A 144,179-nucleotide genomic window follows, 5' to 3' on the forward strand; every position below is an offset into this window, starting at 1 on the left:
AAAGTAAGACCAATATATACGCTGTCTACAAGAGACTCACTTCAGATCTAAAGACACACACAGACTGGAAGTGAGGAGACAGAAAAAATATATTCCATGCAAATGGAAACAAAAAGAAAGCTGGGGTAGCAATACTTGTAACAGATAAAACAAACCTTAAAACAAAGACTGCAGCAAGAGACAAAGAAGGACATCATATAATGATAAAGGGATCAATCCCAACAAGAAGATTTAACAATTGTAAATACATAAGCACCCAACATAGGAGCACCTAAATACATAAAGCAAATATCAACAAAGATAAAGGGAAAAACTAACGATAGGAAAGAGAAATTAATAAAAAAATCCATGTACCATTGTATCAAAAAGAATTCCTATAGTTCATTGTTAGTGTATAGAAATGCAATAGATTTCTGCATATTAATTTTGAATCCTGCAACTTTACTGAATTCATTGATGAGTTCTAATAGTGCAGTGGCATTTTTAGGATTTTCTATATATAATATGTCATCTGAGAACAGTGACAGTTTTACTTCCTCTTTTTTCCAATCTGGATGCATTTTATTTCCTTTTCTTATCTGATTGTTGTGGCTAGGACTTCCAATATTATGTTGAATAAATGTGGAGAGAGTGGGCATCCTTGTCTTTCTCCTGATCTCAGAGGAAATGCTTTCAGCTTTTCACCATTGAGTATGATGTTAGCTTTAGGCTTGTCACATATGGCCTTTATTATGTTGAGGTAGGGTCTCTCTATACCCACTTTGTTGAGAGTTTTTATCATAAATGGATGTCGAATTTTGTCAAAAGCTTTTTCTTTATCTACTAAAATGATATTTCTATTTTTCAATTTGTTAATGTGGTGTATCACATTGATTTGTGAATATTGACCCATCCTGCATCTTTGGGATAAGTCTCACTTGATCATGGTATATGATCCTTTTATTATATTGTTGAATTCAGTTTGCTAATATTTTGTTGAGGACGTTTGCATCTTTGTTCATCAGTGATAGTGACCTATAATTTTTTTTTGTAGTGTCTTTGTCTGGTTTTGGTATCAGGGTGATGCTGGCCTCATAGAATGAGTTCAGAAACACTCTTTCCTCTGCAATTTTTGGAAATAGTTTAAGGATAGGCATTAACTCTTGTTTAAATGTTTGGTAGTATTCACCTGTGAAGCCATCTGTTCCTGAACTTTTGTTTGTATGGGAGGTTTCTTTTTTTAAAATTACTGATTCAATTTCATTATTGGTAATTTATCTGTTAATAATTTCTATTTCTTCCTGATTCAGTCTTAGGATATTGTACTCTTCTAGGAATTTATTTCTTCTAGGTTGTTCATTTTATTGGCATTTAATCGTTCATAGTAATTCTTTATGATCCTTTTAATTTCTGTGGTGTTGATTGTAACTTCTCCTTTTTCATTTCTGATTTGATTTATTTGGGACCTCTCTTTTTTTCTTTATCAGGCTAGTTTATCAATTCTGATTACCTTTTTAAAGAACAAACTCTTAGTTTTATGGATTTTTTATGTTGTTTTTTCAGTCTCTATTTCATTATTTTTACTCTTATTGTTTTCTTCTACTAACTTTGAGTTTTTTTGTTTGTTTGTTTCCTGAGGTAGGCTTGTTTTGCTATACACTTCCCTCTTAAAACTGCTTTTGCTGCATCCCATAGATATTGGATCATATGTGTTTTTGTTTTCATTTGTCTCCAGGTATTTTTTGATTTCCTCTTGATTGCTTCAGTGACCCACTGGTTGTTTAGTAGCATATTGTTTAGCCTCCATGTGTTTTTGGTTTTTGTATTTTTTTTCTTGTGGTTGATTTCTAGTCTCATAGTGTTGTAGCCAGAAAAGATGCTTGATATTCTTAAATTTATTTGTGGCCTAGCATGTGGTCTATCCTGGAGAATATTCCATGTGCACCTGAAAAAAAATGTGTATTCTGCTGCTTTGGGATGGAATATTCTATAGTCTATTAAGTCCATCTGGTCTAATGTATCATTTAGGGTCAGTGTTCCCTTATTGATTTTCTTATTGATATAAGTGGCGTGTTAAAATCCCCTACTGCTATTTTGTTACTGTTAGTTTCTTCCTTTTGGAGAGAATGTAGAGAAAGGGAAAACTTTTTGCATGGTTTCTGGGTATGTAAATTGGCGCAGCTACAATAAAAAACAATACAGAGCTTCCTCAAAAAATTTAAAATAGAACTACCATATAACCCAGACATAGCAATTCTGGGTATTTTTCCAAAGAAAACAAAAACAGTAATTCAAAAAGATATATGTACCCCAATGTTCATAGCAGCACTATTTACAATAGCCAAGATATAGAAGTAACCTAAGTATCCATCAATAGATGAATGGATAAAGAAGATGTGGCGCATATTTTTTCATAAAAAAAGAATGAAATTTTGCCATTTGTGACAACATGGACAGATCTAGAGGGTATTATAGTACGTGTAATAAGTCAGACAGAGAAAGACAGACATCATATGATTTCACTTATTTGTAGAATGTAAAAAATAAAACAAATGAACAAACATAACAAAACAGAAACAGAGTTGTAGAGAAAAAACAAGTGGTTGCCAGAGGGGACTGGGAGGGGATGAGTAAAATAGGTGAGGGAGAATTAAGACATACAAATAAATGAGCCATGAGCATGATATGTACAGCATGAAGAATATAGTCAATAATAATGTAGTATCTTTGTATGGTGACAGATGGTAATTAAGACTTATTGTGGTGATCGTTTCTGTAATGTATAGAAATATCAAATCACTAAGTTGTGCACCAAGGAATTAATAGTGTTGTAGGTCAACTATACTTCAGTAAACAAACTTATAGAAAAAGAGACCAGATGTGTGGTTACCAGAGGTAAGGTGGGGGAAGGGGGAATTGTATGAATGTGATGAAAAGGTATGCACTTCCAGTTATAAAATAAACAAGTACTAGGGATGTCATGTACAACTCGATTAATATAATTAACACTGCTGTACATTATATATGAGCATTGTTTTTTCGTTTTATGTTTTGTTTTGTTTTGTTTTTTTGCGGTACGCGGACCTCTCACTGTTGTGGCCTCTCCCGTTGCAGAGCACAGGCTCCGGACGCGCAGGCTCAGCGGCCATGGCTCACAGGCCCAGCCGCTCCACGGCATGTGGGATCTTCCCGGACCGGGGCACGAACCCGTGTCCCCTGCATCGGCAGGTGGACTCTCAACCACTGCGCCACCAGGGAAGCCCCTATGAGCATTGTTAAGGGAGTAAACCTGAGTTCTCATCACGGAAAAAAACTTTCTTTTTCATTTTCTTTTATTTTGTATACATTGAATACATGAGATGATGGATGTTCATTAAACTTATTGTGGTATCATTTCATAATGTATGTAACATCACTTTGCTGTACCTCAAACTTATACAGCACTATAATGTCATATATCTGGATAAACTGGAAGAAAAAAAGGTATGATAACTAAATGTAACACTTTATCCTGAATAGGATCCTTTTACTATAAAAGACATTACAGGGATAATTGACAGTTTGAATGGTGACTGTGAAGTAGAAGGAATCAGTGTTCATGTCCTGATTTTTGATGGCTGTATTGTTATGTGGGAGAATATCCTTATTTGTAGGAAATACACACTAACATATGTGGGGTAAAGGGACCTCTTGTCAGTAACTTACTCTCAAATGGTTCAGAAAAAAACAACTTGTATTATTTTTGTGATTTTTCTGTAAGTTTGAAACTCTTCTAAAGTAAAAAAAATAAACCTTTCCTGGTTGTCAAGGTCCTTCATTAGCTCATCTTACCAGCCTCATCTTCAACAGCATCTCCACACCCCCACTCCTCCACCCACATTGGACCTCTCCCACTCCTACAAGCATAGCATGTCCATTTCTGGGTCTCTGGCTTGCTCGTGTCATGCTCTATTCCTATAAGGCTTTATAGCTCCACTTTTGCCTGTTAAAATTCTTGACTGTAAGAAATATCATAACACACATTCTTGAATGTATGCATAACAGAAATACCATAAAACTTAAAGTTTTAAATCAAATTAAATCTGGCTCCAAATTTTCACTCTTTAATTTGGCATAAAAATTTCATCTCAGTCTCAAGTATATGGGAAGCGGGTAGCTTACCCTGCACACAGAAAAGAAAACTTTCTCTAGTTTTCAGTTCATCACAATGGCTGCTGTAATGCTTAATATCAAAATCCACATTTCACTTGAAGGCGGAAAGCTCCATCCATTCTGTGACATTTGCTGGTGTAGGGATCTTATGCTACTACTCCCCAGGCCATGGTGGCATGTGCCACAGGGTCTTAAGTCTCAATCACTTGCAGAAAAACCCTCACCACCTTCTCCCCAACCATTTCCTCGGTCTCCAGAAGCTCATCTTTTCCCCAAGCATTAGGTTATTTCCTTTTTCCATTCCCTAAGGAAGACTCAAGTGGGAATGCCTTTATACGTGGAAACTTCCATTTTCAGCCTAGAAACATAAAACTCATCGATAACCATTAGAGGCAAGGAAACTCAAACTCATTTTGTAAAGGTTTAGCTACCTTAGAATACTGGGAGGAAAAGTGGTTTCATCCTTTTAAGCCTCCTATTGCTTTGAGTATAAAACACGAATACTTCGACCAATTATACCACCATGCTGCTCATCTGCTAAGATGAGCTGGTAAAGTTTTTTAAAGTATTAAGTTGGTAAAGGGCCAGGTAGTAAATATTTTAGGTTTTGTAGGTTATGTGGTCTCTGTCTCAACTACTCAACTCTGCTGTTGTAGCGTGAAAGCAGCCATAAATAGTATGTAAATGAGTGTGGCTGTGTTCCAATGAAACTGTGCTTACTGACACTGAAATGTGAATTTAATAAAATGTTCATGTGTTGTAACATATTGTCCCTATTTTGATGTTTTTCCTCCATTTTAAAATGTAAAACCATTCGTAGCTCACGGGCTGTACAAAAATAAGCAGCGGGCTGAATCTGGCCTGTAGGCTGTAGTTTGCCGATTTCTTCTCTAAGACAATCAGATGAGAACTTTTAACATGAATGTTTCCAGAATTCTGAATTATTTCCTTCCATAAATAGCTCATTTTTGTGCATTTATCATAGTCCTTACCACTTTCTGTCAAAAATGATCATTTCATATGCATACGTCTATCTCAAATGACTGTCCTCTTTACAAGAAAGTACTTCCTTTGAGGCCTCACAGAGCCTAGGTGTTCAAACTATTTCAGTTGAATGAAACTGAGTAGTGGGGCAAATAAGGTTGATGAATGAAACAAGTCTATCATGGAGCATCATCTACACAATGCTGGCTTTGTTCTGGGAGAGGGCTATGAGTTTTGTTGCAGATGATTTGTAATTATTTTTGTGGGCTCTCATTTTCTTCTCCCTTATTATATTTGTTAACTTGTTGAATTGCTTCCAAGACCGTTCTTTGAGGACTGAAGCTGTATAAAGGACTCCGCATTGCTGAGTCTCAACAGGAAAGCTAAGGGTTCCAAAAAAATGTTTCTTTATTTATGATTTTATTCATCTTTAAGGTTTTTAGAAAAACTGGAAGTACGAGATTGGGATGAATTTTTAAAGATTAGAAATCTTGAAGCTATTTGGTTCATAGAGAATTAGAAAAACGTCTTTTAGAAAATTACGTGCTTCTTTTGTCTTAGTAATACCTTATGCTTTCATGTTTTGTATTTCACTAACTCTGTACAAAATCCTGTGAAGTAGGCTGAACAGGAGTAGAGTTAAGACTCTTCAAGGTACAAGTGGTTAAAAAAAATAATCCAACAGGGGGCTTCCCTGGTGGCACAGTGGTTGAGAGTCCGCCTGCTGATGCAGGGGACGCGGGTTCGTGCCCCGGTCCGGGAAGATCCCACATGCCACAGAGTGGCTAGGCCCGTGAGCCGTGGCCGCTGAGCCTGTACGTCCGGAGCCTGTGCTCCGCAATGGGAGAGGCCACAACAGTGAGAGGCCCGTGTACCGCAAAATAAATAAATAACCCAACAGGGACTTCCCTGGCAGTCCAGTGGTTAGGACTTCGCCTTCCAATGCAGGGGGTGTAGGTTTGATCCCTGGTTGGGGAATTAAGATCCTACAGGCCTTGCAGCCAAAAAACCAAAACATAAAACAGAAGCAATATTGTAATAAATTCAATAAAGACTTTAAAAATGGTCCACACCAAAAAAAAAAACAAAAAACAAAAAAAGTAAATAACCCAATAAAAAAAAAAAAGCAATGTTTTCATTCAGATAACTGAGAAGACAGGGATGGATCTTTCTTCCATCTATAGCTGAATCCAAGGACTCCAATGATATCACCAAGGTCCTGTGTTCTGTTGTTCAGCTCTGTGTTCTTTTGCATTGCTCTTGTTCTCTCCCACTGCAGTCAGGCTTCCCTCAAGTTGCTGGAGGAGACGGCAACTAGCAGCCTCAATTTCACATCATCCCAGCACAAGGATACTAAAAGCAAGAAGTGTCTCCACTAGCTCTGGCTGGAAAATCTTTAGACGAGGACTGTAATTATTCATTCAACCAGGATCACTTAATGGGAGAAGAGCGGTTCCCCAGAGAGGAATGCTGAGCAGATAATGAATGTTCTCTGACGTGGGTATTTACTGAGCGGCCATCTACATATGGGAAAGGGAGGCACAGAGAAATGAAGTAACTTTTCCACAGTCACACTGTTGGTAGGTAACAGAAGTAAACAGAAATCATGCCTTCTCACTCCTACCTCATACAGTGACTCTGCCCTTGCCTGTATAACCATGTTATTTCCATGGTGTAAGTATCTCTATCTCACCATTTCCAAATGAAAGCTAGGCCCGTAAGTTTTCATAAAGACTATAATGTCATTCCATTGCATCTATTTCTTTGTCTTCTGCATATACATCAATAACTTCACATTCAAGGAACCATAATTATATTCACCTTTTAGCTTCAGTATTCCTGGATAAATGGCCTTGTGAAAGAATCTAATGGTTTTCTGTCGCTTTGATGTTACTTTGGTCTTGCTGCCACACATTATGGGCATTTTATAAAGCATTTTAAGGTGTTTTTGAAAGTCACTCTTTAGAAAAAATACAGAATTTTAATAAAATTACATTGACAAGTAATTATTCCTCATTCCTTAACGTATTCTCTAATTTTTTGTGATGGACATAAACAATAAAGTGATTTACTGTAAAAGTGGTTCATCTTTCTATAAGCAGGCAAGTGGCTGATTTGGCGGGAAGAGGACCTGACCGACGGCCAGCCCTCGTGGATTCTAGTTTGGCTGTGTCAATTACTAGTTGTGTGGATACCGAAAATGGCTTAGACTCTGAGCCTCAGCATTCTCACTTGCAAAAGGGGAATGGTACTTTGGCCTTATTTTGATACTTAGAGCAGAACTCATGTACCGTTACAAAAATGATACAAAAATGTCAGTACTTCTACATTTGTTTAAAAGCTGGCTTTCCCTAAGACTGTAACAAAATAAGGAGAGAACATGTGAAAACTGTTACCTCAGTGGAAAGATCGTCTTGGAAGAAGTGATTCGATTTTCTAGAAAACTCAACCCAGAACACCTTAACTGGGAAATATACACACACAGACATAAAACTGGAAGGCAAAAATGTTTCTTCTAAGATTTTCTAAAGTTCCCTGATTCTTGTTTTACAACTTATTGATATTTTCTTGTGCCTCTGCCGTGCTGTCAGAAATTCTCATTTTGAAGCAAGGAAACTTCAATGAGAAAAGCATTTCAACTTTTGGCTCACTACAAATTTTCCCTTGGGAGATTATAGTTCTAGATCTGTTCCAGACATTAGGTTCTTTGTTGCTCCAACCAAACCCGGGACACCACCCAGAAGTGCGCAGCGCCACCTCCTGGAAGCGCGGACAGAGCCAGCCAGCAATAAGCGGCTGAGAGCCGACCACCTGTGTTACGGTCTGTGTGGCTCTGGTGACTCAGACACTTCGGGTGGTTTCTGTACACATACCCCTGCGAGGAACTCCAGACTTAGCCGCGTCTTCGACGCCTCAGCTGAGTAGAGGTTCTTAACCTAGCGAACGGCAAGGCATGTTAACAGTGAAGACCCTGTGTTTAAGGAAGGGTGCTCCACAGCTGAGACGGTTCTGTGGGCAGGGCTATGTTAGGTGGGTGGGAAATCAGCCCGTGAGCGGAACGACGCTCGGTGGGCGGAAGGACGCTCGCTGGGCGGAACGACGCTCGATGGGCGGGGCTTATCTCCGTCTGCAGACCAAGCTCACGGGGCAGGACTCCGCCCTGTGGGCGGAGCTTATCTCGGTGGGCGGAAACTACGACCTGAGAGAGGACCCTTGACTGGCTGCCTCATTCCGGAACTTCCTGGATCCTGCGGGTGCAGATGGCGTTACCTGGAGCTTAAACCCCTGCACGAGGGTATCGGAGGACTGGTGAGAGATTAATTAAAAAATTTTCCGGCGCGCTGGCGTGGAGTTTCCGAGCGTTGAGACAGGATTGGCCGTCCGCGGGCTGCTGCCGTCTGGAGGCTCCGTTCCGTCGTCGCTTGCTGCCTTAGGCAGCCCTACTCGGCCGCAGGCCTGCTGGCTCAGGCCTGAAACCCCCATGCCTGCTGGGCCTTCATCCCACGGCAGGGTACCAGCTTTGGGTTGTTCTGTTGTCACCAGTTTCCACGTGGTTGTTAGAGAAAATCCCTATCCCACTACCCCCCCAGCTAGGCTCTCACCTTCTCCACGAACCTTCGTCAAGTCCCCAACTCTATTGGATGTTTTCCTTTTGTGACTCCACTCGTATGCTGTCAGTTACAGCACCTATCTTTATGTTTCTTGTGTTTGTATATGTTTTATATGTATGTATATAGGTTCTGTACCACACTCGGTACATAGTAATTGATTAATGAATACTAGACGAATGGTTGGATTTTGGTTACTTATTGGAAGGATTTTAGATTATTTAATTTGGGGGTGGTTTATGTGTATTTTCTGCTTCTATAATAATCATGTATTTTCTACTGTGTTTATTTATTTATTTTTTTAGAAGGAGTTCTGTTGGGGTTCGGAAGCATTGCTGTCTCTGTTGTTCCTGAGGCTAGACATTGAAGGAGGAGAGATACAATGTGAGCAAAGGGAAGAAGGGAAGAATGTGCAAGGTGTCTTCAGAGAGTAATTAGTAGACTAGAGTCGGTATAGAGAAATAGCAGGAGATACCTTTGACAGATTTATGCTAGAGTCAGGTTTCCAGCGATATGTCAGGACAAAGAATATTGCTCCTTGTGGGTTGGAGGAGCCACTGAAGGATTTTAACATTGGGACGGTTCATTTCGTACCACTACGCAGGATAGACTTGAATGCATGTGGCTTAAGCCAGGGGTTGACAGTCTTTCCGTAAAGGGTCAAATAGTAAATATTTTAGGCTTTGCGAGCCACAGTTGTCGCAGGAAAGCAGCCACAGACAAAACATACATAATCGAATGGACGTAGCTGCGTTCTAATAAAACGTCATTTACAAAGACAGGTGCCTGACCTGATTTGGTCCATGGGTATAGTTTGTCCCAACCCAGAGTCTAACCAAATAGTCCTAGGGACTAAAGCAGTAACCCAGTCCTGAACTAGGCAGTACTAAATCATGCTTTTGTACTGCATTTTTATTTATATTTGAGAGACCACATCACATAATGAGAGCTCAGGATCTAGTCTGCTTGGCTTTGAATCTTGGCATTCTCTGACTACTAATAGTGCAGCAATGGGCAGATTAGCTTCTCTTTGCATCAGATTTTTTTTTTTTAATCTGTAAAATGAGGATAAAATAGTACCTCCTACAAAGTGTTGTTGTAAGGAGTAAATTAGTTAAAATACATAAAATGTTAGCATAGTGCTGTACATGTAGTAAAAGCTTAATAAATCTTAACTATTAATATTTTTTAAATTGTTCCTCATGTGCATTGTTAAAGACAGGTTTGAGAGATGTTTCTCAAGTAGAATTTATAGGCTTAGTGTGTTTAGCTATAAAACAAAGATAATACCTACAGTTTTTAGGCAAGAGCCATTCACATAGAGGTGATGTGGAAGTCATGAAAGTAATTTAACGTGGGGGTTAGGAGGTGTAAGATTAAGTACTGGTTTTGTGGAGGTGCACACAGGAGTGAAAATGGGGCAAGTAAAAAGGAATGAAAGAAGGAGGGAGAAGGGAGTCAGTCCTAGAGTATGAAAGGAACTGGAATGGAATAGCAGTATGTAAACTAGCAGAAGGATGGATGGTGATGGTTAGAATTGTCAGATGCTGCAGAGAGCTGAAAAAAAAAAAACAATTGTTGTGTTGAGAATATTAATTAATCTAACTGGCAGAAACTAATGTGGAGCCTCTTATGGGTCAGGTGCTGGAGATGCAGAAAAGAATTAGCTACACACTCTGCACTGAAACAGAAAAATCTAGTAGGACCAAAAGGACATGGAGATAATTTTTATACAAGCAGCAATTTTAAAAATAATCAGGAGGAAGGTGGAACTTCTTAGATTTAATTGGTACCTTTACTTCCAAAAACTGAAATTGATTTACAGTTCATGAACATGGGCAACTTAATTGAGCTCCTTTTCTTTCTTTCCTAGACAATGGCCAAGAACAAACTAAGAGGACAGAAGTCCAGGAATGTATTCCACATAGCCAGCCAAAAAGGCTTTAAGGTTAAAAATAAAGCAAAACCAGTTACCACTAATCTGAAGAAGGTTAGTATCACTTATGCACTCTGACTTTATTGTTTACAAGCAAAGCATAATTGTAAAGCTACTGAAAAACTGAATGCTAATATTTAAAATAGGTTCTTAGCCTTTCCTACAAAAGCATGATGATTTTAAACATTTGTTTTAAAAAAGAAAAAAAGATGAAGAAAAATAACCTCCCTTTCTTGAATTCAAATGTGCAAAAAGAAGAAAGCATTTTAACTGCAAATGTATGAGTCTCCAAGTAACAGTTTTAATAGTTTTCTCAGAGCATAGAAATCATAAAAAAACATGGTATGGAAAAGTTATCTCTTCAAGAAGCTTTCAACAGAGTCAAGACATGGAATGTCAGTCAACACCCATTCTTTTTCTCCTCAGTAATTCTTATCTCTGAAGATATCTAGAACTCAGATAAAAACCTAAAAATAGAAGATAAAATATTTTGTTTCTTAAAATACAAAATTTGAAAAGAAAGGAGTTACTTTATCTTTATTTCAAAATATTTGGGGAATGGGAAATTTCTTCAAGATTAAGTAGACTCCTTAAGAAGATTATTCAAGAAAATGTTTTCAAGCTTAAGTAGTAGGTGGAGTCACCTCTAGAGGACTTAGTAATTATCATAATAGTCCATAGAAATGTAACATTTTATCTTTCAGTCTTCATGAACTAGCTGAGTTAAAATTTTTGGTGGAGCAATTTCATGACTTTGGAAATGCTAAAAAGGAAATAAAGCTGGGTGATATGACTGGGGTTTGGGGGTGAGTTTTAGATAGAACTGTCTTCAGGGTTGACATTGAAGCCAAGACCTGCCTGATAGGAGCCAGTGATGCAAACTGCTGGGAAGTGTTGGAGCAGCATGTTCTAGGCAGAAAGAATAGTGAGTGCAAAGACCCCCAGCTGGGTGAAGGCTTGGTATATTTGAGGAAAATTATTTTGTTTGGATAGGAAGTCCTAGAAGCTTTATGGATGCTAATGGAAAAGATCTGTGGGTAGGCAGCCTGGTTGGAGAAAGTATCGGAACACTTTTCTGAGAAAGCAGCCTTAGGGAGAGGTCGTACAATCACCAGGTACTATATAAGCGGTAAATTGAAGTTGGTGGCCATGAACTTAAAGTGAAGCCAGTCAGCCAGCTATGATTTTTTAGAGCTTCAGTTTTGGGCTCCAAAAGGCTGATACTTGAGTTTAACTAGGTTGCCAGGCAAGTCTGATTGAGGGAGAGAAGAGAAGTAGAGTTAGGGTGTGAAGGAGTGACTGATTAGTGGTCATGGAATCTGTGCAGGCTAAAGGAAAAAGTGGGGATATGAAAATGTGAACAATAGTGAACTTGGTGGGAAAAGATTTCAGTGAGATTTAAGAATTATTAATAAAATAAGTGAATAGAAGGATAGGAGGTGGTGCAGTAACAGGTAATGATGCAGCCTAAGGTAATGCATGGGAGTGATGGCAAGGTAGGTCGTGGAAAAGACCCCTGGAGATGAGGACCTGAAGAGATTAAGAAGCCATAGGATAGGTTTTTGTTGTAGCCACTAAAAAGCGACGCCAGGCGTGAGAGGGGTCAGTGAGCCATGGTTTGAGATCTTTCACGAAGGAGCAAGTAATCATGGTGTTGATAGGTGACAGTAATGAGGAGAGGGGTGTCAGAATGTCCTGATGCATAAGATGCAAAAAAGCCAAAAGTTTTGAAGGAGAAATGGTTGGGGAGCAGCTGTGAAGAACAAGAATACCACCCCCACCTTTCAGATTCAAGTGAGGACGGCTGCAGGGGCCGCTGTCCTCAGGAGACTGCCAGGCACTTCTATCAAGGAAGGATTCAGAGACGTACTGTTAGAAGGACACTGGAAGCATGCTATCCAGGTTCCTCATTTTACAGATGAGAGACGATAGCACCGTAGCTTAGAAAGATAGTGGTCACATATTTTGGCCTGCTTATTCCAGGAAAGTCAACGTATGAGGTATATTCACATAATTCTTATTTTTTAAAAAACAGAACCTTTTGTCTGAAATGTCCCAATAAGACTAAGAATTTTAGTGTAAATTGTCTCCATAAATTGGTAGGATTGATAAGAGTTTATAGGTTTGGGGGGTAACAAGATTAAATTAAGGTTGCCTATATTTTTATCCTTAATGGTTGTGAGATCATGGATTAATGCTCTTTTTCTTTTTTTAAAAGATAAACATCATGAATGATGAAAAAGTTAACAGCGTGAATAAAGCTTTTGTAGATATGCAAAAGGTACTTGTACAGTTCGTAAAAGGCCTTTCCCTTGAACCTCTGCAGAAACAGCTGGTGAGTGGAAATCACTTCCTTTTGTTCTGGCTAATAAACTACAAATTTTCAAAGCCTGTATTGATTGTAATTTTTAGTATTTGGCTCTGTAGTATGTATAGCTTATTCAGACTTTAAAACATTGAGTCTAAAATATGGGAATTTATTGTTCTATTTCCAAAAGTACAACTAGAAGAAATTATATTGAATAATAGATATGTCAGTAGATTATGTCATTTTTGTTTGCTATTGTTATCTAAATTTTTAAATGTAATTTTCTCTCCAGATTCCTCAGCAGTGTCATGAAAACGAACCAGTTAATGTTGATGAAGCTACAAGATTAATGGCTCAGTTGTAATACACTGGTGATGCATCAAATTCTCCAAAAAGACCAATAAATTAAATGTTTTATACAATTTTATTTTTAAAAATCTTGTTAATGTACAGGCATTGGCACATTTTAAAAACAAACTACATAAACAGATCTTTCCTATAACCTAGGAAAGTGGAATGTCAGAAGTCAACAAAATGTGATAAACTTAAAGTGCTAAAACAGAAGGCACTTCACAAAATCTGTTCACTGAAACAGTTAATATATCCTAGTTTACACCCTTCACTTTATAAGTGGCAGTGAATGTCTGGATCAGAGGATACACAGAAATACGGACAGTCTCGTGGCAGTAAAAATGTAAGACAAACAAATGATGAGCCCTTGGCCAACTTTTTTGTTTTTGATGACCTTAAGTCTACTTTAACTTTCCTCTCATATAAGGAAAAAAACAGAAGGTTCAGAATGGGAGGAAAAGTTGAAATTCCAGAATGTAATTACTTGAGGGTAGGGAGTTGGTAGATATGAAATCACTTTTTCCCCTGAAGCAATCAGAATCCTTTGTTCTTATGGTTGAAGTTTTGTGAAGTAAAAAAGAAAGTATTAGGGAAGAACATTTCAGAATCAGTGAACTAAAAAGATGTTACATTCATTATTTTAAATACTTAGGTTAAGACGTCTAAAATGTTACACAGTTAGAGGTAGATAACAGTCCCAGGTTTCCATGGAATCTAATAATTTAGTATCTGGACATCAAACAGATCACAAACTCCTTCATTATCATCTAAATTAAAGTTGTAGTCATCTGCCGGGGTCGGAGAAAGCCGTAAAAGCGGAAACACTGCAAGCAAAAAATAAATTCAGTGTTAAAGATGGTTTCTACATACAGGTAATGATGTCTAACATAAAATACTATCAAAAACATCAAGCCAAATTATGTTTCCCCTGTTATACAGCAATTTTTTAAAAATATGTAATAGGAAATGTAATGATCAAATTAATGACTTATATTTTGTGTATATTTTGAAAGATTCTTCTTTAAAGACATTTTATGCATTGATTATAGGTGTTAGCTTGAGAAACAAGTTAGTTTTTATTGGTTGAACTTGTCACTAAAATTTATGATTCAGAAACACTGCTCAGAGTATTTTCTCTGATCTGCTAAATAAGCTACCACTTCGAAAACAGAGAAAGGAACTAGACATAAATTAATAAATATGCTGAAATTCTCTGCTTTTACAGAAGTGTTTGATAAATGTCTAAGTGGTTACTGTGCCATTGGCTAATTTAACAGCTGCTACTTCCTAGGTCTCGGCTATACATATTTGTTAGGAACCAGGACTCTGAATCCAAGAACTTTTAGAAAGGTGAGGCCCAGAGAGTAATTGTTAAAGTAACTACCATATTATAGCTAGTTGATTTTTAAGAATTACTTCAGATTAGACGATGATGTGGCTAATCTTAGTAATACTGACTTCACATTGGCAGCTTGAAGTTGGCCATGGTAGGAGTATTTACAAAACTGTTTTCAGATTTCCTGTTGACTCAGATACACTGTTTTACTCTTCTTGGCCAAATTCTTCAGGTGTAAAAAGGGCTAGTATGCCAACAATTTAGAACTTTATTCAGTAAAAGTGATGAGTATCCCCTTATGAATTCTTTTTCCTCAAAATGCAGGCAAAAAAATCTGAAGGATGCCTGTAACTTACTATGAATCATCATAGTACATTAAGCAGTTAAAAAATATAGGTTCTTCATTTCTTTTAAATCATGTGCCACTCATAAATTCTAGAAAAGCATTATTGATGTATAAGGTTATATTTATTAAAATTTTTAACTACTTACCATCAGAAGACATTAACTCATCAATGATATCTCCACTAATAGATCCCGCTGGAAAAAGAAATGTGATAAAGCTTTTTTTACACTTCTCTTTATATATTTTAACAGCAAAAAGGCAGTTACATTTAAACAGCATATATTTAAACACAGTATATATTAAGCACAGTTATATTTAACATCAGCATCTTGATTAAAAGTACGAAATTAGGGCTTCCCTGGTGGCGCAGTGGTTGAGAGTCCGCCTGCCGGTGCAGGAGACACGGGTTCGTGCCCCGGTCCGGAAAGATCCCACATGCCGTGGAGCGGCTGGGCCCGTGAGCCATGGCCGCTGAGCCTGCACGTCCGGAGCCTGTGCTCCGCAACGGGAGAGGCCACGACAGTGAGAGGCCCGTGTACCACACACACACACAAAAAAGTACGAAATTAAAGTACTAGAACTTCATGGAAACAGAATTTTCATGACAACTAATCTGTACCTGGCATTACTTTTAAACTTCTGAACTCAAGATGTAGCCCCAAAAACTCATCATTGTTTTCCCAAAACTGACTCCTCAGTTTTTAAAGTCAGTGTTACCATAATGCTCCCTATGACTCAACCTTAAAAGTGCAACATCACTTTACAGTCCTCCTGTTAACTTTATCTTCAGATCTCACACATCAAAGGTTACTTATTTTGCCTAAAGAGTATTTCTCAAATCTTCCTTATTTCTCTTTCCAGTCCCATTGTCATCACCCCACTTTAGCCTCAATGTTCTCTCACAGTTGCATAACTGCAAACATCTTATCTTCTGTCTTCATTGCCTCTAATCTCTTCTTCCCAGGGCCAGAAGTCTCTTCTTTCCTAATGACGTTACTTCTGTGTTCACCAGTATACAGTTCTAAACGTGCCACTTCCCTGGTCACAAATCTTCATTGGTTTATAGGTCAAAGTCCTAACTCAGTCTGATATTCAAGGCCCTCTCTAATCTGGCCCCAAATTGTTTTCTTTACTATTTCCAAATACAAAATCATGTACGGAAATGAAATGCTCAAAAGTTTCTTTAATGCTTTGTGAAAGCCAATGTACTAATTGTGTCTGAGCTAAACCATAAACCTGCCTACTTTATTCTTCCCAATTAGATTATAAGCTTTTGAAAGATGACACTTTCTGTTGTGCATCCCTGTGGCCTATGGTGTGGAAATACTTATAGGGGAAGGACATGGGCAACAAGAAGCTGAAAAATATTCTGTGTCCAGTAAGATCTTTTTAGGCTCACTCTTACCTATTGTGAACTCAAAGAGTAGACCACATCCCAAAAGGATAAAGGTAAAAATAAACAAAGTGGAATATATACAATATAGTTATTTTAAATTATCTGCAATACTACGTCTAGATTGCATGGCAATCATTCATTCAGCAACCATGGGTCCTTTATTTGCAACCACTAAGGAGTTGGTAAATACCTAGCCATGTAATAACCAAGGGAAAGGACTGGATGCTGAGGAAATTTTATAAATTTAAGAAATGTGGCCCCTATTCCTGATGCCCAGTTTTTAGCTATTTATCATTTCACAGATCAAACAACTTAGGAAGGCAAGATTTCCTAAATAATTGGAGTTGAGACCACTTATCAACTATAAAACTAAGCTTTCCAAATAAAAAGTATAACAATAGAGAATACAGAGAAACAGGAGACATAAGTCACTATAGTTGTCCCTAGTATGATTTTTATTAAACATAGAACAAATTTCAATTATATATACTAGAGTTACTAAGTGATAAAAGAACCTTACAAAGTAAATCGCAGATAAAAAGCTGACATGTAAATAGTAAAAGGGGGGTGGGGGAACAAATCTGGTTTAATTCCAAAAATGGAATCCTAAGGAAAACTGCAAATATATATATTTACACAGTCTATGAAACAACTAGTAGTAGTATAATTAAAGATAGGATCTGTTTTTTAAATTTTCCTCATAATACATATTCCAGTGCTGGGCACACAGAAGACACAAAATTAATACTTGTTGATCAGGTTTACTATTTTGCCTCCTATACTAGATAATAAAATAACATCACAATTGAGAAATTCAGAAAAGCTCTCCAACTTGTTCAACACAGCATTCATATTTTCCCCTCTACTTTTTAAAACAAAGACTCTGAACCCACCTGAAGATAAGTCTGTGGCTGGAGTCTGCTGAAGATTCTGGCTTCTTTCGGAGACATGTTGCTCAGGCAAGTTCTGAGTTGCCATGTTGGATTTCTGTGGAGGCACTGGAGTCGAGGGCTGAGAGGAAGGCTGTGTGAGGTCATCAGGTGGGGGAACAGGAAAAACCACGGGCTTAGAGGAGCTGGACTCTTTATTTATAAGCAGCACGTGGATAGGTCCGGAATGACTCTTTAGATTGATCTGGTATTTCTTTTGTCCATTCTGACCCTTTGAAGTTAGTGGGCACAAACAAATGAATAAAGGCCAACATTTCTAGGTAAGCTGAAACATTAAAAATAAGACAGGCAAAGCTATAGGGACTAACTACGAGAAAATTAAGCCGCTAAGTCAAAACATAGAGACCTAGAATGGGATATTGAGTGCTATAAACCACTTGCCCCTAAAAGTAAGCTTTTCTTAAATACTGGGCAACTCCCAGTTGTAGAATTCTGGAAACCATCTATTTGTGTGTAATTATACATGTCAGTGTGCAGCAGCACTCCAAGCATTCTCCACATATATGGAACCCTGTCCCCTGGCATCGGCCGCCATGGATGTGGTCATCTGAATGTGCGGTCTTAAATGGCAGCTATTTCACAGGTCGAAACTTTTTTTCATTCAGCAAAGCACAAAGACAACTGAGTTTTCCTACAGAGATATAAATGTAAAGTCCCTCCATTTCAAAAAGGTAATTTGTATCCCGAGGCTTCAGAAACCAGTAATGTAAACGCCTAAATACAAAGTTCTAGAATAGCTGGGAGAAGAGAGGGAGGTGGTAACAGTAATTTTTTCTACCTCTTTTTTGATTGTTATAGTTTTCAAATCAGTTTGTTTCAGGAAATTTGAATCTGAAAACTAAAATCATGAAATTTATATTAGCATAGAGTCAATAAATATCTCTGACTCAATAAGCCAGAAAATGTTTTTTAAAAGACCTAATTTAAAGCAATATATTATTGTTGATATTTAAAGTGAACTTTTTCCTCAGGATTGTTATATTGGTTATAGATATAGTCAAACTGATCTTTTAAGATTATTGACTATATCATTACTCATTCCTTGATGTCTTCTAGCTCAAATAAAATCAAATTTTAAGAAAAGTTAAATGTTAAATGATTCATTCAGTCACTTCCATAATTTTACCAAAGTACTGAAGACATCTAAATTCAGATATCAGTACTTTCAAACAGACACCTTAAAAGCAGTAACTTGAAAGTGTTTGCAATTAGCTCATGTTCAGCTAAAGAAAATATATTTGTCCCTCTTGGAACAGTAGATCCATTTTAACAAAAGTTATCCTACATACATACCATTTCTGGAATAGGTACCTCCAGCTGTGTACCAGAAGGTGCTTGAATGGCCAAAAGTGTATCACCTGGTCAAAAAAATTAAGAAATAAAGATTTTTACATTTTAGAAAATACTACTGATCCTGTAATACAGTGGCCAAGAGTGTGGGTTGGCCAAGAGTGTGGGCTGTGGAGTCAGAATGCTTGGATTTGAATCCCAAGCTAGGTAACCTTGGGCTTTGGTTCTTAATTCTGTAAAATGGAGGCAATATAACTTACTGCATAGGGTTTTTTTTGAGGATTAAATGAGGCAATATATGTGTTAGACCTTAGAACAGGTTAAATGTGTTAGCTCTATTCTCATAAACAAACTGCTTTCACCCAATCTCATGTCAAGTCTGAGATTCTTGAAACCTTTTAGCCTTAGTTAAATAACACTGTTTAGTTGAAGTATTTATACTACTTAAATGACTGGAGACACTAAAGATTAGGTATGATACAGTGAAATCTTAAGCTTAAGTGAACTTACTTTTGAAGCCAAATTCTACAGCAGTCTCTGCTGAGTTGAAGATTAAAAATACTTCCCCCTTTCTTTGAAAACTTGGGAAATATGATGGCAAAGTAGAGCAATAAGCCCACATATATTACCAACGTAATCTTAGATGAAAGTCAGATTCCACTTGGCAAGGTGTTCAGCAGATTATTTTTTGTATGTGCATGATACAAGACTGTCCTCTTTTAATAGGTCATGCACAATTAAATATAAATCTGTATGCAAAATTTCATTTTACTTGTATTATATATATTATGGAAATACAGCCCCCACCGCCCATTTTAGTTACTAATATATTGTCATCTTAAGGGGAAAACATGGAGGCTGGGGATGGAATAGGGTGAGGAATAATTTTCCTGATAATAAAATGGATAAACCTCACTCTGTCCTCATGCTTTCTTTGGGTTCCATTTGTGACCAGCACACTTGCTACATATATTTTCATAAACAGTGCCAATGAGAACCGTGTTCTAGTTCAAGTTTAGTCATTGACTCTGTGATTCTGTGACTTTGAGGCTGTTGCTTAATCGCTGACTTAGGTGCCTCTCCCACACATAGTTTATACCTACTGATGTGGGCAATGAAGTGAAAGCAGGGAAAAGCAGTTATTGTCATGGAAACAGAAATGAAAGCAGCCTATCAACACATGGCACTGTAGAGTGAAACCCAAAAATGTCCACAAGTCCTGAAAATAATGACTTAGGGTGAGTGCATGGAGAATTTTGAATCACGTTACACTAAATAGGTTGATTACAGGAAGAATGTAAGAAAAAATTTACTAACAGTACTTACCATTAAAGCAATTACAGATGTCTTCATGAGTTACATAGGAAAATGTACTGTCATAGAGTTAAGGAAACAACATTTATATCAAGGTCTAGACATTTAAATTAAGATAATAAATCTGAAGGCCAAAATAAAATGACCAAATGCATGAAGGGACTGTCACATATGGTCAGATGAAAAACAACACAAGTCTTCAGTCTGAAAAGGCAAAGACAATCACATAAAGGTCCATAAGAGAAGTGTCCATCCTTTGCTCTAAGAAGAAGCCACTTTTGATTTCTCTGTCATTGAGAACTCTTGGGAGAGAGATGGAAAACACATTCCTCATGGAGACAGGAGCTTCAGGGGGAAGGATATTGATGGGAAAAAGGATGCTCTCAGTGGGAGTGAAGAGCAACTATACAAGCCTCTGCATCGAGAATCTTCTTGGGTCATGGTTTGGGGAATTGGGAGTGGCCACAATCTTGGAAAGCAGTGCAGCAAAATGCATGATCAACTAGTTCAATGCTTTTTGAATCTTGGGGTTCCACAAGGCACAGTTGAAGACCCCCATTATTATCAAACTGTTAAGGAGTTCTGATCATAGAAAGGAAATAACAAATGAGATCATGGACTTGTTCACCAAAGACAAGACAACACAAAAAATAAATTGTATACATTAGTCAAAAGTTCATAAGAGGTGGTACCAGATAAATGTAGTTAAAATGTTCCATATGACTACAGGTAAGTTCACAAATCAAGAGAGTCACAGATATCTAAGAGAACACAATGACTATAAGAAACACATGGAGTATATCACTAATGATGTTTCCTCCCAGTACAATAGATACTCCAGCCTTGGAACCCCACCCTCCAGTAAATACTGTCTTAGGGTTAATGTTAGGTGGAATGTATCCTGGACTGATTGCAGGCCTGTAATATTTCATTTTCAAACCAAAATTAATTTTTTAAAACTTTGAGAGCTGCTGAATTTTTACTACTTCAGAACACTGAATGATTTAAGTACAGAACAATGATTTAAGTATGTCTATGCACTTAACAATGACTTCCAAATTCGTAGACCCCCTAAGCACACTTTAGCTAGCATGTTACGTCCTATCAATGGGTAGACTGAATGTAGGTGAATTTGTTTTTCTCAATGCAACACAGTAATGATGCTAACTGATGCACTGTATAACTTAAAAAGGTAAAAATTTTAAAATATTAGTATAAATCAGAATTATAAAATTAAAATGTTATATTCACTAGCAAAACTGAACTCTGAAAACACTAGAATAAAGTAACTGATCTTCAGACTGAAAGAATATGTAGATATTATGTATATGTATAGCGTATTTAAAAGGATATCTATTATTAATGGAGTCGTCCATCACATTTTTGATGCTTTGCTGTAGCCACAACTTCTGCTGATCAAGTTCTCTTTCCTTCAGTTCTAGATCTTCAATTTCGGCTTTAAGATATCTTAATCTATCTATGACTTCTTTAGTATTACAGCCAGCACCTACACCTCTTAAAAACATATGAGAATTAATATCCCCAGTATCAGACCCAGTTAAACATCACTTAATTTTTGTAGTAGTAAAACTCACTGAATATATTCAAGACAAAAATCTTTACACTCTTCTAAAAATCAAGCATTAAAATCCTTAGAAAATTTAAGCACCATATACCTCTGAATATGTTTGCTTAGACAATTTATTGCCAAGAACAACCAAAGTACACAAATTCTCAACATGTTCTAGTGTGCTTTTTGTCTTCTAGAAGGTCAGGCTGGTGACTGAGGCACCAGAGGATGTCAAAGTCAAATTGTCACACTGCAAGTCTCACTATATGGACTGAGATACTGGTAAAACACATTATAACCTTTTAATATATTTTGGTGGGATTTTTGGCTAAGATAAACCAAAAAATTAAGGCTAAAGGGGACAAATTTGTGGAACAGAAAGTGTTTATCACACTCAAACATACAACAGTTAACAAATGACAACATGCATTTCAACTAACCATTATTTACAAAGTACATAATCCTGTGTATAAGACACAGTTCCTGTTTTCAAGGAGTTTATATTAGGCGGGCAGATAAATACTTAAGCAGAGAGGAATTAATAATACAAAGCAGTATGCAGTGTGTACCAAATGAGTAGCTTGAGGGAGAAAGTAAGATCTGAATTTTAAGAGTGTAAATTAAACAGTGGAGTGAGCAAGGGGACATCCCAACATAGAAGTGACACATACAGAAGCCCAAAGAGGTGTGTCCAGGGACACAGGTGGGGCTGGTGTGACTAGAGTAGATGGCTGAAATAGAGGCCTTCGGAGAGGCAAATGGTAGAAAGGTCAGATCTTACAGAGCACTGAGAAGAAAAAGAAAGGTTTTAGAACAGAGTACTGGTTTGTAACTTACTTCCATTGTATACTATTTTTTGACTTTTTTTCAATTAGGTCAATTCCTTCCAAGACATTGGTGATATCATAAATTCTTCTCTTTTGCCTCACTGCCAAAGTATCTGCAGCCTGTTTAAAAAAAAAAAAAAGGAAAGAACAATGAAATAAATTACATTTCGTATTTTAAGGCCAAAAAGGCTTTGGTTATTAAGGTCACAGCATGAGAGCCCAATCCTAAATCTGACCCAGTCAGCTGCTTGGGTATGTGCAAATCAACCCTCAAACACTGAAAATACCAAAGAAATTATTCCATTTAAAAGCCAGCAGATGTTGGAATAAGAAAAAAAAATGAAGAAGTCGTGACACGAAGCCCACAAAAATTAAAGAACACAATAAGAATACTTCATATCACCTTATGGGCTAATCCTGAAAAGGCACTGCTAATTGTCACTTCCTATCTTATTTCTCCGTTCATAAACAGTCTGGTCTAAAATCAGCCTTAATTACTTTTTAAAACTTTGAAAAATTATGTCAGCAGCTTTTAAATAATGAAGTCAAGATACTTGGGGGGAAATTCTGAATTATACACACACTGTAATACCTTGAAAGACACAATCTGCATTTTTTAAACTCACAGTGAAAAGAGAGGAATGATCATGCCATCCCAACACAAAGCATAAAATCTACAAGAAATCAAAATCTATAGCACAAGGTTTTGGTACTAGCAAACACAAAAGCTTGGTAGTTTCACTCACATTAGGTAAGACCAATGAAAATAATTAACGCTATCATGTCATGAATGAATTGAGGAATGCTGGACAGTTCTTCTAACTAGTTCTCACTCACATGTCTGACATTTGTTCCCCAATAGTACAAACAGAACCTCTAAGACGAGGTTACCTTACAGCTCTTTTTTTCAGAGTGGATTAGACAACAGACTATCTTGAATGTGGAGTCACATTTTAAGATTCATGGTAGTAATGAAAAAACACATTTATGTCCTTACTGACAATATTCAGTACATATGTACAAGATTTCGTTTCATATAGTTAGTTACCAACTACCCCAGGGCTTGCTTCCTTCCACAGGGGGCATGTGCAACCAACAGCAACTGCTTGCTTCACAGGCATGTGGAATCTGTAAGTGAAATGTCGGTTCTATCAATCTAGTCGTTGTGTTACCAAAAATACCGGTTACTGTTGTCCAATCACACAGGTCTTCGGGAAGGGGATTCATGCCTCAAACAGTGGACTAGGAGGGTAAGTAGGAAGTGGCAGAGAGAAGGAAGAACCAGAGCGTGAGGCTGTTTGAACCCCCAACTCTGACTAGAGTTTGGCTCCATCTCTTCTAGAAAACGAGCAAATGAAAAAGAGGACTAGGCATTGTTTCATTGATATCCTCTTCCTTGTACTTAGCAATTTCCTCTCTGTTTCACCTACCATCGTAGAGTTTCTGTCCTTGAGTGTGAGGCTGTCTTTCTGAAGAGCAATCATCTACCGCAAAGCTAACTGTAAAATCTTAACTTGTGAATTAATGTCTCACTTCCCTCTTGAGAAGTAGCCCACAGCACTCCAAGCCAGCTCTGTGTTATCCGTAGCTACAGACTCAACACACAAAAGCCGTCACAACCACAGCAACAGCTCACCAGGTAGGGTATTAAAATATGTTTGTATGAACCAGATCACATAGCTATTCTAGGTCACTGGGCAAAGAGCCATGAGATCTCACTTTTAGCTCAAAATTTGTAAAAAAGTATCTCATTTATAATTTATTACTGCTTAACAATTATAAAATTAAACACTTGATTTCCAAATCTAAGCATTATTTCTTAAATATCTTTCTATTTAAATATATATACATGATCAACATTAAAAAGGATCTCCAGGAAGCTTTTATTTTAGCAGCTGCATCATCCTTCTGAAGTCAGGTTCTGGAGCCAGGCACACCACGATCCAACCCCAGCCCTGCCACTTCCTGTCTTCAGTTGGCTTCAAACTCATTAAACCTCACTTCCTTTTTAGAAAATGGATAACAACACATGCTGAATTGTGGGGATTAAACTGGATAATCTTAGCACAGTGTCTGCTGCATAATTTAAATATTGGTAAGTAACTGCCTCATCATCAAATACAGGTTGAAACAAGAGATCATGGGTAAGTTAGAGTTTGCATGTATACGAACCTATCATATTTTATGTAGTGTTTTTAAAAGTTGCGTGTGAATTCTTAAAGTTTTATTAAGTAGTCCAAGACCTTTGTACTTAATAAAATCATACAAGGAATCACCACCACCTTCATTCATTCATTCAGCACCCACGGGGTGCCAGGCTCGTCTGGGTCTTAAGGATACAGTGGTGACAGAATGAAGTAGCCCACGGCACTCCCTCTTTTGAGGTCAGGGAGTTAATAATGTACAAAGAATTATGTTAGAAGGAATGCATGTAGGAAGGTGCTATATTTAATAGGATTTTCAGAGAAGAGCTCCCTGATAAGACGACATTTGAACGGAATGAAGTGACCCCTGGGAACACCTGGCAGTAAGTGCAAAGGCTCTGAAGTGGGAGATGCTTAGGTCCTTCAAGAAAAGGCGGGCAGGCCAGTGTGGCTAGAATAGTGATTGAGAGGGAGAATGGGAAGGGGGTGTGTAACAAGAGGAGGAAGAAAGGGGAAGGGGAAGAGAGACAGGGAGACAAAGATGATAACCTGGAAGAGGTAGCAAGGGGCCAGATCACTGGGGTCTTGCAGGCCACTGTAAAGACTTCAGCTTTTACCCCCAGTAAAACAGAAAGTCACTGGAAGGCTCTGGGAACATAATGATTTGGCTCCACATTTTCAAAGGTTCTCTCGGGCTGCTCTGGGTGAAAGAAAAGAAGCCAGTGAGAAAGCAATGGCAATAATCCATTCAAGAGATGGCCATGGCTTGGTGGAGGGGGAGATTGTGAGAAGTGGTGAGATTCAGGATCTGTATTTTTTAGAGCTTTTTAAAATTTTTTTACAGCTTTATTGGATTATAATTTATAATTGCTTTACAACATTGTGTTTGTTTCTGCTGTACAACAAAGTGAATCAGCTATATGTATACACATATCCCCCCACTCTTGAGCCTCTCTCCCACCCTCCCCATCCCACCCCTCTAGGTCGTCTCAAAGCACCGAGCTAATCTCTCTGTGCTATACAGCAGCTTCCCACTAGCTATCTGTTTTACACATGATAGGGTACATATGTCAATGCTACTCTCTCAATTCGTCCCAGCCTCCCCTTCCCCCACTGCGTCCACAAGTCGGTTCTCTACGTCAGTGTCTCTATTCCTGCCCTGCCACTAGGTTCATCAGTACCATTTTTCTAGATTCCATATATATGCATTAATATATGGTATTTAGGATCTATTTTGAAGGTACAGCAAGCAGGCGATCCTGAGAAAGGAATCAAGAGTAACTCTTTGGTTTTTGACATGAGCAACTGGAGATGAGGAAGGTTGCAGGAGGAATAGGTTTGGGACACTGAAAATAAGGAACACGGCTTTGGACATGTTGACTTCCAGGGGGGAGAAATCAAGAAGGCCACTGGACATTGGGAGTGTGTGGGTTAGGGGAGAAGTCCAAGCTAGAGATACAAATTCAGAAGCCATCAGTAAAGAAGACATTTTAGGACACTGGATGGAACCTACTGGATTCACCTAGGAGGTGAGCATAGAAGGAGAAGATGTCTAAGGGCCAACCCTGGGGTTCGCCAGTATTTAAGATCCAAGAAATGAGGGGCAACCTGCCACTGAAGTAAGAGAAGTAGGAAGAGTGGGGTCTTGGAAGCCAAGGGAAGAGTGTAAGAAAGAGTGACCATATTAAGTATCGCTGGCAGGGAGACCTGATTCACTGAGACCTGATCCATGGATTAGACTTTGGAAAGATCCCGAGTGACCTTGGTCGGCGCCGTTTTGACAGAGTGGCGGAGTAGAAAGCCTTCATGGAGAGATTCCAGGACACAGTGGAAGGAAAGCTGGAGTGGACAGCTCTTCTGAAGATTTCTGCTGCAAAGAGGAACAGAAATGGGGCAGTAGATATAGGGAATTGTGAGGTTTCCCCAGGAAGTTTTTTTTTTCCCTTCATTTCTCTTTTCTTTTAAAGGTGGAGCAATTTCAACATGCGAGTATGCTGATAGGAATGAGCCAGTAAAGGGGGAAGAGGGATAATTCATGATGCAGGAGAGAGAAGGGGCAACCAATAAAGAAACAGCAGTAAGTAGGCAAGGGGGGATGTGAATCAGACTAGCAGAGGATCAGCCTTACATAATAAGAGGGCATATTAATAACTGAAGCTCATCAGAGTGCCCAAGTGCAGCTGTGGGTACGATAGTAGACAAGGTAAGGGGAGAGGTTAGACACTTCCTTCTGGTTGCTTTTTTTTTCTCATCAGTGGAGGTGGGAGTGGAGGAGTGAAGGGGGAGAGGGGTTTAGTGGTTGAGAGAGGAGAAGTGTGAAATCCTCATCTAGGAAAGCCAGAGAATAAGTCATGTAGAAGGAATGCTGGACCTCACTATGGTCCTGTTCAAGTTAGTGGTCCTGAATTTAAAGTGAGAGCCATCAGAATCACTGTGCATTTTCCTGCGGCCCTGCAGAAAGGCTGGGGTGTTGTCAAGGGACAGGCAGGGAAAAAAATGGGTGCATCCTCATCCCATGCTGGCACCGTGGCTGTTGAATGCACATGAGTATGCATCAAATTTACTTTAAAAGTTTACATTTATCATTCTAGGACCTGACCTATATAGCCATAGGGAAGCATCCGTTAGATGCTCACTTTTTCAGGAAAAACAAACATAACCCTCTGAAAGGCATAGATCTCCCCTCCAAATATTAAACTCTTTTCTAAAAATATGTCACCAATGGTGAACAAACTGATATCCACAGGTGGAACAAAATTAAAACTTGTGATGCTTTTAAGAGGTGGACAAGTCAAATAAAACCTAAGAGCTGAGAGCGATCACATATAAGTGCTAAAAAGGGCTTTAAGAATTTTCTGGCCCCACCCCTTCACTTGAACAAATGAGTCCACTAAGACCAGTGTTAATTCTGGGAGGGAGAGAGATTATGTGGTAGCTTTATTTGGATTAGGATTAGTTGCGGCTCATTTGCTCAAGGATGTTCTTCCGGTGCAGCCTGATGCTTCATTCAAAAGGGCTGATATAAACACAGTAACTCTGGAAACATCCTGTCTTTCAGGTTCTCCATCTGTAAAGCAGGTACTTTACTCTCTTCCAGGACAACAACTGTTGACACATGTGCACTCAATGTCTTAGCTACTGTGCTACAGAGACTAACGTTACAGTGAGGAGGGCCACATCCAAAAATCAAAACTGTGCAATACAAACACTACAAGGGACTTTCCTGGTGGCCCAGTGGTTAACACTCTGCGCTTCCACTGCAGGGGGCACAGGTTTGATCCCTGGTCGGGGAACTAAGATCCCGCATGCTGCACGGCACGGTAAAAAAAAAAAAAAAAAAAAAAAAAAAAAAACCACTACAAAACATCAGTTAGTTATATACACATGCATACAGACATGCCCAAGTGATGGGATCCTGGATATAAGGTGGAAGGACCCCAGGTAATACACCAAGATTGCCTATGAAATATTTTAATGAGAATTTAAAAAAAACTGTGCTCGATGGTATGTTGCTTTATCTCATGGTAAGATTACTAGCTAATTTCAAACACTGTTAAAGATAATTGAGATGTAGAATGTTTGATTTCAACCCACAGTTAAGAAGAACCATTTATAAGCCAGTAATTGGATAATTGTGTAATAGGATCTTTCACAGATGTTATCTAACTTAATGCTCACAACTGCTTTGTAAAGTAGGTATCATTCTCCCTGTTTTATAGGAAACAGACTCAGAAGGCTAATGAATAATCAGGTGGAATCTGGCATTAATTATATATTCATGAAATAAATTTGTGGCAAAACATTTTCAAATGGACTTCTATTATTTTTAAAGACTGGTGGACCGTCATAAGTTCCCAAGCTATACAAATGCACTGAGTAGCAATTCGAGTACAACTAGTCTGCAGGTGGTTCCATCTAGAGTGTATAAAATGGTCTGAAAAGGCAGAAAGATCTTCATTTCCACTTATTATTCAAAAATAATAACCAGTAACAAAAAAACTGTAAGCATATCTAAGTCTTCGGGACATGGCTAACACCTGGCAGAATGAGGATGAAAAAATGAAACAGTCCTGTAAAGTAGAGACAAAGTGTTATAGGAGACTGAAAAAAGAGAGATTACTGGAGGTGGGGGCAAAACAGGAAAGAGTTCCTGGAGGAGGCTGCTGTGTGCTTTCAATGCATCTGTAGAGGATGTTACATCAGGAAGGAAATTAAATACCCCAAAAATAAATAACTTACTTTAAGGCTACAAAGGGCTTCCTCCAGAAGCAGCGCTAAGCACACAAGTGTTTTAATGAGTAAATCTCCCCCGAAGAAATCTCTCCTTAAAAAATCTGCAGTGCTTTCACTACCTCAAACTAACTACTACTCTATATGATATTTTTAAGTGCATAAGCTTTAAATTTGTTCTAATTCTTAAATTTTTTTAATAAACTCTGCATAAGCTTTTGAAAAGAAACTTCATTTGTACTGCCTTACTCAAGTCACCCAAGATTTCTCAAAAGAAAAAAGAAGACACTTGATAAAATATCTATTTAAGTAGGAAAAGCCTGCTGAAACTCAGCTCTAGAGATTGCTTGCCTAGGTCCCCAAATGCGTGCTTTGTAATTCTCATATGTGTCAAGTTTCTAAAACAGGAGCAAAATTAAGCATGCATCTGCTATTCTACCACTGGGATTTGTATCTGCACATTTTCTATCATCCTGATGGTTAGAAGTTAGGAACCAAAGAAGTGACACAGAAGTTAGGAACACGGGCTAGCCTGTAAGATAACAGTTAAGATACTGTTGTTGTGAAGATTAAATGAGTATATTTGATACACTTACGAGAGTGCCTTGTACATCACGAGTATTACATTCGTGTTAGCCATTATCACTATTATAGATCCAATTTCTCACCTATAGTAAGAAAACATTGTTCTTTGAAAAGTGTATCATGGAACGTAACAGACCACATTTACTTACTTATCTGGTGTAACTCACTAACTGTAACATTTCAGAACACAGTCAAGCACAATGAAGTAGGAAAAAGGGCTTCTGCAGAAGCAAAAATAGATATAAAAAGGTATGTTTTATTACTCAAATAGTTCACGCCATTTGGATCCTATTTACTCCTTCTCTTCTATGATTCCTAACAGTGGGGATATTTAATTTCAACGTCCACGAGAAAACTGGAAGTACCATCTGGGACACTGGCGAGGTACCTAGGCAGCAATCAAGGGATGTGGCAGAAATTATAGAAAGGATAAAAAACTCACTAAGCAGACAAAGCTGAGGGCACTGGACATGGCAGTAATCCAACACACTTAGAAAAGCTTTGAGGCTATCACCTCCAAAGGATACAAAAAATCATATTCATCATGACTACCCCAAGTTACCAAAAGAATAAAATCAAGCACAAAGACATGTGTAATGCATTTTGGAAAATTTTCAAACCAAAATGGTTAAATGTTCTTTTATAAGAAATAATGTTATTAATAGACATAAACCCTTAGGTAATCAGAAAACTCAGCTATGGACAAAATCTCATTATCTAAAGGATAAACAACGGTTTCAGAATACCTGGACTTGTCATTATCAAGAAGAATGTACTAGTCAGATGTGGATTTTAAAATAAATCCAAAAATCTCAAAGGGATTACAGTTGAATGTGACCAATGACTGAGTTAAACTCAATTTTCAGGTCAACTTCCTTCACAACTGTGACCAGCGGCCTAGTCTGAAAACTGATTAAACCCCCCCAAATAACTGGGGCATCTCTGTCTCAAACACACATACACACACAGACATGCATATGTATATACATCAAAATGTCAAAAATTTCCTTCACCAAGAACTTCTAAATGTCAAATCTATGGAAGAAATAAAAATGAAAAGATAAAGATTTGACTATCTCAATAATTAAAACTCAGTAAAAGAAAGTATGAAGACCACGAATTAAAACATGGACAAAAGATAAATTTCACACCAAAAATTTGTTAACATTCTTGAAAAAGTTTTCAAACTTTTAATGAGTTAGCAAAAGAATAATAAAGAAATGCAAATTTAGGGCTTCCCTGGTGGCGCAGTGGTTGAGAGTCTGCCTGCCGATGCAGGGGACACGGGTTCGTGTCCCGGTCCGGGAAGATCCCACATGCCGCAGAGCGGCTGGGCCCGTGAGCCATGGCCGCTGAGCCTGCGAGTCCGGAGCCTGTGCTCTGCAACGGGTGAGGCCACAACAGTGAGAGGCCCGCATACCAAAAAAAAAAAAAAAGAAATGCAAATTGAAACAATGGAAATATACGTCTACACAGAGAATTGTACCTGAATATTCATAAAGGCCCAAAATTGGGAGCAGCAGGTGAATGGATAAGCAAAGTGTACTATATCCACAAAACGAAATACCAATCAGGGACAGAAAGGAATGAACTATTGGTACAGGTAACAATGGGCGTGAATCTCCAAAACATCATGCTGAGTGAAAGAAGCTAAACCCAGAGCACATACTGTATGAGTACATTACCATGAAACTTTAGCAAAGGTCGTTTTAATCCATGGAAAAGAAAACAGAGCAATGCTTGCTTGGCGGGGTGGGGAGGCTGGAGTTTGGCTGGGAGAAGGCAAAAGGGAGCTGTTTTGGGTGATGGAAATGTTACACATCTGGTTGTGGTGGTGGTTACAGGTACAAGCATTTGTCAAAACTCACCGAACTGTACAGTTAAAATGGGAGCACTTAATGGGTGGAAATTATACCTTTACAAAGTTGACTTAAAAAACAGAGATACTATTATTCATCATCTTTCAAATTTGTAGAATATGAAAACATCAGAATACCCAATATTGATTCATTCTATCTATCCATCACTTATCTAACAAACACCTGGAAACAGCACTTACTATGTGCCGGGTACTGTTTAAGTGTTTTAAAAGTAAAAACTCACTTTAGCCATTCCTATAATGATAATCACATGAGATAGATACTATTATTGTCACCATTTTTGCAAAAGAGGAAAGTGAAGCTCAGTAACTTGTCCAAGGCCACCGAAATGGTATGGTAAAATCAGGATGTGAACCCAGGGTGTATACTTTTAGCCGTTGCAAAATGCTATTTCTGATGTGGTGAGGTAGCTGGTCATGATTATATGCTGCTAGTGGAGTATAAGTACCATCTTTTTGTAAAGCAATTTGGCAACATTCATCAAAGGTTTTACATTTTTATGATTCTTTGATCTAGTAATTCTTTAGTATAGATTATCAGAAGCAGAAATAATTTTAAAATGTCTAAATGCCAAAAATGTTTCCTGGACCTCTGTTGCTAAATCCAGTGGCCGCTACAAAGTCTTGTATCCTCTGCAGCACTTGACTCTGGTTCTCTCCTTCCTAAAGCACTGTTCCCTGACCTTGCTGTCACCACAACCCATAGGTTTTTCCTCCTCAGTCTCGGGCTGTTTCTTCTCAAGTCTCCTTTTTCTCTGCTGTTCCTGAACTGAGTGTTGGCCCAACTTCCATTCTTACTCCTCTTTCCACTCTAAACCTTCTCCCTTACATACCTCATAAACCAACCATTTCCAGATCAAACTGGTAGCCCTGGTCTTCTTCTTGGGCTCCAGATTCATAATTCCCACAGGCTGCCAAATATCTACTCAAGGATGGCCTATATGCATCTCATGCATGCCCAGAATTGAACTTCCCTTTCCTCCAAATTCCTTTCCTCTTTTCGTAATTTCTAAGTGAAAACCACCACCATCCACTCAGCTGACCACGCCATGACCTGGCAGTCATCCCTGATTCCTTTTCCTATAGACTCAGCAACCAAGTTCTGTCACTTCTACAATGAAACATCTTATCTCCCCACTTCTTTATATTTCCACTGCTCTACCTTAGTTCAAGCCTGTAATCTTGCCTAAATTACAACCTTGTTCTCTAAATTCAACAGTCATCTAATTTATAGCTTTGCAAATGTACCATTTCTTTCTCTGGCCTCATGGCTCCGGCACTTGCTGTCTTGCTGGGAATGCCTTTTCACCTAATGCAAATCTGATCACATCCATTCTATTTGTTGAAAGTTTACAACAGACTGGCTGGATCAGTACTGGTAACACACAAGACACAGTCCCTCGCCTCACAGAACACTTGGTCTAGAAGGGAACACAGGCAAATAAATAAATGAAGAAACAATCCCATCTTGTGATAAGGGGTATTAAGGAAAAGAACAGGTAACGGAGAAACAGAATAAACGGGAATCAACTTCAGCCACTTTAGATTAAGAGGAAGAGTCAGGAGATGCATCTGCATCAGTTTCCTATGGCTGCTGTCAAAATTATCACAAATTTAGTGACTTAAAACAACACAAATTTATTATCTTATAGTTTGGTAAATCAGAAGTCCAAAACGAGTCTCACTGAGTTTGGATCAAGGTAAGGCTGTGTTCCTTCTGGATGCCCCAGCTTCTAGAGTCTGCAGCATTCCTTGGCTAGTGGTTCCTTTCCTCCAGCAATGGTCGGGCCAAGTCCTTCCATACTGCCATCTCTCTGGCCCTCTCTCTTCTGCTTCCCTCTTCCACTTTTAAAGACCCTTATAATTACCAATGGGCTCAGATTCATAATTCAGAAAAACCTCCCCATCTTAACGTCAGCTGATTAGCAACTTTAACCTTAATTCCCCTTAACTGAACAGATTCATAGGTCCCAGGAATTAGGCCATGGGTATCTTTCGGGAGTCATATTCTACCTACCAAGCTTCTAAGACAAGGAAACATTTAAACTGAGACCAGAGGGTTTAGAGAAATGGCCAGTCAAGTAAGAGGGAGAGAGAGAGAGAGAGAGAGAGAGAGAGAGAGAGTGTGTGTGTGTGTGTGTGTGTGTGTCTGTGTGTGTGTGTCTGTGTGTGTGTGTGTGTAAATGTGCTCCAGGCAGAAGGAAAGCCCTGTGCAGCAGCCATAAGGTGGAGAGCAGAGGGTGTGTGAAGCATTAGAAGAACTGGAGCCATGGAAGGGGCGAGTGTGCGAGAAGAAGGGAAGGACTCCCAGAAGAGACAGGGTCCTGCAGGCACTGGATGTTGTTCTAAGTAGAGGAGCAACACGACCTTAAATTCTTAATTTACATATATCAATGTCACCTGACTTTTTGAGTCCCTTAGTCCCAGCTCCACTCTCACTGCTCCCTGGAGCCATCAATGGCTCCCACATCACCGGTCACCAGGGCTCAGCAGGTGCTTCCATACCCCCTTACAGTGTGAAAGTGTCCAACTCCCATTTCCCTCACTTTTCCCCACAACCATAAGCTGTAAGCTACTAAAGGAAGGGGCTAGGGCACACATTGGTTAAGTTATATTTATTGAATGAGATAGAACAAAACCTAGAAACAACTAATACATTACCAATCTAAAACAATGGTGAATTCTGGATAATATGATAGATCTAAGTTGAGGCCCTCACAATTTATGTTTATAATTTGGGAAAATAAAAGTTTGACCTCAGCTATGAAAAGGTGTAACAAATTGGGAAAATACTGAAAATTGAAAATAGTGGCTCTCTTGGGGTGGTGGCATACTGGGTAATTTTTATTCTGGACTATATTAATTTTTTCCAAGTTTTCTACTATTTGTATGCTATTTCAACAGATATATTTTAAGTTTAAAAAGGTAAATGAGAAAACCAAACCCTCCCTTGTACAAACATATTAAGTTTAAGACATAAAGGGAGACTCATGGACTAATAATTGGGGAAAGTTAGACTTAAATGGCAAAATCTAAAAGAAATGTGTTTATAAGAAATATTTAGCATGTCAATACTTACCATACTCAAGAAATGGCATAACATAATACATACATCCAGACAAATGGACGTGTGATTCACACTGAGAGGCACTATTTAAACACTGACTTTTATGATTCATCCCTAGATTCTAATCTCATTCTTAAAAATATCAGTTTATACCATTAAGTGCACTTGATATTAAGGTAGACATTCTCTGGAAATTAGTACTTTCACTCCTGATTTCTTCCTCTTCCCCTTTGCCTGGTATACCTCAATTTAAAATTTTTGAGTCCTTTTCTTTCTTGGTGCTTTTCTTGTACACAGTGGATGCCTGAATTTTTTCATCTAAACAACTTTCTTAAAAAGAAAAAGGAATCGGATACATTCACATACTGGAGAAACTAGCAGGTTTCAATTATCACTCATTTGATGTTTTCTGTATATTATGCTTTAATGCTTTTACCTTTTCATCCTTTTTTACAGATTTGTTACGCTTTCTGTGTTATTTTTTCCCTTTGTAAGATAGCAATTCAAAGTGTATTTCTAGTCTATTAAGTTACTTTTAAAATTTTAGTAACATATTTATAAAAAGAAAATGGTGCATAAAATCAGCAAAAGCTCAACTAAAATACTTGGGCACTCTGCTAATGAAATCTCTCAGTTACCTGAGGGTCTCAACTAGACACTCCTTACTCTTATCCTTGTGAGAATCTTCCTAAAATGTCTACAGTCCTGCCTACACATACTCTCCATTCAAGGAAAGAATCTTTCCCAGTGATGGAGGCCCTCGCATCATCTCATTCACTGCTCAGTCCCCTGGAACACAGATGATGAAGATGAGCTACAGCTGCACTGACCTTGCTCTTTTTTTTTTTTTTTTTTTTTTGCGGTACGCGGGCCTCTCACTGTTGTTGCCTCTCCCGTTGCGGAGCACAGGCTCCGGACGCGCAGGCTCAGCGGCCATGGCTCACGGGCCCAGCCGCTCCGCGGCACGTGGGATCTTCCCGGACCGGGGCACGAACCCGTGTCCCCTGCATCGGCAGGAGGACTCTCAACCACTGCGCCACCAGGGAAGCCCTGACCTTGCTCTTTTTAAAAATTAAATCCAAAATTTAAAAACTTTATAACTTTCCTATTCCCCTGTAAGTAAAACAGAATTTTACTGTAAAAGTGGATTTTACTTTATTCCATTATAGAAATGACTCTCAAAGCTTACTCATTTCCACTAGAAATTAGGTCCCTTAATTAGTAATGTAAGATTTGAATGCCGTAATATGCTGCCATTCAGACATGAGCAGAGACTATTCCAGAGCAATTAAATGGGGAATTTCTTCCATCCCTAGCCTCCAACATTTCCCCAAGAGTAGCTCTCATCAATCTTAGTGAACTCCTAAAGGGTCAACTCTGTTTGACATTAATTCCTTCTACTACCAGAACAGTTCTTTTTGATGCGTGAATAATATGATTGAAAAAGAAGAGGCAGTAGAGCTCATTCCATGGTTCTCAGATGTCAGTAGGTATCAAAACTACCTGGGGTATGTATTTAAAATGCAGATTCCTAGGCTCATCCCCTGGCCCTACAGAACCTGATTTCCCAGGTCTGACATTAGAATCTTTTTTTTTTTTTTAAAAGATCCAGAAGATGCTGACATATTTGACCACTGGTCTACACATTGAGAAAGCTGGTGGAATCCCTTTCTTGAAGTGTGAGGGTGGAGAGACTGTACAGCTTAGCACAAAAATAAAATCTGCCTGGGGCTTCTCGGTTCACAACTACTGCCACCACTTACGGTGGCTCATCCCTTCTTCCTTCCACTTTAAGGATAAGATATAAAGGATGTGGAACATGCCCAAGACACACTGCTGGTAGGTGGCAGAATCAAGACCAAGAACTCACTAGTACTGTCTTAGCTATATGCCCATTTATCCTGTCCAGAACTGAAAAACGCGATGGCTGGCTTTTTTTTTTTTTTACTTTCTTGTTCTCTAGAAAAGCTATTCTTCACATTATACCAAAACTTCAGAGGTAGGTACACTTTGCATAGCATAGCATCAATTCTGACATCAGACTATCTGGGCTCTTATCTCCTTTACTGTGGATATTGGCTGTAACCAGATAACGTCATTAAGCCTCAATTTCCTAATCAGCAAAATGGAGATGTAATATCTCCCTTAGAGTTTTGTTACAAGAATTAAATGCGCTAATACAAGTAAAGCATCTGGCATAGTGTCAGTCACTTAGTATTAGCTACTAGTAATCATTTTTATTAGTGTTGTAGAGCTTTAGTCTCCTAAGAATTTTCTTTTCCCATTTGGTCATGCATCTTGTATTTAACAGATGTTTAATAATTAGACCCTGGAATAGATGTATCCAGAGAAGCTTTATATATGCATCTTTAATATATTTTATTTTTTAGAGTAGCTTGAGGTTCACAGCAAAACTGAGTAAAAAATAGAGATTTTCCATAAATCTCCTGCCCCCACACATGCACAGCCTCCCCCACTATCAACATCCCTCATCAGAGTGATACATTCATTACAACTGATGAACCTACACTGACACATCATAACCACCCAAAGTCCATAGCTTACATTAGGGTTCACTGTCCGTGTTGTACATTCTGTGGGTTTTAATAAATGTATAGACATGTATCCACCATTATAGTATTGTACAGAGTAGTTTCACTGCCCTAAAAATCCTGTGTTCCACTTGTTCAACTTACTCCCCTAACCCCTGATCTTTTGCTGTCTCCATTGTTTTGTGTTTTCCAGAATGTTATATAGTAGGAGTTATATAGGATGTAGCCTTTTCAGACTGGCTTCTCTCACTTAGTAATATGCATCTAAGGTTCCTCCTTGTCTTTTCATGGTAATGACTCATATTTTTCAGCACTGAATACTATTCCATTGTCTGGATGTACCACAGTTTATTCATTCATTCACCTACGGAGGGACATCTTGGTTGCTTCCAAGTTTTGGCAATTATGAATCAAGCTGCTATAAATATCCATGTGCAGATTTTTGTCTGAACATAAGTTTTCAACTCCTTTGGGTAAATACCAAGTAGTGTGACAGCTGGATCATACAGTAAAAGTATGTTCAGTTTTTTAAGAAACTTCTGCAACATGTTGCATTCCCACCAATAGTGAACGACAGACAGTTCCTGTTGCTCCACATTCTTGCCAACATTTGGTGTTGTTAGTGTTTTGGAATTGTGCCATTCTATTAGGTATGTAGTGGTACTGCAGTATTGTTTTATCTATTTTTTTTTAATTGCAGTAAAATACACATAATATAAAATTGGCATCATAACCATTTTTTAAGTGTACAATTCAGTAGTTTTAAGTACCTTCACGTTGTTGTGCAACCAATCTCCAGAACTCTTCTAATCTTGCAAAACTGAAACTCTATACACACAGCATTAGTTTGCTAGGGCTGCATAATAAAAATACCACAGACTGGGTCGTTCAAACAACATAAATTTATTTTGTCACAGTTTTGGAAGCCTGAAGTCTAAGATCAAGGTGTTGGCGAGTTTGATTTCTTCTGAAGCCTCTCTCCTTGGCTTGCAGATGGTCTCCCACATTGTGTCCTCACATGGGCTCCCCTCTGTGCACAGGCATCCCTAGTGTCTGTGGGTCCAAATTTCCTCTTCTTACAAGGACACCAGTCAGATTGGCTTAGTGCTTACCCTGGTGGCCTCATTTTAACTTAATCATCTCTTTGAAGGCTCTATCTCCAAATATAATCACACTCTGACTACTGGGGGTTAAGACTTCAACATATGGATTTTGAGGGAACACAATTCAGCCCCAAACGCCAAAGAAGCAACAACTTCCCATTCCCTCCTCCCCCAGCAACCACTCCTCTACCTTCTGTCTCTATGAACTTGACTGCTCCAGTTACTTCATAAAGTGGAATCATACAGCATTTGTCTTTTTGTGACTAGCTTAATGTATTCAAGGTTCATCTATGTATGTATCAGAAATTCCTTCCTTTTTAAGGCTGCATAATCTTCCATTATATGTATATACCACATTTTGCTTATCTACTCATTTGTTGATGGACCCTTGGGTTGTGTCCACATTTTAGCTATTGTGAATAATGCTGCTATGAACATAGGTATACAAATAACTGTTCAAGACCCTGTTTTCAATTCTTTGGAGTATATACTCAGAAGTGAAATTGTCCTGAGAATTTTTAAGCATGCACTGAAGTTCTGGCTCTCCTACTCATATCTCTCTCCGTAGGATAATCCTTGCTTTATTCTGTGACATCACAATCTAAGACCTTAGATTATTTATTTCTTCCACAGTGTGTATTAATCAGCAAATCATAAATGGGTATGAGTCAGGGACCTGTGAGATAAGAAACACCATAAATATTTTATCATATTAATCCAGGTATCGTTCAGGCAATTGGTAACTTGAACAATTATAATAAACAAGATAAGGAATCTTGAGCATACTTTAAAAACTTGAAGGTGGCATCAAAATGGCAATCTAGAAACTCAGTTATAAATTAATAGGAATTTTCAAAACAACACATATAGTCATGACTATCCTAACTTACTTAAATTTTTAGTTCTATAAAAATAGAACCCTAGTTTAATTTGTGAAGTAATATGAATTTGTCATCAATATCCTCATTTTAATGCAGAAGCTCAATACCTTCTCTTCTATCATGAGTAGAGGTATAAAAATAATCATGCATTTTTCTTTACAAGAAAGATTCCATGCCCTACACAGATGAAAAATTTAAGAAATTATTTTTTTTTAGGAATACTGAAAGTCAGTATAGCACAGAGAATAAGAAAATATGGTCTAGTTTCAAGTCATAGCTGTGACTTTCTACTGTGTGACATTGGGCAAGTTACTTAACCTATCATTTTCTCATCTGTGAAATGGGGATGGTAAGTCCAAATTTCAACTGTTAGGATGATAAAATTAGTTAATATATGTTAAATGCCTGGCACATACTAAGTTCTCAATAAATGTCAGCTACTAACAGCATAAATTGGCAAACCACATAACTGGAAAGGACCATGACATAACTTGTCATCTCACTAGAATAAAGAGAGAGTAACTACCCCACTCCCACTATTGTAACAAATTATTAGAATTTGTTTTGTTAAGCTATGTCCTCAATTAGTTAAATTACTAGGAAATGTATCACTAAGATACAGCATTATGTTCTTATTCTTCAGTAGTATATGTCACAAGTTAGAAAAGAAATAGCATCTAAGTGGTTTGGATATGTTATGGATATCTAAGATATTTGGATGTGATGGCTGATATTTTTTATATTCATGATATTCACAAAAATGATGTTTCATTAATTGCTTCTTAAAAAATATCAAGTGTATAATGCAAAAGTACCAATAACTTATGCTGAAATACACCACCCCCAAGTAAGAATATAAGGAAAAAATGTGATTTTATAATTTCAAATTAGAGAAACTTTATAATTGTCAGTGTTAATCCATCTTCAACATGTCAGAAAAAGTCTTTATGATCTTTTACTATGGTGTACAATAAGAAACATCATTGCAAAGATTTCAATATAAGATTTTTACAATATAAGATTTTACACATATATATAAGTAAACATATGTAAATAAATGATATCTATCCATATTTATGTGAAAAAGAATGATACTCAAACTGTTCTCTACAACTAAAATGTCATTAATATAATGAGACCTAATGTCACTGCAGAAACCTTTGAACTTTTAAGAAAGGATGGATGAAACAATGTTGTTATGATATATTAAACTCCATTTCCCACTCATTGCCTCTGTGACTTCTGGACAGCAAAATGTGGCCACAGATGAAGCAGGAAGAAGCCAAAGAACTTAGGGGAAAGCAAGGGCAAAGTTCCACCATTCCAAGGCAAGTTGCAGAAGCCTTCACAGTCAGCCCTCAGAGTTCAGTTTCATCTGGAAAATCCCAAACTTTCCTGATTCCTTACTGAAGTCACAGGCTACAACTGAACTTCTAGATTTTGAATAGTAGTTTGCAAGCTATGCTTTGTAACATCCCTGGCTTTCACTGATGACCTCATGACTTCCTGTGAAATTCTTTAAACAGAATCCAATTTAGTTCACAACAATTTAAATACTATATATGCCATAAAGCACTTTCAGGGAGGGAGGTATGGAGGAAAGAGTGGGTGGGGGAAAAAAAACGAGAACAAGAATTTCCAAGGGTGTGGGAAAATTCTAGGAGTAACACTTCAAAAAGAAGAGAGTAGAAACTACTTCCGGAAATGCAAAATATGTGCATCGTGCCTCATTTGTATAAACTAGAACAATTCAGATATTTCAACAATCACATACTGAACACCCAGGGAAAGGAGACGGCATTCAGTGACATACCTCACCTCCTGCACTACACTGAGAGGAGGGCCCCTAGCAGAGGCCATCAAGTTGGCCTTTGTGAGTTCAGGTCAGGGAGAACTAGAAGATGCTCTCCTGCTCAGATGCTGCTTCTGTTACTTTAGGCACAGCCTTGATGACTGCAGTCACACTCTCAAGCTAGGAAAGGTGGTCCTGACCCTCCCCTAGGCGCTGGGACCAATCCTCTGCAGTGATTACTGACTCGTTAGTAATTTTTGTTTTTATTTCTTTACTTCTTACTTAAACTGCGTGTGCTGGCTGAATTTTAATTCAAGTGTGATCACAGCGCTGTTCCTCAGCGCTGTGGAATCCTTCCAAGTCCTGCCTTGAACGGTTAAGTCATTTTGTTTAACGGAACAGCTTTTGATGCATGTTGCTGTTTGAAAATTCCAAACTGTAGTAAAAGACGAAGCACACGGTCTCGTGAAATAGGAGTTTACTGAGCGCTTCCATCTTTTGGGGTGAAAATTATAAAACACCCCCTTTTCGTGTGATGGCAAATCTCGCTTTTAGAAATTTATATCAGATACCAAATTAAGTCACAAGTCAAATATCCCTCTTAATCATCAGGATGATGAAAAGAAGTGCACAAGGAAGAGGTTTTTTAAATTACTATTATTGTTTTAACGGGGAGGGCTGAAGAGTTCACCTTTTTGTGTGTGTGTCATCCAGAAGAGGTGGCAAAATCGGATTTTGTTTGCTTGTTCGTTTTAAACAACCGAAACACGGTCTCAGCAAGAATCGCCTATTAAAACCATCAATTCCCAAGAGCAAAATCAATCCCAAGGGTGCCTCGGGGCAAAGCGCCCTGGTAACCCCTGAGGCTCTGCCACAGGTGGACGCGGAGCAACAAGGACACTCGGTCGCCCTCGGGTCCCTACGCCCAGAGCCTGAAGCCACGCGGGCGCGCCCGAGCTCCTGGGCTCTTTGTCGAGAGCCCGGCGCAGCGCCGGGCCCCATTGGTTAACGCGGTCGGTCCGGGCCATCCTGGTCCCGCGTCCCTCCCCCATCCCGGCGTCCAGGGCCTGGGCGCCGGCCACGTGGCCCCTGCTCGCGGGTTTCCCGGTCTCCGGGATGCGCGTCCACGCCGCGCCGCCCAACCCACGCGACAAGAGGGTGGTCTTCTCCCAGGACCGCGGGCTCGGAAGTCCGCCCCCTCCCCGCCTCCCGCACTCACCGCTTTGAGATCCAGGACGCCGTCCTTGGCCTCCTGAAGCAGCGACACGAACTTGGTGGTGAGCAGTCCCAGGCTCTTCTCGTGCCTGCTGCTGCCGCCCCCGCCGCCCCCGAGAGGCGGCGGCGGCGGCGGCGGGGGCTGCGCCTGGGACTGCTGCGGCTGCGGCCGCTGGCCCTGCCCCTGGCCCTGCGGCGCCGGCTGCCCGGAGCCCGCGGGCTCGGCCGCCGCCATCGCGTCCCCGCGCCGCGGTGGTGCGGCCCCCGCGCTCGGCCACCTGCCGGGTCGGCTCCGCGGCGGCCGCTGCCGTCGCCGCCCGCCGAGGGCGGGACGAAGGGTCGCGGGCTCCTGCAAACAACAGGTGCGCTGCGCCCACCCGCCCGGGGGCCGCTCGGCGCGCCGGGCCTCCGCCCCCTCCCCGAGCCTGGGGACGCGAGAAGTAAGCCCACGATCGAGGGGAGGGGGAGTGGAAGCGAGAAGAAGGGGCGGCTAGGGGTGGGGACCCGAGTTTAAATGGCAGGAAGTGACGCCGCGGCCCGCCGTTGCTTGGAAACGCATTTTTCTGTAGGAAGGAGGGGCGAGCGGAGAGGAGGGCAGCGTCGGTGACTGGGTTTCACACTTGCCTCCCTGCTGTTGGCGAGCCGACCCCGGGAGCGGCGACCTCCCGCAGCAACGCCGGGAGGAAACAAGGGCTTCAGGGCAGGAAAAAACCCTGCCGTGTGGCCATCAATTTCTGAGCCGCTGGGTCCGTGGAGCCACACGAGATTAGCCTTCGGTCACTTACCTTGATTGGGCGGTTTCTGCTGTCTGCTCTTTTCGAGCTTTAGGATCCTTTGCAAATATTTCAGTGACTCGGACCAAATGCAGGGTTATATTCCATAGATTATCTTTTTGGATTTGAAATACAGGAAAAACAGAATCATGGAATCATAGGTAGAGATACTGGGGTGTGGAGGGAGAGGTCCTGAATTGCTCAGACTCGCCGCTGGACTCCAGATCTCCTGCATTTAGAACAGTGTTCGTAATACCTTACTGGAACCAAATTATATTGTGTTATTTAGAATATTAGGCACCCGCAGGTTCTTGTGTTTCGTGATACCCCAAACTATTGATGGGAAATGGGATAACACACAGATCTGGGTAAAAGTTTTTTTCTCATTTGATTACAAACTCTCGAGAGTCAGAACTAAATTTTAAATGAGTTGGTGTCACACACAACACTTTGGATATAGTAGATGCTCAATAAATATTAGGTGAATGAAAATTCCATATGATGGTAATTAATCAAGAAAGTTTCATGCAAGAAATATTTTAAATTTAAAATAACAATAAACTAGCAAAAAAGGGTCACTGGAATGAAGTGAAATAGCAGCATTAGCTAGTAAAACCGGACACACCATTTATAACAAAATATTTATGCTTCCAATTCATAGGTACAGAACTTCATTAATAACCAGACAACCTTTATTTAATCAAAGAACTCTATAAGCAAAACTTGAAATTAAAAACCTTTAGTAGGGCTTCCCTGGTGGCGCAGTGGTTGAGAGTCCGCCTGCCGATGCAGGGGACACGGGTTCGTGCCCCGGTCCGGGAAAATCCCTCATGCCGCGGGGCGGCTGGGCCCGTGAGCCATGGCCGCTGAGCCTGCGCGTCCGGAGCCTGTGCCCCGCAACGGGAGAGGCCACAACAGTGAGAGGCCCGCGTACCACAAACTAAAAAAAAAAAAAAATCTTTAGTAAAACATGAAAAATTCAATTAATAAAACCACTCAATTTAAGTTATCTCAAAATGGGTTCTGCTATGTGATTTGGCATTAGCAAAATTATTATTTTACAAATTAAATTAATTTGCAAATTAGTTTTAATTTATTATTAATAAATTAATAGAATTAATAAATACAATAGTGTTTCTTAAGGAGGTTTTAGTTTTAATTTGAAGTGGTAACATTGTGCTATAGATGCAGGGACAGGAATTGATAAAAATAAAGTTGTTATTTTAAAAAACTTTTTTATATGTGTCTTAGCTTGGTCTGCCATAACAAAAATACCATAGACAAGATGACTTAAACAACAGAAATTTATTTTCTCACAGTTCTGGAGTCTGGAAGTTCGGATGCCAGCATGGTCAGGTTCTGGTGAGGCCTCTCTTCCTGGCTTGTAGACAGCTACCTTCTCTCTGTGTCCTCACATAGCAGAGAGAGAGAGAGCAAACAAGTTCTCTGATGTCTTTTCTTATAAGGGCACTAATCCCATCATGAGGGCCCCACTCTGTGACCTCGTCTAAACCTATACCTCTCGAAGGCTCTCTCTCCAAATGTGGTTAAGGCTTTAACATATGAATTTGGGGGAGACACAATTCGTTCCATAGCATGTAGTATTAAATCGTAATAACTATTTTGGTAATTTTTTAATTGTTCTTTTTAATTTCAGTTTTTAAAGTTTTTCTACAACGCAGTTATTATTAATGATGCTAATAGGTCATTTGAAATTTATTTTGCAATATTTTTGTGTTTTTCACAATGAATTTTTCATTTGTTTAAACTCAGTAGGATTCAACTAAAACACATTCACAAGTTAGCAGCTATTTCAATTAGCCTTCAAAATCCTATGTCTGTCAGAGAAACTACAAATTACTTACACCAGTGGCTTCCGAACTTTAAGGAGAAAAATCATCTATGGTGTTTGTTAAAAATGTGATTCTTTTTTCCAAATTTCAGAGATTAAATCAGCATTTGATATGAGAATTTGACCTGGGAATCTGCATTTCTTCACAGATAGTTTCAGGTAATTCTCATGCACACAGTCACCCCTTTGAGAAACACTGAATAACACAATGAAAAATAATAAAATATATCATTTTTCCTAAAACTGCTAAAGATCAGAGCCTGATAATGCAAAAGTCTTTTTAATATTTTGAAACTTTTTGGAATTTCTGCTAATGAATTATTTTAAAATGTGATTTTTAAAAATCAGAATATAAATAATCTTTAAGAAACTGATATTGGTCACTGTTTGAAGTATATTACTCTGAATTTGATTTCTGTATCCTTTTGGCTATAAAGGAGACAACTCTAAATGGCTATCAATTGCTACACTAGTTCTTTGTACCAATTCTGACAAAAGCCTAATAATTCTTTCCATCAAAAGTTAGGACTCATAGCATATTCTCAAGAAGTAGGTAAGATTTTTGTGCACTAGAATAATCCAGTTAAACTAAACCGTATTGCATTGACCTATGTAGTACTAAATGCATGACAGTAATCCTTTGTTAAATTCAGACTAATTACACCGGATTAACTGGGCAAATATTATGATCTATTATAATATTGTTTATATGCTCCTGATTATATTTTCATTATTTTTATGCATTTTGGAAGTGCAGCTGCTTAGCCAATTCAGGAGTAGGAGGGAGAACTTCAGTGTTTTGAATTCGACGGAATGACTTATTAGCCCATAGTTCACTGGACTGAGTGTCACATTTGTGGAATTTCACATGTTATTTTCATAGAAGTCCAGGATCAGTTTAATATATGTGCAGTTGTGTCATAATATAGTAGTTAACTATTCAAGAAAATTCAACCAAATTTTATTTTGTTCACTGATGGTGGCGTACTGATTTTCAAATGCATGAGCCTATCAGTTGGAAGTGATAGGTTGGAACTTCCAACTCTCAGGTCTCCTTTGAGCTAAGAAACTTCATCAAAAGGCTGCTTACATCAGCTTTATTACTCCCTTGTTTAATCTGTTCTAAGTTAATGAAGATAAAATTTGGCTTTCTGTTTTTCCTTCCAAATCTTACAACACACAAACATCTATCTTATGCATTTTCAAGATTAAAAAAATTAGGTAAACACATATGTTTCAAGGATTATTAATCGTCACATTATGACAAACAACATTATTTTTTACCTACCTATAACCTGCATGGTATAGTAATAATATGATAGATAACCCAAAGACCTTGACTTCAGAAGTGTGTACCCTGTAAGCAGAAACGGGAAATGAAGATTACATTCAAACACCTATAGAAATATAATTCACACACATTAAAGAGATTTTAAATTTTATTTAGTGACTTATACTCTACGTTATTGCCCTATCAAGGCAGCTTACCGAAAGAGGGAAGCTTACATTCAGAAGGCAGCTTACATTCAAAAATATGGCATGATATTAAAAGAAACAAATAGTTGCTTCTAAATCTTCTTGAAGAGTCAGACTGAAAATTCGAATTCTCATCTTCATTAAGTTAAAACTTACGATTTGATGTTGGGGTTTGAACTTCAACCACACATATTCAAATGTAAGAACAAGAGATCCAAGTTTGTTGTAACAAAAATAAACTCAACTAATATACACTAGAAGCTTCTATTTACTAACACCTGAACAGTCCTCTGACTGCTCTTGTGTATAAAAAGGGAAGGTAAATATGGTCAAACATTTACAGAAACTGTATGTCACTTAGACCTTCCTGAAAAATCAAGTTGCTCAGCAACTCTCCCACTGGAAACACTGTTGATAACACTGTTTTTTTGAAATTTCAGTAAGGTAAAAGTGTTTATCACTAAACTACCAAAGCAAGATGACTGCCGTGCAAATAATAAGCCATAGCATAAAGACCTCCTATTCACAATACATTGCCCTAATTAAGACACAAACTTAAAAATCATACGCTCTGATACAAACCCTTTGGTAACTAATACCCTGTGTCAGCCTAGAGTTGACAATTTTTGAATTTATCACCGAGAGAGTAATTCTAAGTCAAAAGTGGTTTTATCAAAAGAATTTCTCACCAGTGAATGGTCCCCACATCATTCAATTCCTTGTGTAGTGTCACATCTATTCCCTAGAATGAAAAAATAAAGCACTCTAAAATAAATCCCTCAAGATAATGATTATAGGTACCCTAGAATTATCTAATGTTAATAAATGTACCATCCTATCTTGCTCTACTGTAATTGACTATTTTATTTATAAAAATACCTATTTATTTAATTATATGTGTGCCATTTATAAAAATTAAGGAATTTATTCAGCAAAAATTAAATTCAGACTCTCAGTGGATATCTCCCAACTAAGTCATGTTAGCCATACACATTACAAAATGAAATAATACATGCTTTTAGAATCTCTGAAAAAAAAATGTTTTGTAAACTGGAAAAAAAAACTACCTTTGGTATCTTTCCTCAGTCAGTAGATCATCCAACAATCTATCTGTCTTTTGTAATTGTGTGATATGCATATTACTAGTGTTAACAGAATGACTGTAGCTGATACATGGTAAATCTTTTGTTATTTTAATACTTTCATGATTAATTTAATGTGGATTAGGCAAAAATTAAAAATAAACATGACCAAAACATTAAACTAGTGATTTCATTTATGTTATTTAAGTTGTGGCTAAAAGAGATATTTAATTTTTAAAAGTAAGTCCATTTTTGGAAAACTGATAAGAAACTAATAGTTTGGGTAGTGTGAAACCCCAAAATCATGAAGGTGAAATTAACGATGTTATGCCAATTTTTATATGGTCAGTTTATTCAATGATCATAATCAGTTGAACTTTGGTAAACACTTATCTTTTAACTGACAGGAAGAAAACAATTTAGAAAACTTAAACTACTCTTGTAGTTTTTAGCCAATTATGCATCGCAAAGAATTTCCTCTCCAAGTTCAGAATTGTTATGTGGGTTTTATCAGTAAAGAGAGCAACTAGACAGATTTCATAAGATCAGTAATGTTTACAAAATAGTAGGTGATACCTGCCAGCATTGTTAACACTGAGTAGGAGGGAGAGTCCAGGATTTGAAAGTATAAACTAGTGTTCTCTTCACCACTGTCCAGAAGAAACTATCTTTCAGTCAAGAAGCCCCTCCCCACAAAGGTTTAAGGATAATGGAAAGAAGTGGTATAGACCAATCTTCAAAGTCTCCCACTGTGCCCTTACTCTCAGGGGACCACATCCTAAGAAAACAGACTCTAAAATCAAGACAGGTACATTACCAACAAATATAGCAGTATGTATATGGAAGTGAAAAACTGGGGAACAAAAATAAGATAATCCATTGAAAGTTGCGGCAGCTATGAGAACAGCCTACTGCAAGGTGGGAGGTGGTTGGGAAGCATATAACCATCAAGTGAGTCAAGAGTAATTATCTACTGTGGGCAGTACTGCCAGACAGTAGTCAAAATCCTAGAAAGATATTGACAATTCTTATGATATTGAACTAGACTCCAAATTCTCAAGATTATAAGAACAACCATTTCCTTAGGTTTAAGTAAAAGGTATTCCAAGAATTTGATAAAATGGAAAATAAAAATCCAACCTCAATTATAAATCACATTCTTACTTAGATCCATGTGTATATAAGCAGACTACAGCTTATATACTTCTTGAAGGAAGTATAAGAAAAAATTCAGTTTACTTACAGATGTAACAACTATACTTCTAAATTCCTTTCCAAAACCTGGTAGGAGTCATGGTGGAAAACTGTACAGCAGCCCCTGGAAATGAGTGTTTTGATTTGGTGAGACTCAGGTTAAGACCCACAGACTGATCACCCTATATAATTTCCTCTAAGTATGTATATCAAACCAAAGAGAGTGGCCACGTGGGAAGGATGCTTACCCTTTCTTTAAAGCCTGAACATATCCTCAGCTAGATCCTGAGGTAAGGGTTGAGGGTGGGGATTGGTTCTAGCTTTTGTTTCATAAGTTCTAATAAATAGACGTTTGTTTCTTTTGCTTTGTAGGTGGCTGTATGCCTGATTCAATAGACCTCTCAAAGAGTGATAATGGGGTAAGAGATTTGGTAGGGAGCTCTAGAAAGGACAAGGTTTGAGCTATCTGATGGGAAGCAATTGGGTCAGACTGTTGACTTAGACCCAAGCTGTGCCACTGATGGTGGGAATAAGAGCATGACTGAGCTGTAATGAAAGAACTCAATCAGAATCTAGGCACCCTAAAACAGCTGTCTTAAATTTATGTACTCCCGAGGAGACACTTGGACAAAAGCAGTGGTTACATTCACTTAACATAATTGAGTCAATTATATTAATAAAATGTGTTTAGCTGGTCATATCTCCTTTGATCACTGTGATTCAAGCCATGTACATTAGGTGTAAGCAGCAATACCATCTCTCCAGAGGAAGTAAAAAATAGATAACTGAGGACCACCTTTGGTATTTCCACTCTATCTCCTTTCAATCCTCCAGTATGGCCAGCTGATAAATCATAAATCAGATGGAATATCAAGATTTCTTGATAAAAGTCTACCAATTGAATTAAGCAATCACAACTTTGGCAATGTTGCTCTCCCACCCCCTATAAAATCTGGATTCACCTACTATTTGTCACAGATTTATTTACTGGGACTTTCAATGATGAGATCAACCTAAGGACATTACTATCATCAACTGCATTGATGATATTTAAATGTTAGTAGGATTTAATGAAGCAAGATATCAACTTCTTATTCACTAACATCTCAACAAAAAGGAGAAGGGATAAATTGTTATCCCTCCAAAAAACTTAGGGTCTTGCCATGTAAGTGAACATACTGGAATTCCAATGGATGAGAGAAGGTAGAATATCTTTCCTAATTATACTCCACAATATTAAACTGAAACCTCTATCCTAACATCCCAACCTTGACGGAGCCAGCAGCCTTGAGACAGCATATCTTGGCCTTGGGAACTTGATGTGCTGTATGTACTAGTTAAGCTGGAAGTCTAGTAAATTTGAGTTGAGGTACTTTTTTTTTTTTTTTTTTTTTTTGCAGTACGTGGGCCTCTCACTGTTGTGGCCTCTCCCATTGCGGAGCACAGGCTCCGGACGCGCAGGCTCAGCGGCTATAGCTCACGGGCCCAGCCGCTCTGCGGCATGTGGGATCTTCCCAGACCGGGGCACGAACCCATGTCCCCTGCATCGGCAGGCGGACTCTCAACCACTGCCCCACCAGGGAAGCCCAAGCTGAGGTACTTTTAAATCAAGATTTTGGATTCAGGAATAAGCTTCAGTTGTAATCAACCCTTCTTAGGTCAGGTCCCATGACCCAGAAAGTCAAATAATTTTTTAAACCTCTAACATCTTTTCAATCATCTTTAGACAAAAGGCACACACACACACACACACACACACACACACACAGCATGTGTCAATACAGAGCCCATTTCTGTATCACACAACGGCCTAAACTGCCTGTTATGAATTGAGGGCTCTTAGCTCTTCCTTCTCACAGATAATAAGCCTAGTACTCTAGCAGCTAGTAGAAATGGTATAATCAAGATTAGATAAATGGTAATAACTAGACAAGCTTGATGGAGCATGTGCTACCTTAGTGCACACTAAGGATTCCAAAATCTTCCTGAAGTGTCCCTTCATATTATATCATCTATTTTAACAAATTGGGATCAACCACATGCTGAGCTCATCATCAGGCAAAAAACTTGATGATTTATGAATGGGGCTGACTGATATTTGGCTGAACAATATCTATGGATCACAGTTGATTTGTATCCTCACTTTTACCTATCCACGCAATATTAAGGAACTACTCTTTCCTCCAGGAGGTTGAAGTAGACAAAAGTCTCCTTGATAATTAGCTTGACAGTGACTACTGTGGACAGGGGACTTTTAACGGGAAAGAAGTACACATGGCCATCTACCACCAACAGTATGGTCAGAGGTGAAATATCAAGTATCTAATCGTTCAGAGAAGAAATCCAGGCTGGTGTGGCCATCAAAGCCATTCTTTAACATTGACATACACATCATAGGGGGTACATATTAGTAGAGACTTACTATAAGTGAGTTTATAAATATTATTTATAATTAATGGCCACCAGAAATTATCAACTTATTACTCGCCATATTGAATGAGTTGAGAACTATTCTTTCCTTCTCTCTTTTCTGAAAGAGTATGGCTATGGACTGATTTTATTTATTTTTAAAATATTTTACAGAATTCACTGGCAAAGTTGTCTGAACCTGAGCTTTTCTTTGTAGGAATTCAGTTTACTTATTATAGGTTTATTCAGATATTCTATTTTTTCTTGAGTCAGTTTTGGTAATTTGTATCTTTTCAAAAATTTGTTCAACTAAGTCATCTAATTTGTCAGCATAAAGTTGTTAATCATATTTCTTATAATCCTTTTTAGCATCTTTAGAGTCTGTAATGCTGACCCTTCTTCATTCTTGATTTTAGAAAATTTTATTCTCTCTTCTTTATTGCCCAGAGTTGTTAAAAGTGCATCATTTTTTGAAAATATTTTCAAAGAACCAACTTTTGGTTTGATTGCTAGTTTCTCTATTGCTTTTTTTTGTTTCTTTTCTATTTGATTGATTTCTGCTCTGAGATTTAATATTTTTATCCTTGGGGTTAAGTGGATCTTCTTTTTCTGGTTTCTTTTCTTTCTTTCTTTCTTTTTTTTTTTGGCTGCATTGGGTCTTCGTTGCTGCATGCCGGCTTTCTCTAGCTGTGGCGAGCAGGGACTACTCTTCGTTGCAGTGTGTGGGCTACTCATTGTGACGGCTTGTTGCAGAGTACATGCTCTAGGCACAGGGGCTTCGGTAGTTGTGGTGTGCGGGCTCTAGGGCATGCAGGCTTCAGTAACTGTGGCGCGCGGGCTCAGTACTCGTGGCACACGGGCTTAGTTGCTCCGCAGCATGTGGGAATCTTCCCGGACCAGGGATCAAACCCGTGTTCCCTGCATTGGCAGGTGGATTCTTAAACACTGTGCCACCAGGGAAGTCCCTTTCTGATTTCTTAAAAAGGAAACTTAAATTACTGATTTGAAACCTTTCCTTCTTTCTAACATAGGCATTTAAATCTATAAATTTCTCTCTAAACATTGTTTTGCTGCATCCCATAATGTTTTCCATGTTCTATTTTCATTTTCATCCAATTCAAAATATTTTCTACACTTTGTGATTTTTTTTATTGAGATATATTTGATTTACAATATTATATGTTTCAGGTGTACAACATAGTAATTAATTTTTAAAAAGGTATTATATTCCATTTATAGTTATTATAAAATATTGGCTATATTCCCTATGTTGTATAATATATTCTTATAGTTTATTTTATATATAGTAGTTTGTATCTCTAATCCTCTACTCTTATCTTATCTACCCCCCTTTCCTCTCCCCACTGGTTACCACTAGTTTGTTTCTATAACTGTGAGTCTGTTTCTATTATGTTATATTCCCTAAGTTTGTTTTATTTTTAGATTCCATATATGTGATACCATAGCAATATTTGACTTCCTCTGCCTAACATTTCACTAAGCCTAATACGCACCAGGTCCATTCATGTTATTAAAAATGTCAAAATTTCATTCTTTTGTATGGCTGAGTAGTATTCCATAGTAAATATATTCCATATTGTCTTTATCCATTCATCTAGTGATGGACACTTAAGTTGCTCCCCTATTTTGGCTATTGTAAATAATGCTGCTATCAACATTGGAGTGTATGTATCTTTTAAATTAGTGTTTTCATTTTCTTTGGATATATACCCAGGAGTGGAATTGCTGGATCATATGGTAGTTTTATTTTTAGTTTTTTTAAAGTATGTATTTATTTTTTATTTATTTATTTTGGCCATGCTAGGTCTTAGTTGTGGCATGTGAGCTCTTAGTTGTGGCATGTGGATTTCTTAGTTGCAGCATGTGGACTCTTAGTTGCAGGATGCATGTGGGATATGGTTCCCCAACCAGGGACCCCTGCATTGAGAGCACAGAGTATTACCCACTGGCCCACCAGGGAAGTCCCTATTTTTAGTTTTTTGAGAAACCTCCAAACTGATTTCCACAGTGGCTACACCAATTTACAGTCCCATCAACAGTGTACATGGGTTCCCTTTTCTCTACATCCTTGCCAATATTTATTATTTGTGATCTTTTTGATGATAGTTTATTCTGGCAGGTGTGAGGTGATATCTCATTGTAGTTTTGATTTGCATTTCTCTGATGATTATTGATGTTGAACATCTTTTCATGTACCTGTTGGCCATCTGTATGTCTTCTTTGGAAAAATGTCTATTCAAATCCTCTGCCCATTTTCTAATCAATGGTTTGGCTGGTTGTTTGTTTGATATCAAGTTGTATGAGCTGTTTATATATTTTGGATATTAACCCCTTATTGGTCATATCACTTACAAATATTTTCTCCCATTCAGTAGGTTGTCTTTTCATTTTGTCGATGGTTTCCTTTGCTGTGCAAAACCATTTACATTTAGCTAGGTTCTATTCACTAAATTTTGCTTTTGTTTACTTTACCTTAGGAAACAGATCAAAACAAAAATATTGCTATGATATATGTCAAAGAGTGTTCTGCCTATGTTTTCCTCTAGGAATTTTATGGTATCTGGTCTTACATTTTGGTCTTTAATCCATTTTGAGTTCAGTTTTGTATGAGAAAATATTCTAATTTCATTCTTTTACATGTAGCTATGATATATGTCAAAGAGTGTTCTGCCTATGTTTTCCTCTAGGAGTTTTATGGTATCTGGTCTGATATTTAGGTCTTTAATCCATTTTGAGTTCATTTTTGTATGAGAAAATGTTCTAATTTCATTCTTTTACATGTAGCTGTCAAGTTTTCCCAGCACGACTGACTGAAGAGATTGTCTTTTCACCATTGTATGTTCTTGCCTCCTTTGTTGTAGATTAATTGACCATAAGTGTGAGAGTTTATTTCTGGGTTCTCTAATCTGTTCCATTGATCTATGTGTCTATTTTCTGGGCTAGTACCATACTGTTTTGATTATTGTAGCTTTGTAGTATAGTCTGAAGTCAGGGAGCATGATTCCTCCAGCTCTGTTCTTATTCCTTAAGATTGTTTTGCCTATTCAGGGGCTTTTGTGTTTTCATACAAAATTTTAGATTATTTGTTCTAGTTCTGTGAAAAATGCTGTTGGTATTTTGATAGGTGTTGCATTGAATCCGTAGATTGCCTTGGGCAGTATGGTCATTTTAACAATATTAATTCTTCCAATCCATGAACATGGTTTATCTTTCCATCTGTTTTTGTTGTTTTCAGTTTCCTTCATTAGTGTCTTATAATTTTCTGAGTACAGTTCTTTTTACCTTTTTAGGTAAGTTTATTTGTAGGTATTTTATTCTTTTTGAAGCAATGGTAAATATTGCTTCCTTAATTTCTCCTACTGATTGCTTGCTTTTAGTGTATAGAAATGGAACCAATTTCTGTATATTAATTTTGTGTCCTGCAACTTTAACAAATTCATTGTGGAGCTCTAGTAGTTTTTTGGAGGCATCTTAAGGAATTCTATAGCATAATGTCTGCACAAAGTGACAGTTTTATTTCTTCCTTTCCAATTTGGATTCCCTTTATTTCTTTTTCTTGTCTGACTTCCATGGCTAGGACTTCAATACTATGTTGAATAAAAGTGAAAGTGGTGAAAGTGGGCATCCTTGTCTTGTTCCTGACCTTAGAGGAAATGCTTTCAGTTTTTCACTGTTGAGTATGATGTTAGCTGTGAGCTTATCACATATAGCCTTTATTAATTATACTGAGGTATGTTCCTTCTATGCTTAATTTCTGGAGAGTTTTTGTTATAAAAAAATGTTGAATTTTATCAAAAGCTTTTTCTACATCTTTTAAATCATCATATGGTTTTATCTTACAGTTTGTTATTGTGGTTTGTCCCATTGATTGATTTGTGGATATTGATAATCTTTGCATCCCTGGGAAAAATCCCACTTGATCATGGTGTATGATCCTTTAAAAATATTGTTGGATTTACTTTGCTAATATTTTCTTGAGTATTTTTGCATCTATGTTCATCAGGGATATCGGGCTGTAATTTTCTTTTTTGTGATATCTTTGTCTGGTTTTGGTATCAGTGTGACACTGGTCTCATAGAATGAGTTTGGAAGCATTTGTTTCTCTGTAATTTTTTTGAATAGTTTGAGAAGGATAGGTGTTAGCCCTTGTCTAAATGTTTGGTAGAAGTCACCGGTGAAGCCATCTGGTCTTGGACTTCTGTTTGTTGGGAGTTTTAAAATTCCTGATTCAATTTCATTACTGGTAATTGGTCTGTTCCTATTTTCTAATTCTTCTTGGTTCAGTCTTGGGAGATTGTACACTTCTAAGAATTTGTCCATTTCCTCTAGTTGTCCATTTTGTTGGCATATTGTTGTTAATAATAGTCTCTTATGATCCTTTGTATTTCTGTGGTGTTGGTTGTAACTTCTCCTTTTTCATTTCTGATTTTATTGATTTGGGCCCTCTCTCTTTTTTTCATGATGGCTAGAAGTTTATCAATTTTGTTTATCTTTTCAAAGAATCAGCTTTAAGTTTCATTGATCTTCTCTTTTTTTTTAGTCTCTGTTTCATTTAGTTCTGTTCTAATCTTTATGCATTCTTTCCTTCTACTAACTTTGGATTTTGTTTGTTCTTCTATTTCTAGATCCTTTAAGTGTAAGGTTAGTTTGTTTATTTGAGATTTTTCTTGTTTCCTTGGGTAAGCTTTTATCACTATACACTTGTCTTTTAGATCTGCTCTTACTGCAACCCATAGCTTTTGGATCATTGTGTTTTCATTTTCATCTTTCAGACATTTTTTTGATTTCCTCTTTGATGCCTTCAGTGATCTATTGGTTGTTTGATAGCATATTATTTAGCCTCCACATGTTTGTGTTTTTTGCAGGGTTTTTTTTCTTGTAGTTAATTCCTAGTCTCATAGCATTTTGGTTGGAAAATGTGCTTGATATGGTTTCAGTTTTCTTAAATTTACCAAGGCTTGTTTTGTGGTCTAGCATGTGGTCCATCCTGGAGAATGTTCTATGTGCCTTTGAAAAGAATGTGTATTCTGCTGCTTTTAGATGGAATGTTCCATGTATATCTATTAAGTTCTTCTGATCTAATGTGTCCTCTAAGGCCAGTATTTCCTTATTGATTTTCTATCTGGGTGATCTGTCCCTTGATGTAAGCAGAGTTTTAAGTCCCCTACTATTATTGTGTTACTGTCAATTTCTCCCTTTATGTTAGTTAATGTTTGCCTTATGTATTTAGGTTCTCCTGTGTTGGGTGCATATGTATTTACAGTTGTCATATCTTCTTGGATTGATCCCTTCATCATTAAGTAATGTTCTTCTTTGTTTCTTATAACAGTCTGTTTTAAAGTCCATTTTCTCTGATATTTGTATTGCTACTCCAGCTTTCTTTTGATTCCCATTTGCATGGAATAATTTCTTCCATGCCCTCACTTTCAGTCTGTGTGTCTTTAGATCTGAAGTGAGTCTCTGGTAAGCAACATATATATGGGTCTCATTTTGTATTCATTCAACCACTCTATGTCTTTTGATTGGAGAATTTAGTCCATTTACTTTTAAAGTAATTATTGATATGTATGTTCTTATTGCCATTTTGTGAATTGTTGTGGGATTATTTTTGTGGGGTTTTTGTTGTTGTTCCTTTTGTCTTCTTTTGTTCTATTCTCTTGTGATTTGGTGTCTATCTTGAGTGTTATACCTGGATTTCTTTCCTTTTTGTGTGTGTGTTATCTATTATAGATTTTTTGTTTTCCTTGTTGCTTTTAATATTCTCTCTTTATCTTTAATTTTTCCATTTTAATTACAATGTGTCTTGGTGTTGTTCCTCTTTGGGTTAATATTGTTTGGGACTCTCCATGCTTCCTGGACTTTGATGTCTATTTCCTTTCCTAGGTTAGGACATTTTTTAGCTATTATATCTTCAAATATGTTCTCAGTCCCTTTCTCTCTCTCTTGTCCTTCTGGAACCCCAATAATGCAAATGTTAGTAGACTTGATGTTGTCCCAAAGGTCTCTTAAACTGTCTTCATTTCTTCTCATTCTTTTTTTTGTTTGGCGTCAGTGATTTCCATTACCTTGTCTTCCAGCTTGCTGATCCTTTCCTCTGTATAATTTAGTCTACTGTTGATTTCATCTAGTGTATTTTTTATTTCAGTTATTGTAGTCTTGGTCTTTGTTTGGTTGTTATTTGTATTTTCTAACACTTTGTTGTTAAATACTTCTAACTTCTCAATCTGTGCATCCACTCTTCTACTGAGTTCTTTGATCATCTTTACAATTGTTACCCTGAACTCTTTCCCAAGTAGATTGCCTATCTCTATTTCACTTCTTTTTCTGGGGTTTTATCTTGTTCCTTCTTTTGGAACATGTTCCTCTGTCACTTTATTTTGCCTAACTTGCTGTTTTTATTTCTATGTATTTGGTAGTTTGGTTACATTTTCCAGCCTTGCAGCAGTAGCCTTTTGTAGGAGATGTAGCTATGCATCCCAGCAGTGCACTCCACTCTTGTCACAAGAGCTATATGCTCTAGGGGTGCCCCCTATGTGGGCTGCTTGGGTCTTTCTGTGGTGGTGGGCTGACTACTGTGGGAAGTCTGGTAGGCCTGGCTGGTCCCTGGTCCAGTTGGTTGCCAGGCCCTCCTTGTTTGGAGGCTGCTGACCATTGGTTTTTGAGGCTGTGTCATGAGGTAGCTGGTGGTGGAACCCCAGACGGCTAGTACTCGCTCACTGATGGGCTGTCAGCTTCCAGGAGATCTCAGGGTTGGTTCCTGCCCAGTGGTGGGTGAAGCCATGTCCTGGAGCTAGTGATGACCTACCCATAGGCAGAGCGATGTCCTGAGTTCTGCCTGCAGGGCCCAGGGTGTCCCAGAGCTGTTATTGGATGGGAGTGGTTCCTGACACCCCTGGGTGTGGGGCCTGGGGTATTCTGAAGCTTGGGTTGGCCTGCTGGTGGGCAGGCCCAGGGCCCAGCCAGTCCCAGGGCTGGGGCTGGGCTGTTGGTGGGTGGGCTGGGTCCACAGGCTGTGGGGCTGCAGTTGTCCTGGGGCTGGTGTCTGCCCTCTGGTCTGTGAGACTGATCCCAAGGCTAGAGCAGGCTCATGGGTAAGTGAGGCCAGGGATTCTGGGGCTGGTGCCTGCCCACTGGTACGTGGATCTGGATACGAGTGTCTCTGGTTGCAGGGCCCTGGGGTCCCAGGTCTAGGCCTGCACACTGGTGTGTGGGGACAAATTCCTTGGCCCTCTGGTGGCAGGGTCATGTCCAGGGGAGGCTGTGGGCTCAGTGAGTCTTAAGGCAGCTTCTATGCTGGTGTGTGTGTGCAGGGGGCTTTGTCCCTGCTTACTGAGTTGTCCCAGTGTTGGTGACTATAGACTGGTGCATGGGGGCAGGGCTGGGTCCTGAGGCTTATGAGCTAGAGGGAAGATTCCAAGTTGGTGCTTGCCAGCACCAGTGTCCATGTGGTAGAATGAGCTCCCTCAAATGGCTGCCCCAGTGTCTATGTCTCTAGGGTGAGCTCAGTTGCCTCCTGCCTTTCTAGTAAACTCTCTAACATAAGTAGGTTAGGTCTCACCCAGGCTCCTTTCAAACCACTGCTTTTGCACTGGGTCCCAGAGTGTGTGAGATTTTGTGCATGCCCTTTAAGAGTGCAGTCCTTTTATGTTTCTCAACCTTGGAGAAGTGGCCCTCTGTAGGAGATGTCCTATGCATCCCAGCAGTGTACTCCCCTCTTGTCACCCAATGGCTAGGGACCAGCTGGTCCCAGGATAGTGTCTGGCCTGCATTTGTGGACTCTGTCTGCAGCCTGTAGGACTTTAGTTTTCTTGCTTCTGGTGTCTGCCCCCTGGTGGTTGAAGCTGGTCTGGTCTAGAGACTTGTGCAGGCTTCTAAGCAGGAGGGGCTGGTGCCTGCCCCCAAGGGGCTGGAGTTGGTCTTGGTCCTCTGGTGGGCAGGGCCATGTCTAGGGGCGTGTCTAGAGGTGTCTGTGGGCTCAGCAAGTCTTTAGGAGCCTGTCTGCTGATGGGTGGGGCTGTGTCCCCACTCAGTTTGTTTGGCCTGAGGCATTCCAGCACTAGAGCCTACAGGTTGTTGGGTGGGGCCAGGTCTTGGTGCTAGTGACCCAAGCAAGATGTCTCACTCCAGTGAGAGTTCATATAGAACTTGTTTTGTGGTCTTTTTGTGAACGCTCCCCCATATCTCTGCCATCAGTGCCTATGTCCCCATGGTGGGCAAGAGCTGCCCCTCACCTCTCCAGGAGATGCTTCAAGACCGGCAGGTAGGTCTGGCCCAGGCACCTATCAAATTACTGCTTTTGCCCTTGGTCCTGGTATGCATGAGATTTTGTGTGCCCTGTAGGAGTGAAGTCTCTATTTCCCCCAATCCTGTGGAGCTCCTGCAATTAAGCCCCGCTGGCCTTCAAAACTGAATGCTCTGGGAACTCCTCTTCACAGTGCTGGAACCCCAGGCTGGGGCTCAGAACTCTCATTCCTGTGGGAGAACCTCTGTAATATAATTATTCTCCAGTTTGTGGATCACCCACGCAGGGGGGATGAGATTTTATATTATGAGTCTGCCAGTCTCATTGTGGTTCCTTCTTTATGTCTTTAGCTATAGAGGATATGTTCTGGTAGGTTTCAGTCTTTTTAAATGATATTTTCTGGTAGGTTTCAGTCTTTTTAAATGATGGTTGTTCTGCAGATTTTTGTTATTTTTGTGTGCTCCTGAGAGGAGGTGAGCTTAGGGTCCTTTTACTCTGCCATCTTGGCTGCTGTCCCTCTGTACCTTTCTAGTAAGATTTTAAATGAAGAAGTGTGAGTTTTCCAACTTTTTCAAGATTGATAGTCTAGGTCCCTTGAATTTCTGTATGAATTTTAGAGACCATGTTGTCAATTTATGCAAATAAGCTAGCCGAGATTTTGGTAGGGATTGCATTTAATCTGTAGATGAATTTGGGGAGAATTACCACCTTAAGTCTTCCAATCCATGAATATTGTCTTCTTTGTTTCCTTTCAACCATGTTTTGTAGTTTTCAGAGTATGAGATTTGCACTTCTTTTGTTAAATTTATACCTAAGAATTTTATTCTTTTTGATTCTATTGCCTATGGAGTTCTTTCTTTTTATTTTAAACCACTGTATTAAGGTATGATTGACATTCAAAAGCTGTACATAGTCTGTACAATTTGATGAGTGGGAGTAAGTATAAACTCATGAAACTATCACCATCATTAAGGCCATAAACATATTCAACAACTTCCAGAGTTTCCTCCCACCCTTATTATTATCATTTTCTTGTGCTCATTCCTGATTTTAGTAATTTGAGCCCTTTTATCCTGAATTAATTTAGCTCAAGGTTTATTTTGTAGATTTTTCAAAGTCAAAATTTTAGGTGCACTGATTGTGTTGCTTTTCTATTTTCATTAATTTCTGCTCTAATTTTTATTTCCTTCAGTCTGTCTGCTTTGGCTTTAGTTTGCTCCACTTTTCCCAGTATTTATAGGTGAAAGGTTAGGATATTAATTTCAGGTTTTTCTTCTTTTTTAATGGAGTTGCTTGCAGATAAAAATTTCCTTCTGACAACTACTTTAGTTACATTTCATAAATTTTGTTATTCTTTTCATTTCCATTCACCTCAAAGAATTTTTCTAATTTCCCTTGTGATTTCTTCTTTGATCCAGTACTTATTTAGGAGTGTGTTTAATTTCCACATAATTCTAAATTCCCCAAATTTGTTATTCCTTCCTAATTTCAGTTTGCTGTGGTCACAGAGCATACTTTGTGTGATTTCAATACTTCTAAATCCATTGAGGCTTGCTTTCTGACCTTCCATCTAATCTATACTGCAGAACGTTCCATGTGCACTTCAGAAGAATGTAAAGATTCTGCTGTTGTTGAAAGCATCCTGCAGATGTCTGTTAGGCCTAGTTGGTTTACCGTGTCATTGAAGTCTTCTGTTCTCTTGTTGAACTCATGCCTCATTGTTCTATCCATTATTGAAAGTGAAGTATTGAATTTTCTGTTACTGTTGAATTACCTTTTTCTCCCTTCAAGCCTGTCAGTTTTGCTTCATGAATTTTGGGAATATGCCAGTAGGTACATCCATGTTAATAATTATTATACATTCCTGATAAATTGACATTTTATCATCTTTCCTACTAGTACATTTTTGTTTCAAAGTCTATTTTGTCTGATATTAGTATAGCCACTCCATCTTTCTTATGGTTGCTATTTACATATCTTTTTCTGTTCTTTTACTTTCAACCTATTTGCATATTTGAAAGTGTCTTGTAGGCAACACACAGCTGGATCTTGTTTTCTTGTCTATTTTTGTCTTTTGGATTATTTAATCCAGTCACACAACATAATTATTGATGTAGTTGAATTATACATGAGTTGAACTTATTTCTGCCATTTTTTGTTTTCTAAATATCTTGTCTTTTTTATTGCATTTAATAATTGCTTTATACTTTATTGCTCTACTTCTGCTTCTTTTGTATTACACAAATATTTTCTAGTATAACATTTTAATTCTATTTTTTAGTTATTTATTTTGAGTTACTTCCTTAATGGCTTCACAAGGGCTTATACCTACCTTATCAGAATATACAAGATTTATACTAACCCAGTTTCAATGAAATATAGAATCTTCTATATAGCTCTATTCTCTTCCTCTTTTTGTGCTTTCTGTTATACATGTTACATCAATTTTATAATTGCAACTGTTTTTATAGTTGTTTTATATAACTTAAAGTCTAAGAAGAGCAAATATATATAGTTACATTTTCATATTTATTACTGGTGTCACTTGTTCCTATGATTTCAAGTTACTGTCTCCTGTTACTTCCTTGCTTCCGTACAGCTTTGCTTTCACCCACCTTTGTGCTGATATTGAGAAATATTACATTTTGTTTTACTCCCAATAATACAATTATACACATTGTTTTACATATTTGCTTTTTTAATCAGCTAAGGGATGAAAGGAAAAGAAATATGTATTTATATTCTTTTATAATTACCTTTACTGGTGTTTTTTTCTTCTCATGTGTATTGAAATTACTCTCTAGGGTCACCTTCTGAAAGGATCTGAAGCCTTAAGAACTTCCTTCAGCCTTTGTTGTAAGGTGGGTCTGGTAGGAACACATTTTCTGTTACCTGGGAATGACTTTATTTTGGTTTCATGTTTAAAAGATAGTTTTGTGGGATATAAGATTCTTAGCTAATTTTTTTTGAGTACTCTGTCAGCCCACTGCTTCTAGTCTCATTTGTTTTGCATTTATTCTGAGGGATAATATTGTTGGATGTAGAATTCTATTTTTTTGTTTGTTTTTTTTTGCGGTACATGGGCCTCTCACTGTTGTGGCCTCTCCCATTGCAGAGCACAGGCTCCAGACGCGCAGGCTCAGCGGCCATGGCTCACGGGCCCAGCTGCTCCGTGGGGGATCTTCCCGGACCGGGGCACGAACCCGTGTCCCCTGCATCGGCAGGCGGACTCTCAACCACTGCGCCACCAGGGGAGCCCTGGATGTAGAATTCTTGATTTACTGTTCCTTTTCTTCCTGTACCTAAAATATGTCTTTCACTGACTTCTGGTCTCCATTATTTCTGATGAGAAGTCAACTGTTAGTTATATTGTTTCTTTATATGAAATAAATCATATTTTCTCACTGCTTTCAAGATTTTCCCAACAGTTTGACTCTTAAGTGTCTAGGTGTGGTTCTCTTTGTGCTTATCCTGGGTTTTACTGAAGTTCTTGAATCTGTAGGTTAATCTTTTTCATCAAATTTAGTAAGTTTTCAGCTATTATTTTCCCCAATATTTCTTATGTCCTCCCCTCCTCCACAGACTCCCATTACATATATTGACATGCTTGATGTCCCACGGATTTCAGTATAAATCTTGCCTATAACAAAATGGGGCCCTCTCTTTACATTTTTTCTGATTCCATTTAATTTTCAAAACTTAGTTCACTGGCTATTAGTTAAGAATTAGGTATTATATTCTTTCAGAAATAGTAAGGAGAATAGTATTTACATCTTTGTTCTGAATACAGAGGAACATAAGAGATGACAAAAGTGAAATAGTAATAAGTGAACTGATATGAAATGGAAGAAAACCGTTTCCAGTTACAAAATAAGAATTCTCTTCATAAATAGTAACTAAAAAGGAAAAATGAGAGAATGACAGTGGAAGTGTTCCTCTTGAGACAATGTTTATAAAACCTTAAATGTAATCTTTAATGAAAAAGTCATATGCATTATATAAAAAGGGGTCATTATGAGTGATGTGGAGATACTTACATATGCATTCTTAAAAATACCACATCCCTTATACAGATTTAAAATATTTTTTAGCTACATTTATGAGCCTTTCAAAAGAATGGCGCTATGTCAACTAAAGGACAACCAATAAATATAATTAGTTCTTCATCAACACAGTAAGGTTAACAACAATATTAAAATACTTTCCCTCATAGGCAAATGTGTAATTAGCAAACAATGTACAGCACAGAAACAAGAAAAAGTGTTTTAAGTTTAGTTATTTTGGTAGGTTTTTCTAATACACATAATTGTCAACAACTTATTATAAAAAACCCTACATATACAATTAATAAATACTTGATCAAGTCTTTTAAAATATAATCAGAATGAAATGTGTAGAAAAAGACATTTCAAAGTCATAGCAGTTACTACTATCACAATATTTAATCATTTTTACAATAGGTCTGCTGGTTCATTTCAATTCAATCCATTCTCAGAACCATCACATTTCTTGCTGAATTTGATTTAGAGCAAAAGCAAGTTGCTTAATTTTTATTTCCATTGCTTTTTTGTTCTTGCATGTTTCTTCCAGAAGTCCACGCATTTCTTCTTCAACTTGATGAACCTAAATCAACATATAAATTTTATAACATTTACATTTCTTAATGAAAATGTATTTTAAAAAATGCAAAAAAGTGAAAAATTTATTCTTATACATTTTGTATTTTGTGATGTCCATTTAAAGCAGAGGTTAATAAAATGTTAACTTGTTCAAATACTAATAGGGAAAATGTTATACTGTATACAAAGTACTTACATGTGTATTATCCATTTATTTCTTATAGGTTCTTGTGATTAACACATGGTAATTTATTTTAACTCTATTTTATAATTTAGAAAACTTGTTCAAGTTGTGTAGCTTCTCAGGAGCATATTTGGATGATACCCAGTCTTCTGACTTAATCTTTCCACTGTCCTGTGCTGATTATGAATGCTGAATCATGAATTTGACTTTAAAAACTGAAACAACCTCCGTTTCCATCTAAAATTGCTGGTGGTGGTTATAAATGACCATATTTTTGAGAGATCATCTTATGATTTTATTGTTAACCTACATTCTCCTAGGATTCAATGTATTTGATACTATTAATTTCTGCTTGAAACTCTCTCTCCTATCATACAACACTCCTGAGAGTATTACCAATATCATCATCCCTTTCTGTTTACTTCCCTCTTCCTAATCTCTAATACAGACTTCCTAATTTTTTTCCCTTTGAAAACATTTTTCCTAATTTAAATGATCACCTCTATGTGATGCCTTACAATTTTTTTTCATGATTACCGCATTTAAGCTTTGGTGAAATTTTTCTATTCTCTAACAAACACCTCCCTTTGATATTACATCATATTGGCAAGATGTCCATAATCAAACACAGTATTTTCCTTTTAGCTAAAGGCCTAATTTTATACTTTATTTAGTAATACCTAATGTACTCTTGTTCAACGATCGGTAGATTTTAAATAAAATATCTGAAACATCTGTTAACTTGAAATGAAATAAAGAACTAAATTTTGAACAAGTTATATTTCCTTATTCATTGTGATTATTTCCAAAGACCTAAATCCCCCTTTCTGGTTACACAGACTCCTGATAGTAATGTCATTTAATTATACAACCTTGATTATAATATATGAAGTATCACTTTCCTTTTCTATTAACTCTTTTCCTTTTCCAGTTGCTGATTTATAAATCTCCAGTCTTAAAGACTTTTATCTGTTTCTTATTATTACTTCAAAATCAGGGAAAAATGGAAATTTGTAACTGTCTGCTCATCTAGTGGATCTTAACAGAGGGGTCATATCAGAAGCACCTGTTGAGAAAAATACCTGGGTCTGATCCTAGTCTTAGTGAATGAAAGTCTGAGGGGGAAGCACATGCATATGTATTATTAAAAAGCTCTGCAGGTAATTTTGATGTTTGCCTCTGATTTATTATCATCCTAACCCATTCCTTTGTCAATGATATTAAAATGAGAAATTTGATAGTTTTGAACCCTAACTGATAATAAAACACTCCTTGAGAACTTGTCCTAGGTAGTGATGGATTGTATTTAATACATTCACATTCTCATCTTGCCTATGTGTAACCAAAGGGGCTTCCAGCTGAAATTGGCTAGGGATACAGAAATTTTTATCCAGAGTTCATGGAGCAGGTGCACATCAGAATCAACTTATAATCTTGGTTTCATTAAAATTATATTCTACACCTAATCTAAGTATTACCGACATTTTGGTCTGGCTTTATGATTGTACTGGCAATTTTCTTCACATCTATTTGGTTATTAAATCATGCTTCCTTTTCTCTTTTATCATTGTCAAAGATCCTATTTACTTAGCTATAACAATTTAATACTGATTATCAAAGTGAATTTTACTTACAGTACCTTTAAATTTGCAGAATCGATACATTTCTGCTTTTCACTTGCCAGCTGTATTATTTCAGCTTGATGAGCTTCAACAATTGCATCAACTTGTTTTTTAAATGCATCATCCATACTATGAAGCATTTCTATTGCATCCCTTAAAAACAAAACAAACCCACATATCTACTGGTACATATAAAAATTAGGCTGTTTTTTGTCTTTTTAGATGGAAGCTCTTACATTCATATTTTAATGGAAGCATAACTCCATTAAATAGAAAAGGGCTATCTTGGGTAACTAAAGATATAAGTAGTTCACCATCCAACAGAATCTTAGTAACAGAATAGAGTAAGGTAACATCAATGGAAGTTTGTTACACTATTACCCTCTGAAAGTTAGAGTACATTGGTTCTCATTTATTTTGAGTCTAAGAATATGGTTTATAAGCACCTTCTTAGATGCTACTATCAATCTTTTTTTCCTCCATGTATTAGCAGTGTGGTAATAATTTGAGGTATATATACTATAGGAAGGTTCAAGTTTGTAAGCATATATGTCTGACTTCCCTATGTTAATGCTTAATGGGTAAAACCCTATGTTAATAAATTATAAACAGTATTCACAAAATTTTAGTGCTACAAGTTTCTTATAGGCCAAATACCCATTCCTTTATATTAAGTATGAATAATTTTATTAAAAACGTTAAGTCCATAATGAACAAACTTCCTGGTTTTGGCACAGCCCATCGTAATAGTGGATTGAACATTGGGACTGAAACCAAGCAAGACCCTGTGGGGCTCCTGGGCATGGAAGCCTTTCTGTGTCCCCATTTCTTGTTTGTAGGGAATAGACTCCAGCCTCCATGACCTTCCCTGAGTTCCAAAGGGCAGATTCAAACAGTTGCTAATGAGGGAAGGGAGGGGATGCAGAGACTAGGGAGAAGACCACCTGACACCAGATTAAAGGAACCAGAGAAGCTCATCAGGAGACCACCTGAGGCCAGATTAAAGGAGTGCAGGCACTGCACACACCCTGATCCTTATTAGCCGCTCCGCCCTTGAACCATTGCTATAAAACTCCTCACTTCTCAGGCTGGGACACAGTTTTTTGAGGCACAAGCCTGTTGTGTCCCCCTTTGCCCAGCAAAGCAATAAATCCCTTCTTCTCTATTTCACCCGAACTCTGTCTCTGAGACTTGATTCGGCACCAGTGTACAGAGGATGAGTTTTCAGCATCAGGACCATGAATCAAAAGTCTTTTTTTTTTATTCCCAGTTGCAACAGTTGGTAGCTATGTGACTAAGGGCGAGTCACAAACTCTGTGTTTAAAGTTTGTCAACTATAAAACACAATAGTCCTGCCTGTTCAGCCAACCTCACAAAATTATTGCTGGGTTCAAAATAAGATATAAGAAAAAAATCAATTTATACATTATAAGAAACTATGCAAATAAAATCTATTCTTATGAACAATAATTTACTTATTTTATTAAAATTCCATTAAATTAAAAATCATATTATCAATCTTAGTCATAAAAGCATTAATGTATAAAATCAGGTCTTTATTGTTTTGCTCTTAAAGACATGATAAACAATGCAATATAAGAGATTCTAAAAACTGTCAGGCTTTATGATTTTTATTAAGTTTAGGAACTGCTAGTTATATGAAATGATTGTTTCTTTTAGGATCAAAAGGACTCCAAACTGCAAAGCTGTGACCAGCAGGAAAGAAAACTGCAGTAGGTTCCAAGTCAAGGTCTCTGTATTAGTGCTTGGTTGTAAAGCAAAGTGGAACAGGGTCCATTAGCAAATAAACAAATGACTGTATTATCAATCAAAACTTTCTGGGGAGTAAAATAACACCTTTTCAAAGAATTAAAATATGAGAAATCAAATTTCCAGGTTCTATTAGACTTGATATAATGGGAACCTATCTCTCTCTATATGAGATTTTCGGGCTACCTATATGCCATGTTATCTATGTCATTCTGTATCTTGACATGAGCACTGGTCACTAAACCATGCTACCTAATTTTTAAGGCAGTCAACTTTGTAAATTATTTTAACAAGTCTAGTTATACAGCTTACAAGGTAAAACCCTCATTTCCTCTAGAGTATTTTATAAAATCCATAAAACAATGGCATATATGTATACATTTCCTTCCCCTTCTTTAAAATCAACTCTTATCCTCAGCTGGTGCAGGCCAACTGCTACCTAAATCTGTTTTAGCTTCTTCAGGAGCTCACTGTCCCTGGTAGTCAGTGATTTCCTCCTCTAAACTCCACATACAACAGCCAAAAATATCACTTGCTGCTTTCATTCAAACAGAGTTTGAAAATAATAATTACAGTAATAAAAATGAAATATTTATACAGCAATTACTATGTGTCAGGCACTATTTAAATGCTAAATAACCCATACAAACCATATATATATACATAAATACACATATATATAATGTTTAAACCTCACATCAAACATTAAAGTAGGGACTATTATAATCATTTTATAGATGGAATGGAAATAAAGTACTTGGCAAATACCTATGTCCAGCATGTTTTTACCCTCCTCACCCCCATCCCCCCCGCCGTCCTACACAACCCACCCATCCCAATTCAGTTTTATGTTTAAAGATATCCCACATACTTTAGGACTTAATCCTTACTTTTGCAGTTCAATACTTTTGTCTCTTTCTGCTTTAAGTTTCCTTTCTTTGTTTTCAAAGTTTTCTTTCACTTCTTTTACTTGCATTTCAAGATGACACAGAAGCTCTCCTTTATCATGCCACTTCTGATTAAGTGTACTAATATGAGAAGAAATAATTTAAAAAATAAAATTGGTTATATGAAATTATTAAGCCACATGTAATTTCTCAACAGGAAATTCGTAAAATACCTGTAAGCTTTTCTAATTTCTTCAAGTTCTAATTCCTTTACTTTCAACTGCTGTTTTAGTTTTTCTTTTCTTTCATTGTGTCTTTCTAGTTTCTCAATTATTTCATCCAGTTGTGAAGATTTTTCATCAAGCTGTTCTTGGGTACATTTTTGTATTTCAGTGATCTTTTCGTGTAATATTTTGATTTGTTCCTCTCTTTCCTGTAAACACTTCATTTTTACAGAAAAAAATCATTATTTAAAAAAATAATTATTTTTATTAATCTTGAATGTCTCATTTCCTAATTAATTCAATATGGTTTAAAGTTATAAAAACTATAGATTAAAAAATAAATTGAACAAAGAATGTTTTAGAAAAGATTTACAAAACATTTTAAAAATCACAATCAATAAGGAATAGCACTACTACTATGTTTTAACTGCCACTAAGAAAGATGCACTATTTACACTTTTTATTTCATTAAGTTAGTAACTACCAACCACACAGAGGGAGTAGAAGGAAAAGAAAACTGTGCAATGAAAATTTCAATTAACATGGAATACAGCAAAGACTTATGTTCACTGTTCATGTATGATACAAATTAAAATGCTATTTCTACTATGCTAACAAGCATCTTCTGCATTAGGATGAGCAAATACTTTAAAATAAAGTATGATTTCATCACTATTACAATGTCACATGAAAATAGGCTCTACATCCCCCCAAACTTCCTTTTATTATATCTTCTATACTGTGAGTCATACTTTATCCTCTATTTGCATATTACAAATCAGAGGATAATGAAAGCTCAAGACCGCCTTAGGCACTGTTAAGTGTTCGCAGGTATTAGGCCTTATATGGGTTATTTACTTCAATGAACATGTTTGCTTTAAGGGGGTATGCCTGGACGGCAGGAACAGCCCTGCTATAACACCAACTACTGATATCAGTCTCTGAAAGTGAGAAAAGATGAAATTGGCAGTTTTTGTTTTTACCCTGTTTCCCCTGCCCCACCTTGCCTTTTTTTCCCTTTTGGGAAGAAGATGGAGGCAAACAAACAAATACTGAACAAGGCTAATTTAGGCATGAATTCATCACTATTTTAAAATATGTGGTTCAATTCCTCAGTGTGTTATATATCTAAAAATTCTAAGCAAAGATATCAGGTAGTCTTCTAGTCTTGACCAACATTTGCATAAAAGGCATGAATTGTTTATTTTCTCCTCACAACTCTCGTACTTAAGAGTAATACTTAAGTAAGTACTTAGAGGAGAGCAGTCTTGACACATTATATTAGGAATCCACAAAAGCTATAGAAGATTCTTATGAAAATCCCCATTAATAAAAAGAATAACATTGTAGCATCAGAGAATTTTGTGATCCATACTTAAAAGTACCAAAATAATACACAGGAGGAAACCAAATCTCAAAAGATTTGTTTCTAATTTCCATAGTCAGAAGCTAACTACAGGATCTACTTAATTGAAAACATTAAACTCCAAATTTTGCAGATTAGGTCATTATCCCTTCAAGTTATTAGCTATGATGAATTTACTGCTAAAAGAAATTATGCCTAGCTATCTCTGTATGTTCTGTGATTAGATGGAATGTACCATTAATGCTCATATCTTTGAGACTGATACAGTGTTCTTTAAAGTAAATGTACTAAGTTGTGAAAAGAAAAATGAGTTGAAAATCTGAAAACTTTTTTTTTAACCAAAAATCTAAGACTAAAAGTCATCTGTTTTTTTGGCTCCACTATTTATTCATTTCTAGTCATTTCCTCCCAAAACTCTGCTCAGAGATTAATAAGCAGTAGTCTTACTGTGGAAGCAGTTATGTCAACCACAAGTATTATATACCAAGTATAGATTTTTAAAACAAGAAAAAATGTTCACTGCTAAAAAATTTAAATAATTTTCAGTGTAGCTTGGCATGTATGACAGATATAATTGAAATTCTGGTTTCATGCAAAACCAGAAAACAAGTATAATTGTTTAGGGTTATACAGTTAAATCATTCACAGCCTAAATCTAGCTATGGATATAGCAACATGGTGATAAATATGTTTCTTTATTTTCTGTACTTGACGAAGTTAAGTTCTCAAGGAGTTTCTTAAAAATGACTAAGGGAAAAAAAAATCAAATCTTAGGTAGTTATAATTACTGTAAAGAATGAGTTCCTAACTTTATGGGTGATAATCTCACAAGTTTCTTAAAAACCCTTTCGCAGCTATTTTTATACCTTAAAGATAATCTCTAGAAGAAAATTTTGGAGTTCAAATTTGATTCACTGTTCAAGCTAACTTTCACAATATTTCTCTGGAAATTTTCATGTAAGATACTTTGAAACAAGTGATCCTGTTAGTATTCTCTCTTAAGATAGGCCATATTGAAGAAAAGGGTAAAAACGGTTTCCCTTGGGAACAAGCAAGAATCTTTTACATTCTTTCTATTCAGATACTTTAAAATATAGGATAGCAGGTTCTGTCATAATTTCGAAATGTGAATTAGCAATATTGGAAGATACTAAACAATGAAAAGTTTAAATAAAATATTTGTTTTTGTGGTTCCTAACCCTTTATGGACACTACTTCCAATTATTTCAAAGGGCCATAATAACATTTTCCGTAAAATTTTGAGGTAAAAGTAATTTCAAGTTAATAAGTTAATAAATAAATGTCATATATAACTTTTAAAAGCAAAGAGGAAAACATAAAAGAAAAAACATGATAATATGTCTTAAATTCCATAACAGCTGGGATGCACTGAGACAAATATTTATTATTATACTATGATCCACAGATTTTTCAAACTTTCCACATGTTCTTTTCCTATAATAAAATGTCAAACTTACTTCTTTTAATTTTCCAATGGTTTCAGTTTGGTCTTCTACGATTTTGCACTTAATTCTTAATGTGTCATTATCACGTTCACTTGCCTTTCGCAGAGATTCATTCTCCTTACACAAACTTTCAATTTGAGCCTCTAGTCTCCCATGATTTTGGGCTAGAGAAGATTCTAAGAAACAAACATCATCAGTAAAAACTTAAAAAGACCTTGGAGAATTTATATTTTATGAACATCTAATTTTACAATGTATAATATAGTAAATAAAAAGAAAAGCTGAATAAAGAAACAAAATATATAATAGTACAATATGAAGAGGAAAGGGGAAAAGAACAAAAAGGCCTTCTAAACAACTGTGGCTATTTGAGAACCTAAAACCACAAATCATGAACAAGTAACTCAGACATGAAATATTTAATGGGTCATGTTATGCTGTCCAAACAAAATCATATTATAGATTTCTATATGGAATGGACAAATGAACAATGTTCCATTTAGGCCAACACCTACTATTCATAATTTGTGAAGTCTCTAAGAATGCCTTAAAATGGTGTATATCTCTTGCCTTATGGTGACTGGAAAGGGAATGAGACTGAAGGTAAGTTTATCTGAACCTAAAGTGGTTTTCATTCATAAACGATTTCACATTTCTCCACATATAACAACATAAATGTTAGCAACATTTTTAGCTAAAAAAAAATGAATGCTGCATATGTACAAATAATTTAAAATCACTAGATAAGAAAGAAATGTATACCTGTTCAGAAACGTAATCAAATTATAGTGGGGAAGAAAACCAACAGCAAAAAAATCAGAGCTATAACTTCATAACAGGTGTAATAAACTACTTCCCAATTCCTAAGTATAATTTCATTCCTGTTTGACTGGCAAATGACTACTTCTCCTTTCATATACAGTGTCACCTTCTTTCTTGGTATGTCTAGGCAGAGTTAAGCCCTTCCTTTTCTAATACCCAGATTTGTTGGATTAGCAGAATGGGCTATTTTTTCCCTTTGAAAATTGAGAATTTTACCCTGTTGTGCCAACTCCTGTCCCCATACTTTTCTTTCTGTCCTTAAACCATAAATTAGCGATTCCTTGGCTGCTAGTTCGGAAATAAGCTGCATTTTTTCATGCTTGAGAAGTTCTATTTGAATACTCTTCTGCTTGTCATCTTCACTTAAAATTTCAAGTGTGTTGATTTGATTCTGTATACCACCAAAACACATTGGAAAAAAATGCAAAGTAATTATTATATTTAAGTGTTTCTTTATTTTCTTTTTGCATTTTATAATGAGAAAAAATGCTATTTAAGCAAATACAAAGTAAATGTTCCTAAATTTTACATCAAAAAATGTTTAAATTTTATTAACTAAAGATAAATGTAGGTCATGAAATAAAAAGTCAAATTTTAAGAGCCTACTCCTTTAAATGCTCTGAATTTTATTTAATATCTTAAAAGAGCAACTACACATGTAATACTCGAAATTTCTCACCAAATATTCAATATTTATATCAATAGTCTAAAGGTTACTTATAGAAAGTGAGTCCTTTTGGGCAAAATACCACTAATATTTAAAATTGAGACTATAGAAATAAAGTAATTAAAAAATTATTATAGTTAGGTATATGTAAAAACAACCACTACCACAAAATTAATATATCAACAATTCATGTATTTCCCAAACTTCAACCACCTGTATCACTGTAAAACTGGTACATTTACTTAGTATGCTTCTTAAAATTAATTCACGTATTTTACTTAAATACTATTTTAGTGTAAGCAATACAATCTGTGCAATCATGGTTTATCTCCTAATTATATTACTTTTCACACACGTTAAGAATATATAAGTAGTGTTATCTAGTTCATAATTTTGTACTTCCTCAAATCATCACAATATTCTTGAGAAAATGACATAAAAAATTAAAAAGGAAATATAATGTTACAATGTCTTACCTGTAAATTTGTTGCTGTTTCCTGTTTCAATTTAGAAACTTCTGCCAGTTTTGTTTTTTGTTCCTTCACCATACTGGTTAGATCTTTAATTAAAGAGGAAGATTCGTTTTCTTTTCGTTGAGCCCAAACAAGAGCATTCTTGCTCTTTGCTAATTCAGTTGCAACATTTTCAAAACCATCTTTAACCTATATTTCAAAATTGCATTATAAATAGCAGTTCTGCAAATATTTGGAAAATACCTGTTTCTGGAAACAGCTTACTTCTTTCATTTTTAGAATCAGAATAAAACTGACAGATAATTGGCTTTGCAGGCTAGCCAGGCGATACGTGTTTGTGTTGTAAGTCCTCAACCCTGCTATTATAACATAAAAGCAGCCACAGATACTATGTAAACAAGTGGGCATGACTCTGTTCTAATAAAACTTTATTAATACAGCCTGGAGACTTTAGTTTGCCAATCCCTGCTCTATAGTAATAGAGAATTCAGGTTTCCTAATTCCTATTCGTGCTCTCTTTACTTGACCATTTATAACCTCACTTAGCTTTGGCAATAGCACTGAAGATTAGCTATTATTTATGTGAAAAAATAAGGCTCTAAGAATTTAAGTAATTTGGTTAAGATCATATAGCCAACATGCAAATAGAGCTAGAATTCTAAAACGTAGTCTTATCAAACCATATCTTGTTGATTCTGTTTTCAATAAAAAGCTAGACGCCATTCTTACATCTTTAAATCTTCTGGCTTCAATAGTTAAAGCAATACGGAATTCATTTTCTAAATCCATATACTGTTGGTTTAATGCATCAATTTTGTCTTGGTATTCTTTTATAACTTGTTCATGTTTTCTCTCTTCTTTAGCAACTTCTTTAGCTAAGGCTTCCTGGAACTCAGCTTCACTAAAAAACTCCTTTGTTTCAAGGTCTTTCCTGGGATGAAAAACAAATAAAAATCACAGGATGCTGTTTATCTAGAAAGAAAAACTTTAAAGGTCTTTTAAATAGTTATTAAATGTTCTATATTCCCTATTGTTAAAGATCAGCTCCTCACTTTCACACACAGAAAACTAGGGATAGGATGGTAGATACAGAAAGAATATGAGTTTTGATTGCGTATTCGGTGGTGACAGGGATAAGAGGAGTATGCCAAATCTTAACTTCACTGAGATAGTTCAGAATCATTTTATGGTTTCTAAAATTCTTTGGGTGCATTCACAGAAGTCAGGTTCTGTCTCACTGCATCTTCTACTTTGGTTGAGTCTTTGACATAAAATAAATACAGTCTGACTGGTCCTGGTGGCTGGTTAATTGAAAACAACAGTTATGTGTGAAATTTCACCAATCTTTTAATATAGGGCCAGTTTTTTAATTTCAATGTGAATTCATTCTTCAGAGTTCTCCATTATTTTTCTTGAATAAATCAAACTCATAAAACAAAACCCATTACTTCTGGTTTTGGTTTCTTTAAACTAGAACAAGTTAAAAGATATCTGAAAAGAAAATTAAGTGCCAATTTTTAGATTTTTGTGATTATTTGCCCCCCAATCTTTTATAGTTGTCTTGACCACATATATGATGACAATTTTCCCCAGAGCATCAAAATTTAATTTATATATTAAAATTTGATTTATACAAGGACAAAACCAAAACAGGCCTGAGAACAAACACAATTAACTCATGGCAATCATACAATTCAACTGGTAGTAAGCAGATAACTAGCTGAATGTGCTTAAATTACTGTGGACTTTAAAAAGCAGGTGTTGGCAAACTATAGCCCATAGACCAAATCTGGCCTGCTGTCCTTCTTGTGGGGAAGTAAACTTTTACTGAAACACAACCATGCCCATTCATTTATGTGCTGTGTATGGTTACTTTTGTGGTACAAAGAGATAGCTTTGTGGTATCTATTCAGAGATAGATACCTGAAAAGCCTAAAATATTGATATTTTCTATCTGGACCTTCACAGAGAAAGTTTGTTGAACCCTGCTTCAAAGGGATAAAGAATATTGATAATTTAACAAGTAGTTACTTGGAAGTCAATTAAAACAGCTTTCTCTATATTACAATGATCAATTTTTAGTTGGGCTTAGAGAAATGGAAAATGAGCTTCATTGCTATAAGCCCATACCTCAACCTCAATAAAGTTACTGATTTGTTTTTAAGCTACTAGTTCTAACTCTAAGATTGATTCTAAAGCATACATAAACATGTCATTCTCCATGAGCTAACTGTGCCAGACTTCACCACTGCTCAATCACTGTCTAGTCTTGGCAGGGGCAGGGGGTAAAACCAAATAACTTTTTCCTATTTTTAAATGTCCATATTTTCCTAAAATATACATATTTCATTTACCTGTGTTCTTGTTCTTTCAATGCAAGAAGTTCATGAAGTTGTTGCACGTGTTCCTTTTCTTGATGAAGAGAAGTTCTAAGTAAGTTTATTTCTCTATCAGCAGCTACGGCTTTGAGTTCCACCTCTTGGATAAGTCGCATCTGAGTAAAATACACACCGTTACAGTATTTAGATAATAATCTCCTCTGCTTCTATTTTAATGTCAGTTGCCCAAAGACAAGTGCCTTCTAAATAATAGGACCTAGGGACTAAGTTGATTTTCAAAATTTATTAAATGCTATGGTCTCATAAAGTGTAGTCTTAGAAGCATCAAACACATTAGCATTAACTCTTATTTCACCACAGACTTTATTGAAAATTTCTATTCAGAAGGCATGAAAATTAAAAGTCTCCAAGTACCCCAAGGAGACATTTAAAAACTGGCTCTTAAACACAAGGCTAACAACCTGCAGCATTTCCACCAACTCTGCTTTGTGAATGTTGGCAGCCCTAATTGAAGAAATGATTCCATAGGTTAAATTACTGGCACATTTAAACTAATTTTTGCATTCAGCTTAACATCCTTTATGTTTACTATATAATGACATAATTTGTTTCAGGACAGAAGCTATGAATGTGTTAATTCATGGGACTGAGAGTAAAATAGAGAAATACCTGTGCTGCTTGCTGTTGCCTTTTTTGTCTCTCCTTTTTTTCTAATGCTTTTTCCAGGGTTCTTAAGTGTCTAACGTGATCCTCTTGTTGATCTCTTGCTTTAATTAATTCAACAGTTAGTTTTTTAATTTCATTTTGAAGCCTGTGAACCATAATTTCGAGTTGTAGTTTGGAATTTCTCTCTTTAAAAATAATTTCCTTTAGCCTAAAGCATAAATCAAACGTTGCTTTAAGTATATTACACATATAGAAAGATAAAAACTGTACTAAACATTAAAAGTTACAGTAGAGAGGAAGATTTGAAGTATGTTCCAAATTCTCCTTAGATAAAAAACGTTGAAAAACAGTACGCCTTTCGCCCATCCCTGAAACTAGCATTGGGCCAAGAGGGAAAACATTTTACATAAATCAATGAAACTTTATCTAAGAAGATGTAGTACATATATACAGTGGAATATTACTCAGCCATAAAAAGGAATGAAATAGTGCCATTTACAGAAACATGGACAGACCCAGAGATTGTCATACAGAGGGAACTTAAGTCAGAAAGAGAAAAACAAATATCGTATAATATTGCTTATATGTGGAATCTAGAAAAATGGTACAGATGAACTTATTGGCAAAGCAGAAATAGTCACAGATGTAGAGAACAAACTTATGGTTACCAAGGGGGGTGGGGTGAGACAAATTGGGAGACTGGGATTTACATATATATACTACTATGTATAAAATAGATAACTAATGAGAACCTACTGTTTAGCACAGGGAACTCTACTCGGTGCTCTGTGGTGACCTAAATGGGCAGGAAACCTAAAGAAGAGTGGATATATGTATATGTATAACTGATTCACTTTGCTGCACAGCAGAAACTAACACAACATTGTAAAGCAACTATACTCCAATAAAAATTAAAAAAAAAAAAAGCTGTAGTAACTAAAACAGTATGGCACTGGCACAAAACCAGACACATTGACCAATGGAACAGAATAGAAAACCTAGAAATAAACCCACACATACATGGTCAACTAATTTTCAACAAAGACCTTAAGAATATATAGTGGAGAAAGGACAGTCTCTTCAATAAATGGTATGGGGAAAACTGGATATCTACCTGAAAAAAAATGAAATTGGGTCTTATCTTACACCATACACAAAAATCAACACGAACTGGGTTAAGAACATAGACATAAGACCTGAAACCATAAAACTCCTAGAAGAAAACATAGAAGGAAACTCCATGATATTGATCTCAGAAATGATTTTTCCATGGGGACACCAAAAGCATGAACAAGAAAAGCAAAAATAAACAAGTAGGACTACATCAAAATAAAAAGTTTCTGCACAGCAAAGGAAACAATCAAGAAATTAAAAAGGCAACATGACAAATGGGAAAAAATATTTGCAAACCATATATATGATAATGGGATAATATCCAAAATATGTAAAGAATTCATACAACTCAAAAGCAGAGAAACCACAAATAAACCAATTTTAAAATAGGCAAAACCCCTGAACAGACATTTGTCCAAAAATACGCAAATGGCCAAAAAGTATAAAAAACATGTTCAATGCCACTATTCATCAAGAAAATGCAAATCAAAACCACAGTGAGGTATTACCTCACACCTGTTAGGATGGCTATTATCCAAAAGTCAGAAGATAACAAGTCTTAGTGAGGATATGGAGAAAAGGGAGGCCTTATACACTGTTGGTGAGAATTTAAACTGGTGCAGCCATTATGGAAAATAGCATGGAGGTTCTTCAAAAAATTAAAAAACAGAACTACCATAAAAGTGGGATCCACCAATCCCAATTCTGGGTATATATCCAAAGGAAGTGAAACCAGTATCTCAAAGAGAAACCTGCATTCCCATCTACACTGCAGCATTATTTGCAGTATCGAGATATGGAATCAACCTAAATGTCTATTAATGGATGAATGGATGAAAAGGTTATAAATAAATAAATAAATGCCATATTAGTCAGCCTAATAAAGAATGAAATCTGGCCATTTGTGACAAAAACGGATGAACGTGGAGGAGATTATGCTAAGTGAAAAAACTGGTGATATCACTTATATGTGGGATCTAAAAAAAGTTGAACTCATGGGACTTCCCCGGTGGTCTAGTGGGTAAAACTCCACACTCCCAATGCAGAAGGCCCAGGTTCGATCCCTGGTTGGGGAACTAGATACTGCATGCATGCTGCAACTAAGAGTCCGCATGATGCAACTAAAGATCCCGCGTGCCACAACTAAGACTTGGCACAGCCAAAATAAATAAATAAATATTAAAAAAAAAAGTTGAACTCATAGAAACAGAGAGTAGAATAGTGGCGACCAAGGGTCAGGAGTGGGGGGAATGTTGGCCACAGGGTACAAGCTTTCAGTTATGAGTAAGTTCCAGAGACCTAATGTACAACATGGTGACTAAAGTTAAAAGTAATGCATTATATACTTGAAATTTTCTAAGCAAGTAGATATTAAGTATTCTCAACACACAAAAAAACAACTATATGAGGTGAAGGATATATTAATTGGCTTGACTGTGGTAATGATTTCACAATGTATAACAAAACATCACATTGTACATCTTAAATATATACAATTTTTATTTGTCAGTTATACCTCAACAAAGCTGAAAAATAAAATATTGAGATTGAGAAAAAAAATAAATTAATGAAACTTTATCTTATGTGAACTTTTACTATTCAACAGCAAAACTACAAAACACATTTTTTCAGGCATTGTGCTAGATATCAGCTTAAAAGCAAGCAAGATGAATAAGATACAGCCTGGTCTTCAAGGAGCTTAATATCTAGCAGAGGGGACACTGATGCATTTATAAAGAAAGCTACAGGAGAGAAACAATACCTGAACAGATACCTGAAGTCAACTCTGACTTCCCTGTATCTTCCCCAGACACTAAGTATTATATCCTAGTACTATACTACCTCTGTGTTACTTAGAGCCTTTTGACTAAAAACTCTTTAACTAGTTTCAGTAAGAAAGGAGAATTTATTGACCCACATAACCAATTCAGGGGCTGGGGTGGCACTATTCCGAGGCACAGCTGAAACCAAGGATATGAATACCATCAGGTCCCTCTCTCTGATTCCCTACAGGCTGGTTTCAGTTTTTCCAATGGCAGGCTTCTTTGTAACATGCCAGGGAGATGGGGAAGGCTATAAACATCTCTGACAGCAGTGACAACCAAACAGAAAAGGTTACCTTTCTCTAGCTCAACTTAGAACTGAGCTCTGGGAAAGGCTTTGGTTAGTCCAATTTGGTTCATATGCCCACTCCATGCAGCGGTCACTGTGGCCATGTGGGCTAAGGCCAGGGGCTCACCTCTTAACCAATATTATAGGCAGAGAGGCAGTTCATGACAGAACAGAAGTCAAGTGTTTGAAAAGGGGACAACGAATAGCAAAGACATAGCCTCATAAAGGAATTTCTGAGCTAGGCAGCCACTCCAATGTGTACCTACTATAATTGCCAAGCCATAATTGAGAAAAATCCCTACACTCATCAGCTTCTATACTACAGTCATTTCTCCAATTCTTGTCCTCTTGCCTTTGAGAGTCGTCTCCAAACTGGTCTTCCTTTGTTCACTCTCTCAACTCTGGTTTGGTATGTTATATGAAAGAATATTGGACTTTATTCTGTGGACCATATGGTGGAAGGGGCAGAGAAGCTACCGATCAGTAAAATTAGAGAAATCCTCTAATCAAGAGATAAGGGCCTAAACTGATGCAACCGTCTGGGGACAGAGAGGAGATAGTTCAACACCGTTTAAGCAGAATGAAGACGGTATCAATACCAACTGGTTATGAAGTTTGAGAAAGAGAAAGGAAGCAAAAAAAATCATTCTGAAATTTCTAGCTTTGGTGGCTGACTGGAACACCATTTATTAGAACAAAGAATACAGAATAAGGGAGCAGGAAAAAGTCAACCTAAGGACATGCTGATCTTAAGACACTTACAAGCAATGTAGACAAGAAATTTTTAGTAGATGATTAGATGAACAATTTGTTAATCAAGGAGGCCTATAAAACAGATAAAAGGTTTGGGAGCTTATTGGTTAGGTATTAAAAGCATAGTAAAGAAGATTCACTTTTTGAGATAATATATATTCACAGCATGGTACCTAGATGCTAGACCCTGCCTTAGGTATGAGGAAAACAGAGTCCCTACCAAGTCACATAAGGGAATATGAAGATTGGTGAGGATCTAATCCCCAAAAAACATTTGGGGTATAAATGAAAAAAGAATCAGAAAAGATTGAAGATGAATTTCCAAGAGAACAACAAATATGTAACACAGGGAACATGGCACAACAGCAAAGAGGTTAAAGAAGGATAAAGATGAGGTGTGTCCAAAGCTTTCCAATTAAAATAGAATTTGGCTAGCAACCCCAGATATAACTTCCTCTAATATTCCACTAGATAATACCTACAAAACAGAATAAAACAAAAATTCATATACATATGACTCTAAACAAGAGAAAACATAGTGCCAAAATCAGGGAGGAATTTCAACAATAAGGCAAATGGAACTAACTTAAAATAATAACAGCTCTTAGAACACTCAGGCTTTGCCTTGTATCTTTCTGGATTAAAAAAAAAAAGATATACCCTCTCTTTCATTCTATGACTGTGACTCATTGAGTCACACAGTCTCTATAAATCTATCATTAAACTATGTTGGCTACCTATGCACCTACTGCAAACAAAAGTGCTGTTTCTTCTGAGATGGTCAGAGGACAGTTATTTTATCCATTCTGTTCCTTTACCCCTGTCCAGCACTGTCTTGTATAAGGCAAGAAATTGGTGGGTAGTGGTGGTTTGGCTAGTAATAGCACAAAGCATCGTAGCTTGCGTAATTACAGAGGTTTTCATGGAACACGTTTGGTATTGTAATTTTCCTTATATTCCATAAGTACAAAGAATCAGAGAATCAGGTAGTGAGGGGTAGAAAATACCACATCAGTACCACACAACTTTACTAGTTAAATGCTTAAAAGAACCTGGGAATTGGGCTGGGAGCCGTGTACATCAACTTACTAATGAATGAAGATTTTAGGAAGGGAATTATCTACTATATAAGCAGCTAAGAAATGAAACCAAGAGCAACTTCCTAAGCCCTATTTGTTGGCAAACACCAAGTCTAGAAACCCGGTGCTCATTCAAGGAGAAGAGATAAAAATTGAAAGGAATCCCATGGAAAAAATCTTATAACCTTTTAAGGAAAAGCATAACTTTTGAAATAATTGCCTATAGGAAACAGAAGAAAAAAGTTATTGTTATTTCAGAAAACCGTTTGGTATTCGCACATCTTGGAATAAGACAATCCTGTATTACATAATTTACTACAGAAAAAAAAGATAAAACGGGAAATGGAATAAGATGGAATGAAAACATTAGAATTAAGAAACTTGGGTTATCTGGTACTGAAGCCCATTGTTGAGAAGAATATGCAACAGAGACTGATTATGACCCAGAATGCCTAAAGAAAAAATGTGCCAAGCCCCGTCCTTTACAGAAAAAGTCTGCCAATCCCAGCTCTACACTCTTCCTGTTTTTCACTTATAATACTTTTTTTTTATCGATCTGACATCTCCCAGCTTGAGGGCTCAAATTAATATCCTGAATCCTTTGTTAATGTAAAAAACTGACAAAGCCCTAAATCTTTAAATTAGTTCAAACTAAAACCATATGCATAGTTTTTTTTTATCATACTACAGCTAGTTTCCAAGTTCAGCATTCTTTGTGCTATGAGATAACTTAAGGTTTACAGACTTTCCCCTTACCTATCTGTAGTAAGAAGAGCCAGGCTATGAATATCTTTTTTTTCATTTGCATGTTTATGCAGTTCATCAATATAATCCATAAGTTTCTTTTCAGTTTGTTCAGCTTTCCATCTCTTCTCTCTCTCTTGATCTAGTTCCTCAACTAGTGCCTGAAAGAAAACAATATTGTTATGTGAAATTGGAAAAGTTACCTAACCTCTCACTGCCTCAATTTTCTCATTTATAATGTGGGAATAAGAGCATCTAATTCAAAGGGCTGTGGTGAGAATTAACCAAAAGAATGGAAGTAAAGCATGCAGAACAGTGTCTGGCACAAAATATCCACTCAATAGATGTTAGCTGCTATTATTATTGTCATAATGATTTTTATTATTTTCTAAATATTAAGGCCTTTATACCTAAGAATAAGGAGACAAAACCAATAGCATGAAAGGTGTGAACTGTTTCAAAAAGTAATCATAGTATTGGAAGAATAGTGCACATTACAATCCTAAGTATAACCAGTTGTTCACAGTAAAATAAGGGTAAGTTAATAAAAAATATAAAATAAATCAATGTATGCTAAAAATTCTTAACAACATGTGAATGATTAAGGAAAATATTGAAGAATTTTAAAATTCTTGAATGCCTCTTAATCTGGAATCCATGGGTCCAAAACTGGGTTTCAGGAGAGCCCATGAATACCCTGAAATTATATACAACATTTTATGAGTTTCTCTAAGGAAGTTTCTCTGCAAAAACCCATAGATTTCCTTAGATATTTAAAGGAGTCTGAGACTCATAAGTTAGGAACCACTGCTTTAGGAAGAATTCAAAAATTCAGACATGTTTTCTCCTCCACAAGCATACAACAAAATGATTTCACTGAAATCTGATCTTAAATAAATGTGTAATTTCCATTCCTTTAAAAATTACAAAAATAGTAACATTACACAAAATCTGGAAATCAGGAAGGGGAAAATAACCCAACCGCAACACCCAATAAAATTACACAAAATATTTTTTTGCTCATAAAAACATGCATAGTTTTTCTGGGACTAACTTCGAATTTAAAAATAAGATTATTCATATCCAATTTTTTCTTAATCTCTTAAATCATACCCGGTAAGTGGCATTTTCTGAGCTACCGTTGTTTACTTTAATTATTTCAGTCTTCTGCTTTTCTGATTCTTCTAATATATTATTGTTCACTAAAGATGATCTTATGTGTAATTCTTTAAAGAAAGGTGGTTTCATTTTACGATTACAACTGCAAAGAAAAAAACCACAAAAAATAACTCAAAGAAATGTATAATACTTATAACTATTTTTCACAACTTAGGTAATGACAATCCAGCATAAAGAGAGCCTTTTCTATAAATTTATATGAAAGTACTGACTAAATTTGAGGCTGCAAGGCTGAAAAGTCAAATCTTTTGACATTAGAATAGTAAAAAAAATATTACCATGAGATACCTTTAAGAAAGAAGCCAGCAATAGTAACTTCTGTGTGCCTTATCTGAATTCCTAGAACTAAAAGAAGTACCTTATAAAAGCATTGTTGTTTTTACTGTGGCGCTTAACAGTTTGAATAGTTTTGGAATAATATGGGATTTTTGATCTTCGAGGAATTTTTCTATTGCATTCTTTTCTGTTTCCACAGTCACTTTCAGAAGTCACATCTGTGTCTCTTCTTGGTCTGAGATCTTTCTCAGGAACATTATCTATTAAAGAATTAGAAGTCTAGAATAAAAAAAAACAAAGTTTTTTTAAAGTTTAATTCGGTATAAAAGAACATAATTTGACATTTTCTAAAATGTTGTAACTTTTTACAAGATTAAAGATTTATAAACTAGGTATGTTTGGAATTAAAGACAAAGGATTCAACTTCTGGTATGCACAAGTAAGCTCCTATGAGGTTGATGCTCTCAAGATAACAATTACAAACTGGGGAAAAATACAAACAAAACAACAACAACACTACTTGGAATCCTGGAAAGTGAACAAAAGTAGTCTTATTCTAGAGGAGAGTAGACACCGGGAAATATGACCAGAATGGATTGTTTCTGCTTTATGGCTTTTATCCTAAGAAAACAGCACAATTGGCACTACGTAGGGAGTCTTAAAACTCAAGTGGGAAACCCACAAACTTTTGGGTCTGAAGAATCTGAGGATAGTATGGAATAGACTGCAAGAAGCCCAGCAAAGGATAAAAAAAAGCAGCAGTTAGTCAAAGCAAGTTAAATGCTTGCTATAACAAAACTATTAACACTCTTTGGAGGCCTATAGCAGCATCTCGATTCTCCACAAAGTAACATTCACACTGTCCAGGACAAAATCCAAAATTACTCACAGTAGGAAGAACCAGGAATATATGACCTATTCTCAAGAGAAATGACAATCAGTGGAGACCTGAGAGGACCTAAATGCTCAAATAAGCACAGAACTTTACAACAGTGATCATAAGTATGCTCAATGATATAAAAAGTGCTTATCATGAATGAAAAGGAAATTCAGCAGACAAGTAAAAATTATTTTAAAAAATGGAAATTTTACAACTGAAAAATACAATGTCTAAAGTAAAAATTGACTGGCTGGACTAATACAGAATGAGGTGATAAAAGAAAGAATATGTAAACCTGAAAAGAGTTCAGTGGACTTATTCAATATGAAGAATACAGAGAAAAAAGTTGATAAAACCGACAGAGCATCAGGGGATTGTGGGACACCTCAAAAGGTCTAAATGGAATTTGAAAAAAGAGGAAAGAGAATGGGACAGAGAAATATTTGAAGCAATGATGTCCAAAAATTCCGAAATTGAGTGAAAACATAAATTTACATTGCATAATGATAAAAGAATCAGTTAAATAGGAAGAAAAAGTAGTCATAAATGTGTATGTGCTTAGTAAGAGAGCTTTAAAATATGACAAGCAAATGTTGAGAGAATTAAAGGAAAAAAAAGACAAATCCACAATCATAGTTGAAGAATCTAACATCTCACATGCAACTGATAGAACTAGACAATAAAAATCAGTAAAATTAAAACTGCTGCTTATTAAAAGACCCTTAAGGAAGTGAATAGCAACCCACAGATTGGGAGAAAATATATTTGACAAAACATTAGTATTCAAGATATAAAATGAATTCCTATAACTCAGTAATAGACTAATCACTCAATAAAAATGTGGGCAAAATTTCTGAACACTGCACAAAAGATTCAATAAGTACATGAAAAAGTGCTTAACATCACTGATCATTAGTGAAATGCAAATTAAAGTCACAATGAATATCAGTATACACCCACTAGAATGGCTAAAATAAAATCAGTGCTAACACCAAACATTGGTGAGGATATGGAACGACTGGAACAGTCAGTTTACATTGTTGGTGGGAATAAAATGGAACAATCACCTTGGGAAAGCTCTGGCAGTTTCTTATATAACTAAACAAACACCTACCCTATAATCTAGAAATTCTAGTTCTAGCTATTTACTGAAGAGAAATGAAGACCTAAGTTCACAGAAAGACTTGTACTGTAATTTCATAGCAGTTTTATCCACAAACCTGGAAAGAACCCAGTGGTATATCAATAGGGATAATGGAAAAATAAACTGTGGTATACCCATACAACGGAATACCACGCAGCGATAAAAACAAACTACTGATACACATAATAATGGACTGATTTCAAGGTTATTCTGAGTGAAAGAGGCCTTACACAAAAGAGTATATACACTGTATGATTCCACTTATAGTAGGTTCTGGAAGGAGTATTAAATAGTCTATAGTCAAAAAAAATGAGAAAAGTGATGGCGAGGGTGGGGAGTGCAGTAGAGGAACCCCTGTGAGCAGCAGCACAAGGGAACATTTTAGGACAGTGACGCTCACCTTCATAAACGTTTGGGTAACAGGCCTATGTACTGTCAATTCAGGGAATACACACATCTCTGTTTTACATCAAAAGTAAAAAAAAAAAAAAGTGAAAGTAAAAAAAACTGTAAAAAAATACTGAACTATAATGATATGATATGCAGGCTTAAGTATTTAGGGGGAAGTATACTGATACGTGTGATTCACTTTAAAATGTGTCATAAAATAAGATAGTTTGATAAATGAGTAGATGCATAGACATATGATGAAATAAGTAGAGTAAAATGTTGATGGTGGAATCTAGTTGGTGGGTATCCTGCTAATTCACTAAGAAATTCTCTTAAATTTGCTCTAAGTTTTAAAATGTTCATAATAAAATGGTGGGGATAAAATGAAAACTTAAAGACAAAACAGCCTTTCACAGACAGAATTCTCAAAATCAGTGTAACAATTATAAGTCCAGTAATTAAGAAGAATAACCATCATTATATTATAGCATATTTTCAGTAACTTTATGACTTCACTTATAATTTAAGTGTATATATCAACTGAAATTCAAATTGTATGTTTACCCTTTATACCAAGTAAGTTAACAAACAAGAAGTCCTTCTCCTAAACAATTTTATATGCATAGCAACAAATCATCCTTTTTCCTCCAGAGAGCTAGACTCCTATTCGTAGTTATAAAGTAGGAAGAATTATCACTAACTGAATAAGAAGCATGACAATGGAAAGAATACCAGATTGGATATCAGGACATTTGCGTTTGAAGTTCAACTCTGCCTCACTAAAATAAAGGACTCTTAAATAAACTGAGTTTCTTTTCTATATAACAAGAACAACGATATACTAATCTCTATCTACTTGATTGAGTTATTGTGAGAATGAAATGAGGATGGCATAAGAGAAGCTGAAAATTTCACTTCAAATTTAGGTTATTAAGCTTAAATCTAAGTTCTGACATTGAGAAAGAAGAGTCAGCCATTCTAAGATGGAAGATGAAACCTGAAGAGATGAAGAGCCTAGTACCTCAGTAATATGTTATCAATGATGTCAAAGAATGCATCTGCCAGCATTCTTGTCCCAGTTCTACTACAATCTACCTCTGTGGCCCAAATTGAAATCTCTAGGGATTTTTGGCACACAGAATCCTTATAGTCTTATTCACGCACCCACCTAAGGTAGACCTCATGTTTATCAAGCATTGCTAATGTTATAGCTAAGACAATAGTTCAGGATTATTAACAACCCATCGAACCATAATCATTCCATAAGCATTTTCCACTACCCACCCCCATTTTGAGAAAAAATTTAAATATTAAAATTCAACTACAAATTTCTAGGTCAAACTGACTTTTGACTAATAGCCTTTTGGGCCTATCCCACAGTCTTTCTCCTCCATGTCCAGGTAGGGGATAAAGGAAAAATCCGTTGCATTCTGGGAGTTGTAGTGTTCAAGGAAACAACTGTCAGTATAGGTCAGAGCAAGGATGCTAGAGAGAAGGTTGGAGACTCAAATAGTAGTAAATTCTAGGAATTACGGATCAACCACATAGTTCAAAATTTCTAAAAACCAGAGAACTAGTAGCAGGGGTAAAAAAGGATTAGTATTTCAAGAAAGCAGAGGTTATTTGGTAAGGGTCTGCTGTAAACAGGAAATGAAGCAGGAATTATATAAAATAACTTGCCATTTAGCTATAGGTTATAGAAGTGGCTTTGACCATGAAACAACTGAAGAGAAAGTAGAGGCCAAAAGTAGCTCACATATCCTCTATGTTAATAAGCACTGAATCCAAAGAGTTCTATTTACTTGAAATAAAAGGTGGGTGGGTGGAAATAATAACAAATAATTCCTTTGTTGCAGAACAACAAAAGAATTACATAATGAAGATTTGAAGGAGGACATTAAGGAAAATGAGTGAAAAAAGTATGTTTTTTCTACCACTACTACTACAATAGAATCCTATTTTAAAGAAAAAAAATAAACATACACACCAATGCAATAAATATAGACTGTTTCTGGTGGGTCAGCTTGTATGCAATTTTATTGCACATTTTTTTTACTATTTTTTTCTCCAACAAACACACTGCTTAGAAAAGTAGGAAAAATATTTACTTCACTGAGAAGCTGTAAAATTTGGTCATCTAATTTCTGAAGTTTCATCTCATTCTGAAAATCATTTTCATTATTAACTTTCTCTGGCTCAGAAGGACACACAGATATAAAGGATGTCAAACCAGTATCTGCTGGTGTACTTACAAAGTGATCCAAGGGAGCTACCTCATCGATAGGTGGTGTTACCACTGGCATACCATCAGAGATCTAGGACACAGAAACAAACCAAAATGCTTTAAATTTACATTTATTTATTAATTAAAATTTGAAGATATCTTTTATATTAGGGAAAAAAAACATACTATACCTCATTTTCACTTATATTTAGGGGAGAGTCAGAAGAAACTAAATTATCCGAAAGACCTTCAAAGCACTGTAGGTGTGATGAGTTTATTTCTGCCATATTTACTGGTTCACCAAATATGTTCTTACAATCTAGGATTCTAAGCTGTGGCAAAGTCTGGAGCATAACTGCTCTGTACCCTTGGAAACAAATCATTCAAAATGAAAACTCAAGCATAAAAAGAAAGGTTAATTATTTCTAGAATGAAGTAAATTTATCAGCTACCAGATATATCACCTGAATGATAAAATTAGTCCTGGAATGCAACTAATAAACGTGTAATAAAAAACTACTTAGTTCTTCTCCAGTACATAATCATTAAATACGAAACAAACAAAACACTACCCCCCAATCCCTCCCAAACAACCCTCCTGATGAAAGTCAGAAAGTTAAAAAATCATCATTTCTGGATCTATCTTTTATAAAATTGCTGTAAAGCTATAAATGCATGAAACCAGTAGCAATTTATTCCAGACAGAAAACCAAATATAGCTCTTGTTTATTTGTAATATGATTAGTACAGATGTAAATCAGGATGATGAGAATAACAATCAGAGAAGCAAGAATTTTGCTAGTGAGGCCATAAGCATTAACAAACTTAAACATTCCTACTTTCTCCTCTTAAATTCTATATAACTAGGATTAAAACAGACACTCTATCAAGTATTTAAGAATATGTTTATTTTCCCTAATTACATATGAGAAGTCTGGCAAATTAACATTAATTTGGTGTTTAGGCTAATAGAAACACTTCAATTCTGATAAATTTTAAAACCAAGTAAAATAAAGTGGTTGGAAGAACTACAAAAGAAAGAAGTCTGGAAAATTCATGTTAGAAATTTTGAGGAAAGAAAAGTAATTTCAGTAATAATTCTGGGGGGAGGGCAACTATGTTCAGAGAAATACCTCATCTAGGAAAGAAAGTGAAAAACAAAGGTTCAAACTACAGGAACTAGAGGTTCTTGAGACGAGATTATTAGGAAAAAAATCCAACTTGTGGGTCAGTAAATTAAAGTTGTCTTAGGAATAAGGTTTTTTTTCCAAGAAAAGAGTTTCCCCCCAAAATGGAAATCTGCTCTGATTTTTAGGGAGACTCTATCATTATATGGGCTTAGGAAAATAGTTGATCTCAAATCTAATATATTCTTCTGCAAAGTAAAATTATCAAAATAGGTTTCCATTCTGGGAAAAGCCTTCTCATAGCTGCATATTAATGAGAACACAGCCTCTGCAGCCAACTTCTACCCAAACACATCTTTAGAATGTATATTCATATTCTACGTTTGTATCTTATTGTTGGGTTAAGCACTTTGAGATAAATAAGTTCTAGAAATGGCAGTCTGGTCTGCTTTATCTTTGCTAACCTCAATGATTTTGAATTAGATCAAATGGCATTTCAGCAGCATCTTCTATATATCTTGTATCTTAATAAGTCTAAGCTCATATTAAGTTTAAGATTTCTTCTTAAAAAAGTCATTTACTTGTTAATAATTTAACACATTCACATGGTGTAAAATTCAAAAGGTATTCAGTAAAAAGTTTTCCTAACATTTCCTGATTCCTAGATGCCCTTTTCTCATTTCCTGATCCCTACCTACCTAATACTGAAGTTAGCCACTATTATCAGATTTTTGTGTATCCTTCTAGGTATTTTATATATATATATACTCAGCAAACACACACACACACACGTTATCCTTTGCACACAGATGGGAGCGTATTATACACAATGTTTCGCAACTTGCTTTTCTTTCTCTTAACAGTAATATATCTTGGAGATAAATGCTTATCAGTAGCTAAAGAGATTCTATATTCTTTTTTATGGCTGCTTAGTATTATACTATAAGAATATATCATAAGCACAATTTAATTTTGAGGCATTCACTTATCAAATATAAAACTGTCTAAAGAGAATTACTTATCTCTTCAGCTTGTGTTCCTCTTTTAACAGCAATTTAATTTGTCTTAATAAAATAATTTATTTGCAATTATACTTTTCCAAATACATAATAAAAAGTTGCAAAGCTTAAGACAAATTCAAGGAGGTCATAAATACAAGTTGCAGGAAATAAAGGAGCTCTGAAAATCAACTGTTACAAAAAGTATTAAATTAATTGATCATACCTGGCAAATGACAGACAGGATTATCTTCTCCATTTTTCTCCAAAATAAGATTAGTCAAGAAGCGCAATCCTACCGTACACTGAAGTAGGTGATGGATACTATCTATACAATTACTATGTAGGTCAATATATCTAAGTTTATGTTTAATTCCATGAAGGGGCATCAAACCTGCAACAGGAAAAAAAATGTTTTTGATGTCACAACAGTAATTTTTCTAACAGCTAACTAAAAATAATTTTTATATAGGTTGTATTTCAAGAGGCAAAGGAGTAGCATTAATAAGACCCTTCTGTAAACAGCTATATCTAATGAACAGGGTATCAGCAAAGTCAATTGTTGTTTTGAAGAAACAAAGGTTTGGCATCTCTTTGAGCCTTAGCCCAGGCGTACCTGGGCTGTTTAAACAAAACAAATGGGCCTCCCCAGGCCCATGTACTTTTATGAGAATAAGAATAAAGCGATGGCTTCAGGCTCTCAATCAACACATTATTTTTAATTAGGAGACATAAGCTAACACTCCAATTTCATTGGTTTGAGCATAAAATAAATATAAATAGCACCCATTTGATTTAGCTCCCTGGTAACATTTCTTGCATGAGATTATCTAGAGCATGGTAATGTTAGAAACTAGGTTTGTAGCAGAGGCTACTGGTTCCTGGCACATCTCCCTGGCCAGCCTGACTTCACTGCAGCTGTGGTGGACAGGGGCCATGCCTCAGAATTTTCTTTAAAATGGAGCTTGTTGAGCAAGAGTTTAGCTCAGAAATGTGAAGGAGTTAACACCTCCAGGAACCCCTCAACAAAAGGAGAATCATCCATGGCTGAATGCCCTAGCCTTCCTTCTTTTGGAAGGACCATTCTGAGATACACTCTACACTGTTCTGATGAAGGTCTTATTTTTCAATTTTGCCTAGTTTAGTACTCTCCATGTATAAATTCAACTTTACTCACCTTCCCCCCCCCTTCAATTTCTTCAACCTGACTGGAATACTCTTCTCTCCTCAATGATCTTTATCATATCTGGCTAACTTCTACTCATCTTTTTTACAGGGTTGCCTCTTATTTTCTTCATAGTCCTCATCACTAACTTCTGTTCATTGTCACACCCTCAGAAAAGTCTTTGACCACTCACTACAGGATCAGATTTCCCGTCAAGCATTCTTATGAGTACTCAGCATTTCTTCTTAATTTACTACCACATTTCTAAGTTCCTGTTCCATGTTACTGGTTCTTTCTCTTATATTGCAACTTCATGTCCCTTTTACGTTTTGATTTTAAAGTGCCCCAGGGCGCATTCCTGGTCGCCCCCTCCTCTATTCATACACTCTTCAGAATCTCCTATAGTGTCACAGCAACAAACAGCACTGATGTGCCAAATCTACAACACCAACCCTGATGCCCTACCCCCAAATCGCAGGTCATACACATACACACACACATATCTAATAGGGCTCTCGAATTTAAGATAGGATCCTTCATTCTTACCCCTTCATCTCTAAACCTGTTCCTCCTCCAATCTTCCCTATATCAGGAAATAGTACCATCAACCACCTGTTACTACAAAGATAACTCTTAATTATCTTTGATTCCTTTTCCCTTCATCTCCTCATCTCAATCCATCAGCAAGTTCTATGAACTCCACATGCAAAACATAATGTATTTACTCCTCTACATTGTTTCCATCCTAGTCCAAGTCTCCATCATCTCTCATCCAGACCACGGGAAGAGCTTCTTGCCACCTGACTTTCACCGTCCTACTGAAGTCCATTCTTCACCCACTCAGCAGCCAAAGTGATCCTTTAAACAGATGTATTGAGTCACTTACTTGTTTAAAGCCTTCCAATGGTTTCCTATTGTACTTAGAATAATATACAAACTTTTTACCCTGCTTACGATGCTGTACGTGATCTGACTTTTGCCTGTTTTGTTATCTCTTTTCTTAGCACATTAATCCCTCATTTGCTATGCTCTAGCCACAGTAGCCTTCTTACTGCCTTTATCATGGCAAGCTTGATCATGCCTTAGTGTTTTTGTATGTTCTTAATCGTATGAACTGTCATTATTTACTTACTGAAGTGTTTCTGAACATATAAAATATTATCATTCTAAGAATTATCTATTAGAACTTATAGGTTTGCAGAAAATATATACAGTAGAGTTTGATGTGCTTTAACAAACATATACGGTTATGTAAACCCTACAATGGAGACACAGAACATTTTCATCACCCAAATCACTGTGTCCCTACGTAAATCAATCTTCTCTCCTCATCTTCAACCCCTGGTAACTAATGATCTCATTCTGCCCCTGTATCTTTGGTTTTGTCAGAATATCATATACATGGAATCATACAGCGTAATCTTTTGTGTCTGGCTCCTTTCACTTAGTATAATTATTTTTAGATTTATCTATGTTGCCGCATATATCAATAGTTCATTCCTTTTTATTGCCAAGTAGTGTTCCATCCTGTGGATGTATCACAATTTGTTTATCCATTTACCAGGTGATAGACAAATGGGTGGTTTCTAGTTTTTGGAGATTATGAATAATCATATAAACATGATTATATTAAAAAGTAATATAATCATATTAACATTCATGTACAGGTCTTTGATTAGACATGTTTTCATTTTTCTTAGGTAAACAACTAGAAGTAGAAATGCATGATTATACGCTAAGTATTTGTTTAACATTATAAGAAACCTTCAAACTGTTTTCCAAAGTAGTTTTACCATTTTGAATTCTACCAGTGATGTATGCAACCTCTAGTTGCTCCACAATCTCACCAGTGTTTTGTATTTTAAGTTTTTAAAAGTATATCTACTCTAGTAGGTATGAAGTGGATCTCATTATGATTTTAATTTGCATTTCCTTAATTACTAAGGATGCTAAACATTTTTTTAAATCATGGGCTCGTTTGCAACTTGGATATCCTCTTGGGGAAGGGTCTGCTCAAATCTTTTGCTTATTTGTTGGGGTGGTTTGACATGACCTCATTTATTTATTTTACTTCCCCACTACAATGTAAGCCCTGTGATAAGAACTTTATCTATTTGTTGTTATTTTTTCATCACTATAGAAGTAAATGAATGCACTATATTATCCAAAATTAACATTTTTCAGTTAAGGAAATTGCATCCAAAGAACAATATACTTTGCTCAGCATCACACAGCAGAGACAGAGCTACAGTTAATACTCAATTCTAATACTTCCACATTTTGGGGGAAAAAGGTTTTTAAAAATTAAAATACTGTTGCTACTTTGGTTAAGGGTAGGGACTAGGTCATTGTATTTTATTCTTTTGTGTACTAAATACCTGGCATAGGGTCGTATTTTTCTAGCAGGGGAGAAGAACAAACAAATGAATAAGACTGTTTCAAATACTGATAAGGATTATGAAGATAATTAGAGAAATTCTGCTAGTTCTGACAGATAATTTTAAGAATTATCATAAAACTCCGTTCATTTTATCAGTGTATCACTTTAATCAATTAAAAGATTAACAAGTTTTAACCTTCTTATATATGGTAAAGTCAAAAAGAAAATTAAAAAAAAATCCTGGGACTTCCCTGGTGGTCCAGTGGTAAAGAGTCCACCTTCCAATGCAGGGGACGCGGGTTTGATCCCTGGTCAGGGAACTAAGATCTCACATGCTGCAGGGCAACTAAGCCTGCGTGCCACAACTATTGAGCACCTCAACTAGAGAGCCTGCATGCCACAAACTGCAGAGCCCATGTGCTCTGGAACCCGCGTGCCACAACTATGGAGCCCATGTGCCACAACTATGGAGCCCACGTGCCACAGCTAGAGAAGAAAAACCTGCATGCCACAGGTAGAGAGAAGCCCACACACCACAATAAAAGATCCCGCATGCCTCAACTAAGACCTGACACAGCCAAAAAAATAAATTAAATAAATAATAATAAATCTTTGAAAGAAAAACCTTGATTGTTAATTTGCTATAGCCTTTGGAATGCTATATACCTACACTGTTCAATATGGTAGCACTAGCCACATGTGGCTTTTTAAATTTAAATAAAAATTTAATTAAAATTAAATAAAATTACAAATTCAGTTCCTCAGTGTACTAGCCACATTTCAAGTGCTCAAAGGCCATATCTGTCTACTGATTGCCATACCAGATAGCACAGATACAGGATATTTTCATCATTGTAAAAAGTTCTGCTGGAACTATCTCTCTCTACATAATAGTATATTAATTATCTAAGATTAAAACATTATTCTCCCAAAGTAGGTTCTTTCTAACCAAGTTTTTTCTGTTACTGATTACTCTGGTTTTTATTCCTAGTTTTTTATTCAGCTGTAGCTTTAGCACCAACAAAAAACAAATATGACTGAGAAACACCCTCTAGATAAGATTTTTGGTCAAAAACTGGATTATTCAGTTCTTCAACATGCACAGCTCAGTCTAACTCATTATACATGGCAAATACTCAGCATTATAGAAAACATAAGCATATCAACTTACCACTAAGATCATTTATGTGGTTATAAGATAAATTCAGTCTAGTCAGATTAGTTAGTGCTTTAAGTCCTAAAACAAAATAAAGCCATTATAAGATTCAAATAATCAATTAATTAGTTATATAGTATTACAATACTATTTCAGACTGCTCTGAAGCAAATCTACAGTCTGATAACAGTGAAATCAATTCTGTTGGTATTTTACAAAATATATATTTTTTAAATTGATAACTTTTCTAGAAGAAAACTTTTTATGTAGAGTTTTAGGGTCAGTTTTGAAAAGTTTATGATAATACTTATCCCACTCTTTTGGGAAGAAGATGAAAAATGGACTTAAATCAACTCCCTTATGCAAAGTATTAGATGAAAATCACTTACAAACCTTCTATTCTTGTGATCAAATTGCAGGACAAGTTTAAAGTACGTAGTTTTGTCAGTGTGTTTAGCCCTTCAATTTGACTTATTTGATTAGATGACAGATCTAGATGTTGTAAATTCCAAATGTGATCAATGGCTTTGATCTTCGAGATGTTATTGCAATGAAGATTGATGGCACGAAGGGCTGAATCTAAAGATAACTCTGATATGCTACAAAGGAAAATATATATTTTCAAAAACAAGTAAAAAATGGATTTAAAAATCATGACCAAATAAATAAAATTAACCAAACAGCATGTAGATAGTAAGTATGTACTCTATTCATTCTATAATAAAATCCTTCCTACTTGTGGTAGCCTTGAAATGTCTCATAAGGTACACTGCTTCTTACAACTAACCAGTATTTTGGACCATTATCAAGAGAGGCAAGGGATACCGGGCATTTCTAGCTTTTATATGCAAACAAAGTCATCAGCACTGAGTGAAAGCAGTTATTTGTAAAGTCAGTTCCTGGAATCATAACACCCCAAGTTCAAATCTGCACTCTACCACTTTTGCTGTGTTACTTGAGTAAATGAATTAACCTCTCTAAACCTGTTTCCTCTGCCCATTTAATCCTCACAACAACTCCAAGCAGTAGGTATCTAAGGATGCCACGGTTTACAGAAATTAAATAACTTGTCCAAATTCTTGTACCTATTACCAAATTGAGCCAGTATAAATACAGATCTGGCACTGGAGTTTACAATCTTATTCTCGTCACTGTCTGCTATGTCTGTTTAACCCAGAATGTAGTTGATTTCAAAATAAACCATTAGTTATTGCTATTCGTAGTGAAACAGTCCCTGTCCTCCCTTGCTGAAATTTGGAAAGCATCTCCTCTAAATGGAACTCATCTCTTCATTCTGTCAATTACTGCTATTTTTAACTGGAACCTCTTCTGAAGATAGGAGTTCCAGGAATATAAACTACAGTGCACATAATTCAGAGATGCTTGAACTGGGACACACAATGTCATTGGCATCTGTTCTATGTTCTATAGCAGCTATAGTAAAGCTGTAGGAAATCTAGTAGCAGGAAAATGAGAAGTTTACCAGTCAGGGAGTAAAGGGAAAACAAGGAATTCAAGTTTGCTTCCAAATTTGCATTAAGAATCTCAAATTTAAAATTAAAACATGAAAAGTATGAATAAGTCACAAGGTCATTCAACTTATCCTTTAGTCTTCAGTCTGAAGCACATAAGAACCCCTGGCAGAAAAGATAAAGCATTTCTAAATTTCAAACTGGCAATCTCTAAATGTGACTGTTTCAAATATTTTCCAATTATCTTGCTTCTGTCATTTACTGAGCTATTATTTAATACCAGACGTTATGCTATTAACACATGCTCTTAATGACAGCCATCTAGTTTCTGAAGCATTTCGGTTTCTGGAAATTAGTATTGTGCATATAATGTAGTATAGCCGAAAAAGCAGACAGTGAAATTAGATAGAAATGGTTTTGAATTCAAACTTAATCCACCAGCTGCACGATGTTGGGAAAGTTATAAAGATCCTCTGAATCTCAGATCTGTCCCTCGTAAAGTTACTACCTTGCAGAATTGTTGTGAGGATTTGTGATAATATATGTAACATGCACACATAAATGGCATTCAGTAAATGGCAGCTATTATTAAATATAAATATTCTTTTGAAAAACACCTTCCTGGGGCTTTCTGGCAAATTTTAGATCAGGATCCAGAACAAGTTGCTTTAAGTATCAGCAAGGTGCACAGAGAGGGCAGGCAACAAAGGAACAGTATGTGGAAAGGCACAGAGAAGCCTACTATGGAACTGCCCGCTTGTAGCTTAGTGTGGCTAATCACAGGGTGTAACCGGAGAAAGGGTAAGAGGTAAGACTGAAAAGGCAGCGAGGGACCAATCAGCAACGCAGAACCAAGACCCTAGTATCGTGAACAAATTTGGGCTGCATGAAAGAGGAAAGCAGTGAACTAAATATGTTATGTTTAGTATTTTCAAGAAGTATAACAGTATATGTATCACAGGGCTCTGCAAAGTAATTGGACCAGGAGCTAAGACAATCAAGGCAAAACCAATGAAGAGCAGCAAACTCTTGCTTTACGGCTGCCAGAGATACTACTTTGCCACTTTCTGTCACAGAGAAAGAGCAAAGGATAGGACAGAACCCGCGAAGACCAACAATTATAGGGCAAGCAAAGAAATAGTTGCCAGCAAAGAAAGGAGAACCAGCGAAGAAGGGAGGATGGTCAAACGCCGGCAGGGAACCAGGACGTGGGGCAGTTTCCAGAGTGCTCATTAGTCCCTGGAGGAAAGGAAAGGGGGCTCATTGGATTTGGATCTGGCACTTCAGCAGCGCAGTTGTGGCGGAGAACGGCGGGCGATAGCCAGACGCCTTCGTGTGCGGTCTCGGTAAAGCTGCCCCGCGCCTCCGCTCCACCGAGGCCGCCCGCCGCCCTCGGCCCCTGCCGTGCGGTCTCCGGTAAAGCTGCCCTTTACCTCCGCAGGCCTTTGTCCATGAAGCACAGATCCCCGCAGCGGCTCTCGCCGTCCTCATTCTCGACTTCCGGCTCCACCGGCGCCTCCATGGCACCGGCGACGGCGAGATGGGTCTTAACCGGCGCCCAGCGGCGGGTCTGAAAGGCCGGAACACGCCTCCGGGGTGCGCGGAAGTCCGGCCCTAGGGGGCGGGCCGACTTCCTCCAACCGACAGCCGGCACTTTCCCGCCCCGACGGTGTCGCAAAGCCAGAAGCCTGAGCTTCCCCAACGAGGCCTTCCCTCCCTTTTACGGTATCTACGGCGCGACTCCTGAGACTTGCCGTAAAGCGAAACATTTTGCCTGGCCTGTGGTGGTTGGGCAAGGAATGCGTCTTTCCATTGTGGCTCTTCTGTATGATTTTTGCATTGTAGGCGACTGACTTCTGAAGGCGATTTCACAGCAGTTTGTTTTTACAGACCTGTAGTCTTACAGACCTATAAGTTGTTCCGCCAGGTTATTGCGTCTACTGGATGCCTTACTTGTGCCAGGCACCTCCCTATGCAGTGAGGAATAAGATGAAGGCCATTCTCGTTCCTGGAAGCATTCATAGTTCAGTGGAGGAAACAGAATTGCTGTGCATCAGGGCCAGTGCTAGGAATAGCACAGAAGCATTTAAGCCAACTGTATATTCCTGTGGGTAGTGGGAATGTTTTATAAAAGGAAGTCATCCATAGATGACTGAATAGAGTCTTGCTAGCTCACAGTGTGTTCTGGACAGAATGGCATTCCAGGTAGGAAAACAATACCCAAATAAGGTCCAAGAACCCTCCTGGTTACATTGCTTTCTGGGTCAAGGGAATATTTTTAAATGGAGACAAAATATTTATCTCAACCCTGGACCAGTCACTATCCTAAACTAAAATCTTCCGTGGTTCCTCACTAGTGACGGAAGAAATTTTCACATACTGAGGCATGGGGAAGTCATTCTGGCTTATAGATGATTTGGCTTTATGCTAACTGGAACAGCCTACCTTACGTCAAACATGCATTGTACATCTGCTTTAACCATTAAAGGAAAGAATGCATTTAAAAATCAAAATGGATTAACTGATTCAGATTCAAAATGGAGCTGAGCGGCCTTGTAGATGTGGTTTCAAACACATTCCTGCATCTTCCAGAACTTGAATTTTCTGAACTGTATCAAACTCAAGGACACCACCAGCTGTTTTCAAAACAATATCTGCTAGCAGCTGCCAGCTGCAACATTATGATCTCAAAGTCTCCCCTTGTAACTATGCAACCATTTCAGACCTCAACCTAACCTTGCTTAACAAACACCCTTACTTCTTACCAGCTCCAAGCCCAATTCTTGACAATTTATATAATTTTGCTGTTTTTTGCTTTCCCCATTTTGTTGCCCAGCAGAACATAATGCAAGTACTTATTGAATCTGGGTCCCCTGGGCTATAGTTCTTAGTTTGGCTGGAATAAAACTCTTTCCTATTTATATTATAGATCATTTATTGATTATTTGTGTCAACATTGGCCGTCAAATAAAGGCCTAACCTTCTAATGTTGAAGATATATCCAGACTTAACTGTCATTAGTCTCCTGTTGTTCAGCTGTACCTAATATATTCTAAAACTTGTAGCCACAATTCACTATTTCCTATAGCTACATGCTTTACCATGTGTCTGCAGCTCCTTTTTTTTTTTTTTTTTGCGGTATGAGGGCCTCTCACTGTTGTGGCCTCTCCCGTTGCGGAGCACAGGCTCCGGACGCGAAGGCTCAGCGGCCATGGCTCATGGGCCCAGCCGCTCCGCGGTATGTGGGATCCTCCCAGACCGGGGCACAAACCCGCGTCCCCTGCATCGGCAGGCGGACTCTCAACCACTGCACCACCAGGGAAGCCCTGCAGCTCCTTTTAACAAGAGGTGGAGGTATAAACTCTTCACTGGATCCTTGATTCTGGGCTTACATGTTAGTTTTTGTTTTGGTCAATAGAATTCATTGGAATTCTAGTGCTAGTCCCAAGACGTCTAGTGCTAGGCCTCAGGACGTCTTGCAGGCTTCTGCTCCCTCTCTTGGAAGACTGCCTGAGCTGCCATTTGAGCAAGCTACATGTAGCAGAAACAAGTCACCCCAGCTAAGGACACACAGATGCATGCGTGAGCCTGGAAGCAGCTAGCTGAACCAGTGCAAATTGCCAAATAACAGAAGTAGGAGCTAAATAAAGGGTTTTGTTTTGTTCTGGAAGAGATAGGATTAGATGACAGGTAAGTCACTAATACGATAACTGAATATCAATTAAAATAGAGATTTTTTTCAATGAGGATAAGTATTATAGTCTAACCTAAAACAAACAACTGACATAAGAAACAAGTCATTCTGCAATGATATTAAATGTACTGGATATTTCCTCCAAAATTATGTAATTAATTATAAATTAAATTAATTCATCAAGATATTTATTATAGTTAGTAGAGTTTAAAAATTGTAGATTGTATCTGGGTTACCTCAGCACTTAAAGGTTGATTGTTTTTTCAGAATGATAATTTGATGAATTTGTATTTCTAGTATTTGCCTGTTAAAATCACAAGTGCTTAGAAACCTGCAATTTTGCTTCTAATTCTTCATCTGCAAAACAAAAATTATTAAAGTAGTTTCTATAGGAGATCTCAGTTCTAAAATTCAAAAAACCTATCATTAATAGGTTGTAATTGTAAATAATTGTAACTGTAAATAATCTGTAATCAACTCTTTTCAATAACTATATTCTGCAGTTTTATTTTATATTTTTAAATTGTACTTCAATCTGCCTTGGACTTGCTTTACATGATATCTATGATGTATTCATGGGTGCAAAATGGGCAATATATCTGGAATCAATCTTACCAGTGTGACATCAAGTATGAGATAGGCAGTCAGGCTGGGGCTGGTGAGATAGCATTGCAGCATCATTTGGCTTTTTAACCATCTAAAAATATATAAGCTTTTTTCAAAATAAAACCCAAAGCTTTAAAAATTTTATGATGACTTGATACATTCAGATCCCAGTGCAGAACATCAGGTCAATGGCATGGGAGCACAAGATCAGTCCCCTTTGTGATTTGTGGCCTTGAAAAAATTTGCATCACTCATGAATTCTAGTTACTTGGTTGTATGTACCACCCCCTCCAAACACTGGGTAGAGCATGCCAGAATGTCCTGGCCTTTCATGGCACTGCCAGTGGGGCTGGTTTTGTCATAGTTTGCTGGGGCAGCTAAGAACAAAGGAAAAGGGATGAGAGCCTTGCTGTGCACCCAGGCACAGCTCTGCTAGGTTGGGAGAAGGCCAGGGCTTGAGGCTTCTCCACAGGAAAGCAGGGAGAGCAGTGGAACTGCCTTCCATCCTGGCCCCTAGTTAGTACATCAGTTGGACACCAGAGGGAGTATAAGACTATGGGCTCATGCAGAAAGAGAACTAAAAACTAGAAAAACACTACGAAAAATATACAAAACAGAGTTGGTTTTTCAAAAAGATAAAATGGAGAAACTGTTAGACTAACAGAAAAAAAGAGGGAAGCCTCATTAAGCTAAAAAAGATGCCCTACATTAGTTGATTAAGAAAGCATAATTATCTTAATGAAGCAAGGGTCATTTAGTAGATTCAATATTCTTTCATAATTTAAATCTTAGCAAGTGAAGGGTAGACGATGGTGCTGTAACTAAACAGCATTTTCTAAACACCTACAGCAAACATCATACTTAATATGAAACATTAGAAGTATTCTCATTAAAGTCATGAACAAATCAAGGATTCCTGCTCTATTTTAAAAGTGAACTAGAACCAATGCTGTAAGAAAGTAAAATATCTTTTAATAATTTAAAAAGAAGAGATTAAACTGTTTTTATTTGCATAAGATATAATTTTATTCATAGATTCTCTTGAATTTTCTAAATCAACATAGCAACAAAAATTTTAAACTGTGGAATTAGCAGGAGTATGCAAAATTTTGTGTAAGAAACTGAAGTTTATCAAAAAGTTTAATCAAGAGAAACCTTTAATCATTATTATAAAGATGTCAATTTTCCCCAAATACACTTCAAATAAAATTCCATCACAAGAATCCCCACTGAATCTTTTATAGAACTTGACAAAATTATTCTCAAATGTATATGGTTTCAAAAATTAATTTTGAAAATGAAAAAGATTTTATATTTGAAATGACTATAAAATTTTAATTCAAAAAGTTTTATGATTATCTCTTCAAGTTCTTTTTTTTTTTTGCAGAAAGTTCTTTTATTTTATTTTTTAACATCTTTATTGGAGTATAATTGCTTTACAGTGGTGTGTTAGTTTCTGCTTTATAACAAAGTGAATCAGTTATACATATACACATGTTCCCATATCTCTTCCCTCTTGTGTCTCCCTCCCTCCCACCCTCCCTATCCCACCCCTCTAGGTGGTCACAAAGCACCAAGCTGATCTCCCTGTGCTATGCGGCTGCTTCCCACTAGCTATATATTCTACATCTGGTAGTGTATATATGTCCATGCCACTCTCTCACTTTGTCACAGCCTACCCTTCCCCCTCTCCACATCCTCAAGTCCATTCTCTAGTAGGTCTGTGTCTTTATTCCTGTCTTACCCCTAGGTTCTTCATGACCTTTTTTTTTCTTCAAGTTCTTGATGGTCACCATCGATGAGAAACTTTGCTCACTCAAGTAAAAAGTAAAACAAATTTATAAAATTATTTTTTTCACAGTCTTTTCCTGTCTATCCTCACTGCTTCCTCACCTGCGCTCCATGGACACCTAGAACCTGGGAAAGAAAGGCTGAAATATATAGCCAGATGGTAATAAGATTTGAGCAGCCATTCTTAAGGGATAAACAAAAGGTTTGATCCAAAGACTGAGGAAAGTAACAGAGGATCCAAGAGATCTTTTGAGGAAATAATACTGTGCTTCACTTCTAAGAAAGATCATCCCCAGCTCTGTGTGACTGAGAGTGGAGATCAAAGTCAGCACAGCACAAGCAGCCCAAATTCTCAGGGAGACAGCTACATTCAGTGAGGAATATTTCAATACCCCTTTAGGAGACAAAGATTCCTGCTCCTATTGTGGCACTAAACATTAAAATGTTTACACAGAAGAATCCTATTGCCCTCAGGAGTTGCATGCTTTTGCCTTTTTTTTTTTAAATCCTGAAAAATAATTTTAAAATTTCATGTGGATTAAAATTTCATGTGGATTGCTGTAATTAAAAAAAAAATTTTTTTAATTTCATATTCCTGAAAGGCTCCCCAAACAGTGACATGGCCTTAATTTAGCCATCTCATCCTTCCACAAGTGTTTTATTATTAAACCTAATTTGGTTTTAAAAATGATTTACTTGTGAATTGTTATTCAATGTTGTGACCTCTTTGAAGGCCAGAGTTAAAATGTTTCACACGTTAATTATTTTTAAAAAATTGTCTATGCCACTGAACAAGTTAGTCACAGCTAATTAAGAAAGGACGATTTCAAAGGTTCTGGGTGGAGAAGTCTCCACTGGAGGTATAACAATGATATTATTTAACTCAAATAATACTTTGTAGATGAGTATCTAGGGAAGAAGTTGTAGTTTAATGGAAAGAATGTAAACTTTGCATTCAGGTGAGCAAAGGTTTGGATCCCACTCTTCCACTTACTTGCAGCATGGTTTTTAGCAAGTTGTGTTTTTTTTTAGAATCCACATTTCCTTATCTATGAAATGAGGATAACAATTTAATATTGTAGTATAAGCTCCATAGTATTGAATGAGATAATATATGTGAAACACCTGTTGGATTACCTCACATATTAGGATTAATTACACCACAATTATAATTAATTAGTGTATCTATATTGGGCCTGAGTATACATGCAAACCAGTCTAGTATTAAATTTATGTAAGGCTACTGCTCTTCCACCAGTTTATAGGTATTAATTTACCCAATGTGTATTTATTCATTAATTCAAACATTTATTCCTCCACTAATTTTGTAGCAGGATCAGCTATAGAGAAATTAACTTGTGATGATGTTTTGTTCATTTCACACATGGTATGTGAAGGAGCCAAAGATGACCTCTGCCTACTGGACTCTAGGTTGTCTGCTTCCTCACAGCAGGCTGAAACCCATTAGCTCTAAAGCCAGCAAGCAAGTTTTTAAACATTCCATTGTTTTAAATATAGTCCAAATAAGCATATTTTAGCCATTTAGAACTTGCCTGCTTTGCATGCCCTGTGAAACTGCACACAACATCTGTTAGCACAAGTAAGGTAAGCTCAGGGCAATAAAGACTCTACATCACTGCTGCCCTTGGAAACTCTCTGATCCAGAGACTGCAGGCTGTGCTGCTGAATGACATCTTCTAGATGCACAAGCCTCTGTCTGATTTTCCTTTCCCCAGGAATTTTCTTGCCTTCCTCCCCTCCAGTGGCCTGCCATGGCCTCTGAGAAATCTCATGCTGTGAGTGACTTCTCTCACTTGCAAACCAGTAAGAGTGCTGCCCAAGTAAGTCATGTATGTGCTATCACAAACTGATCTTATCCTTCCCCTTTATCAGCCTCAAAATCTCTAGACCCCCTAAAATGCAACAAATATTTATCTAGTACCCACTATATGAAGCATCAAAACAGTCAAACCTTCTATATTCTAGTCAGGACAAAGTACTTTCTTATTCTATTCAGAGGAGAGGTAAGCAAACAAGTAAACACACATGTATAATATGTCAGGTGGTGATGAGTAATGGATGGTGACTGTGTGGAGGCAGAAGAGGTTGTGGTGTTGGTGTCTGTGTGGAAGGAAAGGGTTAATAGTTGGCAGATAAATATTTCCTCAACTGCAAGATATTTTTACCAGGTATTTCAGCTCTCCTGTAAAAAAAATGAGGCCATTTATAAAAAAATAACTTCTTATATAATCTTTGAAAGTGGCTTCATTGTAATATATAGTATAAAAGAAAGTGACTTTGCAAATAGTGTGAGCTTACCGGATCATTTTTGTTGAATGCTTATCATGCATTCAGAATATCTACAAGGTCTGACAGAAGGGATTTTTATCTCAAAGCAAGTCATTAAAGACTGGAGACAGTGACTGCTTCTTCAACTGCAAAGATAGCAATACAAGACTTAAGGGAACATCAAAAATCAAGGAAACATGACAGCACCAAAGGAATACAACACTCTCCCAGTAACCCAAAGATATGGAGATCTCTGACTTACCAGATATAGAATTCAAAATAGCTGTTCTAAGGAAGCTCAGTGAGCTACAAGAAAACACAGAAAGACAAGTCAGTGAAATCAGGAAATCAATAAAACAGTAAAACAATAAATGAATAAAATAAAAAGTTTAACATGGTAATAGAAATAATAATAAAAACCAAACAGAAATTCTAGAGCTGAAGAATACAGTGAATGAATAGAAACATACAGTAGAGAGTATCAACAACAAAAAAGATCAATCAGAAGAAAGAATCTGTGCAGTAGAAGGCAGGTTCTTTGAAATTATCCACTTAGAGGAGAACATAGAATGGAGGATGCAAAAGAGTGAAGAAAACCTACGTGAACTATAGGATACCATTAGAGAAATAATCTATGAATTATTAGAGTCCAAGAAAGACAAGAGATGGAGAAGGGGAACAGAAATCTTATTTATAGAAATAATGGCTGAGAACTTCTTAAATCTGGAGAGGTATTTAAACATCCAAGTTCACAATGCTAATAGGTACTCGAACATTTCAATCCAAAATACTCTTCTCCAAGACACACTATAATAAAACTGTCTAAAATTAAAGACAAAGAATTTTTAAAGCAACAAGAGAAAAGAAAAATCTCTCATACATGGGAACTCCCATCAATCTATCAGTAGATTTCTCAGCAGAAACCTTCTGGGCCAGGAAAGAATGGGATAACATATTGAAAGTGCTGAGAGTAAAAAAGTGCAAACCAAAAATACTTTACCTGGCAAAGTTGTCTTCCAGAAATGAAGGCGAGATAAAAACTTTCTCAAATAAAAGCTGAGGGAGTTTATCACCACTAGAACTGCCTTACAAGAAATGCTGAAAGGAATTCTTCAAGCTGAAAAGACACTAATTAGTAACATGAAAACATACAACACCCTGGTAAAAAGTATATAGTCAAATTCAGAATAGTCTGATACTTTAATGTGGAGTGCTAACTACTTAACTCTAGTGTAAAGGTTAAAGGACAAAAATATTAAAAATTTCTATAGCTACAATAATTTGTTAATGGCTAGACAATATAAAAAGAAGTAAATTGTGACATCAAAACGAAAGGTTGGGGCTTCCCTGGTGGCGCAGTGGTTGAGAGTCCGATTGCTGAGGCAGGGGACACGGTTCGTGCCCCGGTCCGGGAAGATCCCACATGCTGCAGAGAGGCTGGGCCCCGTGAGCCATGGCTGCTGAGCCTGCGCATCCGGAGCCTGTGCTCTGCAACGGGAGAGGCCACAGCAGTGAGAGGCCTGCATACCGCATCAAAAAAACAACAAACAAACAAATAAACTGAAAGATTGGAGGGGGGGAGTAAAAGGTTGGGGTTTTTTTGTGCAATCAAAGATAAGTTGTTATTGAGATATCAGCCAAGATGATAGACAGCCAAGAGTAGAAAGAGCCTGACTTACATCCTCTCTGGGGCACACCAAAATTACAACTATTACAGGACAACTATTGATGAAAATGACCAGAATCTACCAGAAGAGATGTTCTGCAACTAAAGATATAAAGAACCACAATAAGACAGGTAAGAAGGATGGAGTCATGGTATAGTCAAGACCCATACCCCCAGCTGGGCGACCCATACACAGGAGAATAATTATAATTGCAGACGTTCTCCCAAAAGAGTGAGGATCTGAGCTCCACATTGGGCTTCTCAGCCCAGAGTTCCTGCCCTGGGAAGACAAGCCCCCAGAATGTTTGGATTTAAAGACCAGTGGGCTTACTTTGGGGAGTCCCAGAGTCCCAGGGGGCTGGGGGAGAAAGACACTCCAGTCTTAAAGGGTGCACACAAAATTGCACATGCCCAGGGACCCAGGGCAGAAGCAGTAATTTGAAAGGCGTCTAGGTCAGACCTACTGGGGGATTCTACTGGAGAAGCAGGATGCAACTGCAGCTCACCCTGGGGACATAGACAGTAGTGGCAGCCATTTTTGGAAGTTCTTTCTACCACATGGACACTGGTGCTGGCAAATGTCATGAAATATAAACAACCTACCAGGTACACAGTAATAAAGACAGCAAGTTAGGCAAAATGAGGCAACAGAGGAACATATCCCAAATGAAGGAACAAGATAAAACCCCAGAAGAAGAACTAAGTGAAGTAGAGATAGGCAACCTATTTGAGAAACAGTTTGGGGACATGATTGTAAAGAGGATCAAAGAACTCGGGAGAAAAATTAATGCACAGAGTGTGAAGTTAGAAGTTTTTAACAAAGAGTTGGAAAGTATAAAGAACAACCAAATAGAGATTAATAATACAATAACTGAAATGAAAAATACATTAGAAGGAATCAACCATAGACTGAATGATACAGAGGAATGGATCAGTGAGCTGGAAGACAGGATAGTGGAAATCACTGAAGATGAACAGAAAAAGAAAAACGAATAAAAAGAAATGAGGACAGTTTAAGAGACATCTGGTACAACATTAGAAATCGTGCAGAAAACTTGAATATACATTTTTCTAAAGAAGACACAGTGAGGGCCAACAGGCACCTGAAAAGATGATCAACATCACTAATCATCAGAGAAATGCAAATCAAAACCAAAATACATGTCGCATTTCACCTGCCAGGCTGGCTATCATCAAAAAGAGCACAAATAACAGATGTTGGAGAGGATGTAGAGAAAAGGGAACCCTAGTACACTGTTGGTGGGAATGTAAATTTATGCAGCTATTATGGAAAACAGTATGGAGGCTCCTCAAGAAACTAAAACTAGAACTACTATATGATACAGCTATTCCACTCTTGGGTATATATCTGAAGAAAATGAAAACACTAATTAACAAAGATACATGTATCCCAGTGTCCATAGCAACATTATTTACAATAGACAAGATATGGAAGCAACTTATGTATCCATCACCAGATGAATGGATAAAGAACAAGTGGTATATATATACAATGGAATACTACTCAGCCATAGAAAGAATGAAAATTTGCCATTTGCAACAACATGGATGGACTTGGAGGGTATTATGCTTAGGGAAATAAGTCAGACAGAGAAAGACAAATATTGTATGATATTGCTTACATGTGGAATCTAAAAAATAAAATGAATAAAATATAATAGAAATGACTCAAAATTGTAGAAAACAAACTAGTGGTTACCAGTGGGGACAGGGAAAGTGGAAGGGACAAGATGGGGTAGGGGATTAAGAGATACAAACTACTATCTACCAAATAAATAAGCTACAAGGATATATTGTACAGCACAGGGATATAGCCAAAATATTATAATAACTACAAATGGAGTATAACTTTTAAAAATTGTGAATCACTATGTTGTACACCTGTGACATATATATTGTAAGTCAACTATATCTCAATTTAAAAAAAGGAAAAAAGAAAGTACTTTGTGTGTGTGTAAATGTAGATAACAGAAAACAAAGTTAAGGCATAATATCATTACTCAGAAAAAAATTTGTTAGCAGATTAAATTAGACTTTTATATCTATAAGATGTTTTATGTAAGCTGCATGCTAACCACAAAGCAAAAACCTACAGTTGATACACAAGAGATAAAGAGAAGGGAATCAAAGTATACCATTATGGAAATTCATAACAAAGACGGCATAAGAGAAAGAAAGGAACAAGGGAACTACGAAACAGCCAGATAATCCTTACCTGTCATAATTACTTTAAATGTAGATGGATTAAATCCTCCCATCAAAAGGCATAGAGGGGCTGAATGGATAAAAAAAAAAATCAAGACCCAACTGTTTTCTGCCTAAAAGAGGCTCACCATGGCTTTAAGAACACACATAGACTGAAAGTAAAGAGATAGAATAAGATATTCCATGCAAATGGAAACCAAAAGAAAGTAGGAGTAGCTATACTCATATCATACAAAATAGACTTCAACTTAAAACTGTAACAAGAGACAAACAAGGTCAGTATATAACGATGAAGGTGTCAGTTTATCAAGAGGTTATAACAATTATAAATATGTGCACCCAACATCAGAGCATCTGACTGTATTAAGCAAATACTAGCAGATTTGAAGGGAGAAATAGATAACAAGATAATAATAGTAGGGCACTTCAATATCCCACTTTCAACAATGGATAGATCATCCAGACAGAAAATCAATAGGGAAATGTTGGACTTGAACTATACTTTTGACCAAATGGACCTAACAAATCTAGACATATATAGAACATTCCATCTTACAGTGTTTCTGCTGAAAGATCAGCTGTTAACCTTATGGGGATTCCCTTGTGTGTTATTTGTTGTTTTTCCCTTGTTGCTTTAATATTTTTTCTTTGTATTTAATTTTTGATAGTTTGATTAATATGTGTCTTGGCCTGTTTCTCCTTGGATTTATCCTCTATGGGACTCTCTGTGCTTCCTGGACTTGATTAACTATTTCCTTTCCCATATTAGGGAAGTTTTCAACTTTAATCTCTTCAAATATTTTCTCAGTCCCTTTCTTATTCTCTTCTTCTTCTGGGACCCCTATAATTCGAATGTTGGTGCATTTAATGTGGTCCCAGAGGTCTCTGAGAATGTCCTCAATTCTTTTCATTCTTTTTACTGCTCTGTTGTAGTTATTTCCACTATTTTATCTTCCAGGTCACTTATCCACTCTTCTGCCTCAGTTATTCTGCTATTGATCCTATCTAGAGAATTTTTAATTTCATTTATTGTGTTGCTCATCATTGTATGCTCTTTAGTTCTTCTAGGTCCTTGTTAAATGTTTCTTGTATTTTCTCCATTCTATTTCCAAGATTTTGGATCATCTGTACTCTCATTGCTCTGAATTGTTTTGCAGGTAGACTGCCAATTTCCTCTTCATTTGTTTGGTCTGGTGGGTTTTTACCTTGCTCCTTCATCTGCTGTGTGTTTCTCTGTCTTCTCATTTTGTTTAACCTGCTGTGTTTGGGGTCTCCTTTTCGCAGGCTGCAGGTTCGTAGTTCTCATTTTTTGTGTGTCTGCCCCCCGTGGGTAAGGTTGGTTCAGTGGCTGTTGGAACACAAGACTGGTGCCTGTGTTCTGGTGGTTGGGTCTGGATCTTGTCTTTCTGGTGGGCAGGACCACGTCTGGTAGTCTGTTTTGGGGTGTCTGTGAACTTAATATGATTTTATAAAGCCTCTGCTAATGGGTGGTGTTGTGCTCCTATCTTGCTAGTTGTTTAGCATGGGGCGTCCTGCACTGGAGCTTGCTGGCTGTTGGGTGGAGCTGGGTCTTAGTGTTGAGATAAGAGATCTCTGGGGGAGCTCTCACCAATTGATATTACATGGGGCTGGGAGGTCCCTGGTGGTCCAATGTCCTGATCTCAGCTCTCCCACCTCAGAGGCTCAGGCCTGACACCCAGCCAGAGCACCAAAACCCTGTTAGCCACACAGCTCAGAAGAAAACAGAGGAAAAAAGAAATTTTAAAAAATTATTAAAATAAAAAATAAAGGGCTTCCCTGGTGGCGCAGTGGTTGAGAGTCCGCCTGCAAATGCAGGGGACACGGGTTCATGCCCCAGTCCAGGAGGATCCCACATGCTGCGGATCGGCTGGGTCCATGAACCATGCCCTCTGAGCCTGCGTGTCCGGAGCCTGTGCTCCGCAACGGGAGAGGCCACAACAGTGAGAGGCCCGCGTACCGCAAAAAAAAAAAAAAAAAAAAAAAGTAATAATAATTTAAAAAAGAAGAGAGCAACAAAACCAGTAAACAAATCCACCAATGATAATAAGTGCTAAAAACTATACTAAGATAAACATAAAAATCAGGAACAAGTCATTGGCAGGCAGCAAACCCCAAGTCTACAGTTGCTCCCAAAGTCCACCACCTCAATTTTGGGATGATTCGTTGTCTATTCAGGTATTCCACAGATGCAGGTTACACCAAGTTGATTGTGGGGATTTAATCCCCTGCTCCTGAGGCTGCATGGAGAAATTTCCCTTCCTCTTCTTTGTTTGCACAGCTCCTGGGGTTCAGCTTTGGTTTTGGCCCCACCTCTGCATGTAGGTCATCCTCAGACATCTGTTCCCCACCCAGACAGGATGGGGTTAAAGCAGCAGCTGATTAGGGGCTCTGGCTAACTCAGGTTTGGGGGGAGGGAGGGGTACATAGTTAAAATTGGAATGCAGGGGGATCCTGCGGTGGCAGAGGCCAACACGACGTTGCAAGAGCTTGTGGGGAGCAATGTGTTCTCCCAGGGAAGTTGTCCCTGGATCATGGGTCCCTGGCAGTGGCGGGCTGCACAGGCTCCGGGTGGGCCCGGGGGTGGTGTGGAGGGTGACCTGTGCTTGTACACTGGATTCTTGGTGGCTACAGCAGCCGCATTAACATTTCACGCCCATCTCTGGTTCCAAGCTGATAGCCGCAGCTCGCACCCATCTCTAGAGCTCGTTTAGGTGGCACTCTGCCTTCTGTGGGCACATGGGGGAGGAATCCCCTCTCCTCGCACACCCTGAAACAATGGTCTCTTGCCTCTTCAGCAGTTCCAGACTTTTTCCCAGACTCCCTCCCAGCTAGCCGTGGCGCACTAGTCCCCTTCACGCTGTGTTCACGCAGCCAACCCCAGTCCTCGCCCTGGGATCCGACCTCTGAAGCCCGAGCCTCAGCTCCCAGTCCCCGCCTGCCCCAGCGGGTGAGCAGACAAGCCTCTCGGGCTGCTGAGTGCTGGTTGGCACCGGTCTTCTGTGCGGGAATCTCTCCGCTTTGCTCTCCGCACCCGTTGCTGAGGTCTCCTCCGTGGCTCCGAAGCTTCCCTCCCCCGCCCACCCCCTCCCACTCCCGTCTACGCCAGTGAAGGGGATTCTTAGTGTGTGGAAACTTTTCCTCCTTCATAGCTCCCTACCAGAGGTGCAGGTACTGTCCCTATTCTTTTGTCTCTGTTTTTTCTTTTGCCGTACCCAGGTACGTGGGGAGTTTCTTGCCTTTTGGGAAGTCTGAGGTCTTCTGCCAGCGTTCAGTAGGTGTTCTGTAGGAATTGTTCCACGTGTAGATGTATTTCTGATGTATTTGTGGGGAGGAAGGTGATCTCCACATCTTACTCCCCCGCCATCTTGAAGGTCTCTCCCTGCCTTCTCTTTTGTTTGTATCTAATCTCCCTCTATCTCTCTTTTATAAATACATCTGTGATTACATTTAGGGCCTACATAGATAATCCAGTAAAATGCTCCTCATCTCAAGATCCTTAATCACATCTGTAAAAACTCTTTTTCCATATAAAGTAAGATTCAGAGGTTCCAGGGATTAGGGCCTGGAGATCTATATCTATCTATATCAATATCTATATCTATCATCTATATCTATAAAATGAGTTAAATATTAAAAAATATATATATAACCTTATACATATATATATATTTTAAAAAATATTTAACTCACTATTTAATGAGGGAACCAGTGAGATATTATAACCAGTTTAAAAGAGAATTCAAACAATGTGCACACATAGGCAGTCAAGAATGTCGAAATAAATTTACAAGTAGAAGTAAAAGTGGTCAGTATTCATGGTAATCACTGCATCCACTAGACAAAATTCACTTATATTTCTATTGTCAAAAATCATTTGCATTATTATGAGTATTCTACAACTTAGAGTTGTAACATGGCTTAAAGACATTAAAAAGCGCAAGTAACTAAGAAAGGTATACTAGACAGGACATCCAATAAGTTCCCCACCTCGATTTCAAAGTCTTTAAACAAGTTTTCATGACATTCTCTCCCTTCTTTTTTTTTTAAATAATGCCTTGTTTATTTTTATTTTTACAGGAACAAAATAAAATCATTATTATTATTACTGGATTTTAGAAACTTTAGTGTCTTTATGTTTTTTTATTCCCTTTTTAATGCCAGTTAATGTATTGATTTTAGGGTTCCACAAAATTTGGGAAACATTTTGATAAACTTCTCTTACTAGATATGAACTTAATTGACCTAGACGTATTTTTGAGGGCCATGATTTAGCGTATCACACTTTATAAAGGCTAAACACAGAGACTTGAAAGTAAAATATTTCATGTTAATTGGTATCACTGTGAAGAGTTTAGACCAGTGAGTAGAAAGTAATGCATAGTATTTATTAATATCAAGTACAGATTTACAATATTTTATTTATTTTTGCTGATGCAACTATATTCATTCATTCAACAAATATTAAGTATCTGCTATACACTAGGCACCTATGAATTTATCTTCCTGGCAATGACTTTTTGTTTTTTTATTTATTTGTTTGTTTATTTTATTGATATATAATTGACATACATTATATTAGTTTCTTGTTTACAACATTATAATAATTTTTACACATGGAAGTAGGCAGTAATTAAGTGACTAAGGCATATTATGCCTTTTAAACTTTGTGTTTGTGTGTGTGTGTGTATGTGTGTGTGTGCACGCATTTAAAATTTTTGACCAAGAAGAAAGTGGTGAGAAACATGTTGGGCACTATGGAACTAAGGCTTCAGTCACCAGGAGAATAATTTGAATTGTAAAGAGCTTGAATATGTAGCTAGGGGGGTGGATTTGATATGTGTAGCTGGAGGTTGGGCAGGAAGTAGAGGCTTTGTGTTTGTGTGTATATATTTTAAAGCAAAGGTTACCTTTAAGAATGTATTCATTCATTAAACATTTTACATTTTCTTATTTACAAAGATTTCTTTAAGGTCATTTTTTCCTGTTGAAGTACCTTCATCATGGTCTTCAGGTGGTGAAACATTAAACAGTAATTGTAAATAACAAGTAATTTTGACAAAACAGACAGAATGTTGATTAAGGTGAACATGAATCCAGTAACACAGGAGTCCACTGAACATAAAGATAAGCCCATAGACATGCTCTATTTTAGGAGCCTGAATCAATGGCGTCAAAATCAGAAACAAAGATATAGCTATGCATCCAAATATAAATGGCAAAGGCACCTGAAAGTAAAAAAAAGATTAAGATTAGTGATGACGTTGTCCTCAGGTTTCTATAAACAACATAAGAACATTCTCTTTCTTATGGAACAGATGTTTCCAAACTATTACATTACAGAAAGTAAATCAATGGCAGACTGAATGATTGTAAAAAAGTGGAACTGTATTTTATTCATTCTATAGTTTTCATGAATGCCTACTCAATTCATCAGATATTGTCATTTATTTACTAAAATTAGTGCTTCATTTTCAGGCATAGAAAAAATACATTTAAACATCATCAAAAATTAACTATGTCATTCTAGTATTAATCATTGAAGCATTCTTAGTTTTGGGAATTTGAAAATCCAGTAACATCATAACTGAAATATTTGTTTATAATGCTTCTTTAAGGGAGCATGTGCCAGTCTTTCTTAGGGCAGCACCATCAAGTAATAGAAACAACAGAAATACTGGAATCAGCAAAGTCTGGTTAGAAATGCAATCTCTGTTATTTTAATTGCTCATTCTTTCAAGAAATATTCACTGAATTGCTTAGTGGCATGTGCTATGCTAAGGATACAGAGGTATTTAGGACAGATAAAGAAGGTTCTTCTCCAGGGAGCTTGTGACACTGACTAGCAGTATAACTTTGGTCTACCTAATTAATCTGATCTTCAGACCTATTTGCAGAGAACAACCAGAAGGTGGTTCCCCAAGTGCCTGTTCCACAGGGACCCCAAACACGGCTCAGTGAGACACTCAGGGCCCCGCACCCCTACCACAACTGAAGGAAGGACACGGTGGGTCGGCGGGTAATAATGGATAATTATGTTCAGAGGTTTTTAATCAAATATTCCTGAAATATGTGTGTGTTGTGTGTTATTACAGTTTAAATATAAAGTCTGAGTGTTGAAAAAAAGGGTCCTCTTAGACTCATTTGCAAAATGAGTTTTTTATCTAATGCTTGTCTCCTAAAATCTTTGTCAGAATTGCATACAGTGTACTTCAGTAAAATGTGCTCAACAAATGGCATTTCTTAATTAACTTTATAACAGTGATTTGTATACATTTCTTACTCTTCTATGAGGCTAAGAAGATTCTTGATGGAAAGATTCATCTTTATTTCTCTGAACTGCCTAGCAGAGTGCCTGAAACATAGCAGATAGTCACTGCACATTTGTTGAATAAATGGATGACTGAAATTCAAGATATTATTGTTTTCTTTTTTCAACTTGGGACATGGCCAAGAGGGATCCATATTTTGGGGGTGGAAGAAAGTCAAAACTGTCTAAGCTAGTGTTTCTTAAAATATGGTCAATTGACCTCTCTGCATAAGAATCCCCAAGATAATTGATAAATATACCGATTCCTAAGACCCATCTAAGACCTACTAAATTAGAACCTCCAGGGGTGAGACTGGGAATTCAGATTTTTAACAAGCACACTCAAGTGGTTTTATGGTTGCTGGCATGAAATATGGGACTATCATTTTATTTTCCATACAATCTCTACAACCAGGAAGTATCTTAATTATATGGGCCACCGGATTATATTTATAACATGATTAAAGAATAAAACAAAGACTGTTTGGAAACTTTTAGGATTTACATTATAGCAAGGTATGGCTTATTTTATACCAAGACAAAATAAATGAAAATTAAAAAAAGAAATGAGGGAAATAAAGAAACATGGATAAACAATAAATTTGGCTCACAAAATGCATGCCACAAAGCCCCACATAGATTCTGAAAGCAGGCCACCAAAAGGCATAAGCAAATCAGTTGTTTAGAAGAGGCCCAGGTATTCCTGATGCTAAGATCAGAGAAAATTTCCTCAGTGGATCCTTTATAGAATAAAAAATTCATCACTATCTTTCCAGTAAATATAACAAAAATTTGGTCTCTGAAATCAGAATGTGTGGTTTAAATCCCAGCCCTGATCCTTTTATCTAGGGTAATTTACTTAATCTCTGAGATCTAGGATTCTCCTGAGTTAAAAGGGGGTAAAGCTAAGAAAATCTATACCAGCTGTTTGACCTGAAACTGCTCACCCCTCCTTCTAATTCACTTTCTACACTATTGTCAGAATGGTCTTTTCAAATGAGAGTCTGATTTTATTTCTTTTGCATATGGTTGCTTAGGCAGTTCACACTCATACAAGCATACCCATCTGAGGGGGCAAAAGGGGGCTGATATCTAGCTCACCAGGCTCTGTGCCTGGGCACAGGGCTGGGGCTGCCTAGAGGGAGGGGTGCTTTATTATATTTTGCACAAAGACACTCTAGGAACCTACAGTAGCCCTGCTGACATTACCTAGAGGATAGTGATTCTATCTTGCTAGTTAAGTTCAGGTTCAAAATTTTTGTCATCACCTAAACTGAGGCTTAGATTAACATCTTATTGTATAAAATAAAGACCCTATCAAGGCCATACACAAGAAGAGTATGCCACATCACCCTCATTTGTTCATGGACTGAGGAGATGCTTTTGAGCTGGGCAAAAAGCCCTCCCCTCAGAAGTGTTATTACCTAGCTCCTGAAAGATGACAAAAAGGATAACATCTGTCTTCCTTGAGGAGAATCAGTTTTGACATTTTACTCTAGAAAAATCAGACCAAAAGCAGCCCATACAGTCAATTACACATCAGTAAGCTGGGAAATGGAGGTCTGGTTCAGATGTTTCATAAATTTGACTCATGACTGGTTAGAAGCATCCCATATAGAATAAGAAATTATATTCCTAGACAGAGAATAGAAATTTAATATTAACATTTTAATTTTGATTTACCTTGTAAGGTCTAGGTAGATTGGGTTCCTGGTACCTTAGTTTAAGTAAACCTATCATATGTAACCCTCTTAAAAACCATATTGCTAATCCTGAATATTTTATTAAATTGATCAAATCTGAGGTTATAATAACAACTGAAGTTAAGATGATTATCTGGCTGACAGCCATGGTTGGACACGAGTGGTTATTGAGCATCGAGAAGATCAAAGGCAGTTGTCCTTCTTGGCTTGCTGTGTAGATCATCCTTGATGCCGAAAGCACTGTACAACACATGCTGCTAAATATTGAAGTTGAAATTCCCAAAGAAATGACCCATTGCATGGAAGGGATTATTTTGTCCGTCCAGGTGACAGCAACAGCATCTATGAAAATTTTAGAAAAATTTCAAAAAAGTCAGTCCCTTTGCTTGATTGAAACTATGCCAATAATTCTTCACTTTCTCTGCAACCATACCCTTTGTAATATGATTTTGCAGCTCCTTCCAAGAAAGGAAGTCTCTTTACTTATTCTTGAATACGGTCTGGCCTTGTGGTCTGTGTTGGTCAGTAGAATGCATTGGAAGGGGTGATTTGCCACTACATTTCAAACTTTCTAAGACTAGCTTGTGCATGGGATTTAGGAGGCACTTTTCAGGACTCAAAGTGTATTAAACTTAGAATAAATCTTATAAGTGGGACATTAAGCATGAGAAAGGCATCTAAATCAGGCGGGGGCTGGTGAGATGGCATTGCGAGGGAGGCAGAGAGATAGTATTTATTCTGGAAACACAGTAAATTGTTTAGAAAGTCTGACGTGTGGTGAGGGTGTGTGTGTGTGCAAGGGAAGGCAGGAGATGAGGATAGAAAGTTAGGCTTGAGTCAGATCTTGGAGAACCTGCCATGGTCAGGTTAGGAGCTGATAGTTGGTCTGAAGGAATGTGATGATGGAGTGATGGTGTGGTGGTTGCAGCAGCTGTGAGAGTGAGACTGGGAGGAGATGCAAGAAAACAAGATGGTGGAATATTTAAGCAGGGAGATGACAGGATTAGATTTGTGTTTTATAGAGTGATCTCTAGAGACTGAGTGGAGGCTGGATTGGAAGGAGGAAGTTAGAGGTGAGCGTATACATTAGGAGGTTATTGCTGTACATGAAGTAAGAAAAATAAGGGCCTGGGCACTGAGTAGGGGAAAGTAGAGGAGGGAACACCCAAAGAGAGATGTTAGTGACGTGGGTCTTTACAGAACTTGCTGCCTGGTTTGGATGTAGAGTGAAAGGCAAATTATAGTTCTCCCCCTCATTTTCATAGTTAAAAAAATCTCCTTTAGTGTGTTACTGTATTCCTGTGAGACCAAACTGTGGGAAGCAATGTGTTTCTTTTTACTTTTAGAAATTTATATTCCTCTTTTTCTTTTAGAATCAACATAACATTTTTATACTAGTCTCAGAGAAGATGCATAAATGCACCTTTTGACTTTTGGGACCATGTAAAATATCGTTTTTTTAAAAACTGCACTTCAAAGCTTCTTAGTTTTGTAAAGGCTTTGAATGCAGATGATAGAGCAGAACTCCAGTTCAGTGGTGTGGCTCACTAGACTGATCCTCTTTGTGACCTCAGTCCTTGAAAACACATCCATTACAGGGGAATTCTAGTTACTGGAGTGACACAGTCAGCCCCTCCAAAACCACGCACCCTATACGTGTTCATAGACCCCTGTGCCTATTTGTATATACAATAGTTTTGGAGTCTATGTTTCTGTTGATGTATTATTTGACCTCTATCCAGAATATTTGAAGAGCTAGTTGTTCTCAATAAATGAATTTTCTAGATAACCAAACTTCTCTTCTTTCAGGAGTAATTATTTTTTAAAAATTAAATTTTGTAGAATTTTTCTAATATATTTCAAATTCTACTCTGCCTTTTTAAAGTAAAGTGAACATAATTTAACATTTTTTAAAAAAGACCCAGTGGTGTCATAAAAATTCATTACTTGATTCTGTGGAAATATAATTATTTGGCATTAAAATTTTTTTTTCTGATCGTAAGTACAACATGCTAATTGTGGAAAATATGAACGGTATAAAAAAGGAAATAAAAGATATCTTGCAATATTATCATTCAGATGGTGCCATTTACTATTAATTTTTTGTTGTATCTCCATTTAGTCATGTATATGTTATATGATTATATGTATTAATAAAATTCATCTAATATATATTAATAAATATTCATACTATTGCTTGCTTTGCTAATAGGCCCTATTAGTGGTGGTTATGCTTTGATTTGGTTTGCTTGTGTTGAGGCATTTTAGTATGGTGGTTGAGAACACAGGTCTTGGAGTCAAACAAACTGGATTTGAGTCTGTCTTTTTCAATTACTAGCTGTGTAACTTTGAGCACCGTGCTTGATGGAATTGAGAAGAATATATTTTTGAAGGTCAGATCTCGCAAACTGATGTCCACATTTACAATCCATTACTAGCAATAACCTGAACAAGAAGTAATCTTTTATCATTAGAAGAGCATGACTGAGACCTATTTTTGAATCTTATCAATGCTGTTCATTATTTAACTTTCCTCGCTACAGTTTCCTCATCTGAAAAATGAAGATAATGAAGGTGGTACTGCTTGTTCCAAACAACTATTTTGAGGGCAGGTACCTGGGTGCACCTTAAAGGGTGGAACATCTTCTAACAAAGTGTTTCTTCTTTGCCTTCTTGCCTTGCTTGCTCCTGTTTCTCCTCTTCTCTTTCCTCTTTCTCCTCCATGTCTCTCTTCCTCCTCTTCTTCCTCTTCCTCATTCTCTTTTCAGTTCTTGCTTCTTCACATTCTTCTACCCTTCGACCTTAGTCTTTAGCATGTGCTCATTTTTTTAATAGATTGTTTAGATGATTATTTTTCCTGTCTTGTGAAAAACCAAAGCAGGACCACATCACATTTACACTCTTATGGGTGTATCGAAAAAGCAGTATATAGGAGTCCCTGTTTATTCAGAGGAGGTAGTAGTGACTATTTCCTCTTTGTCTAGACACATTCATACCTGCAGAGATGATTTCCCTGGGAGTCAAAACTGCCAGGTAGGATACATTAGCCAGTAAGTAAATCACAGCCACCATGGGAAGGACAGTAATCAGAGATTTGGGAATATTTTCACCAGGATTTTTTATCTCTCCTAAAAAACACAAATAAACTCATCAGAAAAAGTCATATTATTATGAGACTTTTGAAGACTTCTTTGTAATGAAAAGGATGAGAAAGTATTCATGTGCTTGACTGATTCATCTGCTTGACTGATTCTCATCTGCTTGACTGATTCTACTCCTTTGCAAGTTTTGCCTGAAAGCTTGGATTTCTCACCATCTTATACTAAAAATCCAATTTTTCCAACTATTTCATGATTATGGATTTACAGTGATGGAAAAGACTATTTAATACAAGCTACTATGTATAAAATGATAAGCTACAAGAATATATTGTACAGTGCATAGTATATAGCCAATATTTTATGATAACTATAAATAGACTATAACCTTTAAAACCTGTGAATCACTATGTTGTACACATGAAACCTATATAAGGTTGTAAATCAACTATACCTCAATAAAAAAAGAGAAAGAAATGAAACAGGGATGAGAGCAGAGTGGGGGGCGGGAGGAAATTTGCATTAAATAAGTTAGCCGAGAAATGACATTTGAGGGAAGACCTAAAGGAAGTGAGGGAGGGAACTATGTGAAGAACTCAGTGGGCAGTCTTCTATGCAAAGGAATCAGTTGGTGCAAAAAGAAAACAGATGCACCCCTCCCCCATGCCATGGCAGCCTTTTGTGAGCACATCTATGTCTTGCTTTGTCACAGAGGCTTCCAAAGTGTAGTATTGAATACCCATGATAGCATCAAGGACATACTGTGCTTTGTCTACATTTCAAATACAGAGGAAACTGCAGGGACTCAGAGAGGTTAAGAGACTTGCCCAAGGTCACACAGCAAATACGTGGTGAGGGCAGGATTTTAACCAAGTTTGGTCTGACACCAGACAGTAACCACTGCACCCTCCAGCCTTCATGTAGCTAGATCTCTTGGACCTTGAGGTGATGGATTTCTTGGACAGAAGGTGCAGAGTTCTTTTTGACACTTACTCCCACCCTCTTGGATAGACGTCCTCAGTTGGGAAAATCTTTGAGCTCCAATACATAATAAAGTTTTTAAACCAAAAGCAGGGATGAGCTCAAGGCACTTAACAATGTTTGGGTCAGTTTCTGTCAATTGTAAGGACCTTACCTCAGGGGAGGAGACACTGCATCAACAGTGGATTCCTAAAATTGACATATTATCTCAAAATTCCTAAACATCATACTGTTTTTCTTAAAAATGAAGTTCAGGGGAGTGGTTAAGAGCATAGGCCTGGACCTAAATGGTCTGGAGTTCTAACCTGGCTGTGACCCTTAATGGACTTTGGGAAACAGGTTTTGCAGTTAGCAACAAAGATTGCCAGCCCACAGATTTGTACAAATAAAAAATGTACAGTTGTTTAAAAAAAAGACTGTTTGGTATGTAGCATGTCTCTTCATCCCATCTGAGATATGTAATTTCTTCCTTTTTTTCAGAAGTAACGGTTCTCTCATCTCTTTCCCTCAAGCAAATTGACCTCTGAGGAAGTACCTTTCTCATCCTTACTCTCCCAAGCAAACTTTTCCTACCTAGGCAAATTTACTGTATTAAAATGACTACTGGGTCATCATAAGTAAGAAAGGTGTGAATAGAATTCAGGGTCTTATGGGTTATGAATAAAATAATAAGAGGAAAACAATTTAGAGTCCATCAGGCAGTCAAGAGATTGTTTGAATCTACTCAAGCAGTGAAGGAAATTTGTCGTAAGCCATGTAGAAGCGAGACAGTCTGTCCATCCAAATTCCGATTGGAAAGAAATCAGGTGATATTGATATAAAATCAATGTCAGCTGAATTGTGAGGTCTTGGGGTCCGCTATTACTATAGCAATGGTGTGACAGAACCAGCCTGTGCATATGTGACTTGAAGCATCAAGTGCTCAGATCACATGTCTTATCTTGAATCTGGGAAGTGTAAGTAACTGTGTAAGCTGGGATGGTCCACCCAACAGCTTCAATCACCTGAGATAGTGACCCTGATCCCCTGTGTGGGTAAATGACTTTACAACTTGACCGGCAGGTTCTCCTCTCCTCCAGCTTCTGTGAATAATGGCTGCTAGTTCCCCATAGCTGAACTCTTCTCCTGAGAATTGCCCTTAGTCCTTGGGTGATTTGGCAGGGAGGGGAGGAAGCTGCCTTGCTTAGAAAAATCTAGAAGTTTACATTCTCCCCTCAGAAGCAGCCCACAGTCATTTATGAACTGATAAAAGGTACAAAAGCCTAATGACTCTAGTTGGGAACATTTCGTATTTTTCCTATTCTAGCAGTACTGTCTAATAAAAATATACTGTGAGCCATTTATGTAATTTTAAATTTTCTAGTAGCTACATAAAAGAAAAACCAATGAAATGGAATTATTAATATATATATTTATCCCCAGATATCCAAAATGTTATCATTGCAGTATGTAACATTGATAAAAAAGTATTAATGAGCTATTGGACATTGTTTTGCTCATTCAAGATTTTGATTTCTGGTGTGTATTTTACACCTATGGAGCACCTCACTTTGACTAACTACATTTTAGATGCTCACTAGCCACATGTGGCTGGTGGTAAGAATCTAGACACAAGCTATCTATTCTGTTTACAATTAGTTAGGAATATGACAGCTCAGGAACTCGGAGAACCAAACTTGAGGGAGAGAGTTCTTTCTAGTGAGGATCACCCATTTTGAGATGGAAGAAGCCAGATCTCTAAATTTGGTAAGTTAATGAAGTGCTGGTTCTGATAGCCAGCCCCATTCAATTAGCCACAAGTTCTGGCCGTGTTACTGTACTCATCGCATTCGACCTTCTGCTCTAATAGTCTGCAGATCCAGAAAATTTCACTAGACATTTCAAACACAACCATATTGATCTGAAGTTACACTTCTCTGTCAGTTCCCGTTATGGGTTTCTTGTCCTTAATTCAAGGTTTAACTTGTTTGATAACAAATCAAACCAAGGAGTAGGGGGAGAATGAGATGAGTGCTTCAGACAGAATTGGGTCTAAAGCTGCACTGCGCTGTGTCTTTAGGTAATCGTCACTATCAAGAACACCTGGGCTTGCTCTAGTGCGATGCTTTACTTTAGCCAAGGGGTGCACCAACATCTGGGTATTTATTTTTGCAGAACCCACCACTGCCCACTGACTAGGTGACCCTTGGAGGATGCAGTTCCAAAAGCAGTGACCTGTGAAACCCTGCCTCCATATATATCCAATATTTTCACTTATGACTCATGTGCCTTTTAATGGCCAAACTAGCAGCAAGGTGACTGTTGGCATAATTAATTTGTGCTAGGTAAATTAAAGTCTTATTTGAAAAGGCTTGATATTTAAAAATTTGTTAATTTTATTGCAAGAAATTTCAATGTTACATTTGTCAATTAAAAAAGGAAAATGCTAAAGTACTTAAAAATCATATCAACTTAAATTTTTAGTAATCTACATGAGTGAGCAAAGTGTCTCATTGACTGGGGAACATAAAAAAAAATTCAATAATTCAAGAATTTAGAATTTGAAGAAATCATCACTAAAAGTTTTGATAAAGTATTAAGGACATTTCAAACATAAAATCTATAGCAACATTATATTTAGAGGAACAAACTCCAGTTTCTTATTAAAATTTTTGCAAAAATTTTGTTTGGAAGTTTTATATAACTTCAATATTTAATATATTCCTTAAATTTTAATATTCCTATAAGTTTAAAATGTAAAAGAAATATAGTGAATTGTTTTCTATTTATTTCTTTTGTTTACTGTAGAGAGCTATACAACTATTACCAAATTCGTTTGGTACCATGACATCAGAGGGGGCAGCATTGCCCTGCAGAAACAACAGTGTATATAAGCAGGGAAGCATGGATATTACACCAGTCCTTGAAATTGTAAAAAATGGGAAACATTTTAAATACCTCTAATGTGAAAGTGCGGTAAAGCCATTCTAAGGAATATTATGCAGCAGTTAAAAGAATGTGTTAGATGACTAAGAACTAATATGGAAATTTCTCTAAGACATATTGTGGAATCAAAATTAGGATGTGAAATTTTACCAATGTGGTAGGGGATATATAAAATCTGTGATAGTTTTAATTTTTTACAAATGGATTATGTTAATATATTTCTTATATAATTGATATTTAACTCAAAATGTCTTGAAAAATTGTTAGAATAAAGTACGGTAAAATCTGAGAGTGGTCTTAATTTTCTCTTGAAAACTTTATAAAATTCCCAAGTGTGTGATAGGGGAGTGACCTGAAAAACACTAAATTCTGTGTATATTATATAGATAAGTGTCTACCAAGTCTTAATGATGATTAAACTACATACATGTAGAGCATGCAGAACAGATTTAATTCAATTCCTCACAAATAAACAAATCAGATATACCTTTCTCCACAGACTTGTAGACAAAACTTTATGCCTGCGACAAAACTATTTCAGAAAAAGATTTACCTGCTATGCTGTTCAGGATTGACGTGCCAGAATATGCAAACAATCCTTGTAGGAAGGCTTCTGCAATCTGTGAGACGTTAGGAAGTTCAGCGTCGAAAGCGTTCTCAAACCTGGCCACGTTCTCTTTTTTCCCAATCCCTAACAGCACAATCCCAGTGATGGAAATGAAGCAGAGGACAGTCATCTTTGTCACAGTACTGATAGTTTGAAACAAAGCCACTCTTTGCACCCCTCGAGTATTTAGAAGTCCCAAAGACCACAGAATAGCCAAAGCTAGACACTTCTTTGGTAGCTCTGGAGCTGGGCACCCAGCATAGAAAGGCTGAATTGTATAGGTAGATAGTAACAAGGTTTCAGTAGCTAGTCTTAAGGGATGAGTAAAAAGTTTGATCCAAAGACTGAGGAAAGCAACAGAGGATCCAAGAGATCTTTTGAGGAAATAATACTGTGCTCCACTTCTAGGGAATGTTGTCCCCAGCTCTGCGTGACTGAGAGCGGAGATCAAAGTCAGCACAGCACAAGCAGCCCAAATACTCAGGGAGACAGCTACATTCAGTGAGGAATATTTTAATACCCCTTTAGGAGACACAAAGATTCCTGCCCCTATTGTGGCACTAAATATTAAAATGTTTCCACGGAAGAATCCTATTGCCCTCAGGAGTTGCATGCTTTTGCCTTTTTCCTGTTTTTTTTTTTAAATCCTGAAAAATAATTTTAAAATTTCATGTGGATTGCTAACTCTTATACATTCACCCCATGATTCTTCTGCAAAGTTCTTTCTTGATTTAACCATTGTCCTTACATAAGCATTTTATTACTGCCGTTAACTTGATTTTGAAAATGATTAACTTGTAAATTGTTCTAAGATTTTGTGAACTCTTTTAAGGCCAGAGTTAAAATGTTTTTCATGTTAATTATTTAAAAATTCAAATATGCCCGGTGATGACTGCACAACATTGTGAATATGACTAATGCCACTGAATTGTATGCTTAAAAATGGTCAAAGTGACAAATTTAGTGTTATATGTATTTTGCCACAAGTCTTAAAAAGTTATAATATACAAAAACCGTCTCTAAATGGGGGAGTCATATGGTATGTGAATTATGTCTCAACCACAGGTACTCTTGAGGAAAATTTTAGCCTGAATTGAACTTACTGCTATTGGAAATAGATGAGGTTGCTGGGGTTTCTATTTACTGATTCCTGATCCAAGGATGTTCCTAAGCATGCAGTAGATGGCTGTCTGGATTATTTATTGTATTACTTGTAGTTCTGGAATTAGAGCTGCACACAAGAAAAAGAGCTGGGAAAAAAGAAAAAAAGAAAAAAAAAAAAAAAAAAAAGGAAAGGAGCTGGGGATGGACCACTCCAAGTATATAGAACTAGCAAGTATTTAAGCTTAGGGACAAGATAGCTGGCATTGGAGGTTTGAAGTGATTGGACTCTTGATATATTTTTAAAGTAGACCCTATAGAATTTGCTGATGATTTAGATGTGGGGTTATGAGAGATTGAAAGGAATAAGATTGACCAAGGTATGTGGGCCTGGCAACTGGAAGAATGAAGGTGCCTTTACAGTTTCTATTTATGAATGTATCTATCTGCCTTTTGATGACCCTTTTTCACTATTAAATTCAATGCTGCATGAACATTTTTTACAATTTCTTCTTTAATCCATATTTGAGTTTAGGATATTCATAGGAATGGAATTTCTAGTTCACAGGGTTCTGCTGTTTTATTAGATGATTCCAAATTTCACAGCTTTGTCAACATTTAGGATCATCAGACTTAAAGGTTTTGCTGATCTGATGGATGTGAAATTATATCCCAGAAGTATATTAGACTTGTGCCCATATTATACATGTTTACTCTGCTTTCTGTATTTCCATCTTTTACTTCTCTCTCCATGTTTCTGTCTAGGTATTTTATTTTGATGTATCTTCTGATTCACCAGTTCCATATTGTCAAATGCTTCTAGGGGAGAAGTGATGCTGAATGTCGGGCTCACTTCTCCAGTTTTCTTTTTTCTTCAGGATTTTGACTGCTTAAACCCTTACTGCTTTGCTATATTTCTTATTTTTTCAAATAGATATTTTAATATTTTATACATTTTAAATTATTTTTGGTAGGAGGGTTGTTTTGGTACAAGCTAGTTCACTCACTTGGAGACAGAAGCCTCTGCTTATATCTACGTGTACATAACAGGCAACTTCAATACTGATATGTTAAGGTGGAACTCTTGTTACCATTCTAATTTGTCTCAAGCCTCAGTAGATTTCATTACCACTCAATTGATCAAAACTATATTTCAATATCTTTGATACTTTCCTTCACCCCCCACATCCAATCCATTACCAAGTTCTTTTGTTTCTATTTCCAAATCATATCTTTATTTGACCATGTATCTCCGATTCTACTACAAACAACTTGATCTTAGTCACTATCATTTTTCTTTTAGGTAATGGTGAAAAACTCTGAACTCATCTTTCTGCTTTAGCTCCTGTCTTTTCCAACCCATTCTCCATAGAAAAAGGTAGACAACTCTAAAAGTAAATTTAATGTTCTTTCATTTTTTGATTAAATTTAGAATTAGGTACATTGTGTTTATTTTCACTTGTAAATTCTATCTTTTGAGCATTTTCATACTATTTGATGCTGGTATGTAATTCATAATTGATCTTAGACTCAGATTAATTGCTTAATAATTATTTTCTTATTAATTCTACTATACTGATAATCATTTAGTCTGTAGATAATGACAGTTTTGGTGTTTTTTCCTTTTTCTTTTCCTTTCTATTGTTTTAAAATCTTTTGTTATCTAGGACATACTTTAGAGAGATAAACATACAAGAGTGATCACAGCAGTATTGTTTCTCTTTGTAAAAATGTTAAAGCCATATAAATGTCCATCAAATGGGAGAATAAAAAAATATATTTTACTACACTTACACAATGCAATATCACAAAGCTGTCAATATGAATGAACTGGAGATAATAGTGTTAATGTATATATATTTAAAAGCACAAAATTGAACAAAAGAGCAAGTTGCACTGTATATATACATAATATACATACATATGTGATAAAAATATAATGATATTCAAGATAGGGACTACTTCTTTTTATTCTCTTTGGCCACGTCACGCAGCATGTGGGATCTTAGCTCCCCCAGCAGGGATTGAACCTGTGCCTCCTGCAGTGGAAGTGTGGAGTCTTAACCACTGGACTGCCAGGGAAGTCCCAAAATAGGGGCTCCTTCTAAGAGTAAGTGGGGAAAGGAGAGTAGCCTAGGGTTCTTTAACAATATTTGTAGTGTTTAATTTCTTAGGTTGAGTGTTTATTATTCTTTATATTTAAAAATGTTTAAGTATTACTTTATCAGATTATATGTACTGCTTACAACTCCCCAATGGTTTACTATTGCCCTTAGAATAAAATATCAACATAATATGGTTTATGGCTATAGGCTATAGTCTATGGTCTATAGGCTCTACAAGATCAGTTTCCTGACTATTCTTTCCAATCTCCTCTCATTCCCCTCTCTTCTTGTTCAGGACACGTCAGTCACACTATTCCTCAAATCCTTCACCAGTTCCTAGTTTTCTTGCCTTAAGAAAGTTGCTTCTTTGGGCCTGTTTGCTCATTTGTAAAATGTGGATAATAAAAGTACCTAATTCATTGGGTTATTGTGAGAATTAAATGTGTTAGAACATAAAAAGTTCTTGGAATGGTACCTGGCATATAGTAACCATGCAGTAAATATTAACAATTATCATTGTTAGTACTAACATCACTGATGACATAATTTGATCATGAAAGACCTCTCAGGGGAAGCAGTATTTAAACTGAGAACTTAAGATGCAGAGATTGGGAGGGAGGAGAATTTCTGGAAGAAGGAAGAGATATGCAAAGCCTCATAGGTGAAAAACAACTTGATGTACTCAGGAGCTGAAAGATAGGTATTGTGTCTGGAGTATAGTGAGTGAAGGGGCAATTGACTGAATAATGATCAAGGAGGGTCTTTTAGTTTTTACCTTACAAAGTTGTGTAATAATGGGTGTTGTATTTGTACTGTAACTCAGGTAGGTCCTCTTTGGGGTAGCCAACCTCTGAGATGATCCATACACTCTTGTGTATTTCCCTCCCATACTGTGCTACCACTACTGTTGGTCTGTGTGACAATAGAATACAGAAGAGATGGTATGTCAATTATAAGATTATGTTACAAAAGGCAGTGAAATTCTGTTCCCCCTCCCCTCTCCTTCTCTCAACCTCTGTTTTTCTCTCTCTCTCTTTCTCTCTCTCTCTCTCTCAGATTACTTGCTCTGGGGAAGGCCATTGGCCATGTCAGGAGGAGAATTTATGGGGAGACCCACCTGGTGAGGAACTGAAGCCTCTCATCAAAAGCATGTGAGTGAGCCATCTTGGAGGAGGATCTTTCAGCCTCAGTCAAGCTTCAGATGGTTGTAGTCTTCTGGCCCATATATTGATTGAAATCATGATATATTCTGATTCAGACTCACCCAGCTAATGCTCTTTCAAATTTCTAGCTGACAGAAAATATGAGATAATAAATGTTTGCTTTTACTCACTAAATTTTAAATCACTAAAATTTGAGGGTAGTTTATTATACAATAATTAATAAGTAATATACCTAGCATTGTTACACTAGCAACCTCAATAAAGCCAGTGCAAGGGGGATGGGATCTGATGAGTGCAATGTAGTAGTGGGTAAGGGAAGGCATAAATTTGAGGTCCCATAAGTGTCCAGGAAGTATCTCTGGACTCAACAGGAGGATTTAGTTTAGTTCCTCCTAGCTGGTGAATTGAAATTACTAATGAATACATTCCTCTTCTTATTTCTAATGTATCAGGAACTGGGCAGGGCAGAGTGCTGTCATTCTCAGCAGTTAGTGACTCCCTGTTAAGCCTCTTTTAACTTAAGATGACTAGGCTTGGAACCTGATCAGGGAAATGATGGGCCATGCTGTATTATGCCCAAGTAAATTAGTTTTGTCCAACTCTGGTGTTCATGTCCACTTGAAGTTACAGAAGCAATATAGTACTAATCTCCGTTCATTTTTCCTTATTCTGTGGATTCTCGAAAAAGAAATTAAGACATATATTAATATTTCATGCTTCTCTATGCTAAGAAGTTTCCAGGAATTATTTCATTTAATCTGTACTCAAATTGATTTATGGTTACCCTTATTTTACCTATTTATTTTTTTTGGCCGCACCCTATGGCTTGTGGGATCTTAGTTCCCCAACCAGGGATTGAACCTGTGTCCCATGCAGTGGAAGCATGGAGTCCTAACCACTGGACCACCAGGGATTTCCCTATCCTCATTTTAGAGATGAGTAAATAGGCTCAGAGAACTTTATGTATAACTGATTCACTTTGTTATAAGGCAGAAACTAACACACCATTGTAAAGCAATTATACTCCAATAAAGATGTAAAAAAAAAAACTTGTCAAATATCCACATGCCATGTTAGAGTCAAGATTTGAACTTAGGTCTTTTGATTCTAAATTTCATGTTCTAAACCACTGTTCTTCACTGCATTCCCATAGTAGCTAAATACCTTTTCCCTGTAAGTGGCAAGATGAAAAGTTAATATACATCATTTGACCTGATTTTCTTTCAGATTTTAAAATTATTTGTGTACAAATGAATTTTTGCAAAATGATTTCCATTCTGTCCAAACCATTAGGCTACTTTATTTTCTCCCTACATGTTAGAAATATGGGTCAAATGGTCATAGACATCTCAGCTAAAGCCAGATGGATAATTTTTGCATCATCTCTCCTGTATATAGAACATTTTTTCTCTTGATCTTTATTTAGTACCTCAGAAAAATTAACCTTCTAAGTGTTCATGTTTATAATGTCCTTACTAAGTTTTACATAGATTTTTTTTAGATGCCTGGTTTCATCTTAAGAGTCTCTGGTTAATAATTAGCATAATAGTTACATAGCATAATAATTTTAGGTGATTGAATGCTAAAAGTGTCAGTAGTACTCATTTCTTTTGTTCGTCTGTGCCTTGATTGTTGGTTGGAAGTAGAGATAAAGGGACTGGCTTTAAATTTCTGCTGAACATATTTTGTATTAGCTTCAATATGGATGATTGTGAAGGGAATACTAAAATCCTCAGAGCCTTTGGACTTATTTATCTTGTCCCTGCTCCCACTTTTTTTTCTATAAATGTATATGTATTCAGAGTATCGAGGGCCCTTCTCTGGATTAGAATCCTGGTACCATGTCTGGTATAAGGACATTTATTCATAGGATGTTAAGAGTCTGGGGGCCCTCGTGTACCCACAGCACTGTATCTGTAAACTCCTTTGACCCTGCACTGTAGCTTGTGTTATTAGTAGCTTTGACTTGTGCACTTTGAGGTGCATAAATGTGGACCAATTGTCCCAGTAAAATGGCCAACTGTGATATACAGGGTTTGAGAAGCATTCCCCTCAGAGTCCAGGACAGGACACTTGACAAGTAGGGTTGGCCAGTTACATGGTGGTTTTAGAACTTTAGAACTGAAGCTCTGGAACAGCAAGTCTTCCGTGCAAGGGAAACCTGGGAATTATGAGGCTGCTTGTAGTATGTGGAGCATCCAGAGCAGTTCATTACTGCTGGGCTCCTGCACTCAAAAATGGTTTGTTTTAAAATCAAAACCACAATGAGATATCACCTCACACCTGTCAGAATGGCTATCATCAAAAAGATAAGAAATAACAAATGTTAGTGAGGATGGAATCCTTAGTGACTAATATCCCTAGAAATAGATATCCAGAAATTCTAGAAAGGCCACAGTAAGTGAATTCCTCTTTTGTGCTGTGGGACTACAAATGTTACCTATGAGTGAGAGATTCAGGTCATGATTACTGTTTTGGCATTGTTTTCATACCTACCCTTTGGCTGGGGGCTTTCACTTGCCCTGATTGAAGATGACTATGGATACTACTCCATGGAATGGATGGGCTGGCTCTTTGTGGGTGGGATGAAAGATTTTGATCAGAGAAGGACATTTCACAAAACTGGGAAGTGCCTCCTTAAAGGCAGTTTAAAGGAAAATTTAAAAGGAAAATCCTTGTTTTGAACATTTAATTCCATATCAACCCTAAACATCTTTTTCTTTTTAACAAGCAATGAGATATAGGGGTGAGGAGCAATAAACTAGCTGTATTTGGGACTAATTTTCTTTTAAAATTATTTATTTATATTTTATTTTTGGCTGCATTGGGTCTTTGTTGCTGCGCGCCGGCTTTCTCTAGTTGCGGTGAGCGGGGGCTGCTCTTCGCTGTGGTACGTGGGCTTCTCGTTGTGGTGGCTTCTCTTCTTGCAGAGCACGGGCTCCAGGTGCGTGGGCTTCAATAGTTGTGGCTCATGGGCTCTAGAACACGGGCTCAGTAGTTGTGGTGCAGGGGCTTAGTTGCTCCATGGCATGTGGGATCTTCCCAGACCAGGGCTCAGACCCGTGTCACCTGCATTGGCAGGCGGATTCTTAACCACTGCGCCACCAGAGAAGTCCTGGGACTAATTTGTATTTGTTCATGTCTGCTGGATTGACACCTTAACTGCCAAGCTCAGAGTCTTTCTACACAGTTGAATGATCTCTACCCTTTTGCAACCTCTCTGTAGAAATGTGAGGTGGCAGGCCATCAGGTCTCTCTCCTAGAGTGGCACCCTTGGTGCACCAGCCCAATTGTCCTCTGCATAGCCAAACATACCTTCCTGGGCTGTCCAGAATCTGCAAGACCACCTTCAGTCTACCAGCCGTGTGCCTGTAAACTATTTAGAGTGTGCAAAAAGTGTCATATGTGGTGTTTTCCTTTGAACTGTGTTTTAAAGACCAGACTCCTTAGTTATCATTATAAAACATCAACTTTTTAACCCTGTATCCTAGAGTATTTGAATCTACTTTCAAACAAAATATAGACTACATGCCCTTCAGACACCTGCTATTTGTGAATTTCTTTGCCAGACACATTTTATCGAAAACCTCACTGAGACAAAATTTGAAAAGAAGAGTTGGGCTCTGATTTATTAATCATTCACTAGGTCATCACAAGGCTCTCCATGTATTATTCCTGTAGTAAGCTAGTCCAAGTATATATGCTAGATCCAATTTTATCCTTAATTGCCCATTTTTTTTCTCAACCTAGGTTCTCTGATACCTATTTGCCTTCTCTAGGATATAATTTTCATTTTGTATTAATCATTTCAATGCTATCGCTAAAAGTGGTTTGCAATTATGTTTAGAACAGTGGTGTCAGGTCACCAGTGAGCATCGTGATAAATACAAATGGGAACATTTATGTTGACACTGGTAGGGTCATATTGACAAAAGAAGTTTCAGAGAAGTCAGTCAAGGGGTGAAAGAAAATAAATATTTGGTAAGAACTAGTGTAGATTCTTATTTGGTACTATCTCTATATGGCATTCCAGCCTCAGTCACGCAAAAAAGTAGAAATAAAATCAATAATGGAATACTTCTGAGGTGTTGCCAAGAACCCAAACTGAAGCAGAATATCAGGGGAGATGCCCCCTATAGGGATGTACACCTACAGTCCGTTCACTTATTCACTCATTTGTCTGTGCATTCAGATATTTATTTTATAAGATGTCTATTCTTATCCACACGCTGTCTGAGGGGGTGAGCATACAAATTTAAATAAATGAATGAAATAAAAAAAAAAAGACTAAGGAACAATCCCTCCCGTAGAGGAGCTCACTGTCTTTAGGGAAAAAAAGTAGGTAGATAATTAAAAGAGAGTGTGGATTATGACATAATAAGCTCAGAAGCATCAGTGCACAAAGAGGGACATCTACGTCAGTCTTGGGAGACTGAGATCAGCATGCGTTACTGGGGAAGTAAGGCTTTAGTTACAGATAAGGAGAGTTAAAGCGTGAAAGTTCTGGGCATTAGGTATCTTGTGCTGGTTGTGTTTTACATATGTACCATGTACATACATATACATAAGGAGTATTATTCTGGTTGAAAGAGAAAGATGCTTTCCAATTAAGTTCAAATAAAAACAAAGCATGGGGGTGCTGGGAAGATGGTGGAAGAGTAAGACGCGGAGATCACCTTCCTCCCCACAGATACACTAGAAATACATCTACTCGTGGAAGAACTCCTACAGAACACCTACTGAACGCTGGCAGAAGACCTCAGACCTCCCAAAAGGCAAGAAACTCCCCACGTACCTGGGTAGGGCAAAAGAAAAAAAAGAAAAAACAGAGACAAAAGAATAGGGACGGCACCTGCACCAGTGGAAGGGAGCTGTGAAGGAGGAAATGTTTCCACACACTAGGAAGCCCCTTCGCGGGCGGAGACTGCAGGAGGAGGAGGGAGGAGCTTCGAAGTCGCGGAGGAGAGCACAGCAACAGGAGTGCGGAGGGCAAAGCGGAGAGATTCCCGCACAGAGGATCGGTGCCGACCAGCACTCACCAGTCCGAGAGGCTTGTTTGCTCACCCACCGGGGCGGGCGGGGCTGCGAGCTGAGGCTCGTTCGGAGTGCAGGGAGAGGACTGGGGTTGGCTGCGTGAACACAACCTGAAGGGGTTAGTGCACCACGACTAGCGGGGAGGGAGTCCGGGAAAAGGTCTGGAGCTGCCGAAGAGGCAAGAGACTTTTTCTTCCCTCTTTGTTTCCTGGTGTGCGAGGAGAGGGAATTAAGAGCGCAGCTTTAAGCAGCGGGAACTCCAGAGACGGGCGCGAGCCGCGGCTAAAAGCGCGGACCCCAGAGACGGGCGGGAGACGCTAAGGCTGCAGCTGCCGCCACCAAGGGGCCTGTGGAGCACAGGTCACTATCCACAGCCCGCTTCCGGGGAGCCTGTGCAGCCCGCCAAGGCCAGGTTCCCGGGATCCAGGGACAACTTCCCCAGGAGAACGCACGGTGGGCCTCAGGCTAGTGCAACGTCACGCCGGCCTCTGCCGCCGCAGGCTCGCCCCCACAACCGTACCCCTCCCTCCCCCCGCCTAAGTGCGCCAAGTCCCCGAATCAGCGGCTCCTTTAACCCTGTCCTGTCTGAGCAAAAAACAGACGCCCTCCAGCGACCTACACGCAGAGGCAGGGCCAAATCCAAAGCTGAGCCCCTGTGAGCTGTGAGAATAAAGAAGAGAAAGGGAAATCTCCCCCAGCAGCCTCAGAGGCAGCGGATTAAAGCTCCAAAATCAAGTTGATGTACCCTGCATCTGTGGAATACATGAATAGACAACGAATCATCCCAAATTGAGGAGGTGGACTTTGAGAGCAAGATTTACGATTTTTTCCCCTTTACCTCTTTTTGTGAGTGTGTATGTGTATGCTTCTGTGTGAGATTTTGTTTGTATAGCTTTGCTTCCACCATTTGTCCTAGGGTTCTATCCATCAATTAAAAACAATTTTTTTTTCTTAATAATTAATTTTAATAACTTTATTATACTTTTCTTTCTTTCTTTCTTTCTTTCTTTCTTTCTTTCTTTCTTTCTTTCTTTTTCTTTCCTTCCTTCCTTCCTTCACTCCTTTAGACAACGAATCATCCCAAATTGAGGAGGTGGACTTTGAGAGAAGATTTATGATTTTTTCCCCTTTACCTCTTTTTTTGAGGGTGTATGTGTATGCTTCTGTGTAAGATTTTGTCTGTATAGCTTTGCTTCCACCATTTGTCCTAAGGTTCTATCCGTCCCTTTTTTTTTTCCCCTAAATAATTATTTTTTAATTCAATAACTTTATTATACTTAATTTTATTTTACTGTATTTTCTTTCTTTCTGTCTTTTTTCCTACCTTCCCTCCTTCCTTCCTTCCTTCCTTTCTCCCTCCCTCCCTCCTTTCTTTCCTTCTTGGCTTCTTTCCTTCCTTTCTTCTTTCTTTCTTTCTGTCTTTCTTCCTTCCTTCCTTCCCCCCTTTCTTTCTTTCTTTCTTCCTACTTCTACTAATTCTCTCTACTTTTTCTCCCTTTTATTCTGAGCCGTGTGGATGAAAGGCTCTCGGTGCTCCAGCCAGGAGTCAGGGCTCTGCCTCTGAGGTGGGAGAGCCAACTTCAGGACACTGGTCAACAAGAGAGCTCCCAGCTACACATAATATCAAATGGTGAAAATCTCCCAGAGACCTCCATCTTAACACCAGCACCCAGCTTCACTCAACGACCAGCAAGCTACAGTGCTGGACAACCTATGCCAAGCAACTAGCAAAACAGGAACACAACCCTACCCATTAGCAGAGAGGCTGCCTAAAATCATAATAAGTCCACAGACACCCCAAAACACACCATCAAACGTGGACATGCTGACTAGAGAGACAAGATCCAACCTCATCCACCAGAACACAGGCACTAGTCCCCTCCACCAGGAAGCCTACACAACCCACTGAACCAACCTTAGCCACTGGAGACAGACATCAAAAACAACGGGAATTACAAACCTGCAGCCTGCAAAAAGGAGACCCCAGACACAGTAAGATAAGCAAAATGAGAAGACAGAAAAACACACCGCAGATGAAGGAGCAAGATAAAAATGCACCAGACCTAACAAATGGAGAGGAAATAAGCAGCCTACCTAAAAAAGAATTCAGAATAACGATAGTAAAGATGATCCAAAATCTTGTAAATAGAATGGAGAAAATGCAAGAAACATTTAACAAGGACTAAGAAGAAATAAAGATGAATCAAGCGACGATGAACAACACAATAAATGAAATTAAAAATACTCTAAATGGGATCAATAGCAGAATAACTGAGGCAGAAGAACGGATAAGTGACCTGGAAGATAAAATAGTGGAAATAACTACTGCAGAGCAGAATAAAGAAAAAAGAATGAAAAGAACTGAGGACAGTCTCAGAGACATCTGGGACAACATTAAATGCACCAATATTCGAATTATAGGGGTTCCAGACGAAGAAGAGACAAAGAAAGGGACTGAGAAAATATTTGAAGAGATTATAGCTGAAAACTTCCCTAATATGGGAAAGGAAATAGTTAATCAAGTCCAGGAAGCACAGAGAGTCCCATACAGGATAAATCCAAGGAGAAACAAGACAAGACACATATTAATCAAACTGTCAAAAATTAAATACAAATAAAGCATATTAAAAGCAGCAAGGGAAAAACAACAAATAACACACAATGGAATCCCCATAAGGTTAACAGCTGATCTCTCAGCAGAAACTGTTCAAGCCAGAAGGGAGTGGCAGGACATACTGAAAGTGATGAAGGAGAAAAACCTGGAACCAAGATTACTCTACCCAGCAAGGATCTCATTCAGATTTGATGGAGAAATTAAAACCTTTACAGACAAGCAAAAGCTGAGAGAGTTCAGCACCACAAAACCAGCTTTACAACAAATGCTAAAGGAACTTCTCTAGACAAGAAACACAAGAGAAGGAAAAGACCTATAATAACGTACCCAAAACAATTTAGAAACTGGGAATAGGAACATACATATAGATAATTACCTTAAATGTAAATGGACTAAATGCTCCCACCAAAAGACACAGATTGGCTGAATGGATACAAAAACAAGACCCATATATATGCTGGGTCTGCAAGAGACCCACTTCAGACCTAGAGACACATACAGACTGAAAGTAAGGGAATGGAAAAAGATATTCCATGCAAATGGAAACCAAAAGAAAGCTGGAGTAGCAATTCTCATATCAGACAAAATAGACTTTAAAATAAAGACTATTAGAAGAGACAAAGAAGGACACTACATAATGATCAAGGGATCGATCCAAGAAGAAGATATAACAATTGTAAATATTTATGCACCCAACATAGGAGCACCTCAATACATAAGGCAAAAACTAACAGCCATAAAAGGGGAAATCGACACTAGCACATTCATAGTAGGGGACTTTAACACCCCACTTTCGCCAATGGGCAGATCATCCAAAATGAAAATAAATAAGGAAACACAAGCTTTAAATGATACATTAAACAAGATGGACTTAATTGATATTTATAGGACACTCCATCCAAAAACAACAGAATACACATTTTTCTCAAGTGCTCATGGAACATCCTCCAGGATAGATCATATCTTGGGTCACAAATCAAGCCTTGGTAAATTTAAGAAAATTGAAATTGTATCAAGTATCTTTTCCGACCACAACGCCATGAGACTAGATATCAATTACAGGAAAAGATCTGTGAAAAATACAAACACATGGAGGCTAAACAATACACTACTTAATAACGAGGTGATCACTGAAGAGATCAAAGAGGAAATAAAAAAATACCTAGAAACATACGACAATGGAGACACAACGACCCAAAACCTATGGGATGCAGCAAAAGAAGTTCTAAGAGGGAAGTTTATAGCAATACAAGCCCACTTTAAGAAGCAGGAAACATCTCGAATAAACAACCTAACCTTGCACCTCAAGCAATTAGAGAAAGAAGAACAAAAAAACCCCAAAAGTTAGCAGAAGGAAAGAAATCATAAAAATCAGATCAGAAATAAATGAAAAAGAAATGAAGAAAACAATAGCAAAGATCAATAAAACTAAAAGCTGGTTCTTTGAGAAAGTAAACAAAATAGATAAACCATTAGCCAGACTCATGAAGAAAAAAAGGGAGAAGACTCAAACAAATAGAATGAGAAATGAAAAAGAAGTAACAACTGACACTGCAGAAATAAAAAAAGATCATGAGAGATTACTACAAGCAACTCTATGCCAATAAAATGGACAACCTGGAAGAAATGGACAAATTCTTGGAAATGCACAACCTGCCAAGACTGAATCAGAAAGAAATAGCAAATATGAACAGACCAATCACAAGCACTGAAATTGAAACTGTGATTTAAAATTTCCAACAAACAAAAGCCCAGGACCAGATGGCTTCACAGGCGAATTCTATCAAACATTCAGAGAAGAGCTAAACCTATCCTTCTCAAACTCTTCCAAAATATAGCAGAGGGAGGAATACTCGCAAATTCCTTCTACAAGGCCACCATCACCTTGATACCAAAACCAGACAAGGATGTCACAAAGAAAGAAAACTACAGGCCAATATCACTGATGAACATAGATGCAAAAATCCTCAACAAAATACTAGGAAACAGAATCCAACAGCACATTGAAAGGGTCATACACCATGATCAAGTGGGGTTTATTCCAGGAATGCAAGGATTCTTCAATATAAGCAAATCTATCAATGTGATAAACCATATTAAAAAATTGAAGGAGAAAAACCATATGATCATCTCAATAGATGCAGAGAAAGCTTTTGACAAAATTCAACACCTATTTATGATAAAAACCCTGCAGAGAGTAGGCATAGAGGGAACTTTCCTCAACATAATAAAGGCCATATATGACAAACTCACAGCCAACATCATCCTCAATGGTGAAAAACTGAAAGCATTTCCACTAAGATCAGGAACAAGACAAGGTTGCCCACTCTCACCACTATTATTCAAAATAGTTTTGGAAGTTTTAGCCACAGCAATCAGAGAAGAAAAGGAAATAAAATGAATCCAAATTGGAAAAGAAGAAGTAAAGCTGTCACTGTTTGCAGATGACATGATACTATACATAGAGAATCCTAATGATGCTACCAGAAAACTACTAGAGCTAATCAATGAATTTGGTAAAGTAGAAGGATACAAAATTAATGCACAGAAATCTCTGGCATTCCTATATACTAATGATGAAAAATCTGAAAGAGAAATCAAGAAAACACTCCCATTTACCATTGCAACAAAAAGAATAAAATATCTAGGAATAAACCTACATAAGAAGACAAAAGACCTGTATGCAGAAAATTATAAGACATTGGTGAAAGAAATCAAAGATGATACAAATAGATTGAGAGATATACCATGTTCTTGGATTGGAAGAATCAACATTGTGAAAATGACTCTATTACCCAAAGCAATCTACAGATTCAATGCAATCCCTATCAAACTACCATTGGCATTTTTCACAGAACTAGAACAAAAAATTTCACAATTTGTATGGAAACACAAAAGACTCCGAATAGCCAAAGCAATCTTGAGAATGAAAAACGGAGCTGGAGGAATCAGGTTCCCTGACTTCAGACTATACTACAAAGCTACAGTAATCAAGACAGTATGGTACTGGCACAAAAACCGAAATATAGATCAATGGAAGAGGATAGAAAGCTCAGAGATAAACCCATGCACATATGGACACCTTATCTTTGATAAAGGTGGCAGGAATGTACAGTGGAGAAAGGATAGCCTCTTCAATAAGTGGTGCTGGGAAAACTGGACAGGTACATGTAAAACCATGAGATTAGATCACTCCCTAACTCCATACACAAAAATAAGCTCAAAATGGATTAAAGATCTAAATGTAAGGCCAGAAACTATCAAACTCTTAGAGGAAAACATAGGCAGAGCACTCTATGACATAAATCACAGCAAGATCCTTTTTGACCCACCTCCTAAAGAAATGGAAATAAAAACAAAAATAAACAAATGGGACCTAATGAAACTTCAAAGCTTTTGCACAGCAAAGGAAACCATAAAGAAGACCAAAAGACAACCCTCAGATGGGAGAAAATATTTGCAAATGAAGCAACTGACAAAGGATTAATCTCCAAAATTTAAAAGCAGCTCATGCAGCTCAATAACAAAAAAACAAACAACCCAATCCAAAAATGGGCAGAAGACCTAAATAGACATTTCTCCAAAGAAGATATACAGACTGCCAACAAACAGATGAAAGAATGCTCAACATCATTAATCATTAGAGAAATGCAAATCAAAACTACAATGAGATATCATCTCACACCAGTCAGAATGGCCATCATCAAAAAATCTAGAAACAATAAATGCTGGAGAGGGTGTGGAGAAAAGGGAACACTCTTGCACTGCTGGTGGGAATGTGAATTGGTACAGCCACTATGGAGAACAGTATGGAGGTTCCTTAAAAAACTACAAATAGAACTACCATATGACCCAGCAATCCCACTACTGGGCATATACCCTGAGAAAAACAAAATTCAAAAAGAGTCAGGTACCAAAATGTTCATTGCAGCTCCGTTTATAATAGCCCAGAGATGGAAACATCCTAAGTGCCCATCATCGGATGAATGGATAAAGAAGATGTGGCACATATATACAATGGAATATTACTCAGCCATAAAAAGAAACGAAATTGAGCTATTTGTAATGAGGTGGATAGACCTAGAGTCTGTCATACAGAGTGAAGTAAGTCAGAAAGAGAGAGACAAATACCGTATGCTAACACATATATATGGAATTTAAGTAAAAAAAATGTCATGAAGAACGTAGGGTAAGACAGGAATAAAGACACAGACCTACTGGAGAACGGACTTGAGGATATGGGGAGGGGGAAGGGTGAATTGTGACAGGGCGAGAGAGAGGCATGGACATATATACACTAAGAAACGTAAGGTAGATAGCTAGTGGGAAGCAGTCGCCTGGCACAGGGATATTGGCTCGGTGCTTTGTGACCACCTGGAGGTGTGGATAGGGAGGGTGGGAGGGAGGGAGACGCAAGAGGGGAGAGATATGGGAACATATGTATATGTATAACTGATTCACTTTGTTATAAAGCAGAAACTAACACACCATTGTAAAGCAATTATACCCTAATAAAGATGTTAAAAAACAAACAAAAAACAACAACAAAAAAAACAAAGCAAACATGCTAAAGTGGGGGAATGGGTGACAGAAGAACCTCCTCAGTTTGTGGTGCAGCAGAAAGAGTTAAGAGTTTTAGAATAATAGGGAAGTTCGTTCAGATCCCAGCTCCACTGCTTACCAGCTCTGAAACCATAACAAATTTCCCAGTTTCTGGGACTCAGTTTTGTCATCTATAAGTAGGAACATGCAGAGGTATGATGAGGATTAAAGATACCATATACAGAAGTATCCTACATGGGGCCTGTACATAATAATGGTTGATAAGAAGATGCTATCATTGAGAGCATCACCATCTTTATTACTATTATTATTATTATTAACTTCTGTAAGAGGGAGGATGTTCCCTTCCCTAATCTTTTATTAGAATATCCAGAAGCTGAGGAATTTTGGTACTGCTCATCTGCCATGGGGCTCTGTTTACATCTTGAATTACTCAAATGAAATGCAAAAACAGCTTCACTGCATCATAAAGTGCTCATTACTTTAATTCAAACAGCACAGAGTTCCCCTCAAAATAAATGACTGTGTCCATCTGTTTATTTCCCTCTGCTAAACTGATTTCCTGCTTTTCTTGGGCTGGTGAGAAACATTTCAAAGACAGCTGATGTAAACTAAGTAGGGAAGTCTCTAGCCCACATCACTGGGTTCTGGAGGAGCCCACACAGCCTGGGTGGCAAGGCAACAGTACAGTATCCAGCCTGTGTATGTCATGATGTTCACGGTCCTTAGGCACTTTCACTCTAGAGGTCCATTTTAGGGAAGGATTTGTTGGGAAGCAAATTTTCCTGTTTTTGACATTGATTTCATTTTGTATGATCAAATATAATTTTACTTTATCTTTGTAATCCTTTAGATCATGACTGTCATAGAATACAATTTTAATCAAAATCTTGATGATAACACATAATTAAAAGATTTTGTGTGAAGGCCAGAAAAATAAACTGTATGGAATTCATACATAAAAAGAAGAAAGATGCTTTAAATAAACCAATCATTTGTCAAATATGCATAATTTATTCTTTTTTGGTTGCAGTTGTAGGTGGATTTTTCTGTAAATTTCCTTCTGTTGAAATATATTCATCAATGTCATCAGCAGGCGAAACGTTTAATAGTAACTGTAAAAAGCAAGTTACCTTGTTGAAACACGTAGACCCAAATTAAAATGAATAAAAGGCAAATAAAACAAAAGTTCGCTGAGGATAAAAAGAACATAGATATGGTGCATCTTAGGAGACTTGATAATGGGTGTCAAAACCAAGAACAAAGACATGGCCATGGTTCCAATACAAATGGCAAACGTACCTGAGAACAAACATAAATTTGTATTAGAGTGGCCTTGGCGGTTATTACAAATAATAACATAAAACATTTTATCCACAGACATTTGTTTGCTACTGAGGAAGTTGGTTTTATTAATACAAAAATATTACCAGGTCTTCCTCCTTTTTATATAAGAGAAAATAATCTGCTGAGAACCTCCTTGGGGTGTGAAATAGCAGAACTGAAGGCTTTTACTTAATAATTTCACCAATTTGCTGACCCTTTGATTTTTTTCATAAGTCCGTGCCACTTGCCCATTCAGATCTCTTGAATGAAGACATCATGAAACATTCCAGACTATTACCATGAAGCATTTTTTCACCATAAAAATTTTCTATTTTCAGGCAATATCAAAATTAATATTTTCTGCACCTCAACCTAATATATAACCTAATATATATATAATTCATTTGGGGTACATTTTTATTGTAAAAGGACCACAGGGTTCGGATTCACTTTCTCTGATCCTCACTTTTCCCTTAAAATGGGTCTTAACAATGCATAATTTTCAAATTTTTATATCTTAATTTGGACAATTAAAGAATATACAAACACACACTATTATATGTAATTAAAGAATAGTACCTGCAAACAATAAAATGCTTAATTAAATGTTGTTGATTACTGTCTGTTACTATATTTTGTGTAACTCTCTTCTCTTTCCTATTAGACTATGAATCTATTGATGGCATAATTAATAGCCAATTTATCTACATAGTTTTAAAGTGTTTAGAGTAGTGTCTTCCACATAGTAGTTGCTTAGTACATATTTATTGAGTCATTAAATGACTCAGATGCAAGATTATTATTATCTTTCATTTCTTCAGTTTTGAAATATAGATTTCTGTTCCTCACCCTAAGCATTAGAATCCCCAGGGGTGATGTCTAGGAATCTGAATTTATACAAGAAATCCCAGAGTTATTCTTTTTCATAGTTTAGTTTGGAAATCTTAGCTATAAACTGTCTTGGTTGTCTTTTTAAAATTTCTAGTCCAACCCTGTACCTTAGTATTCTGCTGAGATATTCCTGTGGGTATTCTGCTACCTCCTTTTACCTTATACAAGGTATTGGGTTGGCCAAAAAATTCGTTCAGGTTTTTCCATAAAATGTTACGGAAAAATCTGAATGAACTTTTTGGCCAACTTAATACATCATAAAAGGGGCTCCTTGATTGCTCTTAGAATACAGCTTATTGATAAAACAAGGATTGTTTGGAACCTACCTCATTAAAAATAACTTATAAGCCTAGAAATAATAAAAGATATATGGCAAGATATGCATGCCATAAGCCATTTTACAAGTTAGTGACAAACCACTAACTCAGCCTTAAGTTTTCTAGCAGCCTGCATGAAAAGGGAAGCATGATCTTACAAAGCTTAAGTATTGAAACCAAGCAGGACCCTGTGGGACTCCTGGCCACAAAAGCCTTTCTCTGTCTCCTGGTTCCTGTTTGTAGGAAATAGGCTTAATTTAGCCCCCATGACCTTCCCTGAGTTCCAAAGGGCAGGTTTAAACAGTTGCTAATCAGGAAAGGGAGGGGATACAGAGACAAGGGAGGAGCAGTCAAGAAACAATAGTGCAAGAAGACCCAAAGAGACATTTCTCCAAAGAAGAAATACAGATGGCCAATAGGCACATGGAAAAGATGTTCAACATCACTAATCATTAGAGAAATGCAAATCAAAATTACAATGAGGTACCACCTCATGCCAGTCAGAATGGCCATACCATTAAAAAGTCTACAAATAACAAATGCTGGAGGGGGTGTGAAGAAAAGGAACCCTCCTACACTGTTGGTGGGAATGTAAGTTGGTGTGGTCACTGTGGAAAACACTGTAGAGGTTCCTCAGGAAACTAAAAATAGAGTTACCATATGATCCAGCAATCCCACTCCTGGGCATATATCCAGACAAAACTATAATTCAAAAAGATAAATGCACCCCTATGTTCATAGCAGCACTATTCATATTCACAATAGCCAAGACGTGGAAGCAACCTAAATGTCCATCAACAGATGAATGGTTAAATATGTGGTACATATATACAATGGAATACTACTCAGCCATAAAAAGAATGAAATAATACCACATTTGCAGCAATATAGATGAAACTAGAGATTATCATACTAAGTAAGTCAGAAAGAGAAAGACAAATATCATGATATCACTTATATATGGAATCTAAAATATGAGACAAATGAACATATTTATGAAACAGAAACAA

At 37.2% G+C, this 144,179-nt stretch overlaps 4 protein-coding genes and 1 long non-coding RNA gene across 8 annotated transcripts; 2 read left to right on the forward strand and 3 right to left on the reverse strand.

The window, feature by feature from the left end:
• The first annotated feature begins 8,265 nt into the window (after positions 1-8,265).
• On the forward strand, positions 8,266-13,389 carry RBIS (ribosomal biogenesis factor). Of its 2 annotated transcripts, XM_067711963.1 has the most exons (5): positions 8,266-8,424; positions 9,029-9,107; positions 10,597-10,713; positions 12,878-12,994; positions 13,260-13,389. In XM_067711963.1, the coding sequence occupies exons 3-5, from the start codon at positions 10,600-10,602 to the stop codon at positions 13,329-13,331; spliced, it is 303 nt and encodes a 100-aa protein (XP_067568064.1). In that variant the 5' UTR covers positions 8,266-8,424; positions 9,029-9,107; positions 10,597-10,599; the 3' UTR covers positions 13,332-13,389. The 2 variants fall into 2 exon arrangements, with proteins under 2 accessions (XP_067568064.1, XP_067568065.1); XM_067711964.1 differs by lacking the exon at positions 9,029-9,107 and having other exon boundaries at positions 8,267-8,424.
• Positions 13,373-42,127, reverse strand: E2F5 (E2F transcription factor 5). 2 transcript variants are annotated; one of them, XM_067711961.1, is made up of 9 exons: positions 41,800-42,127; positions 22,358-22,467; positions 21,302-21,465; positions 19,963-20,004; positions 18,640-18,704; positions 18,125-18,184; positions 17,290-17,557; positions 15,147-15,194; positions 13,373-14,142 (listed from the first exon to the last, which is right to left on the reverse strand). In XM_067711961.1, exons 1-9 carry the CDS (start codon positions 42,028-42,030, stop codon positions 14,033-14,035), a joined length of 1,098 nt encoding a protein of 365 aa, XP_067568062.1. In that variant the 5' UTR covers positions 42,031-42,127; the 3' UTR covers positions 13,373-14,032. The 2 variants fall into 2 exon arrangements, with proteins under 2 accessions (XP_067568062.1, XP_067568063.1); XM_067711962.1 differs by lacking the exon at positions 18,125-18,184 and having other exon boundaries at positions 41,800-42,126.
• LOC137210282 (uncharacterized) lies at positions 42,063-62,251 on the forward strand. Its single transcript, XR_010936441.1, has 3 exons — positions 42,063-42,235; positions 61,649-61,705; positions 61,960-62,251. It is a non-coding gene; the product is annotated as an uncharacterized lncRNA (long non-coding RNA).
• A 1,016-nt stretch (positions 62,252-63,267) lies between these two features.
• LRRCC1 (leucine rich repeat and coiled-coil centrosomal protein 1) lies at positions 63,268-97,759 on the reverse strand. Of its 2 annotated transcripts, none has more exons than XM_067711960.1 (19): positions 97,575-97,759; positions 95,063-95,268; positions 94,685-94,750; positions 90,195-90,362; positions 88,035-88,210; positions 87,872-87,934; positions 83,288-83,484; positions 82,864-83,011; positions 81,763-81,911; positions 75,953-76,094; positions 75,299-75,438; positions 73,674-73,875; positions 72,948-73,133; positions 72,021-72,195; positions 70,995-71,158; positions 68,160-68,368; positions 67,930-68,067; positions 65,287-65,422; positions 63,268-63,467 (listed from the first exon to the last, which is right to left on the reverse strand). In XM_067711960.1, exons 1-19 carry the CDS (start codon positions 97,661-97,663, stop codon positions 63,345-63,347), a joined length of 2,877 nt encoding a protein of 958 aa, XP_067568061.1. In that variant the 5' UTR covers positions 97,664-97,759; the 3' UTR covers positions 63,268-63,344. The 2 variants fall into 2 exon arrangements, with proteins under 2 accessions (XP_067568061.1, XP_067568060.1); XM_067711959.1 differs by having other exon boundaries at positions 75,953-76,157; positions 97,575-97,758.
• A 15,612-nt stretch (positions 97,760-113,371) lies between these two features.
• Positions 113,372-124,668, reverse strand: LOC137210089 (solute carrier family 7 member 12-like). Its single transcript, XM_067711702.1, has 4 exons — positions 124,002-124,668; positions 119,441-119,572; positions 116,425-116,786; positions 113,372-113,659 (listed from the first exon to the last, which is right to left on the reverse strand). The coding sequence occupies exons 1-4, from the start codon at positions 124,666-124,668 to the stop codon at positions 113,372-113,374; spliced, it is 1,449 nt and encodes a 482-aa protein (XP_067567803.1).
• Between the last annotated feature and the right edge of the window lie 19,511 nt (positions 124,669-144,179).

This window comes from Pseudorca crassidens, chromosome 17 (genome assembly GCF_039906515.1).
Source record: "Pseudorca crassidens isolate mPseCra1 chromosome 17, mPseCra1.hap1, whole genome shotgun sequence".
NCBI lineage: Eukaryota > Metazoa > Chordata > Mammalia > Artiodactyla > Delphinidae > Pseudorca > Pseudorca crassidens.

Coding starts and splice junctions, on each gene's coding strand:
- RBIS (XM_067711963.1), top strand. CDS start 10,600: ATGGCCAAGAACAAACTAAGAGGACAGAAGTCCAGGAATGTATTCCAC. Junction 10,714..12,877: donor TTACCACTAATCTGAAGAAG/GTTAGTATCACT, acceptor TTTTTTTAAAAG/ATAAACATCATGAATGATGA. Junction 12,995..13,259: donor AACCTCTGCAGAAACAGCTG/GTGAGTGGAAAT, acceptor TTTTCTCTCCAG/ATTCCTCAGCAGTGTCATGA.
- LOC137210089 (XM_067711702.1), bottom strand. CDS start 124,668: ATGCAACTCCTGAGGGCAATAGGATTCTTCCGTGGAAACATTTTAATA. Junction 119,573..124,001: donor AATCCTGAACAGCATAGCAG/GTAAATCTTTTT, acceptor TGTGTTTTTTAG/GAGAGATAAAAAATCCTGGT. Junction 113,660..116,424: donor ATCTACCTAGACCTTACAAG/GTAAATCAAAAT, acceptor TTTTACTTTCAG/GTGCCTTTGCCATTTATATT.
- LRRCC1 (XM_067711959.1), bottom strand. CDS start 97,663: ATGGAGGCGCCGGTGGAGCCGGAAGTCGAGAATGAGGACGGCGAGAGC. Junction 83,012..83,287: donor AACAACAATGCTTTTATAAG/GTACTTCTTTTA, acceptor TTTTCTTTGCAG/TTGTAATCGTAAAATGAAAC. Junction 75,439..75,952: donor GGCAACAGCAAGCAGCACAG/GTATTTCTCTAT, acceptor TATTTTACTCAG/ATGCGACTTATCCAAGAGGT.
- E2F5 (XM_067711961.1), bottom strand. CDS start 42,030: ATGGCGGCGGCCGAGCCCGCGGGCTCCGGGCAGCCGGCGCCGCAGGGC. Junction 20,005..21,301: donor CGACTCCATTAATAATAGAT/ATCCTTTTAAAT, acceptor ATGACAGTACAT/TTTCCTATGTAACTCATGAA. Junction 18,185..18,639: donor AGGTACCTATTCCAGAAATG/GTATGTATGTAG, acceptor TCATGATTTTAG/TTTTCAGATTCAAATTTCCT.